Genomic DNA, 144179 nt, shown 5'->3' with positions numbered 1-144179 from the left:
AGGATCGGGTGGGAAAGTGGAGTTGAGGTTGAAGATCAGCCATGATCTGATTGAATGGCGGAACAGGGTCGAGGGGGCGTATGGCCTACTCCTGCTCCTATTTCTTATGTTCTTATGTTAAAAAAAAGTGTAAAGGGCAAGGAGGGTGAAGAATTCCTAAAATATATACAGAAGAACTTTCTTAATCAGTGTGGCTATAAATTGGGCCACGTAGCGCCCATATTGTAGGTTCTACACGGCCTCCTAAGGATCTAAAATAGCGCCCGGAATGCGCGCGCACACTTCGAGCCTAAAAATTAGAGCCAGGACTTGCAGGAGTGAAGTTAGGAAACGCTTCTACACGCAAAGGGTGGTAGAAGTTTGGGACGGTCTACTGCAAATGGCAGTTGATGCTAGCTCAATTGTTAACTTTAAATCTGAGATTGATAAATTTTTGTTAACCAAAGGTATTAAGGGATTATGGGACTAAAGCTGGTATATGGAGTTATGTCACAGATTTTTCTTTTATTATGTAGTGCGTGGAGCAGTGGATGCAGTTAATGGTGCAAATGGTAGGAGACGCCACTTGACAGTTGACCTCACTCACCTTGACCACTCATGTCAAAGCATTGACCTTCTTCCTGCACGGCATCCATGTTCGTGGTGCTATGCCTGGCATTGACATCGTCCCCCGCTGCCTCCCACTGCCTCGGGAGCATATGTCTGGACGGCCTCTTGCTCCCTCTGCAGATATAGGATATCCCTCCTTCTGTCCACCTCTTGCTCCAAGGCCTCTCGTGCATCTTCAGAGAATCTTGGTGCATGCTCCCTTCATGCTCGCAGGTCAGGTACAAACTCAGATCAGCAGATTGGTGCGGTCTGGTGTGCAGATTGGAGGATGTGGGATTTAGTAGTGTGCAACCTTTATTCAATGTTTTAACATAACTCAACAGTTTGTAAACATAGGGACGGAACCTGTCTCTGTGTTTTATGTGTGCGATGTCTGATCTCCATTCAGACCCCGTGCGGACCCGTATCTTATATTTTGCAAATAAGAGGTGCAAGCTGCCTTTAAGAGGTGCAGGCTGCCTTTAAAGAGTGCAGGCTGCCTTTAAGTGGTCCTAGCCGCTTGTGATATCGGGAACCCCCTGCTGTTGAGCAGCCACTCAACAGCGCAGCTAGGCCTGGCTGCTCGCAGCAATCAGGTAAATCACCAGGCAGCACGAATGCTACATGCTGCCTACATCTCAATGTCTGGGCATGGGTTAATCACACATGTGACTCCCTCCGCCCAGTTTTGGGGGTTATTGAATTTAACCCCCCAAATTTCTAGCCCAATGAGAAGGAAACAGTACTGGATCTAGTTCTAAGGAATGAAGTAGGGCAAGAGGAGTGTGTTTCAGTAGGAGAACATCTGGGTAATAGTGATCATATTGAGACAGAAATTGCTTTAAAAATAACGGTCTCGCTCACCGTTGTTAGTGGCCAAATGAAAGAGCAAGTTCTGGCATTCGTACATGCGCAGACAAACGCAGAAATCTGGAACTTGCTCTTCCTGGTTCGTCGGCGATCTGACAGGTTCGCCTTAAAGAGATAACAACAGCTGTGATCAACATGATCAATGGACCAGCGACAACTTGCTCTTCTGCCTAGCTGGAAACTAACTAATATCGCCACAAAACAGGTTCACTTAAATATACCAGGCCTAAACTAAGTTTTAACAGTAATGACTGCCAAACAATTAAAAATTAACTTTTAAAAATGTGGAGTCTCATTACTCCTTATAAAGTTTTTGGTCATTAAATTTTTTTTTAAATTAAAAAGTTTTAAATATTTTTAAAATTTTTCCTTCTGTCTTTTTTATTTAATTTGATCATTTCTTACCCTCTCTTTTTTCACTGTCTATAACTGTTTTTACAAATGATTTTATTGTTGAAGCTTTCACTTCCTGGTTTTTAACGTTGCAACTTGTGTTTCAAGCGTTTTGACTCTTGGCGACTTTTCAAGGATGCTGCAATCTGATTGGTCAAGGGGAGAGATCGGCCCTCTCGCTTCTCCCGTGGGTCCTAGCTTCACTGGAGTTAACGCTGGGCTCTTCTCAGCTTCCTATTAGAGGGAGTGCCCGCAGTAAGTTAGTGCGTTCGTATAAATCTATGGAGCGCTCATTCGCCACTCAGAGCAATTTCTGGGCCGATATAATTAGGTATAAAGTTGTTATGGAAAGGGACAAAGAAAAGGAGGTTTATGACAAATGTCAGGTTCAGAATACAATAGAAAACCAGGCAGAATACAGAGAGTGCAGGGGGAAATTGAGAAAAGGATATAAGAAGGGCAAAGAGAGAGTATGAGAAAAGATTAGCGGGTAACATAAAGGGAACCCAAAAATATTTTATAAACATATAAAAAGTAAAAGGAATGGTGAGGCTGTCTTCACAAAGGCAGAGGATGAAGTTAATGTCGCAGTGGAGGAGGAGGGAGTAGAGATAATGGCTAGGATAAAAATAGATAGAAAGGATGTGCTAAATAGATTGGCATCACTCAAAGTTAACAAGTCCCTCAGTCCAGATGGGAGGCATCATAGGTTGCTGAGGGAAGATAAGATGGAGATAGCAGAAGCTGTGACCACAATCTTTCAATCCTCCTTGGATATGGGAGTGGTGCCAGAAGACTGGAGGACTGTAAGTGTTACACCTCTATTCAAAAAAGGGGAGAGTGATAAACCCGGTAATTACAGGCCAGTCAGTCTAACATCAGTGGTGGGAAAACTACTAGAGACCATTGTCAAGGACAAAATTAATTCTCACTTGGAGAAGCATGGGTTAATAAGGGACAGCCAGCACTGATTTGTTAAAGGCAAATCGTGGCTGACTAATCTAATTGAGTTCTTTGATGAAGTAACGGAGAGGGTTGATGAAGGTAGTGCAGTAGATGTTGTATGTATGGATTTTCAAAAGGCATTTGATAAGTTACCACATAACAGACTTATTTGGTAAATAGAAGCACATGGGAGTGGGGTCTGCCATGGATCAATATTAGGACTGTTGCTTTTCTTGTTATATATAAGTGATCTGGACTTGGGTATAGGGAGTGCAATTTCAAAGTTTGTGGATGATACAAAATTTAGCAACATAGTAAATATTGAGCAGGATAGTAGCAAAATTCAGGAGGACATAGACAGACTGGTGAAATGGGCAGACACATGGCAGTTGCGATTTAATGCGGAAGTGTGAAGTGATGCACTTTGGAAGGAACCACATGGAGATGCAGTATAATATCAATGGTAATATTTTGAATGGGGTGCAAGAGCAGACGGACCTGGGGGTGCATATTCACAAATCTTTGAAGGTGGCAGGGCAAGTTGATAAGGCGGTTAAGAAAGCATATGGGACACTTGGCTTTTTAAATAGGGGCATTGAATACAAAAACAAGGAAGTCATGCTAAACCTTTACAAATTACTGGTTAGACCTCAGCTGCAGTATTGTGTACAATTCTGGGCACCACACTTTAGGAAGGATGTCAAGGCCTTGGAGAGGGTACAGATAGTTTTGATAGTGCAAGTAGGGAGGAACTGTTTCCTCTGACAAGTGGGTCAGCAACCAAAGGTCATAGATTTAAAATAATTGGCAAAGAAACTAGAGGGGAAATGAGGAGAAACTTTTTCACACAGAGGATTGTTAAGATCTAGAACACACTACCTGAAAGGGTGATGGAAACAGATACCATAGGAACTTTCAAAAGGCAATTGGACATGTACTTGAAGAGGACTAATTTGCAGGGCTATGGGGAAAAAGCTGGGGTGTGGGACTAAATTGGACAGATCTTTAAAAGAGCTGGCACAGGCACAGGGGCTGAATGGCCTCCTTCATTGCTGTAAGATTCTATAATTCTATGATTAGCATTCCCAGATTGTTCTCCTTAGAGCAGAGAAGGTTAATGGGAGATTTAATAGAGGTGTTCAAAATTTTGTGGAGTTTTGATTGAGTAAATAAGGAGAAATTATTTCCACTGGTGGGTGGGTCAGTAACCAGAGGACACAGATTTTAAGATAATTGGCAAAAGAACCAGAGGGGAGATGAGGAGACAAAAATGTTTACACAGTGAGTTGTTATGATCTGGAATGCATTGCCTGAAAGGGTGGTGGAAGCAGATTCAACAACTGTGGGGGTGGGGGGGCTCCGAAAATCGCAGAAATCCCATTCGGGTTCAGAAGCCGGCTCCAACCCGCCGACTTCCGAGTTTCCTAGGGACCCATCTGTGTGCGTGCAGGCGACCCGAAAACTGATGTCCCGTTGGCAATTAAAGCTGGCGGGATGACAGTTAAAGAGCCAAATTTACCTCATTGAGGCATTTAAGGCACTTTACCTGTGACAGATGAAGTATTTGTAACGATTTTTAATTTACCTGGGCAGCTTGCCCACTGCTTCTGATTCGCGCCTGGTGAAACCAGGCATGAAGGGCCGGATCAGGGAACAAGAAACTAAATAAACTAAATAAGAAACCATAGATGGAAGTGAAAACACAAAATGAACCTACCTTTGCACCCTGCTCCGATGTCCAATGTCTCCCTCTCCAATGTCTCCCTCTTCACCCCCCCCTGATGTCCCCCCGATGTCCCCCTCTTCACCTCCCCTGATGTCCCCCTCTTCACCTCCCCTGATGTCCCACTCTTCACCCCCCTGATGGTCCCCGATGTCTCACTCTTCAGTCCCCCAATCCCCCCCTCTTCACCCCCCCGATATCCCCCCAAAGTCTCAGTCTTCACCTCCCGATGTCCCCCTCTTCACCCCCCCCCGATGTCCTCCTGATGTCCCACCCTTCACCTCCCAATGTCCTTCCGATTTTCCCCTTCCCCGATCTTCCCCCTCGCCCCTGATCTTCCCCTCTCCCCCCAATCTCCCCCTCTCCCCCTCCCAATCTTCCCCTCTACCTCTCGATCTTCCCCTCTCCCCCCCACCCACATCTTCCAGTCCAGCGCCAGATCTTCCACCCTTCCCCCCGCCCTTCCGTTCCAGCACCGGATGACGTCTCGTGCTCTCACTCTCTTTCTCTCCCCCCCCCCTCACGTTGCAGCTCCTGATAGCTGCCGGGCACGAAACCCAGAGAGGACATGAATCATCGGCAATCAACACGCGATCGCATCGGAAACGGTGAGTTTGGTTCATGAGGGTTTGCCATGCGCGCCTTCACCCCCTCCCCTGCTGCCAACCCACCACCATTGTAAAATCGAGCCCTAAGTTTCAAAAAGGAATCGGATAAATACTTGAAAAGGAAAACTTTGCAGGGGTAAGGGGAAAGAGCTGGTGAGTGGGACAAATTGGATAGCTCCTTCAAAGAGCCGGCACAGAAATGATGGGCCAAATGGCCTCCTTCTGTGTTGTACGATTCTAGGGTGTCAGGACAGGGTGACCTCAGCACTAGAAAAACCACCACCCAGCAAGGTACAGATAGTTTGTGCCTACAGCCCAGTATGTTCAGCAAAAGTTTCTTACCTTTTCACTTTCACTTTTGATGCTTGATTTTGGTACGGTGTACATGTATGTACATGAATATACATGCACCATCATGCCAATGTAGACACATGCCCTGAGGCCTGAACACAGCTTTTTGGAATGGCTGAAAAATTCAAGAAATCTGAGTGCCGGTATAACTCCGATATATGCCACAGCTCTGCATTCGAAGGTGAACTATTTCCAGGCTGGCATGTCCAGTATAACTCCCTAATTTCCTTCAGTCCTTCTCTAATGCACATTATTTGTTTCCCAAAAGGATGGGCACGACACTAGGAGCTTCTGTCTATGATGCCCCTGAATCTGCTTCTGATGCCCATCTTCTGTTATCCTTGTCCATATAACTGAGGCCAACTAAACAACATTACCTCGTGTAAGAATATTGGAAATAGGGAAGAATTGACATCTTTTTTCTTAAATGCTACTAACCATCATGGTCTGCAGGCTGTGCTGCATCTTTTGCCGAGTCTGTGGCTTATTTTGCTGAATTGTAAACTGTTAACCCTTGATTGGTGACTGACTCTTGTCACCCTCCTTGCTAGACAAGGCAGCTATGTGATAAAAGAGGAACAATGACCCAAAAAAGCAGAACAATAATCCAAAGATAGCAATAGGACCAGGACCATAGCTAGATAGCTAGACAGTATGGTCACGCAAGCTGGCCACCTTGAAAAACTATCTTAGGATCCTGTGGTTAAAGCAGTAATGTTAAAACAAGCTGACCATCTTGAATTCTTTGAAAAACATCTTTGTTAATCTATAAGGGTGTTATGAGTGTTGTTCCATATATGGTGTGAGGTTCCTGCCAGGGGGGACATAAGCTTTTGAGCTTAGGGCAGAGGAATCAGCAAAGACAATCCAAATGTTGAAAGAACACTTAGCTGTCTCAAGACAACACCGCAGTAAGAAGAACACCTGACTATCAGAAGATTATCTCACTGTGGGAAAGCTTTAAATAACCACTTAATTACGACCCCTGCCTAGAGATCAAATGGCGTAGTATTGTTTAGATCTTTGTTGCCTAAATATTTGATACCTTTACATGTTTGATTTGACTATTAATAAATGAGACATTGATTACCAATTGGGTGTCACTCCAAATCTGTTACACTTCATCATTTGGCAAGGTTAAAGCAGCTTCTTTGGAAACCAAGAGCCTCCCCGGTCCTGCACAGACATGTAGACACTGCTTCACGCAATCCTTTTTTTTAATTGCTTGATGAATTAAACTGAGGTGGAATCTAGGGATAAAGACTGGTGTTACTGAAATCTGAAAGAGCGACTGTTTAAGGTGGTGGGTGAGCTGCCGATCAAGCGGACTGCTCTGTCCTGGATGACGTTGAGCATCTTGAGCGTCGTTGCAGCTGCCCCCATCCAGGCAAGCGGAGAGTGTCCCATCACACTCCTGACTTGTGCCTTGAAGCACATTTACAAAAGGGCAAAAGAATGATTAAATCCAGAGAGGAACCCCATAGGTGAGTACCTACCACCGATCATCCTTATCCACAAGGTTACCTAATCTTTTAAATGTTTACACTTTGTGGAAACAATAGTTTCCTTTTGTTTGTGATGTCTGCAGTGAGTTTGATACAAATCCCATTGAAATTTAGTAAGTGAGATCTGTTGAGACAGGTCTAATTCAAGACCATTTCATTATTTTGGCACATTGTTAATCGTTAGCTGCATCATCTTGTTCGCTCTGCAAGAAAGTCTGAGTCACTTCTTAGTGACCCTTATGTTCTAACTAAGAAACATGCTGGATTTGTCAAGCTATGTTTCTTGGGTAGCCAAAAGCGTTTCTTGACACTTTGGCAACTGGATGCTTTGTTTCAACAGTGGTTTCAATTTTTCATTCGTAACGACCAAAGGCTCAGAACCTCTCTTATATAAATCACATTGCTACAAGAAGTTATCATTAACATTCTTTTGTTTCTGTCAAATAATTTGTGAAATATATTTTTGTTTAGACTGTGAGTGCTGACTACATTGTGAGGACAAATTGGTTGGAAGGGGTTGAAAGTGCAAGAGAACTGGATTAATGTTTACAATGATGTCATTATTAGCACAAGTTGTTTAAACTTCAACTGCACAGACTAGTTGAACTGGTTCCTCTCATGATAATGATGATGACTTATGTTGCTGCTTCATGCATCTTGGTGACTTCTTCATTCCACCAAGACAGCCAGTCTTCTTGACACAATCTTTTTAACAACTTTGAGAGGGAATGTGCAGACCTCATTCAATTGAAGATGGGCCATGTCAACATCTGCTTGATGATGTTTTGAAAGACTATAGTTATATGGCATTGAAGTCAGCAGGAGAATAGACAGATAGGGAAGCTATAGTGAGTCTCATAAATTACACAGTAGAGATTTCAGCGATGGCGAATGCTGCTCTCACCTCCAATGCTACCAGCAATTTTCAATCCCTGCCGATGGCAGCTATGAGCACCAGTCAGTCAGCCATGTCGAAAGCTATTCCTCATCCCAGTGCAGCATTGTTCAGCTGGACAACTTGTTACATCAGCTTCCAAATAATACCTCAATAGCAGCAGCGAACCAAAGAGGCATTCCCTGCCACTGATGTCTTCCTCGTTGTCCTGGCCTACTGACCAGTTCCTTATATCCACCCATGCAATTGTCAACACCAAATGCTCCCACTTACTAAAAGCACGGAGAAAGAAGAAAGAACAAACTTGCATTTACATAGAACCTTTCACGTCCTCAGGATGCTCCGAAGCACTTCACAGCCAATGGTTTTGAAGTGTAGTCACTGTTATGTAGACATAAACAGGAATATCATTATCGATGTGTAGGAAGTCATGATTCATTAATGACTATAAATTCTCATCCAGATACCGTCAGGAAGAAAAAAAATAATGAATTAAGACACTGTTAACTGATTTTTCACTAGGTGGCTGAAAAGTGCCAATAGCTACTGTTGGGGGGTGGTGTTACATCTTCAGTGACAGTGGCAGGACACTACTGGGGAGATCAAACGCGGATTAGGTGATTACTTTGCCAAACACCTCCATCCTATCTGCAAGTGCGATCCCAAGTTTCCAGTTACTTGCTTCTTAAATTCTCCGCCCCAATTCCACTCTGATCTCCTTGCCTTTGGGCTTCTACGCTGATCCAGTGGAGCTCAATGCAAGCTCGAGGAACCGTACCTCGTCTTTCCACCAGGTGCTTTCCAGCCCTCTGGCCTCAATATTTACTCTGATATGCATAAACCTATAAAAGAGAAGTGTATTTAAGCTAAATCAATCCTAACCATTAAGTAAATCAACACCAACAAGAAAGATTGAGTTCTCAGTTCCTGATGGAAACAAGATTAATATGTTTTATCATGCCACTAAGTAAAGCCCTCCTTCCATCTGTTAAAGCATGCGAGGATTGTTAACTCTTTTGACACCATTACTACGCGTATAGACAGGTTTATTGCTGGTTGGTTTTACACTGTAAGTAGTTAACCCTTTCTGGTCAAACAGTGCACATACTGGTGAACAGCTCATAGCTAATTATTTACAACTAAATATTCAGCTTTTATTTGTTTATATATACGCTTTTGATTCCCCCATAATTGGTTCACTAATGTCTTTCATGGAAAGGAACTTTCCATCTCTACCTGGTCTGGCCTGCATGTGTCTCTAGTCCACATTATGCCGTTGAGTCTTAATGGCCTATTGGGTCATTCAATTGTCAGAGTGACGAGGGATTATCCACATCCTGTTAAAAAAAGAACAATGTTGATAAAACCAAAGCTATCCTTTTGGTTCCCACCAGCACCAGCCTGAACAGGCTGGGGCTCTTTTCTGTAGAAAAGAGAAGGCTGAGGGGTGACCTGATAGAGGTCTTTAAAATAACGAAAGGGTTTGATAGGGTAGAGAAGATGTTTCCACGTGTGGGGGAGTCCAGAACTAGAGGTCATAAATATAAGATAGTTGCTAATAAATCCAATAGGGAATTCAGGAGAAACTTCTTTACTCAAAGAATGGTGAGAATGTGGAACTCGCTACCACAAGGAGTAGTTGAGGCATTTAGCATAGATATATTTAAGGGGAAGCTCGATCAGCTCACGAGGGAGAAAGGAATACAAGGATATGCTGATAGGGTTGGATGAAGAGGGGTAGGAGGAGTCTCGTGTGGAGCATAAATGCCAGCATAGACCAGTTGGGCCGAATAGCTTGTTTCTGTGCTGTAGTTTTGATGTAACACTTACTTGTCATTGGTTCCAGCTCAATCTGCCCACTCAGGCTGGACCAGATGGTGGGGAACCTCACCGTTCTGCTCAGCCTTGAGCTGACCTTCTTCTCCCACAACTGGTCTGCTGCCAAGGCAACATTGGTGCCCGCCTCAGGCAAATGGCTGAAAATGGCTGTTTACACCATCTTCCTGGCGATTCCGCTGGTCTCCTGTTTCCACATAGAATCATAGAATCATAGAAGTTACAACATGGAAACAGGCCCTTCGGCCCAACATGTCCATGTCGCCCAGTTTATACCACTAAGCTAGTCCCAATTGCCTGCACTTGGCCCATATCCCTCTATACCCATCTTACCCATGTAACTGTCCAAATGCTTTTTAAAAGACAAAATTGTACCCGCCTCTACTACTGCCTCTGGCAGCTCGTTCCAGACACTCACCACCCTTTGAGTGAAAAAATTGCCCCTCTGGACCCTTTTGTATCTCTCCCCTCTCACCTTAAATCTATGTCCCCTCGTTATAGACTCCCCTACCTTTGGGAAAAGATTTTGACTATCGACCTTATCTATGCCCCTCATTATTTTATAGACTTCTATAAGATCACCCCTTAACCTCCTACTCTCCAGGGAAAAAAGTCCCAGTCTGTCTAACCTCTCCCTGTAAGTCAAACCATCAAGTCCCGGTAGCATCCTAGTAAATCTTTTCTGCACTCTTTCTAGTTTAATAATATCCTTTCTATAATAGGGTGACCAGAACTGTACACAGTACTCCAAGTGTGGCCTCACCAATGCCCTGTACAACTTCAACAAGACATCCCAACTCCTGCATTCAATGTTGTGACCAATGAAACCAAGCATGCCGAATGCCTTCTTCACCACCCTATCCACCTGTGACTCCACTTTCAAGGAGCTATGAATCTGTACTCCTAGATCTCTTTGTTCTATAACTCTCCCCAACGCCCTACCATTAACGGAGTAGGTCCTGGCCCGATTCGATCTACCAAAATGCATCACCTCACATTTATCTAAATTAAACTCCATCTGCCATTCATCGGCCCACTGGCCCAATTGATCAAGATCCCGTTGCAATCCCAGATAACCTTCTTCACTGTCCACAATGCCACCAATCTCCTACCTGAATGATCCTGGGACAACGGTAGAACCCTTGAGGTATTTCAAGGCCAGTAAATGAATCCATTTTTTGTTGACCTCTGTCATGACCAAACCCTGGAATTTTGTCCAAATCTGATATGTCCATGACATGGTACTGTTAGAGCTCCAGATCGAGAGAAGAATCCATTTTACATTCGTTCTATAGTTTAAAAACTTAGAATCAGGAAACTGCAAAAGCAGCTGGCAATAGCTCTAATCTAACATTTAAATTCTTTTCATTACTCCAAACTCAGTTCTCCTTTTTCATCTTCCTAACCCTAAACACTGATGTTTTCTGTGCACTTTCAGTGCTCTAAGACGTCAGAATAGACATAAATGTTTAGCAGGCTTGAGTCACCATGATAGAGACAGTGTTTGACTGACAATATGTGTGCAAAGGGTTACGTAATGCAGATGGCCATGGATTAGTGCAGCTGGAATCGATATAAATGAGGTGAAATCGTAGCCATAAGTTAGAAGAAATCAAAAAGACGAATGTGTTCTTAACTGGCTGGAAAGTGCTGTTCTTCTACAGCGAAATCTTATGTAGTCACAATGTTGTCTGTGAGTATATTGGTTCATTTAACCCTTAATAAACCTTCAAGTGTTTGACTCCGTGTTTCGAACCCATATTTGGCACATAGACAGGACCGGAGCCTTTGTCTATATATTATTACACAAGTACATCCTTAGAGCAGAGAAGGTTAAGGGGACACCTAATGGAGGTATTCAAAATTATGAGGGGTTTGATAGAGCAGGTAGGGAGAAATTGTTTCCTCTGGCAAGTGGGTCGGTAACCAGAGACCAGGGGCTCAATTTTAAAAGGGTGGCGGGATGGCAGCGGGGGGGTCAACGGGCGCGCGGCAAACCCGAATAACAAAAACTTATCTTTCCCCACGCGATCGCGACTTAATTGATGGCCACTAATCTTGTTTCCGGGTTTGCCGTCCGAAAGCTGCGCAGTGGGCGGACTGTCAGCTGGAGCGGTCTGGATTTAAAGGGCCATTGCTCCAATGGATTTTGATGGAGCGAAGAACAAGAAGACCCAATGGAGCAGCACAAGGGCAAGGCTGCTCCAAGATTCAGCGATGTCTCACTTCAGCTGTTACTGGCCGGGGTGAGGAGGAGGAGGGCACTATTTTAGTCGGCTGACAGGAGGAAGCGCCCTGCCTCTGCCAACAAGGTGACAGAGGAGGTCACCAGCAGCAGCAACATCTCCTGCATCTGGGTCCAGTGCAGGAAGCGTTTCAATGACCTAACTAGGTCAGCAAAAGTGAGTACACTTACTGATTCTCCTACATTCCGTGGTGTTCATCACCGCATCTCCCCCAATTCATTCTGCATTGCCAAGACTATTCCATCACATCACTCCTCACACCCAGTTAAGGCTCATCCTCACCTTACCTTCACTTCCTAAGCACTTCCTCACCTCCCCATTGTGAACCCACTACTACCACTCACCCCAATCCTGATCCAATGTGACGTCTCTGTCTGATTTTCACCCTCTGTTGCATCCCTTTCACGGTCAGCCTCACCCAAAGCAATGCATTCATCGGTTGGCCACTTCACCATCACTCACTCACACGTCTGTACTTTCTCCCCTTCTAGGAGAAGGGAGCGCAAAATGCACACGAGAGGGTGAGGACTGGAGGGGGGGTCTCCACAAATAGTGGTCCTCACAGACACGGAGCAGGAGGCGCTGGAGATCAGCCATGCCCTTGAGTGCCTGTCCGTTGGGGACGCCGAGACTGGCATCCCACAAACATCTGGTGAGACAACTTTAGCATTCATCACACACAACATGAATTGATGTTAACAATGATTGTCATGTTGAACACCTCAGTAAGCTCATCTGTGATGATGCTTACTATTGCCTTCTGTTCACTTACAGGCCCTTCAACGACTGCAGTGACGGCAGAGGGCGATTCCTCAGAGGAGCTCCCGGCCTCTGAGGGTGCACCGTCACATCTTAGTGAGCCATCCACCAGCACAGATACTCACACCTCGGTGGGCCCTAGTAGTCAGCTAGTTGGGTTGGCACCTGGTGAGTCTCCACACACGAGTGAGCACAAGCAGACACTGGTGGCAGGGGCAGCTGTGGAGAGTCTGCATCGGTGGGCGCATTCCTCTCCAGGCTCTGCTCAGCTGGAGGCAGATGCTGAATTCCGGGGCCATCCTTTAAAAGAAGAATGATCGAGGGACAGCAGCGCATTTGCGAGGTACTGGAAGGGGTGCCACGCACACCCTCCACAATAGCGCAGAGGATGGAGGAGTCCAACTCTTGCATGAGTGGAATGGTGGCACAGGTACGTGAGGGAATCTCTGAGATAGTGTCACAGGGACGTGAGGAACTGTCTGAAATAGTGTCGCATGTAAACATTGAAACATAGAAAATAAGAGCAGGAGTAGGCCATTCGGCCCTTCGAGCCTGCTCTGCCATTCAATATGATCATGGCTGATCCTCTTTTTCAATACCATATTCCCACTCACTCTCCATACCCCTTGATGCCTTTTGTGTCTAGAAATCTATCTACCTCCTTCTTAAATATATTCAGTGACTTGGCCTCCAAAGCCTTCTGTGGTAGAGAATTCCACAAGTTCACCACCCTCTGAGTGAAGAAATTTCTCCTCATCTCAGTCCTAAATGCCCTACCCCTGAGACTGTGACCCCTCGTTCTAGAATCCCCAGCCAGGGGAAAAATCCTCCCTGCATCCAGTCTGTCTAGCCCTGTCAGAATTTTATATGTTTCAATGAGATCCCCTCTCATTCTTCTAAACTCTAGTGAATACAGACTGAGTTGACCCAATCTCTCCTCATACGACAGTCCTGCCATCCCAGGAATCAGTCTGGTGAAACTTCGCTGAATTCCCTCTATGGCAAGTAAATCCTTTCGTAGGTAAGGAGACCAAAACTGCACACAATACTCCAGGTGTGGTCTCACCAAGGCCTTGTATTACTGCAGTAAGACATCCTTGCTCCTGTACTCAAATTCTCTTGTAATGAAGGCCAACTTACCATTTGCCTTCCTAACTGCTTGCTGCACCTGCATGTTTGCTTTCAGTGACTGGTATACAAGGACACCCAGGTCCCTTTGTACATCAACATTTCCCAATCTATCACCATTTAAATAATACTCTGCCTTTCTGTTTTTCCTTCCGAAGTGGATAACTTTACATTTATCCACGTTATACTGTATCTGCCATGTATTTGCCCACTCACTCAACTTGTCTAAATCATCTTGAAGCCTCTTTGCATCCTCCTCACAACTCACAATCCCACCTAGTTTTGTGTCGTCAGAAAACTTGGAAATATTACATTTGGTTCCCTCATCCAAATCATTGATATCTATGGTGAATAGCTGAGGCCCAAGCACTGATCCCTGCGGTACCCCATTAGTCACCGCCTGCCACCCCGAAAAAGACCCATTTATTCCTACTCTCTGTTTCCTGTCTGTTAACCAATTTTCAATCCATGCCAGTATATTACCCCCAATCCCATGAGCTTTAATTTTGTACACTAACCTCTTATGTGGGACTTTATCAAAGGCCTTCTGAAAATCCAAATAAACCACATCCACTGGTTCTCCCTTATCTATTCTACCAGTTACATCCTCAAAAAACTCCAGTAGGTTTGTCAAACATGATGTCCCTTTCATAAATCCATGTTGACTTTGTCTAATCCCGTTGATATTTTCTAAGTGTCCTGTTACCACATCCTTTATAGTAGAGTCTAGCATTTTCCCTACTATTGATGTTAGGCTAACCGGTCTGTAGTTCCCTGTTTTCTCTCTCCCTCTTTTTTTAAATAGTGGGGTTACATTTGCCACCCTCCAATCTGCAGGAACTTTTCCATAATCTATAGAATTTTGGAAGATGACAACTAATGCATCCACTATTTCCATGGCTACCTCTTCTAGTACTCTGGGATGCAGATTATCAGGCCCTGGGGATTTATCGGCTTTCAGTCCCATTAATTTCTCCAGCACTATTTTTTTACTAATATTAATTTCCTTTAATTCCTCCTTCTCGCTAGTCCCTTGGTTTCCTAGCATTTCTGGGAAGTTATTTGTGTCCTCTTCCGTGAAGACAGAACCAAAGTATTTGTTTAATTGCTCTGCCATTTCCTTGTTCCTCATTTTAAATTCTCCCATTTCTGACTGTAAGGGACCTACATTTGTCTTCACTAATCTTTTTCTTTTTACATACTTGTAGAAGCTTTTACAGTCTTCTTTTATGTTCCTTGCAAGTTTACTCTCATACTCTATTTTTCCCCTCTTAATCAATCTCTTGGTCCATTTTTGCTGAATTATAAACTGCTCCTAATCCTCAGGCTTGCTACTTTTTCTGGCAACTTTATATGACTCTTCTTTGGATCTAATACTATCCTTAATTTCTTTATTAGCCATGGTTGGACCACTTTTCCTTTTGTGTTTTTTGCACCAGAAAGGAATGTATAACTGTTGCAATTCATGCATTCGTTCCTTAAATGTTACCCATTGTCTATCCACCGTCATGCCTTTTAATGAAGCTTCCCAATCTATCATAGTCAACTCACTCCGCATACCTTCATAGTTTCCTTTGTTTAGATTTAGGACCCTAGTTTCAGATTGGACAACTTCACTTTCCATCTTAATGAAGAATTCTATCATGTTATGGTCACTCTTCCCTAAAGGACCCCGCACAACAAGATTATTAATTAACCCCCTTCTCATTGCACAATACCCAATCTAGGATAGCCTGTTCCCTGGTTGGCTCCTCAACATACTGGTCTAAAAAACCATCTCGTACACACTCCAGGAGTTCATCCTCTACAGTATTATTGCCAATTTGGTTTGGCCAGACTATATGTCCATTAAAGTTACCCATGATTACTGTAGTACCCTTGTTACAAGCATCTCTAATTTCCTGTTCGATGCCGTCCCCTACATTATCACTACTGTTTGGAGGCCTATAGACAACTCCCACCAATGTTTTCTGCCCCTTGGTGCTTCTTAACTCCACCCAGACTGATTCTACATCTTGATTTTCTGAGCTGATATCCTTTCTGACTATTGCTCTGATTTCATCCTTTACTAACAAAGCCACCCCACCTACTTTTCCTTTTTGCCTGTCCTTCCTAAATATCGAATACCCTTGGATATTCAGCTCCCAGCCTTGGTCACCCTGCAGCCATGTCTCCGTAATCGCAATATTATTGTATCTGTTTACATCTATTTGCGCTGTTAATTTGTCTACCTTATTACGAATGCTTTGTGCATTGTCTGAGATAGTGTCGCAGGTAACTGCTGAAATGTCTGAGATAGTGTCGCAGACAAGTGTGGGAATGTCTGCGATGGAGAGAAGGCTAGCTTCCGTTGAGCTTCAAGCATGGCTCACAAAAGGGTCCATTCAGGCCCTGACAACGGCCATTCGGATTCAGGGTGAACAACATTCTGCTGCCTTAAACAGGCTGACAGATACTTTCAAAGTGGCCTTACAAGGAATCACATGTGTCCTCCAAACTGTTGTCCAGCAGGGTGGTAGGAATAATGTGGACCAGGCCCAGGAGAGGGATGATAACGAAAGGGGACATGGAAGTGGGGACATCACTCAGAGCGGTCCCATTTTTTAACTGTTGCCCCCGTCCCCCCAGCCAGTACCCGCAATGCTGCTTCCTCTCCAGGTGGCTGAATGTGCCCCTGCACAGGTGCAGGTGGAGCAGTCTTTGGAGGGGCCCTCACCGGCTCCAAAACCCAGAGGGTGTAGACCGAAAGCATTTAAGCAGTCCGACCATGGAGATGAGTAACTTGCCATTACCTCTGCTGCAGCCACTGGGGGATGAGGTAGGAAGAGAAAGGCTAAAGTTTTGTAATCGCCAAGGGGATGCACAAGGGTGTCTGGCAGACTGTCATGTTTTTTCATTGATATTTGGTTTCTGTTAAAGTCACATTAAACGTTATCATTCTCACCACGACTGCCACGTCTTGCCCATTCTTGATTCGCTTTTTGTGATAGCGCTCTTTAATGTGCTTTACCATGAACGGCGACACTTGATGCCACCCAGTGGGTCACTTTACAGTGGGTGTATGTGTAGTTGCTGCCCTGTGCTGTGGAGCTCCAAGTGGCGGAAGTGCACGCTGTGCCTGGCGAGGATGGCGATGTTGCTCGTCCTCGGATGTACTGGTGAATGCAGCCCCCCCCACCCATCCTGATGGTGTCAGTTTGAGGGGGTCCGAAAAGTTGGTAAATATGTGTGAACAGAACAATTCTGAGTGTGTGAACCAAGAATTTTCAGTTTAAACACAAAGATCTCCCAGCCAAAAGTTAGTCTGGGAGAACTGAGTGCCCTTCTGCAATAACTGACCTTTTATCTCCATCTATCAAGCCGGCTGAAACACGACTCCTTCACCATGGCGTGTGTCACGCAGCAGGGGAAGCATTGAAATTGCTTGCCAGCATAATTAATTTTACATGTATTCATTTTTAAATCGCTTCGAGTAGCTCAATTGGTGGTTTAAATATCGTCGGCAGGACTTCCGGGGTTCGGGAATGGCGCGCGCGCCCGGATGACTCTGGGTCGTGCACGTTCTTCAGCGTGTTGGAGCCGGGATTCTTGCCCACTCCGGAAGATGCCGATTTTCTTTGCCCCTCCCCCCTCCGCCCCCAACGCACCCGGACTTCTGTTCTAAAATTGAGCCCCATAGATTTAAAATAATCGGCAAAAGAACTAGAGGAGAATTGTTTTCACACTGAGGGTTGTTAAGATCTGGAAAGCACTACCTGAAAGGGTGGTGGAAACAGATTCCATTGGAACTTTCAAAAGGCAATTGGACATGTACTTGACGAGGACTAATTTGCAGGGTTATGGGGAAAAAGCTGGGGAGTGGGACTAAATTGGACAGCTCTTTCAAAGAGCCGGCACAGGCACGCGGGCCGAATGGTCTCTTTCTGTGCTGTAAGATTCTATGATTCTATGATACTATACATTTCCGACAGACCCAGAGGGGGTTAAATTGGTTAACCCCTGAAAACAGGCGCTGGGATTGCGGTGCACGATTAACCTGCGCCCTTTGGTTGCGATGCAGGCAGTACGTAACATTCGTGCTGCCTGATGATTTCAACGATTGCTGCGTGCAGCCAGAGCTACCTACGCTGTTGAATAGCTGCATGCACCAGCAGGGGCCACCGATATTGGGAGTGGCTAGCGCTACTTAAAGGCAACCTGCATTTCTTAAAAGGGAGGTGCACTGTGGCTGCAGGAAGAGCTGGATTTTGTTTGGCAACTAATTCTGTGCTACAGGATAGTGAGGAATGGCTGCACCTGCGAGAGAGCGTGCACCAAGGTTCTTGGACGGTGCACTAAAGGCCTTGGTGGAAGAGGTGGAGGCATGGAGGGGCATCCTATATCCACAGGAGGGCAGGAGGCCCTCCAGACAGATGCTGAAGAGGCAGTGGGAGGAAGTCGCGCATGAGGTAAATGCCAGGAGCATCGTACCACCCACGTGGATGCAGTGCAGGAAGGAGTTCAATGATTTGACATGAGTGGTCAAGGTGAGTGAGTTCAACTGTCAAGAAGCATATCCTACCAACTGCACCACTAGCCTCATCCAACACTCCAAGCACTACACGTGCTGCAGATCATCTGAACACACACATCTTACTTTCTCCTCTCCCTTCACCACAACTCAACCCGTGTCCCTTTGTCATTTCAGCTATCCAAGAACTGGAACCAGCATAATCCGAGGAGGCAGAGGAAGATGACAGTGATGATGCAGACACACCCTCACTCGATCTTACACTCGCAGCCACCAGCTCAGATAGTGACACTGCGCGTAGTTTACAGGCTAGGTTAGAGGAGGGATCTGCACGTGGTGAGACACTGGGTACAAGTGTGCAGGAGCTGGGATGGGGGGAACAGATACCACAGGTGCCAGCTCGCGGAGGGCGAGATCGCACACTAGTTCTGCTACAGAGGAGTCAGATGATGACTTCGATGGGCCAGGCTACAGAAGAAAGTTGAAGGGCGTACACAGCCAAATGCTTGGTGAACTGGAAAGCCCGCCAGAAAGCCTTCACACAATGTCAAGGTCATGGAGGAGTCCAGCTCCAACTTGGCACAGGGCTTTGCACAGAGCTTGGAGCCCATCCTTTCCCACATGGAACGGGTGGTCACCTCCATCAGCGCACCTGTGGAACCCACCATGATGCAGCGTCTGATGACAGATGTCACAGCTTCCATTGCAGCACAAACATCTGCCATCAAAGGTCTGCTGCCTTGGAAGCTCAGACAGTTGCTATCATGGCTCTGGGGCCCAATGTTGAAAGGGGCTTCCAGGGCATCACAGCACTCCAGCAATCTGTTCTCCAGCAGATCACCAGGATTGCTGAGGCGCCACCCCAGGAAAACGGCAGTGGCGCCATGGAAGACAAACCTGTTGTCCTCTCTCAGGATGACAGCATTCCTGCTCCCACCCCTGCCACTCCGCCAGTGCCCCTGTTGTTGCCTGTCAGCCAGCCAGGCCAGACTGCTGCAGCCCAGGCCGAGATGGTGCGGTCTGAAGCCAGGCTCTCCCGGCCCAGAGCTGCTCGAGGTCGTCTTCCAAGGCCATTTGCACTCTCCTCAAGTGACGGTCAGCAGCCTTCCAGTACCCATGCTCCAGCCACGATGGATGCACTAGGAAAGGTAAAGGCACACGAACGACAGGCACGAAGGGAATGCACAAAGCTGATGGTGGTTTTTATTTTGCCGATGAGCTGAGGGAGGAAGCAATGTGTAATCATAAGGAGGACGATTTGATGGTCATGTGAGAGAGAAAAGGTACGGATTGTGGGACTGTTGGTGAATGGGGAGGTGTCGTTGAGGTTACTGGTGTCGCTCATTAATCAGCTGATCATGCAGAGCCCTGGCAGACAGGGCTTATCTACCTTGTTGCCTCCCTGCCTCTTCCTCCACATCCTCCTCTGTCTCTTCCTCCTCCTCCTCCTCCACCTCTTCCTCCTCTGCCTCTTCCTCCAGCTCAGGGTCTTGCCGGATAGATGGTGGCAAGGGCTGTTCCTTCATAATGGCATGGAGCATACAACGACAAATCTTGATACCCGCTCAGCTGAGTACTGCAGAGTTCCTCCAGAGCGGTCCAGGCAGCGGAAGCTTTGCTTGAGGACGTCTATGGTGTGCTCGACGATGTTCTGTGCGGCAGCATGGCTCTCATTGTAGGCCTGCTGTGCACTTGTGCGAGCGTTCTGGACTGGAGTCATAAGCCACGTCATGAGGAGATAACTCTTGTTGCCCAGTAGCCAGCCTTTGACTTGCCATGCTGGTTGAAATATAGGTGTTACGTTGGACTGCCGCAGGATGAAGGAATCATGACTGCTGCCAGGATAGCGGACATTGACCTGCATGATGCGCTGCGTGTGGTCGCACACCAGCTGCACATTGAGGGAATGGAATCCCTTTCTGTTCATGAATATGACCGAGTTCAGATGAGGAGCACGCATGGCAAAATACGTGCAGTCAATGGCACCCTGCACCACGGGGAAGCCTGCAATGAGAGCAAACCCTCCTGCTCACTCCTGCTGCTTGTCTCTGTCAAGAGGGAATGTGGTGAATTTGTTTCTGAGTACATACAGAGCCTCAGTGACCTTCCTTATACGGCAGTGCACTGCAAACTATGAGATGTTGCTCATATCGCCAGCAGCAGCCTGAAAGGAGCCAGAGCCATATAAATTAAGCCATGGTTATCTTCACAGCCACAGGCAATGCTGTCCTTACCCTGCTCTGAGGCTGCAGTTGTGGCTGCAGCAATTGACCAATCTTAGTTCCGACCTCTTTAGTGAACTATTGCCGTCGGATCCACTGGTCGTCGCTGAAGTTGAGGTAAGAGAATTGGACCCTGAAGGACCTCATTGGATATGGCCTCCTGCTGAGTGCCCTGCGTCTCCTCCTCCTCCTCCTCCTCCTTGTCCCTCTTCTCACAGCTTGCCCTGCTCTGCGTGGCCTCTCTGCATGCTCCCAGTCATGTTCAATTCCCAGAGGAAGCCCTAGCAGGCCACCCATGTCTGGAAGCAACCTTGATGTGGAGATGCCGGTGATGGACTGGGGTTGACAATTGTAAACAATTTTCGACATCGTTCACCTGAGGAAGGAGGAAGCCTCCGAAAGCTTGTGAATTTAAAATAAAATTGCTGGACTATAACTTGGTGTTGTAAAATTGTTTACAATTGGAAGCAACCTTGTTCAGCACACTATTTTAAATGCCACTAACAGTACTGCACTCCCTGTATAATATAGCAACTTTCTCGAGGGCAATTAGGGATGGGCAATAAATGCCGGCCTTGCCAGCGACGCCCACATCCCGTGAACGAATAAAAAAAAAACAACCACAACAGTACCAGCAGCCAGAATAACTAATCCAGCAACTAACCTGTAACTCCTGCATGCTCCCTTTAAATAGCGCTGGTGGTGGTGGGGGTGGGGGTTCTTCATGCCCCTTTAAGTCCTGCTCAGCTGTGCAGGGTTATGACAGTGCATTGGCTGGAGCGGGGAGTTTGAAAATGTCGCCGGCTGCTTCTAGTCAGCGTTGCACACTGATTGATGTCATAATCTCCCTACTCTACATGTTTCCGCCGTCTGTTAGGTGCATGTGCGCAACCACCTTTATCAAGATGGTGTCCTGTGCACGTCACGCTGGAAGTTTACGCGTGCATCTCAGATGCCATTTTCAGGGCTTAGCGCCTGCAAACTGGGCCCAATTTAGCCCCCAGAATGTTTATTGGCAAATTGGTACCGAAAGCAAAATTGGCCAATGAAATTTGTGAAATTTCTTGGCTGGTATGGGAAACCAAAATTTCAGACTGGTGGGTGTATTTCTGAGGCCAGGTCGACTGGTGCAGAGGTGAGGGAGCAACTGCTCTCCAATGTCAGTACTAAGAGTGCAATATAGTTCCGATCTGAGATGATTGACCTCACCTTGTTAAGGTCAGGCTGATTGCCAGAATTTGCCTGCTTTTCTGCACGTCACAGTATTCAAATTTCCCACTGCCTCCGTGAGATGTCCTATCACAATTCTGCAGAGCGTGGAAAATTTAGAATGTGCGGATTTAACTGCAAACGTGTGCCAGCTTGCCGCAGGCTGGCTGCCCTATCCATTGTTTGGACATGCCCAGTCATACCATCTGTACACACATTTTAACAACCAAGCGGTACCTTTGAGCTCAACAGAAGCATTTTATCACTGCTTCACTACTGAACCAATTAGTAAATAAGTAAATAATATACATTTTTTTTTACCTGCCTGTCACTGAGTTCATTTTCCGTGTGGTGATCCTCATTATTCAATTCATAAAATACAGAGCGATTGCATGACATGTTAAACTGCTTCACCACCATGGTTAAGTTTTGTTTTCAAACCTAGTAAACAATTATCTGGATATTTGACACCATTATATTTAATTCTGATGCATGAATTCCATTTTAAGGTAGGTTCTTTGGTGAAATGCATTCTTTTTAAATCTACTTATCCAGTATGGATGGAAGAATACGGAGAGGAAAAACGCCAAAAGGGAAAACCTCATGAGGGCAAAATCCTGCCCGGCAAAATAGCAGCCTGCCAACCAAATAAGAATTGGGCGGACCACGCAAATTTTCCACGGTTGGCTTAATTTTCGTATCGCAGGCCAACTCCAGGCAGCGATACCATCTCTGATTAGGAGCTTGTCATTTTTGTCGAGGGAGGCGGGGGGAGGGGGGTACTGAGATGTTGTGTGCTGCTGCAGGATTTAAAGGCCTGCAGCAGCTTAAAGAAGCCACACCATCAAAAAAAATGATTTCGGCAGCATGATTTCCATTTACTTACCTCAGGAATGTCCGTAAGGCTTGCAGGAGGGCTGAGAGCCTCCCTGGTTCCGCAAGGAAGCAGTAGATGTGCTTCTCCATGAAGTAGGAACGAAATAATCTGCATTTATATACTGCCATTCATGACCTCAGGATGTCCCAAAACACTTTACAGCCAATTAAGTCCTTTTGAAGTGTAGTCACTGTTGTAATGTAGGAAATGTGGCAGCCAATTTTCACACAGCAAGATCCCACAAACAGTAATGAGTTAATTGACCAGATAATCTGTTTTTTAGTGATGTTGGTTGAGGGATAAATATTGGCCAGGACACCAGGAGAACTCCCCTGCTGCTCTTCAAAATAGTGCAATGGGATCTTTTACGTCCAACTGAGAGGGCAGACGGGGCCTCAGTTTAAAGACAGCACCTCTGACAGTGTCAGCACTCCCTCTGTATGGTACTGGTGTGTCGGCCTGGATTATGTACTCAAACGTCCTGGACTGGGGTTTGAGTTTATAGCCTTCTATGACTCAGAGGTGAGAGCACTATCACTGAGCTAAGGCTGACACCTAGCTTAATCCTTTCCTCTGCTGCTCTAGTTTCTGTGCTCTGTCTCAGATACACATAAATAAAAGAAATTCAACCACCCCAATCACTCAGAACAGATTGCAAAATAAACAAGCAATGCAAAGTTTCAAATACAAACTTTCACGTTTCACACTTTGTGATGTTGTTAAAGCTGTGCTGGATTTTGTAATTGTGCCCGATGCTGCTACATATTTCACGTACTCATTGAAAATTCATTCTGTAACGAATTTATTACTCTGTCATCTAATTTGTAGTCAATAATTATCTGAACTCCAACCATTTGAAAATTCTGGCGTAGAGCAGAGGTTTCAGTAATTGGAACCAGATACATAATTACCCGGCGGCTGTTGGTCTCATTCTCCTTACATTTTATCTACTTAATGATATTTGGTATTTCTCAAGTATTGTTGGTTAGAGTCTAAAGCTGTAGCTCATTATTCCAGCATCAGATTCCACATGTGCAACGGGAAGCTTCGTTGTAAATGGTAATAGAATTGAGAGGCATATACTCATCCCTCAACCAACGCCACTAAAACAGATTATCTGGTCATTATCACATTGCTGTGCACGTGAAGAGTCAAGGACACATAAGGTTGAGAAAAGTAGAAGAGGAGGTGGGATCAATCAGGAAAGAGGGATTGAGTGATACCAGGTTTGGGTTTTAAAAGGCTGAAGGTTGTGGAAGAAGGAAAGAAAGAATTACATGGTTTGACTGCCTGGAAAAGATTGAGTTTGAGTGGAAGGCTGTGATGAGTCTGAATTTCGACACAGCAAATATGCAGGGACGAGAAAGAACATGTAGGATGGCATATTTGCATTTTAGGATGAGAAAGAAATGAACGTTCAGAGAACTACTGACCATTGCAATGTCCATAAAATATTGACAAGATGGGTTGTCATGGAAACAGAGAGGTTATAGGATGTCCCGGAGTGCAAAAGAGGTGTTTGAAGAGCTTCCCCAGATATGGGAGCAGTACTGAAGTCTTGGGTGGATTTGTGCTCCGTGGAGAGTTAACAGTTATTGAAAGAAAGAACTTATTTATGTAATGCCTTTCATGCCCCCAGGACACTCCAAAGTACGTTCCAATCAATAGATTACATTTGAAGTGCTATTGTTATTTAGGAAAATACAGCAGCCTATTTGCACACCAAGGTTTCACAAGCAGCAAATGAACTAAGCTGTTTTTGGTGTGATTTGAGGGAGGATACCATGAGAATCACCTGCTCTTCTTCGAATAGAGTCGTAGTATCCTTCACATTGACCTGAGCAGGCAGACAGAGCCTCGGTTTAACGTCTCATCCGATAAAACAGGGCCTCTGACAAGGCCACCTTGCCTCAGTACTGCACTGGAGAGTACTTTACCACAGTTTGAGCAATCAAAAAGTATTTGACGTGAAGGAAGCAAGAAAACTTCTCGGAGACAACATACCTCTGCCGCATAGTACCACCGGAGTTCAAATGGGCAATGAAGTTTGGTGGTGGGCATTTCATAGAATCATGGAATAGAATCATAGAATGGTTACAGCATAGAAGGAGGCCATTTGGCCCATCAAGCCTGTGCCGGCTCTGTGCAAGAGCAATCCAGCTCGTCCCACTCCCCTGCCCTTTCCCCGTAGCCCTGCAAATTTTTTCCCTTCAAGTACTTATCCACTTCCCTTTTGAAAGCCATGATTGAATCTGCCACCATAACCCCTAACCACTCGCTGCGCAAAAAAGTTTTTCCTCATGTCGCCTTTGGTTCTTTTGCCAATCACCTTAAATCTGTGTCCTCTGGTTCTTGACCTTTCCGACAATGGGAACAGTTTCTCTCTATCTACTCTATCTAGACCCTTCATGATTTTGAACACCTCTATCAAATCTCCTCTCAACTTTCTCTGCCGAAAGGAGAACAACCCCATCTTCTCCAGTCTATCCACGTAACTGAAGTCCCTCATCCCTGGAACCATTCGAGTAAATCTTTTCTGCTCCCTCTCTAAGGCTTTCACATCCTTCCTAACGTGCGGTGCCCAGAATTTTATACGTTTCAACGAGATCACCTCTCATTCTTCTAAACTCCAGAGAGTATAGGCCCATTCTACTGAATCTCTACTGAATCCCTCTCATCCCAGGAATCAATCTAGTGAACCTTTGTTGCACCGCCTCTAAGTCAAGTATATCCTTCCTTAGGTAAGGAGTCCAAAACTGTACACAGTACTCCAGGTGTGGTCTCACCAGCCCTGTACAATTGCAGCAAGACCTCCTTACTCTTATACTCCAACACCCTTGCATTAAAGGCTAACATACCATTTGCCTTCCTAATTACTTGCTGTACCTGCATGTTAATTTTCTGTGATTCATGTACAAGGACACCCAAATCCCTCTGACTACCAACATTTCTTAGTCTCTCACCTTTTAAAAAATATTCTGCTTTGCTATTCTTCCCACCAAAGTTGATAATTTCGCATTTCCCCACATTATACTCCATCTACCACCTTATTCCCCACTCACTTAACCTGTCTATATCCCATTGCAGCCTCTTTGTGTCCTCCTCACAGCTTACTTTCCCACTTAGCTTTGTATCATTAGCAAACTTGGATACATTACACTCGGTCCCTTCATCTAAGTCATTAATATAGATTGTAAATAGCTGAGGCCCAAGCACTGATCCTTGCGGCACTCCACAATGCCGTGGTCAATTTGCCCATCCTCCCTGAAGTCTTTGTTCTCAATCATACAGGTAGCAAGTACCTTGTATCTGTTGGACTAGGGCAAAGGCTGAGGCTCCTCCACCCCTACATCTGGGGTCCCCTTACATGCCTGGCTCACAGTCACACCCTCCTCTCCCTGACCACTAATCAAATCTAAATCACTACCTAGCTTAAAGGGTGTGATTGCCTCCTGGGTCAAAGTGTCCAGGTAACTCTTCCCCCGCTGATGCATCGCAATGTCTGCACCTCGGACTCCAGCTCAACAATTCTGAGCCGAAGTTCCTCGAGTCTGCAGACACTTACTGCAGATATGGGTTGCTGGGGATGACGCTGCTGTCCACAAACTCCCACATGCTGCAGTTATGGCACACCACCTGCACTGCCATCTCTATCTAATCTTGTTTTATTTATTTACTTAATTAAAGTTTTAATGTAATTAATTCACTTGGTTTATTCTTAGTTATTTTTAAAATTAATTTATCTAGATTAAGTTATTAATTTAATAAAGTATTAGTAAGTAATAGGTTCCTAGTTTAAACCACTCCCCTAGCTTAGAGAGCAAAGAAATATATTACTCACCAACTACTCACCAACCTGCTGTCCTCTGATTTCACTCTTTCAAACTTATGCCTGTGTTTGAGTTGGTCTCAGCTTTATATCCCTGCCCTGCTCTCAGTCACTGGACCCTCTCCTTTATATCCCCGCCCTGCTCTCAGTCACTGGTCCCTCTCCTTTATATTCCCGCCCTGCTCTCAGTCACTGGACCCTCTCCTTTATATCCCTGCCCTGCTCTCAGTCACTGGACCCTCTCCTTTATATCCCCACTCTGCTCTCAGTCACTGCTCCCTCTCCTTTATATCCCTGCCCTGCTCTCGGTCACTGGTCCCTCTCCTTTATATTCCCGCCCTGCTCTCAGTCACTGCTCCCTCTCCTTTATATCCCTGCCCTGCTCTCGGTCACTGGTCCCTCTCCTTTATATTCCCGCCCTGCTCTCAGTCACTGGTCCCTCTCCTTTATATCCCTGCTCTGCTCTCGGTCACTGGTCCCTCTCCTTTATATCCCCGCCCTGCTCTCAGTCACTGGTCCCTCTCCTTTATATCCCTGCCCTGCTCTCGGTCACTGGTCCCTCTCCTTTATATCCCCGCTCTGCTCTCGGTCACTGCTCCCTCTCCTTTATCTACCCGCCCTGCTCTCGGTCACTGGTCCCTCTCCTTTATATCCCCGCTCTGCTCTCGGTCACTGGTCCCTCTCCTTTATATCCCCCCTCTACTCTCGGTCACTGGTCCCTCTCCTTTATATCCCCGCTCTGCTCTCGGTCACTGGTCCCTCTCCTTTATCTACCCGCCCTGCTCTCGGTCACTGGTCCCTCTCCTTTATATCCCCGCTCTGCTCTCGGTCACTGGTCCCTCTCCTTTATATCCCCCCTCTACTCTCGGTCACTGGTCCCTCTCCTTTATATCCCCGCTCTACCCTCAGTCACTGGTCCCTCTCCTTTATATCCCCGCCCTGCTCTCGGTCACCGGTCCCTCTCCTTTATATCCCCGCTCTGCTCTCGGTCACTGGTCCCTCTCCTTTATATCCCCGCTCTGCTCTCGGTCACTGGTCCCTCTCCTTTATATCCCCGCCCTGCTTTCGGTCACTGGTCCCTCTCCTTTATATCCCCGCTCTACCCTCAGTCACTGGTCCCTCTCCTTTATATCCCCGCCCTGCTCTCGGTCACTGGTCCCTCTCCTTTATATCCCCGCCCTGCTCTCGGTCACTGGTCCCTCTCCTTTATATCCCCGCTCTGCTCTCGGTCACCGGTCCCTTTCTTTCTTCTCTCGGGTCTCTAACATGAAGCATGTTGAGAAGTTATTTTCCAGATATATGACGACGCTATACAACTCAAGTCTTTCCTTATATTCTGTGCGCCCTCTATTAACAACTCCCGTTTGCCCAACCTCCCATATACCCCATCATTTATTGTTACCACAGTATTGTTTATTTTTGCAAATCTAGGTGATAACATAACATTGTGGGATTCCTGGATCTTGTTTACTCTTGTGTTGAGCAATGTGGAATGTATGAGTGAGTTTAAAAGTGAGCATTAGAGTGCAAAATTGTCAGCCTTGGCTCAGTTGGTAGCAACCTCGCCTCTGAGTCAGAAGGTTGTGGGTTTAAGCTCTACTCCAGAGATTTGAGCATATAATCTAGGCTGACACACCAGTGCTGTACTGAGGGAGTGCTGCACTGTCAGAAGACGTTAAACCAAGGTCCCTTCTGCCCTCTCGGGTGGATGTAAAAGATCCCATGGCACTATTTTGAAGAAGAGCAGGGGAGTTCTCCCAATATCCTGGCCAATATTTATCCCTCAATGAACATCACTAAAACAGATGATCTGGTCATTGTCTCATTGCTGTTTGTGTGACCTTGGTGTGTGAAAATTGGCTGTCACTTTTTCCTATATTACAACAATGGCTATACTTCAAAAGTACTTCACTAGCTGTAAAGCGCTTTGGGACATCCTGAGGTCGTGAAAGGTGCCGTTTAAATGCAAGTCTTTCTTCTTTCTTTGAAGTTTATTGGTATACCATGTTGGCCGAGAATGAACATTGTAAATATTGTAAAAATAATATAGTGAGCATGTAGAACAGACCCCTAGACAAAGTAGTTAAATTGGCATTGACTGACCCCATTAAAAAGAAGGGTTATGGACATATTAACAGCATTGTTTTCTTTTCTAGAGGGTAGATTTTCTGATTGGCATGAACAATCCCTCCGGTGACAAATGAGCAAATGGTACTGGAAAATTGGAAGCTTACTGAACACATCAGCTCCCCACACATAATGGGCATTCTACTATTTTCTACACTGCGTGGCCTGCTCCTGTAAGGAACATGTGAGAACTTCATTATGGATCAACAATCTCTGTTGGTGAGGCACAGCCCTCGGTCTCCCATATTTCAGGTGGACGTCACATCCAGAGTTATGCCCAACCTTTGAAAGCGAGCATCACAGGTGAGCAACATTATTGCGTATGGAAAAGAGAGCTCTTACATATACAGAGTCAATGGCATTAAGCAGTGAGACAAAGGCTAGAGGCACTGATAATATGGTGGCTGTAGTGCTGATGATGTGTGCACTAGAACTAGCCAACCTCTTAGCCAACTATTGCAGGGCAGCTACCTATCAATGTGGAAAATCACCCAGGTTTGTGTCCTTCCCAAAAAAGGGGACATTTAACCCGGCCAATTACCACTCTATCAGCCTCCTCACAATCATCGACAATGGGGATGAAAGAAGTTACCAATGGTGTCATCAAGTGACATCTATTCACCGATAACCTGCTCGCAGACGCTCAGCTCAGGATCCGCCAGAATGAGATCTCATCACAGCCTTGATCCAGGCACGGATGCACGACCTGAACGCCAGAAGAGAGATGAAAACAGCTGCCATGGACATCAAGGTCTGCACTGGCCCTGAGGTGGCCAGCAGACCTCAATTGTGGGAGGCCACTGCAAAGGCGCCTGTGAGCCTGGGCACCAGCTGAGGCAAGGCTCGTTAGGCCCACCCGAGAAATATTCGAATTTGCAGCACTCCAGCCACTTGGAATTGGTGTTGAAGTAAAGCCTGATATATATGTATATATGAAGAGAAAAGTCCAGCACCTTTGCCCAGTGCCCACCACCCCATGCCTCCCTGCCTGGTTCCTCAACTTCGATGCCAGGAAATCACCTGGCACAGAATAGGTAGCCAGCGGCCCTGTACTGTTAGTGCCCTAAATTCCAGTCTTGGCACTCACAACACGCCCGGAGTACCAGACAATTGTGTGAATGATCCGACCTCATGCTATCAAGTGAGATCAGTTCATCTGTGCGCAGATATTTCCAGCACCAGCAGCACTGAATGAGGACTGTATTATCAACAACAACAAAAATACAACAACTCGCCTTTAAGGTAGTAAAACGTCCCAAGTTGCTTCATAGGAGCGATTATCAAACAAAATTTGACACCGAGCCGCATAAGGAGATATTAGAACAGGTTGGTCAAAGAGGTAGGTTTTAACGAGCGTCTTAAAGTGGGAGAGAGAGGCGGAGAGGTTTAGGGAGGGAATTCCAGAGCTTAGGGCCTAGACAGCTGAAGGCACGGCCATCGATGGTGGAGCGATTAAAATCAGGGGTGCACAAGAGGCCAGAATTGGAGGAGCGCAGAGATCTTGGAGGGTTGTGGGGCTGGAGGAGATTACAGAGATAGGGAGGGGCGAGGAAATGGAGGGATTTGAAAACAAGGATGAGAATTTAAAGCCCAGGCTTTAATATGGCTGACAGACTGAGCTCACTATGTCTCAAGCATCACTTCACCACACAGAGGGAGACACGTCCTGGGTTGGCCACGCAGATCTGTGAACAAAGTCATAAAGCAATACAGACGGGGGCCTCGGAGCGGGCTGCTATGCCACCTGCTCGGCCAGGAATGGTGCAGCAGGGAGAATATCAACAAAGGGAAGAGGAGAAAAATAATAAATGCCTTAAATAAATATGAATAAGAACATAAAGCCTGGAGTGAGAAAAGACCATGGTGGGAGACCTGAAGAACCACCTCAAAACTTCAGGGTCAGATTATCTGGAGAGGGGGCGGGGGGGGCCTTACTTATCTCATTTGCTGCTCAAGGGATCTTGCTCTGTGCAAATTGGCTGACAGTTTGTCTACATAACAACATCAATTACACATCAAAATTAAACTCATTGGTTGTAAAGTGCTTCCTGACGATGTGAAATTGTGCTAGATCAATGCAATTTCTTTCTTTCTTCACTTGGAACGAATTAATCTTAAATGCAGTGGCTTCTATATCAACGAACACACAATAGCTATTTGCTTCTTCGGAATGCCAAGTCAAATAGCATACCTCGCGAATATATTTACTCCCAAAGTATTGCAACGACACTGAAAAGCTTTTAAAGTTACTAAAACAGGAAATGTACTCAATTCTGATGATTTCAGCAGCAGCTGTATTTAATATACAAGAGTTTGAAAACACTTCAGCCAAATAAGGAATGGGTTCCAAAAAACTCCAATCATAGACATGTGTAGTGTTGCAAGGAATTTATATTGGTTGTTAACAGCATGTGAGTTTTAGTTAGGCACCATGCTAATAGTCATCATTATCATTGCTTGCCACTCCAAAACTGAAGGCTCTGAATAGGGCCGTCTGCGTCTGGGTCTGGGTCCACATCTACGTCTACGTCTATGTCTGCATCTGCATCTGCATCTATGTCTACATCTATGTGTACGTCTCCGTCTATGTCTGCATCTATGTCTACGTCTACGTCTGCGTCTACTCCTTCTATTGCAGTCTAGTTGCGTGTTGTCAGATTTGGTCCCTCCCATAGCTATCTGCATTGGGAGTTGCTGCTATGGTAAGTGTACCTGACTCGGCCCTGACCACACTGATAATAAGGGCTAGCGATTCGGCAGAGCACAGTGCGACTTGCTACTTGATGTGCGGCAATTTTGCCCGAAGAATCCTGGAGATGGTGGAAAAAGTGGTCTGCCAAGGCAGTAATAAATTACTCGCTTTATTGGTAATGGACCCACTGAATCTGGGCAATCATCTTACACTCTCCTGCTAACTGTGAGTAACTATCAAAAAAAACAACTGTGATATGCTTTTCAGGAGGAAAAACAAACTCACTGAACAGAACCTGACCGTATCAATAAAAAGGGAGCAAATCAGTAAGGTTCAATCACCCTATGAACATGCTGAACTCGAGCGAAGCTGTAAATTTAACGAAAACACGCAGATGGAAAGGCGCCAGGATGATCAGCATCTGAAAGAGAGAGATGAGTTCCTGTTTTGACTAAAGCTGTGCTCCCTATCTCACGCAATCTTCCTTAAAAGTTACTATGGCTACAGTTGAGCTGTCCTGGAAGTTTCAAGCTGTTGAATGCTTGACTACTCACGAGAAGGTCTCCAATTTGGGTCCCCAGGGCTGGGTGTCATTTTCCTTAGCTTTGTCAGGACTCAGCTAGTCCTGCAGATGGCGTACCAAATGGAGGTCAAGTCTTCTGTTCCAGGGTAGGAAATTCTTTTTGTGACTTCTTCTGATAAATGATAGGTCAGTACCACTAAGGGAGGAACATATGGCAACAAGACATCAGCGTGTTTTTTTTCTAAGATACTTTTATTGCATTGCTTGTCTTTGGTTGAGTATTTCCCAAAGCATCTATTCAGTAAAATGAAAGGAAAATGATCACTGTGTTTATAGTTAGAACGTGTTAATCAGGAATCCACTGACATGAACAGAGAGGAAAGCTTTGTAATCTGTAGGTGTTCTTCGAATGTGATGACATCCATGTCCACTGTAAGAAAGATGAAAGAACTTGCATTTATATAGCGCCTTTCACGACCGCAGGACGTCCCAAAGTGCTTTAAAGCCAAAGAAGTACTTTTGAAGCATAGTCACTGTTGTAATGTAGGAAATGTAGGAGACTGCAACTAGCAATCTGGCTAATGGAAATCACTTTGAGTGTTGTTTGGAAGGGTAAGGGCAATTGTGCATCCATTTAAGAGGTCAATTTGAAAAACAAAACAAAAGACACTTAATGTATCAGTTTCCCTCTGAGAATTAAATAAAACCTTAAGAATGCATTATAAATGTTGCTCCTTTATGTGATAAAGGCCTTGGATAAAGAACCTAAGTACTATGACATGGCTTCAAGCAGTTTTATCTTTTACGAGCATGACTTGAGTCTTTGTAGTAATAGTGCTGCTATATCATGGTAAAAATTAAAGAGCTGTCATTTTGTAGAGAAGAGTTTGGTAAAGATTTTCTCACAAAGACGTAGCATTGATGAGGCATTTTCTGTGGGGTTGTCCTGGTATTGTCCAGGATTAACCTGTTTTTCTGATTTTCTTTGACCACTTTCATTTATTCATTATACAGAAATCTTAGAGATGAGGGGAAAAAGGCGGTTTGACTGGACTGGGCAGTTGGAGGCGGGAGGTCATGTGATGAAACCTCCAGGAAGATGTGCAACCAGAGTTGGCAACCCTCATTCTTGCATTAAAACACATCTTTGAGCCATTTGTGAGTGATGTCATCATGATGCATGTCTCTTTTGGTTGCCCCCCTCAAACAAATGCTCCTTTAAGAAAAAAGGTGTCAGTACCCTTTAAGGTGACTTCTAGGTTATATTAATGAAATAACAGTGAAAGGAAATGTAGATGTCAAGGAAAATGCAAGAGGAGTTGTGGGTACCACATGAGATAAAGTCCATTAGGCAGTTAATGACATTTTCAGATATCAAGCTGGAAAAAATAATATTTAATCGCTTAAACATTGTCTTGAGTCCATTAGCTTTATGACTAATAGATTGATCCATGGAAAGCACTGGAAGCAAATCTTTGTGTCAATAAATGGCCTCCTTGGAGGAATGTTTTATAGACTTACCTCTCTCTCGCTGGATTTTTATTTCCTTTCCTAAGCTTACGAACATTAATTTCACCGAATTTCCTCAAACCTCATTCCAACATCAATAGGATCGAAGGTTGAGATAGCTGATGTCATATTGAACAGGGATTGGCACTTAACCAGCCCTGGTAGGGTTGAGATCCTCTGCAAGTCTAAAACTGCACAAAGGATGGGATTGAGTTGCTTTGCTTCACTAATCTTAATAATTAATCATAAGGCATAGAGCTAAATGGAAGAAGAAAACTTTTGCTATCTAACTTCCATTTTAGAAATTTCTAGACAGCCCACTCCAAAACTGGACTGTTGGGTCTAAACGCAGAGGAGAAACAATGCTTAACCTTGATGCTGTTTCTGCTGCTCCCATTGGAACAGTTTGGTGCAGGCGTGCCCTCAAGCTTACATCTTCCCCAAGTGATTGGCCAAACATGGCACATCCTCACCAGGGTGCTTTTTCACTCAGAAATGCAAAAAACATCTCAGGCAAAAGATATTCTAAAGAAATTATTTTAGTGTTAGTACTGTTGATTGACAGTGCTGTTAATTGTATCCATGTGATTTATATCAATTAGTGTTAATTGTATTCAGGTGGTGCATATCAATTGGGGACTCTCTTGTATCCATTTATAAGCGAGCTTATCTAGGGTGTGAGTTGTGTTGATCTCTGTGAATAAAGGCTTGGAAGCAACTGAAGACCAGGCTCTAGTTTTTTTTTCATTCATGGGATGTGGGCGTCGCTGGCGAGGCTGGCATTTAATGCCCATCCCTAATTGCCGTTGAGAAGATGGTGGTGAGCCGCCTTCTTGAACCGCTGCAGTCCGCGTGGTGAAGGTTCTCCCATAGTGCTGTTAAGGAAGGGAGTTCCAGGATTTTGACCCAGTGACGATGAAGGAACGGCGATATATTTCCAAGTCGGGGTGGTGTGTGACTTCGAGCAGAATGTGCAGGTGGTGTTGTTCCTATGTGCCTGCTGCTCTTGCCCTTTTAGGTGGTAGAGGTCGCGGGTTTGGGAGGTGCTGTCGAAGAAGCCTTGGCGAGTTGCTGCAGTGCATCCTGTGGATGGTACACACTGCAGCCACTGTGCGCCGGTGGTGAAGGGAGTGAATGTTTAGGGTGGTGGATGGGGTGCCAATCAAGCGGGCTGCTTTGTCCTGGATGGTGTCGAGCTTCTTGAGTGTTGTTGGAGCTGCACTCATCCAGGCAAGTGGAGAGTATTCCATCACACTCCTGACTTGTGCCTTGTAGATGGTGGAAAGGCTTTGGGGAGTCAGGAGGTGAGTCACTCGCTGCAGAATACCCAGCCTCTGACCTGCTCTTGCAGCCACAGTATTTATGTGGCTGGTCCAGTTACTTGCCACTTATCAGCCCAAGCCTGGATGTTGTCCAGGTCTAGTATTCTATCCTTCACCACCTGGCTATCCAATTTATAACGTGTTCGCAGATAATGGTTTGTACCGAAAAAGTCCTTGCAGATGGGACTTATAAGGCTAAGGCGAGGTTGGTAGCTGGGGGTTTTTGAAGAGTAACTGGGTGATACAGACGTTCATGTGGATTCTTCCACTGCTGGAAAAGTAATCTTAAAAATCTTTTTGGCTCTTTTGCCAACATATTCATGGGAGTGTCGGTCAATTGACATAAATGCTGCATTTCTGCAGGGAGAGACTTCACACAGAGAAGTGTTTCTGAAACAACCTAAAGAGGCAGCAGATGCGGAAGGAAAACTATGGAAACTAAACAAATGCATCTATGGCCTGAATGATGCTTCCAGGGTATGATCTCTTCCGGTGAGATCTGCTTTGCTGAAAATAGGTTGTGTTCAACTAAAAGCAGATCCCGCAATGTTTTATTAGTACCATAACGGGAAACTTTCAGACGTCTTCATGATGCATGTTGATGATTTCTTATGGGTTGGTATTGTGGAATTTGAGAAATTCATCATTAATAAGATTAGAGTAGAATTTAAAACTGGGAGTCAGGCCTGTGGGACTTTTAAATATATTGGTTTAGATATTAAGCAGAGTGGGTCTGGTATAACTTTAAATCAACAGTGCTATTTAGAGAGTGTTACTCCCATCCTGGTGAATCGTACTCGGTCATCACAGAAAGGTGATGTTGTATCTAAAGAAGAGCTAGACCAATTACTAAGCTGGGTTGGTCAGTTAAACTGGTTATGCACTCAGACTAGACCGGGCGCTAGTTTTGATGTGTTGGAGTTAAGTACGTCAATGAAATACCCCATAGTAGAGAATGTTTTAAGGGCAAATAAAATGTTACGAAAATTAAATATAGGTAAATGCGTTCTTACGTTCCCATCCTTAGGTGACCCAAAGAGAATGAAGCTAGTTATCTTGAGCAATGCTTTACATGCTAATCGTCCTGATGGATATTCTAGTGCAGCTGGTTTCATGATGTTTCTTACGGGTGAGAATGGGAAATGTTGTACTTTAACTTGGGAAGCTAAGAAAATAAAAAGGGTTGTGAAAAGTACTCTGGCTGCTGAAACACTGGCTCCTGTCAACGCAGTGGATATGGGATTCTATTTGGCAAATATTTTGAGTGACATCTTGTACAATGGGGGTACTGAAGATAGTATACCCATTGAATGTTATGTCGACAATCGTTCATTGTGGGATAATGTACACTCTACGAAAAATGTGAGTGAGAAAAGATTACGGATTGATCTTGCTGTCTTGAAACAAATGCTGGAGAGAAAGGAAATCTCTAAAATTAACTGGGTGGATTCAAACGAACATATGAATTAAGAGCAGGAGTAGGCCATTCGGCCCCTCGAGCCTGCTATGGAATTTGGTAAGATCATGGCTGATCTGATTGTGACCTCAACCCTACTTTCCCAACTACCTACTATAGCCTTTGACTCCCTTGTTAATCAGGAGTCTATCTAACTCAGCCTTAAAAATATTCAATGACCCTGCCTCCACCGCTCTCTGGGGAAGGGAGTTCCACAGACTCACGACCCTCAGAGAAAAAATTTCTCCTCATCTCTGTCTTATTTTTAAACTAGTTCTAGTCTCTCCCACAAGGGGAAACATCCTCTCAGCATCAACTGTTGGATTGTTTTACTAAAAGAAGTACATGTACGAAGAAATTATTAGTGGTCCTGGAGAAGGGTCGCCTCACAATGGAATGCTTTGTGGTTGTACAGAGTATAGAAACATAGAAACAAGAGTAGGCCATTCAGCCCTTCGAGCCTGCTCCGACATTCAGTATGATCATGGCTGATCCTCTATCTCAATACCATATTCCTGCTCTCTCCCCATACCCCTTGATGCCTTTTCTGTCCGGAAATCTATCCAGCTCCTTCTTAAATATATTCAGTGACTTGGCCTCCACAGTCTTCTGTGGTAGAGAATTCCACAGTTTCACCACCCTCTGAGTGAAGAAATTTCTCCTCATCTCAGTCCTAAATGTCCTACCCCGTATCCTGAGACTGTGACCCCTCGTCCTGGAGCCCCCAGCCAGGGGAAACATCCTGCCTGCATCCAGTCTGTCTAGCCCTGTCAGAATTTTATATGTTTCAATGAGCTCTCCTCTCATTCTTCTAAACTCGAGTGTATACAGGCCGTGTCGACCCAATCTCTCCTCATACGCCAGTCCTGCCATCCCAGGAATCAGTCTGGTGAACCTTTGCTGCACTCCTTCTATGGCAAGTATATCCTTTCTTGGGTAAGGAAGTTTTTGATTTTTGAAATTTTTGTTTGTATTGTGTATATATAAAGTTTATTTTTTTAATTTAAAGGGAAGAGAATCTGTTAATTGTATCCATGTGATTTATATCAATTAGTGTTAATGGTATTCAGATGATGCGTATCAGTTGGGAACTCTCTTGTATCCATTTGTAAGAGAGCTAGGTGTGGATTTTGTTGATCTCTGTGAATAAAGGCTTGGAAGCGACTGAAGACTAAGCTCTAGTATTCTATCCTTCACCTGGCTGTCCAATTTATAACAAGTGCCTCCCTCCTGAGCATTGTCCTTTAATATATGGACCAACCCACTTGATCCAATTTTTAATTTCCCATGATCGCCATGCACTGAGGTTGGATGTAGGCTTGAGATCCATTCTCCTCAGTTCTTGCTTTGAACCAGGTTGAATATAAAGGTGCTTTCTCTGCTACCAAGGTGGGATGGATAATCAGAAAAGAGAGTCTCACCTCAGCCATGCTTGGTTCCTCCTGGTGTTTGACTAGGGTTGTGAGGTTGTGGAAAGCATTACCAGAGTTAATGATTGAAGCAGAGATCACCTCAACATTTAAGAATAGGTTAGATAGGTTGTTAAAGGTAAGGGGGATAAAGGGCTATGGGAACAGGGCAGGCAAATGGGATTAGGACTACAGCTCTTCTGGAGGATAAACACCAACACAGCTTGGTTGGGCCGAATGCTCTGTTTGTAGGAAGTCTGTAGTGTCGCGACAGAAGCTGGGGGTTCCCTGTACGATGGGTTTCAGGATGCCCTTGACGTATCCAGAGAGGTTCTCACACAGGGTTCCATTGCCTGATACGATAGGACGTCCAGGTGTGTTGGCTTTGTGTATCTCTGGGAGGCAGTAGAAGTCTCCCACGTGGGGAGTATGTGGGATGAGAGCGCGTAGGATGCTTTGAAGGTCAGATAACTTTTTTTCGCTGGTGGGGTTACATGTAGCGTGACATGCAACTGGTCATTCTCTCTCTCTCTCTGCCTTTTGGGTCTCTCTCGCTCTCTCTCTCTCTGTCTTTGTTATCTGACCGCTTGTGTATTCAGTAGTCTGAGATGTAATGTTCCCCTGTCTGAACACCATCCACTCCTGTGATTGCTGTGATTACCTGTCTGCCGAGGTGTGATAACGGGCAGTTGGAAAGATTATCTGTAATCACCAGGCATTGTTCTCTGACTATATACGCTGTGCATTTATGGAACCCTTCACTCACCTGACGAAGGAGCAAAACTCCGAAAGCTTGTGATTTCAAATAAAGCTGTTGGACTATAACCTGGTGTTGTAAGACTCCTTACATTTGTCCACTGCAGTCCATCACCGGCATCTCCACATCGTAATTCTATGACTACAGGAAATATTAGCACCGACCCAGAAACAGTCCTCTCAGCTGCATAGGTGTCAGCCCAGTCAGAGGAAGTAGGTTGAGATTTTTAAAAATGACATTAAAGACTGAGAAGCTAGCCTTAAACAGACCAGAAAAGAAGAAAGCTGAACAAACAAGTTATGCCGCCAAATCATAAGTCACAAAAGTAAAAGGAAAAAGTAAGGGTTTTTTATTTGGTGTCAGCTGTTCCTCAGTGATCGAACTCTCACCTCTGACTCAGAAGGTTGTGGGTTCAAGCTCTATTCTAGAGACTTGAACACATTAGAATAGACTGACATTTCGGAATTGTCAGAAGTGCCGTCTTTTGGATATGTTAAACCGAGGCCCCGTCTGACCTCTCAGGAGGATGTAAAAGATAGCATGGCATGATTTGAAGAAGAGCAGGAGAGTTCTCCCATTGTTGTGGCCAATATTTATCCCTCAACCCAACCAATATCACTAAAAACCAGATTATTTAGTGACTTATCTCATTGCTATTTGTGGGACCTTGCTGTGAGCAAATTGGCTGCTGTGTTTTCCTTCATTGCAACAATGACTACACTTCAAAAGTACTTCATTGGTTGTGAAGCTCTTTGGGACATCCTGAGGATGTGAACGGTGCTATATAAATGCAAGTTATTTAACTTTCTTCTAACTCAGTCAGAGGCCGTCTTTAGCATTCAACTCAGTAGGCTGCTATTCCCAGCAGCCAGGAATTAATGTCCCTATGTTTTTACTGGTGTCTGCTTTCTTAAAGACTTTAAAGGGCCACTGTCTGTTGCCAAGGTCTTTGCAAGGAACTTTACCAGGTTTTAAAGGGGCAGCATCTTACTGTTTGCCAGTCCTTGTTCAGTTTCAGAACAACTGGTAGTGTTGTTTATCCATTTCCACCAGTGACTGGACAAGCATTTCAATGCGATTTACATCATCACATTGCATCTGCTCTTAAATCAATAAAGGTCACCAACACTTCTTCATGAAGACTGTGCCTCTTTAATTCCAAGGTAACTTTCTTTTAGAAAAACATTTTGCATAAGCTTGCATCACTTCAAATACAGAATATGAATCATTGCCAACATCCTGGCAGCACGCTGTTCCTACCTGTCTGAGGAATGTAGCCTGTCTGATAATTGCCCAGTGCAGTGACAACAGGTTCCGTGAGGAAACTTCTACCGGTTAATAAAGTACTTTAAATGTCTAATGTACATACTTGCATGTAAGGTATCTAAATATAATGGGTCAAAATCCTGGAACTCCCTTCCTAACAGCACTGTGGGAGAACCGTCACCACACGGACTGCAGCGGTTCAAGAAGGCGGCTCACCACCACCTTCTCGAGGGCAATTAGGGATGGGCAATAAATGCCGGCCTTGCCAGCGACGCCCACATCCCGTGAACAAATTTTAAAAAAAGATGGCCTTTCTAAATGAGACTGGTGCACTGGAGTGGGAGACCAATGTTACGTTAGGGTGAATTGGGAATTAAAATTCAAACATTTACTGCTCTTTTACTACACTACGGCCATTTTCACACCATTGTTTTCTTTGGCGATTGAGATGCCCACCTGACTCAGGCGGGAGTCTCATGGGTACTTGTAAATTGAGGTCCTATGACATACATAGGACTCTGAAGCAAAGGCCTTTACAGGTAAGTGTACAAACTATTTTTGTGGGGCCAGGAGGAGCAGCAGGCCCTACAAAGTTTGGACTGCCAATCTAGGCGCCCCTCCTTCTGCGTTTGTGAAACCCTTCGAGCCACCACCGTCCCTGCCTCAAATGCAAGTTAAAATTCTCCCCAATGAGTGGAAGTTCAGTACTATACTTGCAGTACTGTGGATGGTCTCCTGCTCAACTTTATCCAGCTCCAATCTCCCGCTCCACTTTATCCCATGTCAATCTCCCACTCCACTTTATCCCATGTCAATCTCCCACTCCACTTTATCCCATGTCAATCTCCCGCTCCACTTTATCCCATGTCAATCTCCCACTCCACTTTATCCCATGTCAATCTCCCGCTCCACTTTATCCCATGTCAATCTCCCGCTCCACTTTATCCCATGTCAATCTCCCGCTCCACTTTATCCCATGTCAATCTCCCACTCCACTTTATCCCATGTCAATCTCCCGCTCCACTTTATCCCATGTCAATCTCCCGCTCCACTTTATCCAGCTCCAATCTCCCGCTCCACTTTATCCAGCTCCAATCTCCCACTCGACTTTATCCTCCACCAATCTCCCGCTCCACTTTATCCCATGCCAATCTCCCACTCCACTTGATCCTCCACCAATCTCCCACTCCACTTTATCCCGCGCCAATCTCCCACTCCACTTTATCCCGCGCCAATCTCCCACTCCACTTTATCCCATGTCAAACTTCCGCTTCACTTTATCCCATGTCAATCTCCCACTCCACTTTATCCCATGTCAATCTCCCGCTCCACTTTATCCCATGTCAATCTCCCGCTCCACTTTATCCCATGTCAATCTCCCGCTCCACTTTATCCCATGTCAATCTCCCGCTCCACTTTATCCCATGTCAATCTCCCGCTCCACTTTATCCCATGTCAATCTCCCGCTCCACTTTATCCCATGTCAATCTCCCGCTCCACTTTATCCCATGTCAATCTCCCGCTCCACTTTATCCCATGTCAATCTCCCGCTCCACTTTATCCCATGTCAATCTCCCGCTCCACTTTATCCCATGTCAATCTCCCGCTCCACTTTATCCAGCTCCAATCTCCCGCTCCACTTTATCCAGCTCCAATCTCCCGCTCCACTTTATCCCGCGTCAATCTCCCGCTCCACTTTATCCCATGTCAATCTCCCGCTCCACTTTATCCAGCTCCAATCTCCCGCTCCACTTTATCCAGCTCCAATCTCCCACTCGACTTTATCCTCCACCAATCTCCCGCTCCACTTTATCCCATGCCAATCTCCCACTCCACTTGATCCTCCACCAATCTCCCACTCCACTTTATCCCGCGCCAATCTCCCACTCCACTTTATCCTCCACCAATCTTCCGCTCCACTTTATCCCATGCCAATCTCCCACTCCACTTGATCCTCCACCAATCTCCCACTCCACTTTATCCCGCGCCAATCTCCCACTCCACTTTATCCCGCGCCAATCTCCCACTCCACTTTATCCCATGTCAATCTTCCGCTTCACTTTATCCCATGTCAATCTCCCGCTCCACTTTATCCCATGTCAATCTCCCGCTCCACTTTATCCCATGTCAATCTCCCGCTCCACTTTATCCAGCTCCAATCTCCCGCTCCACTTTATCCAGCTCCAATCTCCCGCTCCACTTTATCCCGCGTCAATCTCCCGCTCCACTTTATCCAGCTCCAATCTCCCGCTCCACTTTATCCAGCTCCAATCTCCCACTCCACTTTATCCAGCTCCAATCTCCCGCTCCACTTTATCCAGCTCCAATCTCCCACTCCACTTTATCCTCCACCAATCTTCCGCTCCACTTTATCCCATGCCAATCTCCCACTCCACTTGATCCTCCACCAATCTCCCACTCCACTTTATCCCGCGCCAATCTCCCACTCCACTTTATCCTCCACCAATCTTCCGCTCCACTTTATCCCATGCCAATCTCCCACTCCACTTGATCCTCCACCAATCTCCCGCTCCACTTTATCATCCACCAATCTCCCGCTCCACTTTATCCCGCTCCACTTTATCCTGCCCCAATCTCCCGCTCCACTTTATCCTGCTCCAATCTCCCGCTCCACTTTATCCTGCACCAATCTCCCGCTCCACTTTATCCCGCTCCACTTTATCCTGCACCAATCTCCCGCTCCACTTTATCCTGCACCAATCTCCCGCTCCACTTTATCCTGCTCCACTTTATCCTGCACCAATCTCCCGCTCCACTTTATCCTCCACCAATCTCCCGCTCCACTTTATCCTGCGTCAATCTCCCACTCCACATTATCCCGCGCCAATCTCCCGCTCCACTTTATCCTGCACCAATCTCCCGCTTCACTTTTTCCCGCGTCAATCTCCCGCTCCACTTTATCCCGCTCCAATCTCCCGCTCTACTTTATCCCGCGCCAATCTCCCGCTCCACTTTATCCCGCGTCAATCTCCCGCTCCACTTTATCCCGCGCCAATCTCCCGCTCCACTTTATCCCGCGCCAATCTCCCGCTCCACTTTATCCCGCGCCAATCTCCCGCTCCACTTTATCCCGCGTCAATCTCCCGCTCCACTTTATCCCGCGCCAATCTCCCGCTCCACTTTATCCCGCGCCAATCTCCCGCTCCACTTTATCCCGCGTCAATCTCCCGCTCCACTTTATCCCGCGCCAATCTCCCGCACCACTTTATCCCGAGTCAATCTCCCGCTCCACTTTATCCTCTGCCAATCTCCCGCTCCACTTTATCCTACGTCAATCTCCCGCTCCACTTTTAACTTAGGTTTAAGACACTCCCACTTTTTAACCCCCAAACATTGATACTAATTTCTCACCTTATATGTGAGTATATACGGTAATGCATATTTAATATGCAGTTAAAAAAAACACTGCGACAGGAATACTTTCTTCATGGGTGGAGACACACTAGAGATCCGACCCTTGCATTTCTTTTGAGCCTTAAGAGATTAGGGATTGTTATTTTGTATTTGGTGTTGGCCACTTTGCATCAACCAGCTGCACTCACTTAATGAAAACCACTTCCTTCGAAAGACATCTTCTTCCTGCAGAAGAGTCCTGAGTCTGATTGACCTGAGACTGACCCATGCTTACATTGCTCTGCTTACATTGATTGATGTGCATTAAGGAACCTACTGTTCATAGCTGTCTCCGTGGAAGCCATGGCCTTTCTCAACCATGGACGAATCTGATGGAGGTGTGCTTAAAGATGTAAAAAACGTCGACTCATTTGCATGTTCCCAGACTTCCCCAAGGGCATCACGTCTCCTCTTCTGTTGGTTAATACCAGCTACTTTCAGACATGGTGCTGCCAGCTCCACTTCACTTTGTACAGTTACCAGTTGCACAGTATAACTATGGCCATTGATGATAAAATGATCTGTGAAAGACTATTCTCCCTGTCCTGTTTCCACATCAGTGTCACCTCAGGACGGCCCAAAGCACTTTACAGCCAATGAAGTGCCATCACTGTTGTAATGTAGGAAATACAGCAGCCAATTTTCACACAGCAAGCTCCCACAAACAGCAACATGATAATGACCAGGTTAACTGTTTTCGTGATGTTGGTTGAGGGATGAATATTGGCCAGGTCACTGGTGAGAACTCCCCTGCTCTTCTTGGAATTTGTACCATGGGATCTTTTACATCCAACTGGTTTAAAGTCTCATTTGAAAGACGGCACTCATCCAACAGTGCAGCACTCTTTCAGTACTGCATTGGAGTGTTAGCCAAGATTTAATGCTTAAGTTCCTTGGAATGGGACTTGAACCCACAACTGTTCTTACATCAGAAGCGAGAGTGCTTCCAACTGAGCCATAGCTGACACCATGAACTTGGGTGCGTATAAAATGGACTGCTGATCTGCCAAAGTCAAATTTAACCCCCATCATCTCCGACAGTGCAGCACTCCCTCAGTACTGCATTGAAGTGTCAGCCTAGATTCGGTGCTCAAATCCTGGATTGTCGCTTGTAGCAACAACTTTATGACTCAGAGGGGAGAGTCAAGCTGACACAACAAATAACAAATCCATTTAATTGGTACTTAGTTTGGATGGTATTAGTCTATGTTGTTTGTTGTGCAATGGAGCATCCAAGGTCCTTGTTCAATTCCAATTATTTTAAGGTTCATTTAATGAACCCATTTATAATTCCCCTCATTTGCTCTAAATGTAGCTTTGAATAAAAGTTTTATGGATGATGTTAACTTTCTGGAGCTGGTTCTGAGCTAATGCATTCAAGTGAAAATATGGGGAATAGCTGGTGCTGTATATGGAAACAAAAGAAAAACAAGGAAGAAAGATCTTGAAATAACATAGCACCTTATGTTTCGGGGAATCAGCGAGGGATTCAAATACAATGAATTGTTGTGAAGTGCAGTCATTGTTGGGTAGGTAAATGTGGCAGCCATTTTGCATACAACCTGGTGACACAAACAGTATTGAGGTGAATAACCAATTAATCTATTTTGCTGGTGTTGGTTGGGGGAAGTTTATTGGCCAAGGCACCCGGAGAACTCTCCGCTATCCTTCCAATAGTGCCATGGAACTTTTAACATCCGCTAGAACTGACAGGTGGGGATTTGATTTAACATCTCTGCAACAAAAAAGAAGCCTTTTAGTCTACACTATGCTATGGTATTGGTTTCTTTCTTTGTCACAGTGTATAGGAGGCTAATACATGGTTCTCCTGCAGAAACGGCCCAGCCTCTTTTGATATAATAGACGTTCTGTCTGGTCATGTACCCAAGGGAGAGAGCAATCCTTTCATTTCAAACACAAACATCTTGTGGGTTTTCTTTCAACAGGAGTTTGATTGACAGCTCTTTTTGAGTTTGAGAGACGAATTTCAATTTCTTTTGTTCCTGTCGTATCTTCTCAGCCTATCCTGTTCAAATTGAGTAGGCCATCCGAAGGTGTTAGAGGGATACACAGAGAGCCAGAGAGGCCCCGTGAATAGTCAGCAACAAACTACTCTCTCCTCCTAATAAGTCGCTCCTTAAAACCTATCTCTTTGACCAAACTTTGGGTCACCTGTCTTCATATCTCCTTACGTGGCTCGGTGTCAAATTTTGTCTGATTACGCTCCAGTGAAGCGTCTTGGGACATTTTACAACGTTGAAGGTGCTTTGTAAACAAATTGCCGTTGTATAGGGAGAGGAGAGTTAAAATCAGCAGTGGGGAGCTATTACTGACATCAGGAGGGGGAGTGGCCCTTTAAATATCACACCTGTGGAGGCGTGGGGTAGCAGCTGATGGGAATGCACTGGTTGAAATGAGAGAGAAAGTTGTTGTTGTTAATATTCAGGGACTGTACGAGGGTAATTTTGACTTTGGGAGATAGTGTAAAATAGACAATATTGATTCAGCCCCCCCGTTATACATCGCTCCCGATTTTAATTTCTGTTGATACCTAAAGTCAGAATGACCCCCTATGTCTGTTCCAGTTCAAATTAGCACTTAGCACAAAGATGCAACTTTTAAAACATTTTGTGAGGAGGGATAATTAAGCCTTTTTTTTAATTCATTCATGGGGTGGCGAGGCCAGCATTTATTGCCCATCCCTAATTGCCCTTGAGAAGGTGGTGGTGAGCCGCTTTCTCGAACCACTGCAGTCCGTGTGGTGAAGGTTCTCCCACAGTGCTGTTCACAGGAGTTCCAGGATTTTGACCCAGCGACCACGAAGGAACGGCGATATATTTCCAAGTCAGGATGGTGCGTGACTTGGAGGGGAACGTGCAATTACCACAAGTCTACAGTGTGTCAGTACTTTGTTTCACTTTATCCATTTACTGGTTAATAAATCTGTTCAGCAGTTTATAGCTTAAACTACAGTCTACAGAACTGTTGCATTGCTCCATTCTGAGAATCAAGAAAAAAATCACAACTAAAAACCAACATATAGTGACGAGGGTTTCCTTTTCGGTCTCTGTAGCTCACTGCAGATTCCCTAGATACTGGGCAGGTAAAGGTGCACTCTGCATCATAGGGAGCAAGGGATCACTTATGGGGGCTGGTTTTGAGACATTGAACCTGAGGAAAATATCCAGTATAAAAACCCCAAAGTGTAACAACCTCGTCCAAAGGCTGGCACTTCTAACAGTACTGACATTTTTTTGTCTCCCATCTTAACCTCCCGTGCCTCTCGAAAACAAGGCGGTGGGGTTAAAATAGGGGCAGAGTTCTACCCTTTCCGATCTCGATGAGCAGTCAGCCGCTGCCATTTTAACTTCTGGGTTTTTCAGCAGCGCCTGGGACACCAATCATTTAAAAGTGACGCAATTAGGACCGCGGAGCGATTTTAACTCCTAATCACGCAAGTCACACACAGGGCCAGACCCGCCGAAGAAACCCGCAGGCAAACAAAAACCGGGTCAGGAGGATTAGGTCATTGTCATTTTTTTTTTAATGGTTTCCCCGTGGCCGGGGAGGAGCAGCAGACTCCTCCAGACCCGGCAAAGAAAACCGTGGACCTCCCCTTCCCTGGGCTTCTTCCCCTCAATCAGGCTGCAATCCTCTCCGGACCCCAGGCCAGTGCCAGGAGACCGTTCCTTCGGGTCCCAGGCCGCGGCCTCCTGCTGCCCCGAAATCTCGCTCCCACCCGTTGACCTGGCGAAGGTTATCGCCGGGGTTCGGGCGGGAGTCGGACATCCAACAGGGAGCTAAGACTCAGGAGGTAAAATCTCTCGGGGCCTGACGTGGCGCTGTCATTAACGCTCGCACAAGGTCCCCCTGCGTACTGCACTCCATGCCCCGAGTTAAAATCGGGGCTTTTGGTTCAAGGAAGGACATAAGAAAGCTTGGAATGAGAAAAAGGTCATTTGGTCCTTCAAACTTCAGAGGAAGACCTTGGTTCCAATCTTTCATTTTCTTCGAGATCTGTGAATTTTGGAATTGTGTCCTTGAATTCAGTGCCAAAGCTAAAAATTTTGCTAACCTCTCCCTTAATTCACAATTTTCATTATTCTATAAAGATTTTGTATCATGCTTTTAACTTTATTTTTTGGAATTTACTTGAGTGTCTGAAAGGGTTACTATTTTTAAACTCTTGCGTTTGAACACGACTCACCCAGTCTGAGGATAAATCCATGCTTTGCTGTGAAATTAAGCTGACCGAATTAAGGATTTAGTGCCGTGCCCTGATAAACTGTGCTGCTACATTTTTGGGTGGATGTGCGGTTGCCGTGGATACCGCTGCAAGACAAACATGTCAGCTTGGCTCTGTCTTTTCCCTCGTGCTTCTGAGTCAGAAGGTTCAGGCTCCACGATGGACCTTGAGTACCTAATGTAGGATGGTACCTCAGTGCAGTACGGAAGGGGTGTGGTCTCACAGCTGAGGCGTTAAACCGATGCCCTGTCGTTCTGTTCGGGGGAAAATATAAGATCCCATGACACTATTTAGGAATGAAAATAGGAACTTAGGAACATAGGAACAGGAGTAGGCCTTTCAGCCCCTCGAGTCTGTTCCGTCATTCAATTAGATCATGGCTGAACTGAATCTTAATTCCATCTACCCGCCTTGGTTCTGTAACCCTTAATACCCTCGCCTAACAAAAATCTATCAATCTCAGTTTTGTCATTTTCAATTGACCCCCAGCCTCAACAGCTTTTTGGGGGGAGAGAGTTCCAGATTTCCACTACCCTTTGTGTGAAGAAGTGCTTCCTGACATCACCCCTGCATGGCTTTACTCTAATTTTAAGGTTATGCCCCCTTGTACTGGACTCCACCATCTGAGAAAATAGTTTCTCTCTATCTACACTATCAACTCATTTGATCACCTTAAACACTTCAATTAGATCACCCCTTAATCTTCTATATTCAAGGGAATACAAGCCTAGTTGATGCAACCTGTCCTCATAATTTAACCCTTTCAGCACAGTTGAGGAGTCCTCATTGCCTTGGCCATAAATTATCCCTCAGCCAACACCACCAAACCAGGTTAACTGGTCGTTATGTCATTGCTAGTTGTGGGACCTTGCTGTGAAAAAATTAACTGCTGTGTTTGCCTACAAAACAACCGTGACTACACTTCAAAAGTAATTCATTGGCTGTAAGCACTTTAGGATGTCCCGAGTACATGAAAAGACACTATATAAATGCAATTCTTTCTTTTATTTCATGAGCTAATTCCAGCTTTTAATTTGGATTCTGTGTTTTCAAAAGAAATAAAAGAAAGAAAGAACTTGTATTTCTACAGCACTTTCATGACCTCAGGATGTTCCAAAACACTTTACATCCAATGAAGTACTTTTGAAGTGTAGTCTCTGTTATTATTTAGGAAATGTTTGCAATTCTTTCTGTGGAGGGACAGTGAAACCTTTAAAAAAAAAGCTGCCTGTCTGTAATAAACACTTATCATTATTCTCTTCAATATATTAATAATTCAGATTTCAACATAAACCATCCATCTCTATAAAACACCCAAAGCCAAACTTTAATGGTAAACTTTGAGGACGTGGCTGACTCCGCCAAATTTGCCAGTTTATGGAAATTTACGGGTCAAATGCGTGTGACTTATACATTAAACATTGTACAAAACCTGCTGTCAGGAATACACTCACTGCTCTTGGCGTACTCACTTTCTCCCCTTTAGATTGTATTCTCCAGCACCATTGATCACATTGCTGTTTGTGGGATCTTGCTGTGCGCAAATTGGCTGTCGGGTTTCCTACATTACAACAGTGACTACACTTCAGAAGTATTTGGTTGTGAAGCACTTTGGGACGTCCTGCGGTCGTGAAAGGCGTAATATAAATGTACGTTATTTCTTTCTTTCTCTCTCTCTGTCTCCCAGATTCCCACCGTCCTCTCTCTAGTTCCATGTCTCCCACTCCCCTCTCACTCTGGGTTCAGGTTTCCTGCTCCCCTCTTTCTGGCTTCCAATCTCTTGTTCCCTCTCTCCATTTCCCTTCTTGTGTAGCTCGCGATCTCTCACACCCCTCCCTCTCTGGGTTCACACTTTCGCTTTCCTCTTTCGGATTCCAATTTTCTGCTGCCTGCCTGTTTTCAGTGGGTGGTAGGAACATACAGATCAGTCAGTGCACAAATCCAATCAAATTTCCCACTTACTGGGGAATCCCCAGCCTCTGATGGGGCTCTTATTCCTCCAAGATTATTTTTCACAGAGTTTGGCAGACAGATAGGGATCTTATGTGCAGTGTTCTGTTTCAGGATCTTTCTGACCATTTTCCCACAGAAATGCTTGGAACAAAAAAGTTACTTTTAAATGATGTGGTGGATTTTCACCTTCACTGCCTGGGCTGTAATCTGGCGGAGCGGATCTCCGGCCTTTATGGAAGCCGCCCAATTTTCAATCCATTGATTTCAAAGTCCGCTCCTGGATTTGGAGCCTGTTCTCAAGAGGTCCTACAATGAAGAGAAGGACGTTGGCAGAGCATCGCACACCCTATGCAGTCTCTATGATCTATCTCACATGATGTGCGGGACCATCAGAGAGAGAGATACACATTGACGCAGTGCATCCTGGATCTAGTGGAAGCTGCAGGGACTCCGCATCCATCTTCCTATAACAGGGAAGTCTCCAGGCCATCGAGTGCCTCCAACATTGGGAAGCATTTATTAATGGAGTTGAGGTGCAGACCAACCATGATCTTACATTGGCGGAGCGTGCCCGAGGGGCTGAATGGCCTCCTCCTCTTCCTTATGTTCCTAATGGTTTGCAGGCCTCAGGAGGAGACCGAATGGAGCAATCAATGAATACCAAACTCTGATTTCTCCAGAGTAGGACCTCTGAGGGCTTGAAGGACGTCAGGTACAATCCGTCTCAGGGGATGGGGAATCTTAGTGATTTTCATTAGGTCTGTTGTCCTGAAGATCAGTGGTCACCAGTATCCTCATCCCAATTCCGGTGAGATAGCAGGAGAACGCTCTAAGGAACCAGCTCTATCCCCATGACAGCAGCATGAGATAACTCTGTGAACTGTCCCCTCTGATGCCTTTCCACGTGGGAGTAAGTATGCAAACACAGGCTGATGAGAAACCAAGCCCAGAAATTCAACCTGTCATGCGTCCATCTCAGCACTCAGTGGCTCTAAGAGGAAGGCCAAGTCTGTCCAAGGCGGTTGATTGTAAATGTAAGTAGCCACCCACATCGTAGACTCCAGACCCACATTTGGCACTTGGATGAAATATGAGAATGGGGCAAATGAGAAACCATAAACTTACAACAGGCAAGCGTGGGGATGATTCGTAGTTTGTGTTCCATCAAACTGGCTATGCTTTCCACCACCTACCCAGAGGCCTCTGAATGGATGGTCTCCATGTTGGTAGAAAAAAAGGCCCAGGAGCTCCTCGCACTTATTAGAGGTGAGGGTGGAAAGGGTTGGGGAGAAGGGGTTTAAGAAGACAGTTTAGCAGGGGGCTATCATTGCTCTCCAGGATGGTCCTAGATTAGCGGATGGGTTTTGTCAGCTGAGAGTGATCCCTGGTAGAGCTAGTGTCAGAGTACCCCCTCAACACAGAATTTAATGGCATCAGATTAGAAGTTTCATGGGTTCAATGATCAAAAGGCTACTATTTTTATCGCCTACTATTCCATACCTTTGAGAGCTGAGACTAAATAGTTCCAAGCCACGTACATATGTCCACTAGGAATTAAGCTAAACACAAGAAATTACTCCAACACTTGTGTCCACTAACAGTAATGGTTAGAACTGACCTTACTATGCAGGTATGAACAGGTTCCAGTTGTATGGCTCTGTGCAGCTTGAACACAAACATAAATGATCATATCAGGGATGCTTTGAGAGCTAGTGATGGGGACTCCCTAAGTCGAGAGTTTCTACTCCTGGCCTTGGAACGGCACTTACTGTGGTTATGGCACCCCATACACCTCACCATACACATAGGGGCACATGGCTGTGCCATATAGCACTACTGAGGTTCCTGTCCCACAAGCGGTACCAGAATTCCAGAGTGACACCTCAAGAGTCCGTTAAGGGGAGGGGGTGGGGTTGTGAACTCGTTTGACCAAAGTGGCCGAGGAAATAATTTTTGACTCTGAATTCTTCTTTTGACGTTGTACTGCTTTCCTAATGGTAATCAATCTATCCCTGGCCAATATTTATCTCTGAACCAACATCACTAAAACAGATTATCTGGTCGTTATCACATTGCTGTGGGCAAATTGGCTGCTGTGTTTCCTGCATTACAACAGTGATTACACTTCAAAAGTACTTTGTTGGCTGTAAAGTGCTTTGAGACATCCTGAGGTCATGAAAGGCGCTATATAAATGCAAGTCTTTCTTTTTTTTTAGATCAAATGTTGTTTGTACATGGCATTGTGGGCCCCACTTACGTCCGTTCGTGGCACAAGTTGGCCATGCTTTGGGTGGAACCAGTGGGATTGCCCAGCATCCTGCAAGTCATCCACCCCAAACATAACATCAGAACAGAGGGGGGGCTCTCAGGAGAAGTCCTCCCTCCCCACCTTTAGCAATTAGGCCAGAAAAGGATGGAAATCCAGTGAAAGCAGGTCCCATCACTAACTTCTCCTTCCCCAGCCCAGATTACTCTAATTCCATGCTTAAAATAGGCCACAGAGTCCTAGGAAGCTCGAGGAACAGCACCTCATCTTTCGATTAGGTACTTTACAACCTTCTGGACTCAACATTGATTTCAATAACTTCAGATCATAACCACTGCTCCCATTTTTTTCGGACAGCAAGTGGTGGTTGTGGTTCTGATGTTGCCATTTACAGCTCCTCTAGACCCATCTTTTGTTTCTTTACTTGTCCCATTACCACCTTCCTTGCCTTGCACCATCATCCCTTTTGTCATTTAATCACTCCTGCCCTCCACCCTCACAGAGTCCTTCCTTTTTGTTCTTTCCTCCCCTCTCCTCCCTCCTCCACTTTCCCTGGCTCTGCACTTGCTTAAAAACTGTTTAATCTTCAACGTCTTCCAGTTCTGACAACGGGTCCACCTTCTGAATCACTAACTCGGTTTCTTTCTCCACAGATGCTGCCTGACTTGCTGAGTATTTCCAGCGTTTTCTGTTTTTATTTCAGATTTCCAGCATCCGCTGTATTTTGCTTTTGACGGAGTGTCCAGCTCGCCTACTTTAGATTTAGGCTGCATTGTACAGCCACAAAGCAGTTCCATTCTATAATGTTACCACAACTATTTTATTTTAATCAAAGTGTTTTGCTGTTGCTTTGTTCCAACATTTTTTTTTAAGATATCTGATGGCAGCATTTAAAATCTGAAGTCCCAACACAATCGTACAATTCTAACTCTGACCCATATTTATTCTGGCACAAGCCATGCTACGTCAGGAAAACATCTGGGCTTTGCATTTTTTCTCTTAATAAGCATCAAATCTGTCTCTGCTGGACCGAACACTGAGGATTAATAGTAATCAAAGCAAACAATTGGTCCTTATTTTATGGTACTCGTAGAACTGACTGCGTCAAACAGACCAAAGCTTTCAACGCTTCAAAATAGTCTTCCATTTCTTCAATGGCGGCATGATGAGCTTGTTCAGCTCTGATACGTGCCTTCTGCAATGATGTATTCATCCAGCCAGCATGGTCCATGGTGCAGTCTTAAATCCAGGCTGTAAACAAGTAGAGAGTATACAACCATAGTGCAATACTCAGATTATTCTATGAATGACACTATCTGAAAGCTCAAGGGAGAGAATGTGGAACTCACTGCCACAAGGAGTAGTTGAGGTGATTAGCATAGATGCATCTAAAGGGAAGCTAGATAGACACATGAGGGAGAAAGGAAAAGAAGGATATGCTGATAGGGTTAGAAGAAGAGGGGTAGGAGGAGGCTCGTGTGGACCATAAACATCAGCATGGACCTGTTGGGCCGAATGGCCTGTTTCTGTGCTGTACATTCTACGTAATTAACAATCTGTCATTCTAACAGGTGCCAGGATAGAATTTTTAAATGTGTATGAAGGGAAATGAAATATTTGTTCCCATCAGAGTGAGATGCAACGGAGCACAGAGTGCACAGCTGAGAGTTTGGTGAGTGTGGGAGTTCGGGGAAGTGGGGGAAGGAGGTGCTGCTTTTCCTAACTTTTCCTAACTTTTTCCGCAGAGCGGCGGCGGACCTGAGCAGCAGAAGACTGAGATTGGGGAATAAAAGCAGCAGCAGACCTGCAACAAGAGAAAACTACTGTGCGACGTCACAGGTGAGGCAGGAGAGTCCGAGAGGTGAGCACAGTATAAAAGGAGAGACCGAGAGTGGGAGGAGAGTCTGAGAGGTGAACGCAGTGTAAATCTAAGGCAAGTCATGGCAGCACAGCTCGCACTCATGATATGCTCCTCCTGTACTATGTGGGAAGTCATGGACACTACCAGTGTCCCTGGTGACCGTGCGTGCAGGAAGTGTGTCCTGCTGCAGCAACTGGCTATCCATATTTCGGAGTTGGAGCTGCGGGTGGATTCGCATCCGTGATGCTGACACTATCGTGGATAGCACGTTCAGTGAGGTGGTCACACCGCAGGTAAAGATTACGCAGGCAGAAAGAAAATGGGTGACCGCCAGGCAGAGTAAAAGGACTAGGCAGGTAGAGCAGGAGTCCCCTGGGGCCATCTCCCTTTCAAACAGATATACCGCTTTGGATACTGTTGGGGGAAATGGCTTATCAGGGGAAAGCAGCAAGAGCCAAGTTCGTGGCACCACGGGTGGCTCTGCTGCACAGGAGGGGAGGAATAAGAGTGGCAGTGTTATATTGATAGGGGATTCAATTGTAAGGGGAGCAGATAGGCATTTCTGCGGCCACAAACATGAGTCCAGGATGGTATGTTGCCTCTCTGGTGCTAGGGTCAAGGATGTCACAGAGCAGCTGCAGGGCATTCTGGAGGGGGAGGGTGAACAGCCAGTAGTCATAGTCCATATCGGTACCAACGACATAGGTGAAAAAAGGGATGAGGTCCTGCAAGGTGAATTTAAGGAGTTAGGAGATAAATTAAAAAGCAGGACCTCAAAGGTAGTGTTCTCAGGATCACAACCAGTACCATGTGCTAGTGAGTATAGGAACAGGAGAATAGACCGGATGAATGCATGGCTGCTGGGATGGTGTAGGAGGGAGGGATTTAGATTCCTGGGACATTGGGACCGGTTCTGGGGAAGATGGGACCTGTACAAGCGGGATGTGTTACACCCGAGCAGGACCGGGACCAATGTCCTCGAGGGTTATTTGCTAGTGCTGTTGGGGAAGGTTTAAACTAGAGTGACAGGGGGATGGGAACCTGAGCGGGGAGTCAGAAGGGCGTAAAGTTGAGAGCAGCAAGAGAGGGGAAGACCCAGGGGAAATTTACAATACAAATAGTACAAACAGTTGTTCATTTTTTTTTATTATTCGTTCATGGGATATGAGCATCGCTGACGAGGCCAGCATTTATTGCCCATCCCTAATTGCTCTTGAGAAGGTGATGATGAGCTGCCTTCTTGAACAGCTGCAGTCCGTGTGGTGAAGGTTCGACCACAGTGCTGTTAGGAAGGGAGTTCCAGGATTTTGACCCAGCGACGAAGAAGGAATGGTGATATAATTCCAAGTCAGTATGGTGTGTGACTTGGAGGGGAACGTGCAGGTGGTGTTGTTCCCATGTGCCTGCTGCCCTTGTCCTCCTAGGTGGTAGAGGTCGTGGGTTTGGGAGGTGCTGTCGAAGAAGCCTTGGCGAGTTGCTATAGTGCATCCTGTGGATGGTACAAGAACAAGTGAAAGGAAAAAGCGTAGAGCAGCAGAAAGAAAGTGTACTTTAGGCACTACAGATAAAGTGAAAACTAGAAGACGTAAAGTGATTAACCCAGCATCAAAGCTGAAGGTCAGGCTAGGGTGTGTGACCCAACTAAGAGTTCTAGATACAAATGCACGGAGTATAAGGAATAAATTAAATGAACTACAGGCACAAATTCAAATTGGAGGGTATGACATGATAGCTATTACTGAGACATGGCTGCAGGATGGTCAGGATTGGGAACTAAATATACCAGGTTATAAGGTCTACAGGAGAGATAGGGAAAATGGAAGAGGGGGAGGAGTAGCCTTAGTGATTAGAGATGAAATCACTTCAATGATAAAGGAGGATATAACGAGGGGTAAGCTGCCAACAGAGACTTTATGGATTGAATTGAGAAATAGGAAAGGATCTAAGACTATAGTGGAAGTTGTGTATAGGACCCCTGGCAGCAGCTCTGAAGTGCTAGATTGTAGAAATGCAGAAATTAGACAAGCGTGTAACAAAGGCATAGTGGTCTTAATGGGGGACTTTAACCTTCACATAGATTGGGAAAAGCAGGCTAGCAACTGTCAGAAAGGTAGTGAATTTCTTGAGTGTGTCCGGGATAGTTTTCTACAGCAGTATGTCCCAGAGGCAACAAGGGGGCAAGCCATTCTAGATATAGTAATGAGTAATGAACCAGATTTAGTTAACAGCTTAACTGTGCGTGAACATCTATCCAATAGCGATCATAACATGATCGAGTTCAAGGTAGTGTTTGAAAGGGAAAAAAGTGAATCAGCTGCTAAGATTCTAGACTTGGGTAAGGCCGACTTCAATGGGATGAGCCAGAGACTGTCCACAGTAAACTGGGCAAATCTGTTGATGGGTAAAACGACTGATGATCAGTGGGAAATGTTTAAAGAAACATTTAACGCGATACAGAATCGGTTTATACCCCTGAGGGGCAAGAACTCTACTTGCCAATAAAAACAGCCATGGACAACTAAAGAGGTAAGGGACAGTATAAGACATAAGGAAAGGGCATACACAAACACAAAAAATGGCACAGATCCTGGCGAATGGGAAAGATACAAAGATCAACAAAGGGTCACAAAACAGATAGTAAGGGCTACAAAAAGAGAGTATGAAAAGAAACTTGCAAGGGATATCAAAACCAATACAAAGAACTTTTATAGTTATATTAGGAAAAAGAGGGTGGTCAGGAGCAGTGTTGGCCCCTTAAAAACTGAAAGTGGGGATATTGTCATTGACAATGGGGAAATGGCGGACATGTTGAATAATTACTTTGCGTCAGTATTTACAGTAGAAAAAGAGGATAGCATGCCGGAAATCCCAAGAAAACTAATATTGAATAAGGGACAGGGACTCAATAAAATTAACATAAGTAAAGCAACAGTAATGAAGAAAATAATAGCACTAAAGAGTGACAAATCCCCAGGACCAGATGGTTTCCATCCGAGGGATTTAAAGGAAATAGGTGAGCACATTGCAGATGCCCTAACTATAATCTTTCAAAGTTCTCTAGATTCAGGAACTGTCCCTCCAGATTGGAAAATTGCACATGTCACTCCGCTTTTTAAGAAAGGAGAGGGAAACCAGGGAATTATAGACCAGTTAGCCTAACATCTGTTGTGGGGAAAATGCTGGAGTCTATAATTAAGGATAGGGTGACTGAACACCTCGAGAATTTTCAGTTAATCAGAGAGAGCCAGCATGGATTTGTGAAAGGTCGGTCATGCCTGACAAACCTGATTGAATTTTTTGAAGAGGTGACTAAAGTAGTGGACAGGGGAATGTCAATGGATGTTATTTATATGGACTTCCAGAAGGCATTTGATAAGGTCCCACATAAGAGACTGTTAACTAAGATAGAAGCCCATGGAATCGAGGGAAAAGTATGGACTTGGTTAGGAAGTTGGCTGAGCGAAAGGCGACAGAGAGTAGGGATAATGGGTAGGTACTCACATTGGCAGGATGTGACTAGTGGAGTCCCACTGTGATCTGTCTTGGGGCATCAATTATTCACAATATTTATTAATGACTTAGATGTAGGCATAGAGAGTCTCATATCTAAGTTTGTCGATGACACAAAGATTGGTGGCATTCTAAGCAGTGTAGATGAAAACATAAAATTACAAAGCGATATTGATAGATTAGGTGAATGGGCAAAACTGTGGCAAATGGAATTCAATGTGGACAAATGTGAGGTCATCCACTTTGGATCAAAAAAGGATCGAACAGGGTACTTTCTAAATGGTAAAAAGTTAAAAACAGTGGATGTCCAAAGGGACTTAGGGGTACAGGTACATAGATCATTGAAGTGTCATGAACAGGTGCAGAAAATAATCAATAAGGCTAATGGAATGCTGGTCTTTATATCTCGAGGACTAGAGTACAAGGGGGCAGAAGTTATGCTGCAGCTATACAAAACCCTGGTTAGACCGCACCTGGAGTACTGTGAGCAGTTCTGGGCACCGAATCTTCGGAAGGACATATTGGCCTTGGAGGGACTGCAGCGCAGGTTTATTGGAATGATACCCGGACTTCAAGGGTTAAGTTACGAGGAGAGATTACACAAACTGGGGTTGTATTCTCTAGAGTTTCGAAGGTTAAGGGGTGATCTGATCGAAGTTTATCAGATATTAAGGGGAACAGATAGGGTGGATAGAGAGAAACTATTTCCGCTGGTTGGGGATTTTAGGAGTAGAGGGCATAGTCTAAAAATTAGAGCGAGACCTTTCAGGAGTGAGATTAGAAAACACTTCTGCACACAAAGGGTGGTAGAAGTTTGGAACTCTCTTCCGCAAACGGCAATTGATACTAGCTCAATTGCTAAATTTAAATGTGAGATCGACAGCTTTTTGGCATCCAAAGGTATTCAGGGATATGGGCCAAAGGCAGGCATATGGAGTTAGATCACAGATCAGCCATGATCTTATCAAATGGCGGAGCAGGCACGAGGGGCCGAATGGCCTATTCCTGTTCCTATGTTCATATGTATATCAGTGATGGGGAATAAAGCACAATTTTAACTTGTTGCTACCACTCTAATTATCAACCGCCCCTCAGGTTGCAGTCAGTACAGAGTGCATGCAGAGCAAACCTCTCTCTGCTCTGCTCCAACAATATGTTTGGAGAGTAACTCCCACTGCTCCTTGTGTGACATTTCAATTTCTACACCAGCCTTCCTTGTTCCGTTGTTTCTGTTTTGTTTTTGCTGTCTCTCTGCTGTCTTTTTAAAAATTGTTTGAGCCTTTCTCTGATCTTTGGCATGTCTCTTGTGTTTCTTTGGTCCTTTATTGTTTATTCATAATTTCATTATTTTAAAGATTGCTTCTCAGGGGATAAGAAGTTTGGTTGCTTGAGTCTCTCTACCCAATTCGTACTTGGTGTCTTCACGATCTGTCCAAACTCAACAGAGACTGAGGAACAATGAAAGAGGAAGTAAAGACAGCTTGCAATCAATCGGAAAGAAAATCAGTCAATATGGGCCTATGATAAATCGGGAAATGAGTTGTTTTTGGTTGTAAAATGAATGGCATCACAAGCCCAACCGCATTCTAACATTGAACATTTATTTGTGGCTCTTCTGCTGGTTTTAGGTTCCTTCGCACTTCCCGTTTCACCGTTCACCATTTACTAGCTCGACTTGTTCTCTCATTAGTGCCCTGGCCTGTTCGGTTGGCAGCCTTTCCATATATGGTCATGAGGGCTCCCCATCTGATTGGGTTGCAGGTGCCCGTGACCAATAACACTTGGGGCAATCTTGCCAATCACCACGAATTGATAACCTCACACAAAAAGAAAACGCCAGAGTAAATTTGACGATGCCCTCTGCCATTGCTGGGGACTTGGATGCTTACCAGAAAGCCATGGGCAGTGGTCCTGCCACTTTATGGAGGCAGCTTGGCCCGTGAATGTGCGAGGCAGGGAACTCTCTTCAACAGGACAAGTCAGGCCTGGATTCTTCTCAAAAGTCTGGTGGGATAGTGGCAGAGAATCAAGGAATACATATAGCGTGGTGCAGGACGGGAGAATGGTTTAAACAGAGCGGGAGGCGCGGAGATACAAACACAGCGGACTGGTGGGTACCGTTGTAACGGGATGGCCTCTGCCTCCCTCCTTTGGACATTAAGCTGCCCCACCCAGAAACGAAGATTTAATCACCAGAGAGTCTCTGCACCAGGGGCCGGATCAAGGGGGAGGCAGCGATCGTTCGATCCAGTGTCACGGAAAGGACTAGGGCCAGGCCCGGGCGGCTCAAAACAACACAACCGCCACCTACATTCATATAGTTTCAGTAAGGTAGAAAAATGAATGTGAAACTCATTATCAGAGGGAGTAGTTGAGGCGAATAGCACAGATGCATTTAAGGGGAAGCTAGATAAACACATGAGGGAGAAAGGAATAGAAGGATATGCTGATAGGTTTAGATGAAGTAGAGTGGGAGGAGGCTCGTGTGGAGCATAAACACCAGCAGAGACCTGTTGGGCCAAATGGCCTATTTCTGTGCTATATATGCGATGTAATTCTACGCAATCTGGATGGTGAGGCCTCTCACTGCCTCACTGCCCGGCCTGTATTTCCCTCCCCCACCATCTCCTGCTGGGAATGCTACTGGTCTCTCCTTCCCTGCATGCTCCATGTAAATGTCAGCAGTGGGTGGGGGTGAGGGGGGGGTGCAGGGAGGGGAGTCGGAGCCCAGGTCTCTGCCGGATTTTCCACCTGCCCAACCCGTCTGCAGCTGCCATGGGGAAGGTGGCAGTAGGCCCAGGGAAGTGCCAGTAATGGTCGTGAGGTGCCCCAAAGGAGGGAGAGGCCATTGCGTAGCAGCCTCCTCCCCTCCAACCTGGGCCTAACGCTTTCCCGCTGTCGGCCCCAGTCTCGGCCAGGGCCTTCAGTGCGACACAGATTCTGATCTTAGGGGCTCTGCAGCCCCTCTAAGGGCCCTCACCACCTCTCCTGTTGCCATAGCAGCATCCCTGATGCAACAGCATTTCTCTCTTTGCACGGGTAGGCTCCCCCTTGGCAGTGGGAATCCTGCCAGGAGGCCATCATGTGGAACAGGCTCAAGTGGCTGAATGGCCCCGAAGAGGAGAATCCCGGCCTTATAATGTCAGTCAGACAGTAACCAGGCAATGGGAAAAGGGTGGAAACTGAACTGCAGTTGCTGCACTCAGAGTACGTGTACCTTAAAAGACCAACATATACCTTTTTAAGGTTTGTAGAGTCAGTGGCCTAGAAATTCGATGACGCTGTGCCTGTTTTACAGGTGTAAAACGGGCGCTAAAGCGTCCAATGGGTGTGCGTCATGTGCACGTGCATTCTGAGCCATATTGGTATAGGTGTCAATAGAAGCGTCCAGGATCTGCAAATAAGACGCTTAATGCCTGTTTGATGCCTCCTTTACCAAATTGGTTTTCCATGAACCAGCTGCGTAAATCTTCCTACTATGCCCACTCTGCTATTATTTCCCCAGATCAGTAGATATGACAGCCTAGTCTGTGGTAGCAAGAGAAAGATCGGCCCTCTCTCCCAACCGCCAGCTCACCCAGTCGGCCCCCTCTCCCAACCGCCAGCTCACCCAGTCAGTCCCCTCTCCCAACCGCCAGCTCACCCAGTCGGCCCCCTCTCCCAACCGCCAGCTCACCCAGTCGGCCCCCTCTCCCAACCGCCAGCTCACCCAGTCAGTCCCCTCTCCCAACCGCCAGCTCACCCAGTCAGTCCCCTCTCCCAACCGCCAGCTCACCCAGTCGGCCCCCTCTCCCAACCGCCAGCTCACCCAGTCGGCCCCCTCTCCCAACCGCCAGCTCACCCAGTCAGTCCCCTCTCCCAACCGCCAGCTCACCCAGTCGGCCCCCTCTCCCAACCACCAGCTCACCCAGTCAGTCCCCTCTCCCAACCGCCAGCTCACCCAGTCAGTCCCCTCTCCCAACCGCCAGCTCACCCAGTCGGCCCCCTCTCCCAACCGCCAGCTCACCCAGTCGGCCCCCTCTCCCAACCGCCAGCTCACCCAGTCAGTCCCCTCTCCCAAACTTCAGCTCACCCAGTCGGCCCCCTCTCCTGATCGCCAGCTCACCCAGTCGGCCCCCTCTCCCAACCGCCAGCTCACCCAGTCGGCCCCCTCTCCCAACCGCCAGCTCACCCAGTCGGCCTCCTCTCCCAACCGCCAGCTCACCCAGTCGGCCCCCTCTCCCAATCGCCAGCTCACCCAGTCGACCCCCTCTCCCAACCGCCAGCTCACCCAGTCGGCCCCCTCTCCCAACCGCCAGCTCACCCAGTCGGCCCCCTCTCCCGACCGCCAGCTCACCCAGTCGGCCCCCTCTCCCAACCGCCAGCTCACCCAGTCGGCCCCCTCTCCCAACCGCCAGCTCACCCAGTCGGCCCCCTCTCCCGACCGCCAGCTCACCCAGTCGGTCCCCTCTCCCAACCGCCAGCTCACCCAGTCGGCCCCCTCTCCTGACCGCCAGCTCACCCAGTCGGCCTCCTCTCCCGACCGCCAGCTCACCCAGTCGGCCCCCTCTCCTGATCGCCAGCTCACCCAGTCGGCCCCCTCTCCCAACCGCCAGGTCACCCAGTCGGCCCCCTCTCCCAACCGCCAGGTCACCCAGTCGGCCCCCTCTCCCAATCGCCAGCTCGCCTAGTCAGTCCCCTCTCCCAAACTTCAGCTCACCCAGTTGGCCCCCTCTCCTGATCGCCAGCTCACCCAGTCGGCCCCCTCTCCCAACCGCCAGGTCACCCAGTCGGCCCCCTCTCCCAACCGCCAGCTCGCCCAGTCAGCCCCCTCTCCTGATCGCCCTTCTCTTGCAAGACCTACCTGTGTTGCCGCTAGCAGCCCGAAATTCGAATGGTCTTTGCCAGCGATCTGCCTGGGGGCACCCGGCAGGCATCTGATGTAATTGAGTTCCGAGGCCCAATATCGGGTGGGCTTCGGGCTTATTTATTCCAGCGCAGGGATCAATCCATGCACCCAGTTTGCGTCGGCCTGCCAATTTTTAGGCCAGTATGTGCTGATCTGCCTCCCTGTGAAATGCCTTATGTCTCTCAGCTTCCCCTTCCTCCTACGATCTACCAACTTTTAAAATCTTGAGCTTGGCATCACCTCATCTCTATTTCTTGATATTTTTATTTTTGCTCCCCTCCTCTCTTTGACCTTAGCGGTGTCCTGTATTATGACCCTCATCCATTTACCTCACTTTTCCAATTTAAAAAAAGTCTCTCAATTCCCCCCCCACCCCCCCCCACCACCACCTCTCCAGTATAATAGAATCATAGAATCTTATAGCACAGCCATTCGGCCCATCGTGCCTGTGCTGGCTCTTTGAAAGAGCCATCCAATTAGTCCCACTCCCCTGCTCTTTGCCCATAGCCCTGCAAATTTTACATTTTCAAGTATTTATCCAATTCCCTTTTGAAAGTTACTATTGAATCTGACTCCACCACCCTTTCAGGCAGCGCATTCCAGATCATAACAACTCGCTGTGTGTGAAAAGAAATGTCCTCACGTCACCTCTGGTACTTTTGCCAATTCCCTTAAATATATCTATCACACTGAAACAAATCATGCTCCGTGTCTGACTCAGGCTCTGTATATGACTTGTGCTTGTTAGCTGTAACTAAATTAGCTCTTTAGTCACGTGATGACAGACTCGTTCCCATGACAGTATTGGAAGAGAAGCAGAGAGTTCTCCCGGTGTCCTGGCCCAACATTCCTGCTCAGTCAACACCACGAAAAACGAACTGGCCTTATTTGCTGTTTGTGAGATCTTGCTGTGCGTATGTTGACTGCTGGCTTTGCATAGATAATAAGCGACTGTACTACAAACGGCATCCATTGGTTTACAGCACTTTGGGACAGCCTGGTGACGTGATCAGGCGCTATATAAATCCCGATCTTTCTCTTGCTACCACAGACTAGGCTGTCACATTTACTGTTCTGGGGAAATAATAGCAGAGTGGGCATAGTAGGAAGATTTACAAGGAATAGTCATGCCCGGGAATATGAAACTCGTGTTACGTCACTTTCTGTGGACTCCTGGTCCAGAATTAGTTCGGGAGAATTTTCACGAGGTACAAATTCTCCAGAAAGGTCTGAAGCACAGCTGCAGAGCACAGGCCAGGTTTACCGTTCCCCTGAATACAGACAGATTTATTGGTCTGTCAGAAGATATATTGCACTTTGTACTTGTAGTCCTGAAAGATTAAAAGTAACAAACTGTGAACAAGCATAAAACTATAGTCAGTAAATACTAAGAACATAAGAACATAAGAAATAGGAGCAGGAGTAGGCCATACGGCCCCTCGAGCCTGCTGCACCATTCAATCAGATTATGGATGATCTTCGACCTCAACTCCACTTTCCTGCCCAATCCCCATATCCCTTGATTCCCCTAGAGTCCAAAGGTCTATCTATCTCAGTCTTGAATATACTCTATGACTATACTATACTGAATAAACCATACTTGAATATACTATACTGTGTTATCCACAGCCCTCTGGGGTAGAGAATTCCAAAGATTCACAACCCTCTGAGTGAAGAAATTCCTCCTCATCTCAGTCTTAAATAGCAGACCCCTTATCCTGAGACTATGCCCCCTAGTTCTAGACTCTCTAGCCAGGGGAAACAATCTCTCAGCATCCACCCTGTCAAGCCCCTTCATAATCTTATATGTTTCAATGAGATCATCTCTCATTCTTCTAAACTCCAGAGAGTATAGGCCCATTCTACTCAACCTCTCTTCATAGGACAAACCTCTCATCCCAGGAATTAATCGAGTGAACCTTCGTTGCACCGCTTCCAAGGTAAATATATCCTTCCTTAGGTAGAAGACTAGAATTATATCAAGTTGTTAAATCAGTCTACTACTCCGGTTGGACAGTACAGATAGAGTATAAGAACTGGAGTAGGCCAGTAGAGGGAGGTGCTGGAAGTCTTAATGCGCATCAAGGTAGATAAATCTCCGGGACCTGATGAAATGTATCCCAGGACGTTATGGGAGGTTAGGGAGGAAATTGCGGGTCCCCTAGCAGAGATATTTGAATCATCGACAGCTACAGGTGAGGTGCCTGAAGATTGGAGGGTAGCAAATGTTGTGCCGTTGCTTAAGAAGGGCGGCAGGGAAAAGCCTGGGAACTACAGACCGGTGAGCCTGACATCTGTAGTGGGTAAGTTGTTAGAGGGTATTCTGAGGGACAGGATCTACAGGCATTTGGAGAGGCAGGGACTGATTAGGAACAGTCAGCATGGTTTTGTGAGAGGAAAATCATGTCTCACGAATTTGATTGAGTTTTTTGAAGGGGTAACCAAGAAGATAGATGAGGGCTGTGCAGTAGATGTGGTCTACATGGACTTCAGCAAAGCCTTTGACAAGGTACCGCATGGTAGGTTGTTACATAAGGTTAAATCTCACGGGATCCAAGGTGAGGTAGCCAATTGGATACAAAATTGGTTTGACGACAGAAGACAGAGGGTGGTTGTAGAGGGTTGTTTTTCAAACTGGAGGCCTGTGTCCAGCGGTGTGCCTCAGGGATCGGTGCTGGGTCCGCTGTTATTTGTTATTTATATTAATGATTTGGATGAGAATTTAGGAGGCATGGTTAGTAAGTTTGCAGATGACACCAAGATTGGTGGCATTGTGGACAGTGAAGAGGTTATCTAGGATTGCAACGGGATCTTGATAAATTGGGCCAGTGGGCCGATGAATGGCAGATGGAGTTTAATTTAGATAAATGTGAGGTGATGCATTTTGGTAGATCGAATCGGGCCAGGACCTACTCCGTTAATGGTAGGGCGTTGGGGAGAGTTATAGAACAAAGAGATCTAGGAGTACAGGTTCATAGCTCCTTGAAAGTGGAGTCACAGGTGGATAGGGTGGTGAAGAAGGCATTCGGCATGCTTGGTTTCATTGGTCAGAAGTTGGGATGTCTTGTTGAAGTTGTACAAGACATTAGTAAGGCCACACTTGGAATGCTGTGTACAAATCTGGTCACCCTATTATAGAAAGAGTGCAGAAAAGATTTACTAGGATGCTACCGGGACTTGATGGTTTGACTTATAGGGAGAGGTTAGATAGACTGGGACTTTTTTCCCTGGAGAGTAGGAGGTTAAGGGGTGATCTTGTAGAAGTCTATAAAATAATGAGGGGCATAGATAAGGTAGATAGTCAAAATCTTTTTCCAAAGGTAGGGGAGTCTATAACGAGGGGACATAGATTTAAGGTGAGAGGGGAGAGATACAAAAGGGTCCAGAGGGGCAATTTTTTCACTCAAAGGGTGGTGAGTGTCTGGAACGTGCTGCCAGACGCAGTAGTAGAGGCGGGTACAATTTTGTCTTTTAAAAATCATTTGGACAGTTACATGGGTAAGATGGGTATAGAGGGATATGGGCCAAGTGCAGGCAATTGGGGCTAGCTTAGTGGTATAAACTGGGCGACATGGACATGTTGGGCCTAAGGGCCTGTTTCCATGTTGTAACTTCTATGATTCTATGATTCTATGATTCAGCCCGTCAAGCCTGCTCCACCATTCAATTAGATTGTGGCTCACCTGTATCTTAACTCTGTCTACCCACCTTGGTTCCGTAACCCTTAATACCCTTGCCTAACAAAAATCTATCGATCTCAGTTTTGAAATTTTCAATTGACCCTCAGGCTCAACAGATTTTTTGGGGCGAGAGTTCCAGGGGAACTATCCCATCCTTTGAGTGAAGAGTGCTTCCTGACATCACCCCATCATTGCTGGATAAAGGGCAACAAGATATATGGAGCTAAGGCGGGTAAATGGAGATGAGGTACAGATCAGTCATGATCTATTTGAATGCAGACTCGAGGGGTTGAAAGGCCCACTGCTGTTCCTATAAGTGTCACACTTTTGACTCACCCTTCTCAGTCATACGGTCATTCATTTTATTATAATGAACCCTAAATTTCACGTACTTACCTCTGATTAGCTAATTCTAGAATGATTGACTCCCATCCTTGACTTCCATTTTCTCACGACCTGCACCAGACCATGAAAAACCACCTAAAGAGAATGGAACAACTCCAAGGTAGGTCGAAATATAGGAAAGTTAAAACTTTTAAACAATGATTCTTACAATTAGGATAATTTGCACATTCCACTTTCTGCACTTGGTTCCCTCTCTTGCAGGTACAAACCAATCGTAAAATACTCTGGGGGTGAAATCAGTCACGGACGGAAGCACAAAACGGGATGATGGCGAATCGGCTGCCTGTTTTACACTCTTCTTTCCCACTGAAGTCAAGGAGAACAGAAAAAATTACCTTGAAAAGAGAAAGGGAATTTCAACCTGACTTTGAATGTTATAAGTCACACATTAGTTTTCTCAATCTGAATCAGGATTTTGGGTCCAGAATTTTTCTCCATGCTTGCAACCCACCCCCCCAGCCCGCCCCCAAAAAGAAATTTCTTCAAGCTGCTCCCAGCGATTGTTTGGACGTTTTTGTGCTTGAAGCTAAAACCTTGGGCAGTTGAGTTCATTAGACACTATTTAGATCAGTTACTCAAAATCAATTCAAAGCATTTTACCGAATTAGCTGTAAATCTAACTTCTGCCTCATTGGGATTAATTGTGAGATGCAAGTCATTTTAGCAATATCTTGGAACTGACTAACTGTGAGGCATCTACACTGTTTTGAAAGTTTATCTAATGTCTTAGAACTAATTCTGTTGTACTCGGAGAGTTACATTAGATCATAAACCACAAATTGATATTTTTGTTTTCTGCTACAGAATAGAAATATAGATGGATTGAACTGGTGGTAATGGCCACTGTCTCCCATTAGGCCCAATCAGTATAAGGTCGTGCTCTTTGAGTGGTTTTTGCTATTTGAACAGCCAAAAATGTTCAATAATTTTTGACAACTAATGCATAATCTAGCCTGAGTGTTCATTAAGTTGAGTGCTGCCCATGCTGGGGATAAAACATTTTTTGTACAGAGTCGTATATATCTTCTTTAACTGTAAAGTGCAAGTTTTTGCTTATTTTGTCTATATCAAATTTGCCCATTTTGCTCCCATAGTAATTTATACTAATATCTCATCCAGGCAGAAGGTTCAAGAATACAACAACTTTTAGGAACAGGGAAGGTCCAAGAATGCTCAGCAAACATGTCCTTTTCTGATAACTCACTACCCAAACTGTCCACTTCCCTACCATATCTTCAACTCCTTCTCTCTTTAGGGAGAATCTAAATGCCCCTTGACTCCATTTATACCATCCATCTCAGCACCCTGCCATGATAGCTTATTCCGCAACTCTCATTATGATCACAAAGGCTGTTGGGTTGTCGTAAAAAATCAACTGGCTTCTTAATGTCCTTGATTAAGGGAACCTGACACCCCTTGCCCAGTCCGGCCTACATGTGACCCCATGCCCACACTATGTGGTTGAGTCTTAATGCCCTTCAGACAAATAGGGTTGGGCCTTGCTGCTGTTGCCCATATTTAAAAAAATACTTCGACCAGTGATTGCAAATGTAGATTGATGTCCCTGGACCCAGATTTTGCAAAGCATGTGATAAATTCACCCACGATTATCCCATTACCCGAGCTTGTCCTCAGCTCCAAGTTCCCCTCCAAGTCACGCACCATCCTGATTTGGATATATGATTGCCGTTCCTTCATTATTGCCGGTTCAAAATCCTGGAACGCCCCACCTAACAGCACTGTGGGAGCACCTTCACCACACGGACTGCAGCAATTCAAGAAGAAGGTTACGGAGGAGAAACCAAATCATCCAGAGTCCCTATTTCAGGTCACCTTTCATTGACCTCTGCTGGAAGATCCGCATGTGTGGTCTTCAGGTGAGGACAGGAATGAGGTGTGCCTGTGATGCCTTCCCCCCTCCCAAGGATAATTACCCACCTGCTCCCACTGTCATGGTGGTCCACATGAAGAATGGCCACATAAGTGATGGACAAGAGGATGACTGGTACCAGTGGAATTGTAGCTCAGCGTGTCCCAAACCCGCGACCTTAACCAGCAGGCGCATGGGAACAACATCACTTCCGAGTTCCCCTCCAAGCCATACACCATCCCGACTTGAACACATATCACCCATTCCTTCATCGTCGCTGGGTCAAAATCCTGGAACTCCCTACCTAACAGCGTTGTGGGAGCACCTTCTCCATAAGGGCTGCAGCGGTTCAGGAAGAAGGCCCACCACCACCTTCTCAAGGGCAACTAGGGGATGGGCAATAAATGTGGCTGCATATATTGACATCACTATTCCCGGCCAGAACAGAGGTGATTGGGTAATTCCCCCATCAATCACGCCTGGACCCCACTGCTAAGTGATTGTGACTGATTTTACACACTTAATTTGTGTGTAATTATGCTCTGCTCGCTACATTTTGCTGGAGAAATCACCCTGCTTTTATCGGGAGATGTTGCTGCAGTTTTGATCATGAGTTCTGTTGGTTGTAGTTCATAAAGACTCTAAATGGAGTCTGTAGACTGTTTGCTGTAGTGTGCTGTTGAAACAGACTCTGCTTGCTGAGTAAATGGACTTTGTTTGCTGTAAAATACACTGTTTGCTTTGAGTCCTGCCGTAAGTCCCGCCCTGCCTCCAACTCATTGGCTGACTCAGTGGTGTCAATTGACACTCTGAATAATTGTTGGCCTTGCTAGTGATGCCCCATCCCAACAACGAATTGTAAAAAAACACACACACAGCAGTAAACAGGGTACCAGAAGTAAATCCAAAAATCAAAGATTACTTCAAAATAATTCAGAGAAGAAGGAGAATCTCTATGTGTTAAGACCTATTGTTGCTGGTACTTACCTACAGATTTAGCTTTCCCCTTTTAAGGCTTTTCTGGCTCTTCCTTAAACAGAAATATTTTCTGAAAACTCCTTTTCCATGGAGAGAATACCTATTTAAATGGCTCAATACGTCAATGAAAATAGGTTTAGGCAATATATCATCTAGTAAAAACCAAAGGAAATAACTCAAGGTCAATGTCATTCTTTGGCTGCTGTCAGATGCTTAGGGTTTATTTATGCTGCCCATTTAGCATTGACGTGAAGCAGATTTCATGTACTGTGCTTTAGGTGTTAATGCCTGAACTCATGTCAAAGCAAAGCGGAGTGAGTCTCCGTCCCTTCTTTGCAATTGTTCCAGTTTGGTCCAGTTTACCTGCGGGTCGTTGAAATACCTCCTCAAGAATCACACTCTTGATTCTTTTCTGCCGATCCTACTTAAATAAACAACTCAGTATCTGAATGTTTATCTTGGCCTTCCTGTTTGCTGATTATTGTTATGTTGTCCTTCTCATTTCTATCTAAATTGCTTTGGTTCCACCCTTTCAATTGGCTGTTACGGAATCCCTTACTAATATTAAAGTTCCCAAACCTGAACATTTTTTCCCTCTACCTGCTCTGATCAGCAATAACCAACGGCACCTTTATGTTTAGCGGTCTCTCAGCAACACCCTTTGCCGTATCTAGTTTAAATAGATCCTGAAGACTGCGAAAACTGCTAATCATAAAGCTGTTGTAGCTTGAAATATTGTGATTGTAATGCAATTTTGGTTAAATCCGGTTCACCTCATCCTTTATTCATTAATCGCACTTCACTGAAGCCTTTATTCCACCCACGTGACACTGCTGCACTCGCTTGTATCCCAATGCTCCAGAGGAAGTTACCCCTTGATACAGTCAATCATCTGATGCACTTTGAACACAGGAACAGGAGGAGGCCATTCAGCCCCTTGAGCTTGTTCTGCCATTCAATTAGATCATGGCTGATTTGTATCTTAACACCATTATCCCACCTTGGTTACATAACCCTTAATACCCTTACCGAACAAAAATCTACCAATCACAGTTTTCACATTTTCAATTGACCCCCAGCCTCAACAGCTTTTTGGGGGAGAGAGTTCCAGATTTCCACTCCCCTTTGTGTGAAGAAATGCTTCCTGACATCACCCCTGAACGGCCTAGCTCTAATTTTAAGGTTATGCCCCTTTGGTGGATTCCCCCACAAGAGGAAATAGTTTCTCTCCATCCACCTTATCAAATCCTTTAATCATCTTAAACACCTCAATCCCAGCAGAGGTATGATGGGCCGAATGGCCTCCTTCTGTGCTATATCATTTTATGATTCTATAAGATCACCTCTTAATCTTCTATACTCAAGGGAATACAAGCCTAGCCTATGTGACCTGTCCTCATAATTTAACCCTTTTAGCCCCGGTATCATTCTGGTGAATCTACACTGCACTCCCTCCAAGGCCAATATATCCTTCCTGAGGTGTGGTGCCCAGAACTGAACGCAGCACTCCAGGTGCGAATCATCCTTGTCGCATTTCTCTGAATTCCTTCCGATGCACCTAAGCCCTTTTGAATGGTGTGTACCCAAAACTGGACAAAAGCGGCTAAATTTGCAGATGGAAAATCACCGGCTGGGGGTGTGTAATTTTGTAATATGTGTGTCCTTAGAGCAGAGACGTGGAAAATTGACCCTAATATTCCAAATGTGGCCACAGCCACCGTCTCATATTACATGAGGTTGGAGTAATTTCTTTTAACATATAAGTGACCTTGAGGCCCATCCTGGTACATTACTCACCTCGTTGTAACAATTCCCATTACTGGATTATTTTTAGTGAATATTAAATAATCATTCGCAATTCCTTTTCCTGCTTTGATAATGGACATCCTTTCATTGTATGCATTATCTGGTTTCCTGCTCCACTCTGAATAACCTCACGTTTGTCTGCATTCAAATCCATCTGCCATTCCTTTGCCCATCAACTTAATGCATCAGATCTCTTTGGACATTTCCAATCTCTCTTATATTTGTCACATATCGTCAGGAAATACTTTGATGTCTATTTACGTCTTGAGTCTAGCGGGTGTCTGTCACACCCCTGATGTCACACTTTGTTACAGAAGAAAAGCCAGCCTTTTCGTCTAGAGTTTTTCTGACCCAGAGCCAGAAATTTACAAGCAATGTACAGACTTTTAATTCATTCCTGGAATTCGCATTTGCCTGGATTCCCGCAGTAAGGTCTTCAGCAGTGGTCTAAGGGACAAGACAGATTAGGAGCTAGACATCTCAGTTGTGCTGCAGATCCCAGATTAAATGGGAGAAGCACCCTCCTCCATGTCATTTGTGAATAGTGTGACTATCAGAGTACCCAGAACAGACCCCTGCAGGACTGCCCTTCACACAAAGACTGTATTCCATTCTGCATCGATGGACTTCGACCAGTCCACATCATGTTTTTTTTTCTATGTCCTCACAGATGGGCTGGATAAAGGTGCAACTTTATGACATTATTGAGGCTTACTTCTTTCGAGTAAATGCTAATCTTTACACAAAATCTTTTTAGCAAAATCTAATTTTAACTTTGAAATTTGTGTACTTTTGAGACAGTGGGATAAATTTTCCCAGTCTATACCTCGCAGGTGTGGGACTCTGAAAATTGACACCAATGTTTCTCTTCCTCCACTACCTGTGATGTCTTTTTCAGAAAGGGGAGGGGGATAGTCTGGACAGGAGACTTTTCCAACGGTGCCACCAATAATGCTCTAGATCAGCTGACGGAAAGCACACGTTGCATGGCAGTTTGTGAATCACTCTTCCAGTTTACCCCTCCCATCTCATTACCTTCCTCTTTGCCTTCATCTATCCGTCCGTCCAACAACAGAGAAATTCGTCCACTGAGGAAAGTTGGGATCAGATCCAAAGTAGGAGTTCAATTCTTTATATCTCTTTAAAATTATTTTATTTATTAAACAGATGTTTTATATTAATTATTGTGATGTTGATATATTGTATTAGAATTAATTTCCCCTTACAGACATGTTGTTATTAATTTTAATCAATTTTTACAAACATTTTTACAGAAATAATGAAACTTTTATTTTTCCGGGTTTTCCTTTCCCTTTTTGATAGCACACCCATCACATATTCTGTTCTCAGCTGAGATGGAATACTCCAAGACATCTTTTAATGTTGCTCTGCAACAGAGTTCTGGGAGATGTCTAAGAGGGGTCTGGCCTGGCTTTCTTTCCTTCCTGTAGATAAGCACCAGGCCTCTGTTCCATACTCCAGTCAAAATCTCAAGATAGGTTTGGATGAAGCATCCAGCTGTTGGTCACCCTTTATGTCCATAAAGACTTCCTGTGTACCAGCTCTAAGGCTTGTCTTAGCCCCCTTTTGTCATGGCGACCGGAACAATGCATAGTATGCCAGTCGTGGCCTGACGAGTGCGTAGTACAGCTTCAGCGCAATTTCTGGGGATTTGAACTCAGTGGCACTTTGAGGGGAATGAGTGAGCTGCTGTCTTATCACTCTTTGGTGTAGCATCTTTGTGCTCCGATAGATTGTGGCAATGCAGTGACTACACTTTCAATAATACTTTGATGAAGAGATCTTTATACCTCTGGAGTTCAGGATTAAAGTAGTGACAGAGGATAAATCCCAAACACTTGGGGCTCGATTTTACCGTCGGGTTTCCTGTGGGTTTCCAGCGGGGGGGTCCCGAAAATCCCGATATCCAGTCACGTGACGGGAACCCGCCACGATCCCGCCCACTTCCGGGTTCCCCGATGACGTGCGGGGGTGCGTGCGTGGCCCCCGCTGGTGGGAATCCCGCAGGCAATTAAAGCCAGCGGGATGCCACTTGAGGTTCTTTATTTCACATGTTCAGATCATTAACTGACCTGATAAAGGGACTGTGTGTGATTTTGGGGAAACATGGGACTGTTTCACACACTGGGGGAAACAGTCCTAGTTGAACTGGACGTGTTGCAGCCGTCAGCCTGTGGCAGCTGCAAAGGTCCATTTGACAGGTGGGGGGGGGAGACCCTCACCCATTGCAGGAGGCCGCTCTGTCACTTGGGACAAAGTGTGGCCTCCACCACCCCCCTCCGGATGGTCAAAGTCACCAACCTGCACACTCACCCCGGGGTCCGGAGACATGTGCCTACCTTGCGGACCCCCTCAGATGTACATATTGCGGATGGGGGCTGCCGTAGCTGCAGTCATGACCCCCTCGGAGGGCGAACAGCATCACCAGCCTCGCCATCCATGCCGTCCACCTCTGACACTTGGAGCTCCACAACAGAGTTCTGTGACACATCCACCTGTACAGCAGGAGGGAGGGCTACCGCAGAGAGAGACGCGTCGCAGAGGGCACTACCCTCGCCACAGGGTCCAGAGACAGAGGCGCAGCTCCCCGGACCTCTCTGAGCAGCAGTGCACACGGAGGCGCAGATTCACTCGACATGTAGTCGTGGAGATCTGCAGGCTTTTTCATGCCGAGCTGCTCCTGGCTGGCCCCAGCACCATCTGCTTACCTGTCGCTGCCAAAGTCACCACTGCCCTCCACAACTTCTCCTCCGCATCCTTCCAGGGTGCAGCCGGGTACACCGCCGATGTCTCTCAGTTGTCTGCGCGGAAGAGCCCTGCAAATACACTAACACCCACTCTGCAGTGACACAATGGGTGGCATCAGTGGTGGGTCCTCATAGTGATACCCAGGAGCGGGCATTATTGGACACAACAGACAGGATTCGCGGAGACATGGCAGTGGTGGTGCCAATATAATGTGTGATGTTTGTTGCTCTGAAATTCAATATAGGTAACACCCATGGCAAACCCTCAGACACCCTTGTGCATCCCCTTCATGCTCACGACACGTTTGCCTTACGCTGCCTACTGCACATATGCGATGCATGCCCTGTGGCTGCAGCACAGGTGGTGGCAGGTTGAGTGAGGCTGGCCGTGAGAGAGATGCACGAGAGGGTGAGTATGGGATAGAGCCATGAGATTGTATGAGGATTGGGTTGAGTGGTAGTGGCGGGTGAGTACTGGCGAGGTGAGTAGGTGCAGGTAAGATGAGGATGGGGTGTGAGTGGGTATGAGGGGTGATGTGTCAGAGTAGTGTTGGCGGTGCCGAAGGAGATGTGGGGTGGGGGCAGTGTTGTGGCAGACGGAGTGTAGGGGAAAGACTACGTGTTCTCACTGTGGCTGACCTACTGAGGTCATTGGAGCGCCTCCTGCACTGTATGCAGGTGGGCGATATGTTGGTGGTGCAGGTGACCCCCTCTGCCACCTCGAGCCAGGCCTTCTTGGTGGCAGAGGCAGGCCGCTTCCTCCCGCCCGCCGGGTGGAAGATCTCTGTCCTCCCCCTCCTCCTCACCCCATCTGATGATACCTGGGGTGAGGCATCATTAAACTGGGAGCAGCCTTCCCCCTGGGCTGCTCCATGCTGTAATTTGTTCCATTGGTTGCAGCATCTGTCAGTGGAGGACTGCCCCTTTAACTAGAGAGCCTCCAGCTGACACATCGTACTGCACATGCGCAGCCCGCCCGACGCGCAGATCAGCAGCGCGGACCCCGGAGGAGCAGGTAAGTGATTCCAATTAGTGGATTGCCTGCTACGATCGCGCGGGCAACCCACTAATTTCACCGGGCGCGGAGGCCACGCACCCGAAACCCAACCCGCCGGAAACCCGCAGGCCTGCTAAAATCAGGCCCTTGTTGTTTGATTGAGATTTAAATACAGAAGCAGTCTATCCTTCCAAAATGATCTTCATGGCTGTTTTGATTTTTTTTCTTTACACACGCTGGGCAATTGCAGCTTTTCTTCCCCCTTCTGTTTAGCACAGGCACTCCTGACTGTGTTTTGTTGCATCTCTCTGTTCGGCAGGATGACTGTGCAATTTTACCTTGTATCCGGACTTATTTCTGTAAAAGAAGCCCTGAACAAACAGGAGCTACGGCAACCAAGAAGGTAAGGAGTTAAAGTCATTTACCAGTCCAGAGTCCAAAGTTTTTTTTTACGAAAACACCGAAGTCAGAAGCAAAGCGTGATGTAGTGCATTCTATAAGGTAGTGGGATGGGTCCAGGCACATTTAAAGAACAAGCAGAAACTCTGGCTTACCGAACGTTGGCTCAGGAAGAGGGTGGAGGTTCATGTTGTTGTTGGGCCCGGAGGTTAGAACCTACTGATAGGTCAACAGATCAAATATTACATAAATTACATAGAATGTACAGCACAGAAACAGGCCATTCGGCCCAACTGGTCCATGCCAGTGTTTATGCTCCACACGAGCCTCCTCCCACCCCTCCTCATCTCACCCTATCAATATGTCCTTCTACTCCTTTCTCCCTCATGTGTCTATCTAGCTTTCCCTTAAATGCATCTATGTTTTTCACCTCAACTACTCCATGTGGCAGCAAGTTCCACATTCTCACCACTCTCTGGATAAAGTAGTTTCTCCCGAATTCCTTATTGTATTTATTAATGATAATCTCATATTGGTGACCCCTAGTTTTGGGCTCCCCCACAAGTGGAAACATCTTCTCTACGTCTACACTACCAAACCCCTTCATAATTTTAAAGACGTCTATTAGGCCACCCCTCAGCCTTCTACTTTTCTAGAGAAAAGAGCCGCAGACTATTTAGTCTTTCCCTGATCATGAGCCAGGCTGGACCAACAGAAGGATTTATGAAAATGCAAATTAGGAAGAAACTGCCTGTATGAAACTGTGAGCAGAAAAGAGACTGAGTCTCCGGCCATTTTAACTCGGGGGCCTCATTTGAATTATTCTGAACTGTCTCCCGACGGGCAGAAAAGATGTCAAGGCTGGTGGGCGGGAGAGGGAATTTGTGCAGGAGCCGGACTCTGATGGGGACCCAAGGGAACGATTCCTGGGGCAGGGTCCAAACAGATGCTGGTGCTGGGAGGGACAGAGAAGGCCGGAGGCTGGGGAGGCCCAAGGATTCCTTGTGGGGAGCCCAGAGAAGTATTCCTGCTCCTCCTGCCCCCACAAGGAATCCTCACAGAAATCTTAAAGTTACAAAATATTCTCCCTGTAGATCAGTAATAATCTGATGCCATCCTTTCACACTAGTGTGCTGAAGAAAATAGGCCAGCTGCCAGGATTTGGACCTAAACTGGTTTCCTGACAGGAATCAAATGCTATCCAACGGACAAGGAAAATAACATCTAAAAGGTACGTATTTATCAAACTTGTTAATCATTTGCTGCAGTATTTTTTATACATAAATATATACATAAATTGCTGGGAATTTCCTTGGAGCCGCTCCCACTTCACTGGAAGTGCATCGGACACCCCTGGAAACCGTGGTGGAGGGGGATAGTGTTCCGATATACTGTATTCCACCCACCCTGCCTGCCTGTCACATACGCCAGCGGGGTAATGTGTTATCAATGTCACATCGATATTCATTTCACCATTATCTCTTCCATAATCCACTCCCCTCCATTTTCTCAGCTATCATTCTGGCTGCATTAAGCATTTAAAAGGAGGTAATGTCAAGAGACAGTGTCAGTCATGAGTGCAAATGTGCATTTCAGAATTACATTATACGAGTAGATTTTTTTTTAATAAATCAATAGAGTTTGACTTATAGTTTTGCCAATAGAGATGGACATTCACATGGACTACTTTATAATCCCCCATCTTCATTCCCTGGAAGAAAATTGATTCTAATTTGATTAGACGATGGAGTGAAGTTGGAATGTAATGCATTGCCCTCTTCGTGCATTGTGTAATTTGAAGTTTAGTCCTAAGTGTGACCATTAACTCAACTGTGTTTTCTTTCTTTAAAATTATATTAGTTTTCAAAATGTCAAGGAAGACAAACAACGAAAATGGCCAAAAATATAATTAGCTCTGGTTTATTTAATCATACCGAAGATCTAATTTTGTAGAATTCCTGTGTTTGTTTCTGGTTGACACTAACAGTATTTAATGAATTTTGAACAGTAAGAATCTTAACCTGAGAGAGAAAGAAAGAGAAAGAGAGAGAGAGAGAGAGAGAGATAAAGAAATGGGGAAAGAAAGATAGAAAGAGAGAGAGGAAAAAGAGAGAGAGGGAGAGATAAATAAATAAAGTTAATCAGTTAGTTTCAGGACATCCCATAGGACATAGGAACAGGAGTAGGCCAAACTCCATATACCCTCCTTAGCCCCATATCCCTTAATACCTTTGGTTACTAAAAATCTATCAATCTCAGGTTTAAAATTAACAATTGAGCTAGCATCAACTGCCGTTTGCAGAAGAGCGTTCCAAACTTCTCCCACCCTTTGCATTTCCTAACTTCACTCCTGCACGTCCTGGCTTTAATTTTTAGGCAATGTCCCCTAGTCCTTGACTCCCCAATCAGTGGAAACACTTTCTCTCTATCTGCCCTATCAGTTTCCCATAATATCTTGAAAACTTCGATCAAGTCACCCCTTAATCTTCTAAATCCCAGGGAATACAGCCCTAGATTGTGTAATCTCTCCGTATAATTTAACTCTTGGAGTCCAGTTATCATTCTAGCAAATTTACGCTGCTCTCCCTCCAAGGCCAATGTATCCTTCCTAAGGTGCGGTGCCCATAACTAAACACTATACTCCAGGTGTAGTGTTTATAGCTATAGCATAACTTCTACCCCCTTGTATTCTAGTCCTCTGGATATAAAGGCCAGCATTCCATTAGCGTTTTTGTTTATTTTCTGTACCTGTCCATGACATTTTAATGATCTATGTACATGGACCCATAAGTCTTTTTGGACCTCCACTGTTTCGAGCTTTTCACCATTTAGAAAGTACTCTGATCTATCCTTTTTAGTTCCAAAGTGGATGATCTCACACTTGCCTACATTGAAATCCATTTGCCACAGTTTTGCCCATTCACTTAATCTATTAATATCTCGCTGTAATTTTATGCTTCCATCTACATTGCTTACAATGTTACCTATCTTTGTGTCATCAGCAAACTTGGATATGTGGCTCTCTATCCCGTCATCTAAGTCGTTGATAAATACAGAATACAGTGAATAGTTGAGGCCTCAACGCAGATCCCTGTGGAACACTACTGGTCACATCCTGCCAATTTGAGTACCTGCCCATTATCCCTATTCTCTGTCTTTGCTGCTCAGCCAATTTTCCAACCAGGTCAATAATTTGCCCTCAATTCCATGAGCTTCAACTTTAGCTAACAGTCTCTTATGAGGGACTTTATTGAATGCCTTCTGGAAGTCCATATAAACAACATCCATAGACATTTCCCTGACCACCACTTTAGTCACCTCTTCAAAAAATTCTATCAGGTTCATCAGGCATGGCCTACCCTTTATAAATCCATGCTGGCTCTCTCTGATCAGCTGAAAATTTTCAAGATGTTCAGTCACTCAATCCTTAATTATGGACTCTAGTAATTTCCCTACGACAGATGTTAGGCTAACTGGTCTGTAATTCCTTGGTTTCCCTCTCTCACCTTTCTTAAATAGCGGAGTGACATTTGCAATTTTTCAATCTATAGGGATAGTTCCTGAATCGAGAGAATTTTGGAAGATTATAGTTAGGGCATCTGTAATGTTCTCACCTACTTCCTTTAAAACTCTGGGATGGAAACTATCTGGTCCTGGGGATTTGTCACTCTTTAGTGCCATTATTTTCTTCATTACTGTTAATTTGCTTATGTTAATTATGGTGAGTGCATGTCCCTGATTGAAAATTAGTTTCCTTGGGGTGTCCGGCATGCTGAGCAAGCTCTTCCTCTACTGTAAATACCTATGCTGAGTAATTATTTAACATGTCCGCCATTTCCTTATTTTCATTTACAATATCACCATTATCAGTTTTTAAGGGGCCCACATTGCTCTTGGCCACCCTCTTTTTCCTAATATAATTGTAAAAATGTTTTGTGTTGATTTCGATATCCATTGCAAGTTTCTTTTAATACTCCCTTTTTGTAGCTTACTGTCATTTTGTCACCCTTTGTTGTTCTTTGTATCTCTCCCAGTCACCGGGATCTGTGCTATTTTTTTGCATTTTTGTATGCTTTTTCTTTTAGTTTTATGTTGTCCCTTACCTCTTTTGTCATTCTTGGCTGTTTTTTTTGGCAAGTAGAGCTCTTGCCCCTTAGGGGTATAAAGTGCTTTGCAGACAATAAAGCAGTTTTGAAGAGTAGTCACTATAGTAATGCAGGGAAATGCAGCAGCAGATGTGTTTAAAATATACCAGTTTCACCCTTCATTACTTGAGGCCTGATGGAGATGACACATGGGGTGGGGGGGTGGCGGGCAGCAAGGGTATTGTTATACTGCAGTTACCAGTTTAAGACATTGTCTGTTCACAATGATATAGGGCAGGGAGACCTGAGTTATACTGATAGACCTGCATCAATCCATGCCCAGAGAAATTGAAGTTTCACACATGCATAAAACTTCGCTCAACAGCATCTGCACATTGGTTACATTACCAACAGAACAGTTTCCTCTCTGCTAACATTGAACAGTTTGTTGTGAGAACTCTTTAGTCTCTATGGGTGCAATTTAGGGGGGGGTCGCCTTGCCTCAGTTGGTAGCATTCATGCCTCTGGGTCAGAAGGCAGTGGGTACATGCACCACTCAGGGGGTGAAATTGGTGTTCGAATGTAGCGCAAAAGGGCGATAACGAATCGGCAGCCCATTTACAACCTGTCCGATTTTCTTTTCCATTCACTTCTTGATGAAGACTCAGAGCCGGGGGAAGGGAAAAAGGGTCTGAGTGCTGTGGAACTGAACACACTCAAATAAGAACTGGATAAATTCGTCGAAGGATATCATTACTAATTAATCACAGACCGCACTTCATCGATGTGTAGGATTTATTCAAGAAGCTTATATACTGAGGTGGTCAACTATTGAGTGAACACTTGTTCCTGCCAGAAATACATGGAACGCTGTAAGTGGTAACTTAGTAACATCACCCCTGTGCTCGCTGACCTACATTGGCTCCCAGTCTGGCAACACCTCGATTTTTAAATTCTCATCCTTGTTTTCAAAATCCCTCCATGGCCTCATCCCTCCCTGTCTCTGTAACCTCCTCCGGCCCAACAATCCTCCGAGATCTCTGCGCTCCTCCAATTCTGGCCTCTTGCGCATCCCCGATTTTAATCACTCCACCATTGGCAGCCGTGCCTTCAGCTGCCAGGGCCCTAAGCTCCGGAATTCCCTCCCTAAACCTCTCCGCCTCTCTACCTGTCTCTCCTCCTTTAAGGTGGCAGGTGTATCAGTGGGAGAGCATTTCCCTGGTAGTGATCATAATTCAGTTAGATTTAGCAAAGTTATGGAAAAGGACAAAGATAGAACAGGAGTAAAAGTTCTAAACTGGGGAAAGGCCAATTTTACTAAGCTGAGAAGTGATTTAGCAAAAATGGACTGGAAACAGCTACTTGAAGGTAAATTAGTGTCAGAGCAGTGGGAGGCATTCAAGGGGGAGATTCAAGGGGTGCAGAGCAAACATGTTCCCACAAAGAAAATGGGTAGAACTGCCAAATCTAGAGCCCCCTGGATGACAAGGAGCATACAGGGTAAGATAAGGCAAAAAAGGGAAGCTTATGTCAGACACCGAGAGCTCAATATTGCAGAAAGCCTAGAGGAGTACAGAAAGTGCAGGGGTGAAATTAAAAAGGAAATAGGAACAAAGAGAGGGCATGAAAAAATACTGGCAAGTAAAATTAAGGAAAACCCAAAAATGTTTTATAAATATATAAAGAGCAAGAAGATAACTAAGGAAAGAATAGGGCCTATTAGAGACCAAAAAGGTAACCTATGTGTGGAGGATGTGGGTATAGTTCTTAATGAATACTTTGCGTCTGTCTTCACAAAAGAGGGGGATGATGCAGAGATTGTAGTTAAGGAGGAGGAGTGTAAAATATTGGATGGGACAAACATAGTGAGAGAGGAAGTAATAAGGGGTTTAACATCTTTGATGAACCTTTATAAACACTGGTCCGGCCACAACTTGTGTCCAGTTCTGGGCACCGCACTTTAGGAAAGATGTGAAGGCCTTAGAGAGGGCGCAGAAGCGATTTACTAGAATGATTCCAGGGATGAGGGACTTCAGTTAAGCATATAGACTGGAGAAGCTGGGCTTGTTCTCCTTGGAACAGAGACGGTTGTGTGGAGATTTGATAGAGGTATTCAAAATCATGAAGGGTCTAGACAGAGTAGATAGAGAGAAACTGTTCCCATTGGCAGAAGGGTCAAGAACCAGAGGGCATAGATTTAAGCCAATTGGCAAAAGAACCAAAGGCGACATGAGGAAAAACTTTTTTAACACAGTGAGTGGTTAGGATCTGGAATGCACTGCCCGAGGGGGTGGTGGAGGCAGATTCAATCATGGCCTTCAAAAGGGAACTGGATTAGTGCTTGAAAGGAAAAAAATTGCAGGGCTACGGGGAAAGGGCGGGGGAGTGGGACTAGCTGGATTGCTCTTGCGTAAAGCTGGCACGGACTCAATGGGCCGAATGGCCTCCTTCCGTGCTGTAACTTTTCTATGATTCTACGAAACTATGAAAGTAGATAAATCGCCAGGCCCGGATGAAATGTATCCCAGGCTGTTAAAAGAAGCAAGGGAGGAAATAGCGGAGGCTCTGACCATCATTTTCCGATCCTCCCTGGCTACAGACGTGGTGCCGGAGGATTGGAAGACTGCTAACGTTGTGCCTTTGTTTAAAAAGGGAGATAAGGATAGACCTAGTAATTACAGGCCAGTCTGTCTAACCTCGGTGGTGGGCAAAATATTGGAATCAATTCTGAGGGACAATATAAACCATCATTTAGAAAGACACAGGTTAATCAAGGACAGTCAGCATGGATTTGTTAAGGGAAGGTCATGCCTGACTAACTTGATTGAATTTTTTGAGGAGGGAACAAGGAGGGTCGATGAGGGGAGTGCATTTGATGTGGTCTATATGAATTTTAGCAAGACTTTTGACAAGATCCCACATGGCAGACTGGTCAAAAAAATAAAAGCCCATGGGATCCAAGGGAAAGTGGCAAATTAGATCCAAAATTGGCTCAGTGGCAGGAAGCAAATGGTAATGGTCGATGTGTGTTTTTGTGGCTGGAAGGCTGTTTATAGTGAGTTTCTGCAGGGCTCAGTACCAGATCCCTTGCTTTTTGTGGTATATATTAATGATTTAGATTTAAATGTAGGGGGCATGATTAAGAAGTTTGCAGATGATACAAAAATTGCCCGTGTGGTTGATAGTGAGGAGGAAAGCTGTAGACTGCAGGAAGATATCAATGGACTGGTCAGATGGGGTGAAAAGTGGCAAATGGAATTCAATCTGGAGAAGTGTGAGGTAATGCATTTGGGGAGGGCAAACAAGGCAAGGGAATACACAATAAATGGGAGGATACTGAGAGGTGTAGAGGAACAGAGGGACCTTGGAGTGCATGTCCACAGATCCCTGAAGGTAGCAGGACAGGTAGACAAGGTGGTTAAGAAGACATATGGGATACTTGCCTTTATTAGCCAAGGCATAGAATATAAGAGCAGGGAGGTTATGCTAGAACTGTATAAAAAACTAGTTAGGCTTCAGCTTGAGTAATGCATACAGTTCTGGTCAACACATTACAGGAAAGCTGTGATTGCACTAGAGAAGTTACAGAGGAGATTTACGAGGATGTTACCAGGACTGGAGAATTTTAGCTATAAGGGACGATTGGATAGGCTGGGATTGTTTTCTTTGGAATAGAGAAAGCTGAGGGGTGATTTAATTGTGGTGTATAAAATCATAAGGAGCCTAGATAGAGTGGATTGGAAGGGCTTATTTCCCTTAGCAGAGAGGTCAAAAACCATGGGCATAGATTTAAAGTAATTGGTAGAAGGGTTCGAGGGGAGCTCAGAGGCTGGTGGGGGTCTGGAACTCATTACCTGAAAGGGTGGTAGAGGCAGAAACCCTCACCACATTTAAAAGGTACTTGGATATGCACTTGAAATGCCGTAACCTACAAGGCTACGGATCAAGTGCTGGAAAGTGGTATTAGACTGGGTAGCTCTATTTCGACTGGCACAGACACGATGGGCTGAATGGCCTCCTTCTGTGCTGTAAATTTTCTATGTTTCTATGTTAAGAGGCTCCTCAAAACCTAAATTCGATAAAATGCCACACAAAAGGTTGTTACACAAGATAAGCGCCCTTGTGGTTGGGGATAATATATTAATATGGATAGAAGATTGGTTAACAGACAGAAAACAGAGAGTAGGAATAAATGGGTCATTTTCAGGTTGGCAGGCTGTAACTAGTGGTGTGCCGCAAGGATCAGTGCTTGGGCCTCAGCTATTAACAATCTATATTAATGACTTAGATGAAGGGCCCGAGTGTAATGTATCCATGTTTGCTGACGATACAAAGCTAGGTGGGGAAAGTAAGTGTTGAAGAGGACACAAAGAGTCTGCAAAGGGATATAGACAGGTTAAGTGAGTGGGCAAGAAGTTGGAAGATGGAGTATAATGTGGGGAAATGTGAATTTGTTCATGCTTGGTAGGAAGAATAGAAAACTAGAATATTTTTTAAATGGTGAGAAACGATTAAATGTTGGTGTTCAGAAGGATTTGGGTGTCCTCGTACACGAAACACAGAAAGTTAGCATGCAGGTACAGCAAACAATTAGGAAGGCAAATTGTATGTTGGCCTTTATTGCAAGGGGGTTAGAGTACAAGAGTAAGGAAGTAAGTTGCTGCAATTGTACAGGGCTTTGGTGAGACCACACCTGGAGTATTGCGTACATTCTCGGTCTCCTTACCCAAGGAAGGATATACTTGCCTTAGAGGCGGTGCAACGAAGGTTCACTAGATTGATTCTTGGGTTGAGAGGGTTGTCCTATGAAGAGAGCTGGAGTAGAACGGGCCTATATTCTCTGGAGTTTAGAAGAATGAAAGGTGATCTTATTGAAACATATAATATTCTGAGAGAGCTTGAAAGGGTAGATGCTGAGAGGCTGTTTCTGCTGGATGGAGAGACTAGAACCAGGGGGCATGGTCTCAAGATAAGGGGGCGGACATTTAGGACTGAGATGAGGAGGAATTTCTTCACTCAGAGGGTTGTGAATCTTTGGAATTCTCTATCCTAGAGAGCTGTGGATGCTAAGTCGTTGAGTATATTCAAGACTGAGATCGATAGATTTTTGGACTCTAAGGGAATCAAGAGATATGTGGATCAGGAGGGAAAATGGAGTTGAGGTCAAAGATCAGCCATGATCTGAATGAATGGTGGAGCAGGCTCAAAGGGCCGTATGGCCTACTCCTGCTCCTATTTCTTATATTCTTTTGTAACTCTTTGACCAAGCTTTTGGTCACCTGTCCTCATAGCTCCTTATGTAGCTCGGTTTCAAACTTTGCTTGATAATCGCTCCTGTGAAGTGCCTTGGGACGTTTAACTAGGTTTAAGGGTGCTGTACAAATGCAAGTTGTTGTTGTTGTAATTGACTATAATGGAAATGGAAAATGGTTAACCCTTAATTCAAACGATTGCCTGATTTAAATGTGTGCCTCTTAAGTGATGGGGCCTGTATATATGTCGTATACTTGAGAGTGATTTTAAGGCAATAATATGATTGGGTTCAAATGGTTTTCAATGGAACGGTGGATTATTTGGAACGATTGCAAGGTTGCCATCTAACTGTAGGGATAAGGATAACCAATGCCACTCCTGTGCCCTTTCCAGTGGCTGATTCATCCGTGTCACTGGCAGAGGCCGTAAGAGCAGATCACTCGTTCATGCTCATGAATTAGATATTGGTACACGAGCAAAGGGAACAAAGAAGAGGAAGACAATTGTTAGCGGATTTTCCCGTTACTATCGTTACAAAATGGTTGTTAGTCCTTCAACAATAACTTCCGAGTGTGATTTGGGCACGAGTGGTTATTAAACAACGAGCTTTAATGGATTGACTCACAACAGTATTATAGTTATAATACAACTATCTTCAGGTTACATTAAATGACAAGCAATCAATACAATCTGGTTTTCCCACGAATTCAGACTGATAAGATCTGACCTCTGTAGGTTGCCTGGGCTATGGACATCCAACCGTCCTCTTGAGAGCTCTAACCTTTGGGAGGTAGCATGCCCTATCTTTATACTATTCGGCTGCATTGTTCTGCACGTAAGCATCTCTGGTTTTATCTCCTAGTCGTAAGCCATCCCACCGTTAGCAACTCAAGATAAGCTATTTTACGTTATGTAGCCAATGACCTCAACCCTCATCTCTGTGTACCAGCTGTTTGATGCTTCGAGGAATGTGTGGCCTTTCTTATCTGAGTACAGCTCCCCTTATTAGACCTTGCATGGTCTCACCATTGTCGGTATTGTAGCAACCACATCTCTTGTTTTGGTGTAGACCAACTTCTGATGTTAATGTTATCTGTTCTATGACCTCCCTGATGTGCTGTGTGAGCTGTTCTTGTTCTCACAGAGATGCTGAACTCCGCTCCCCCCCCTTTAACATTCGCCCTCTTGCTAAAATGTTTTGGCGCAATTCAAAGCAGTATATTTGACTGTTCCTAGTTTTAAACCATATTCTTACAACAATAAATTGAGGGAAATGGTATTTAAAATCATTTTATGTTTGTGGCTGTCTAGTTTGGTCTGGTCTATTCTGATTCCATTAGGCTACATAGGGAGGCAATTTTTCATCATACTAAACTGATACATATTCTGTTGAGGAGATGTGGTTAATTTATTCTAACCCTTAGCCCCCTAGAGACAGAATTTTACTTTTTATTAATATGAATGTTCAGCAGGTTAAAGAAAGAAGGAAAGAGTTTGCATTTATATAGTACCTTTCATAACCTCGGGATGTCCCAAAGTGTTTACTGTCAATTAAGTACTTTTAAATTACAGTCACTGTTGTAATGTAGGGAAACATGGCAGACAATTTACACAGCGCAAGGTCACAAACAACAATTAGATAAATGACCAGATAGTCTGTTTTAGCGATATTGGTTGAATGATAAATATTGGCCAGGCCACCTGGGAAAACTCCCCTGTTCTTCCTTGAACGATGCCATGAGATCTTTTACGTCCACCTGAGAGGGCAGATCGATGTCGGTTTAATGTCTCATCCAAAATCTTAGTTGTTAGGAAGGTCTTGGATCTTTGCCCAACTATCCAGTCTTCCCTTCCCAGTGGCCATCTTGTGATGTGCCCCCCTCCCCCCGAGGGGGTTAATTTTTCTAACCTCCTCCCCATCTTGCTCACCTCTTCTATTTCATTGGAGCCTCATTTGATCCCAATGAGTGGGGTGAACTATCTCTGACCTGCTCCATAGAAGCCTCCAGAATATTTGCTCCATCGTGAACAAGACCCTTATCATTCATGACCTTATCATACATGGCTCCCATGACATTCTAGTACTGACAGAAACATGGCTCAAGGGCAGAGATTCCTTTAGCCTTACAGAAATCCCACCACCTCGCCATTACTTGCTCTGCCCAACTTCCATGACTCTTATCACCTCCTCATATCTTAGCCTCTGTCCCTTTTCATCTGGCATCTTCTTCTTCAAACACCACATCTCTTCCATTCTGAGCTGTCAGCCATGTCTCAGTGGGTAGCACTCTCGCCTCAGACTCAAAAGGTTTGTGAGCTCAAGTCCTACTCCAGGGACCTGAGCACTTGATCCAGACTGACACTCCAGTGAGGGAGTGCTGCACTGTCGGGGGTGCTATCTTTCAGATGAGACGTTAAACCATGGCCCCGTCTGCCCTCTCAGGTGGATGTAAAAGACCCCATAGCACAATTTTGAAGAGAAGCAGTGGAGTTCTCCCCGGTGTCCTGGCCAATATTTATCCCTCAACCAACATCACTAAAACAGATTATCTGCTCATTATCACATGTGGGAGAGCCTTCACCACACAGACTGCAGTGGTTCAAGAAGGCGGCTCACCACCACCTTCTCAAGGGCAATTAGGGATGGGCAAAAAATGCTGGCCTTGCCAGCGATGCCCACATCCCATGAACGAATAAAAAAAAACATTGCTGTTTGTGGGACCTTGTTGTGCACAAATTGACTGCCACATTTCCTACATTGCAACTCTTTCTTCTTTCTCTCTTTCTCACCTCTTATTCAGAATTCTTGTTGCTTACGGCCCTCCTAAGCCCACAGTGACTTCATCACCAAGATGCCTTCTCTTCTCCCTTAGTCTCTGCGTCAAGTCAGTGCTAATCCTGAGTGATTTCAACCTACACCTAGTCTCCTCTCCTCTGACGTTACAACCCTTCTATCCTCTCTGAATCTCATCCTTCACAGAAACTCCTGCATTGATTTCCTTGGCTACCTAGTAGGCCACATCATCTTGTGTGACCTCTCTGCACTTGAAAACATAAAGTCCTGGCCCATCCACAGTCCATTTATAGGAACATAGGAACAGGAGTAGGCCATTCAGCCCCTAGAGCCTGTTCCCATTATTCAATTAGATCATGGCTGATCTGCATCTTAACTCCATCTACCCACTTTGGTTCTATAACGCTTAATACCCTTGATAGGAAAATATCATGGACTCCCTACCAGCTATTGATTCCCTTCTTTGAGGGACACTAATTTCCCTCCCCCATCTCCCAAGATAAAGAATATTAGGCGCTAAATTGGGCCGTGTAGCGCCCGTTGTTTCGGCGCTACACGGCCTCTCCGACATCCGAGATGGCACCTTGGATGCGCATGCCCGTTTCCAGCGTGAGGTGCGCCAGGCGCCATCCTGGTATAGGAGTTGGCGCAGGCGCAGATAACACACGCTGAAATCATGTAAAGTCTGGAGAAAATGGCTTCAATCAGTGTGCAACGCTGATTTAAAGTGATAGACCCCATTTTGGGACTTAACGCTCAACTCAACGCACAGTCTTAACCCCGACCATCTGAATGTGTCATAGAGTGCCTGGAGGACCCCCCCCCCCACCGCACTGGTGCTATTTAAAGGGACTCTGCACGATTTACAGGTTAATGGCTGGATTATTGCTTCTGGCTACTGAGACATTTGTAACTGTTTTTGGAGGTCTCCTGGACTTGAATACTAGGACGCGGGGACATAGCCTAACATTTAGAGCCAAGACGTGCAGGAGTGAAGTTAGAAAATGCTTCTATACGCAAAGGGTGAGAGACGTTTGGAAAGCTCTTCTGCAGATGGCAGTTGATGCTAGCCCACTTGTGAAAGTTTAATCTGAGATTAATAGATTTCTGTGAATTAAGGGTATTCAGGGATATGGTGCTAAGACGGGTATATGGAGTTAGGTCACAGGTCCACCATGATCTCATTGAATGGCGGAACAGGCTCGAGGGGCTAAATGACACCGCCACTTGCTGCCTCAAGAAAGTGGGACGTGTGTCTGGGTGATGTGCCTGTCATGGTTGAATAGCTGCCAATGTGTGTGTCCTGTGAGTTGTGGGTGGGCGGCTTGAAACAGTGGTAATGTGTAAGGGTGAGAGGAAGCATCTGTTTGGAAGAGTTGAGTACTGATGGAAAGAGTTTGTTGGTAGGTGGGTGATGGGGTGTAGTGTGAGGAGCAGTTGGTAGGAGACAGCACTTGACAGTTGACCTCACTCACCTTGACCACTCATGTCAAAGCATTGAACTTCTTCCTGCACTGCATCCATGTTCATGATGCTGTGAGCTTGGCATTGACTTCGTCCCCCGCTGCCTCCCTCTGCCTTTTGGGTATATGTTTGGATGGCATCTAGCCCCCCTGCGCCCCCCCCCCCCCCCCACTGCGGATATAGGATGTTCCTCTTTCTGACCAGCTCTTGCACCAAGGCCTCTGGTGCATCAGCAAACAACCTTGGTGCACACACACTCGCAGGCCTGGTACAAACTCAGATCGGCAGATTGGTGAAGTCTGGCATGCAGATTGGAGGATGTGGGATTTAGTGGTGCGCAACCTTTATTCAATGTTTTAACATAACTCATCAATGTGTAAACATAGGGACGGGAGCTGCATCTGTGCTTTACGTGTGCGATGTCTGATCTCCGTTCAGATTCAGTGCAGACAGCAGACTGTTATTTTCAGCAAATAACAGGTACCAGTTACCTTTAAGAGATTTCTAACAGACAGCCTGCCTTTAAGAGATTGGAGATCCCCCTGCTGGTGGAAAGTGCGAATTGCATGGAATCCAAGTTTAACGCTGATTTCCAACGCAGATTGCAGGTCAGTCCTCAGGCGTGACCAAAGTCTCGTCCTACCTATGCATGGACCATTGCGCGCGGGGTAACAGCAGATCGTGCCACCCCCGCCCAAAAACAGGCCCTATCCAATTTTTCCCCCATAATCCTTAATCCCTCCTTCTCAATGCTTAGCAATTCTGTCTTTCAAAGCTGTCATTTCTGGAGGGATAGAATTGAAAAGCAGCGAAGTTATATTAAACTTATATTGAGCCTGGGTTAGACCACACTTAGAGCATTGTGTACAGTTCTGGCCTCCATATTATAAAAAAGGACATAGTGGCACTGTCGGAGGTGCAAAAAAGATTCACAAGGATGATATCAGAACTTAGAAGATGTACTTATCGGGAAAGATTGAACAGGCTGGGGCTCTTTTCTCTAGAAAAGAGAAGTTTGAGGGGTGACCTGATAGAGGTCTTTAAGATTATGAAAGGGTTTGATAGGGGAGATGTAGAGAAGATGTTTCCACTTGTGGGGGAGTCAAAACCAGGGGCCATAAATATAAGACAGTCACTAATAAATCCAATAGGGAATTCAGGAGAAACTTCTTTACCCAGAGAGTGGTTAGAATGTGGAACTCACTACCACAAGGAGTAGTTGAGGTGAATAGCATAGATACATTTAAGGGGAAGCTGGATAAGTACAGGAGGGAGAAAGGAATAGAAGGTTATGCTGATAGGGTGAGATGAAGAGGGGTGGGAGGAGGCTCATGTGGAGCATAAATGCCGGCAAAGAGCAGTTGGGCCGAATGGCCTGTTTCTGTGCTGTAGACTCGATGTAATTCTGTGTAATTCTAAGATCCTGATTCAACTGCCATGGCTGACAGTCTATCCCGTACGTCCAGTATCCTGTGGTGGGTGAGAGAAGGGGGTGGGTGGGGAGGGGGGGAGTGTGGTTTCTAATTCTAACCTTCCTCAAGGTCCTGTGAGTTTTTGCACTTGTGTCATCTAGTCCTTTATTGACTATTATTGGGAAACCAATGAATCTGGTTTAAGATCGCTCCCTTGGTAACAGGCCGCTGGCGAGACCTGAATGTTTCATTTGGCTTCAAAACAGCACAGAAAGAATGCTTGTCAAACTAATTAACAGGCACAAAATGAATGGCGGCTGCAACAGAAATAGAAACACTGACTGCTAAAGTGAGGAGATTTTCTTCTAAAATCTTGTCTTGCTTTTTCCTGTTTTTTTGATTGAATCTAAATTGTGTTGTACACAGTGAGCTGGTAGTAAAGCTAAGTAATGTTAGTGTACCGGATAGATGCAGTCATATATTCTGGGGCAGGGTTGTGAGCATAGATTTCTGATGTGTGCCTGAATGTAAATCCAGGCTTGTGTGTGGCCTGCACTATTGATGGGGCGACTTGTGTATTCGATGCATGGTTGAACTTTGGCTTTGGCTGATGGATGGGCCTCTACAAACACTGTTGAGCATTCCAGAGGAGTTAAAGGGACCATGCATAGTCCCAAAAAAAATTCAAGAACTTTGGAGTGAATCGCTCAAGAGGCTAAAATCAAAATGTCTGTGACGGAAATATTCAGCCCTATGGGTTGCGTGCAATGTTTAGATCTGGATTTGCACCAGGTCCAAGTTGAATGTGCACATTTTCTACAGTTAAGAGTGTAAAACAGGTACATGAAATGGTGGGTGATGAACTTACCTCATTTTTATGACAATGGATTTGGATTTGAGTGTCAGTTACGGACATAGGCCTCAAAATTCCATGGGTCACGACCCCAGCAGTTATGCTGTGATCAGGCCCAATGGCGCTGACACTGCTGGAATTTGTGGGGTCAGTGGGATGGGGGTCAGGCATCACTTCGGGCACATCTCTGGCACCTGCATACCCATCCCTGATGTGAAACTCCGGTGTCCAATATCAAACTGGAATTAATTAACTGGATGCTTTGTGATAGCTCAGTGACAATGACCATCTGCTCTCAGCTGGTAATTTGGGGCGAGGGGGAGATAAAATACTGTCCCCAGACATGAAGTTGTGTGAAAGACTGCTGCATAACTGGGCTAAAAAAAAAAATAAAGCCTGGAGTTGAGAATGTGCTAAGAAAGAAAATCTGGGAAAAGCTGGGAACATGGGAAAAGCTAGGTACAGGAGTCGGCCATTCAGCCATGCGGACCTGCTTCGCCATTCAATCAGATCACAGTTCATCTGCACCTCAACTCCATCTCCCCACCTTTGTTCCATATCCCTCGATACTCTTACCTATCAAAACTCTATCGATCTCAGTCTTGAAAGTTCCAATTGTCCCGGCATCCACTGCCTTTTGAGGAGAGAGGAAATAGTTTCTCCGCATCTACCCATTCAAAATCTTTTAACATTTTAAACAGACGATAAATTTTGCTATTTTTTTTTAAAAAGAGGGACTCTGAATATAGAAGCTATATTATTATCATCTCCGAGCATCCCTGAAGTGTTTTAAAAGAACCAGTCTATGCCAGTCTGGGAGAAAATGGAGCACAGAATGAAGTTGAATGGTGTTTAAATAACCATTGAGGCAACTCATCCCTTTTCCTATTCTGACAGTAGAAGTTGATGATGTAGAAGTAATAGTTAGTATCTGGAAAGAGGGCTGAACAATACAAAGAAAAGAATTAGTGACTTGGAACACTATGTTTCCAAGAAATGAAAGGAGTGCTCGTGGGAAAAATAAAACAGGTCATTGTCAGGCCAAGTTAACCACAGGAAAAATATTCATCCGATTGGCTTGCGGGCAGGTGGAAAGGGCAGGGCTTCTTCCCAGAACTTTTCAATTTACCAGATGACTTGCCTTCAACAGAAAATGTAGTTCACAGGTTGAGAATCAAAGGAATGAGCCATCCGTGGCTAAGTAAAGAAATTAAGGATAGTATCCGACTAAAAACAAGGACAGAAAAGGTAGCCAAACTTAGTGGGAGGATAGAAGATTGGGAAGTCTTCAAAAGACAGCAAAAAGTAACGAAAGGATTGATTAAGAAAGGGAAGATAGATTATGAAAATAAATTAGCAAAAAATATAAAAACAGATAGCAAGAGTTTCTACAGTTATATAAAAAGAAAAAGGGTGGCTAAGGCAAACGTAGGTCCTTTAGAGGATGAGACCGGGAAATTAATGGTGGGAAACATGGAGATGGCAAAAATGCTGAACAAATATTTTGTTTCAGTCTTTACGGTAGAGGACACTAAGAATATCCCAACACTGGACAAACAGGGGGCTCTAGGGGGGGAGGAGCTAAATACGATTAAAATCACTAAGGAATTGGTACTCAGTAAATTAATGGGACTCAAGGCGGATAAATCCCCTGGACCTGATGGCTTATATCCTAGGGTCTTGAGGGAAGTGGCAGTAGGGATTGTGGATGCTTTGGTAATAATTTTCCAAAATTCTCTGGACTCAGCAAAGGTCCCTGCAGATTGGAAAACTGTTAATGTAACACCCTTATTTAAAAAGGGTAGTAGGCAGAAGGCTGGAAATTATAGACCAGTTAGCCTAACATCTGTGGTGGGTAAAATTTTGGAGTCTATTATTAAGGAGACAGTAACAGAACATTTGGATAAACATAATTTAATAGGACAAAGTCAGCATGGCTTTATGAAGGGGAAGTCATGTCTGACAAATTTGCTTGAGTTCTTTGAGGACATAACGTACAGGGTGGATAAAGGGGAACCTGTGGATGTAGTGTATTTAGACTTCCAGAAGGCATTCGACAAGGTGCCACATAAAAGATTATTGCTCAAGATAAAGAATCACTGGATTGGGGGTAATATTCTGGCATGGTTGGAGGATTGGTTATCTAACAGAAAGCAGAGAGTTGGGATAAATGGTTCATTCTCGGACTGGCAACCTGTAGCCAGTGGTGTTCCGCAGGGGTCGGTGCTGGGTCCCCAACTCTTTACAATCCATATTAACGATTTGGAGGAGGGGACCGAGTGTAACATATTAAAGTTTGCAGATGATACAAAGATGGGAGGGAAAGTAGAGAGTGAAGAGGACATAAAAAACCTACAAGGGGATATAGACAGGCTGGGTGAGTGGGCGGAGATTTGGCAGATGCAATACAATATTGGAAAATGTGAGGTTATGCACTTTGGCAGGAAAAATCGGAGAGCAAGTTATTATCTTAATGGCGAGAAACTGGAAAGTACTGCAGTACAAAGGGATCTGGGGGTCCTAGTGCAAGAAAATCAAAAGGTTAGTATGCAGGTGCAGCAGGTGATCAAGAAGGCCAACGGAATGTTGGCTTTTATTGCTAGGGGGATAGAATATAAAAACAAGGAGGTATTGCTGTAGTTATATAAGGTGAGACCGCACCTGGAATACTGCATACAGTTTTGGTGTCCATACTTAAGAAAAGACATACTTGCTCTCGAGGCAGTACAAAGAAGGTTCACTCGGCTAATCCCCGGGATGAGGGGGTGGACATATGAGGAGAGGTTGAGTAGATTGGGACTCTACTCATTGGAGTTCAGAAGATTGAGAGGCGATCTTATTGAAACATATAAGATTGTGAAGGGGCTTGATCGGGTGGATGCGGTAAGGATGTTCCCAAGGATGGGTGAAACTAGAACTAGGGGGCATAATCTTAGAATAAGGGGCTGCTCTTTCAAAACTGAGATGAGGAGAAACTTCTTCACTCAGAGGGTAGTAGGTCTGTGGAATTTGCGGCCCCAGGAAGCTGTGGAAGCTACACCATTAAATAAATTTAAAACAGAAATAGACAGTTTCCTAGAAGTAAAGGGAATTAGGGGTTACGGGGAGCGGGCAGGAAATTGGACATGAAGCTGAGTTCGGATCGGTCAAGGCCCTGTGGGTGGCGGAACGGGCCCAGGGGCTGAGTGGCCGGGTCCTGCTCCTACTACTTGTGTTCTTTAGATTTGAGGTTAGGATCAGATCAGCCATGATCTTATTGAATGGCGGAGCAGGCTCGAGGGGCCGATTGGCCTACTCCTGCTCCTATTTCTTATGTTCTTATGAACTCTGTCTAGACTGATCTATTCCAATGCTCTCCTGGCTGGCCTCCCATCTTCCACCCTCCATAAACTTGAGCTCATCCAAAACTCTGCTGCCTGTATCCTAACTCACACCAAGCCCTGTTCTCCCATCACCCCTGTACTCGTTGACCTACATTGGCTCCTGATCCGGGAACACCTCGATTTTAAAATTCTCATCCTTGTTTTCAAATCCCTCCACGGCCTCGTCCCTCCCAATCTCTGTAACCTCCTACAACCCTCCGAGATCTCTGCATTCCTCCAATACTTGCCTTTTGTACATCCCCAATTTTAATCGCTCCACCATTGGCGGCCGTGCCTTCAGCTGCCTAGGCCCTAAGCTCTGGAATTCCCTCCCTAAATTCTACCTCTCTATCTCTCTCTCCTCCCTTTAAGATGCTCCTTAAAACCTACCTCTTTGACCAAGCTTTTGGCCACCTGTCCTAATATCTCCTTATGTGACTCAGTGTCAAATTTTGTTTGATGACGCTCCTGTGAAGCACCTTGGGCCGTTTTACCATGTTAAAGGCACTATATAAATGCAAATTGTTGTTGTTGTTGTTCTTCTTCTTGAACTGTCCCCAGTGATTCTGAGTTATCCGGGTTCTAAGATAAATCCAGATTGTTAATAAAAGAAAGAAAAGAAAGACTTGCATTTCTATAGGGCCTTTCATGACCTCAGGACGTACCAAAGCATTTTACAGCCAATGAAGTACTTTTGAAGTGTAGTCACTGTTGTGATGTAGGAAATGCAGCAGCCAATTTGCGCACAGCAAGATCCCACAAACAACAATGTGATAATGACCAGATAATCTGTTTTTTTTTAATGTTGGTTGAGGGATAAATATTGGCCAGTACACAGGGAGAACTCCCCTACTTTACTTCGAAATAGTGCCATGGGATCTTTTACGTCCACCTGAGAGGGCAGATGGAGCCTCAGTTTAACGTCGTCTCATCCGAAAGACAACACCTCTGACAGTGAAGCACTCCCTCAGTACTGCTCTGGGCGTATCGGCCTAGATTACAACAAAATAAAGGTGTGAGCCATGTTTTAGAAGCTTCCACATATCTCTTAACAGTGAATCTTCTGATTTGTAATTCAAAAGAAGACAATAGGCAAGTGGCGAATATTAAGCCCAGCTCATCTGAGGATGGTCCTTAAATTGTTGTAAATCTGTTTGGCATTTACAGTTTTATTGAAGAATAACATATAATTACATAGAATTTACAGCACAGAAACAGGCCATTTGGCCCAATAGGTCTATACTGGTATTTATGCTCCACTCGAGCTTCCTCCCAACCCTCTTCATCTAACCCTATCAGCATATCCTTCTATTCCTTTCTCCCTCATGTGTTTTTCTAGATTCCCCTTAAATGTATCTATGTTATTCGCCTCAACTACTCCTTGTGGTAGCGAGTTCCACATTCTAACCACTCTCTGAGTGAAGAAGTTTCTCCTGAATTCCCTATTGGATTTATTAGTGACTAATTGATATTTATGGCCCCTCATATTGGTCTCCCCCACAAGTGGAAATATCCTCTCTATGTCTCCCCTACCGAACCCTTTTGTAATCTTTAAGACCTCTATCAGGACTCTCCTCAGCCTTCACTTTTCTAGAGGAAAGAGCCCCAGCCTGTTCCGTCTTTCCTGATAGGTATAACCTCTCAGTAGTTTTTTCAGTGTTTTTTATGATATAGAATTGAGATATGCATTTTCCATAAGGATTGTACTATTGACAAGCAAGAATTATATTAAAAAATTGTTCACAAATGATGAGACTGGTCACAATGAAAATTGTACTATGTTCTATATTATGTTACTGCATGCTGATGAAGGGATGGGAAAATGAATTGTTACAATGACATAGATATGCAGACGCATTAATATCCCCACAGTTACTGTGAATCGGTGTTCAAAGTAGATCCAGGAGACGCTCACTAAGACTTTTTTCCCAATTGACCACTTGAACTTCAGTGGAAGGAAACCCTGGATAGACGTGTAAATGGGGTTTCTGCCGACCTTCCACCAAAGCTATGGCGCCCAATCTGAAGAGATTGACTCCCCCCCAACCACGAGGAAATTCCCAGCACATATTTCTTGTTAAACTCCGAGCTGCAATGCAACATTGTTGTTGCGGGACTCCCAGTCCCCTCAATGTATCAATTTCAAAATCCTCATCCTTGTCTTCAAGTCTCTCCATAGCCTCACTTTGCGGTCTTCTCTAGCCCCAAGCCTTATCATGCACACACTGTTCTTCTGACTTTGGTCTACTGTGCCTCCCATGTTTCACTTCACCATTGATGACAAAGCTTTCAGCCACCGTTCAGGGCACTAGTCGGGGAGTTTAATATTATCAGATGTGCTGTTCTTCAGATAGGACATTAATCCAAGACTCTTAATGCCGTCTTTTAACTCAATTCTTCCCTTGGATCTTAAAATCACAGGACAGGAAAGGGCTCAATGGGCTGAATGGCCTCCTTCTGTGCTGTAACCATTCTAGGATTCTATGATTCTATGACTTGCATCCTTCAGTTTACCCCTCTTCCCACAGCTACATGCTTTGGAAATCCAAGCTTGGCATTATTTGACACCACTTCCTGACTTACTTCATCTTGTCTCCTACTCTTTTCAATGTTGTTGGTGACCAATGCCCCTCGGCCTTGGCCCTATGCCATGATTTCTCAATAAAATAATACATTTCACTGTCATTACCTTTCTTCCGTCTTATCTTGATTCTTTGCCAGGCTCAGAAATCGCTGATTCAGTCAAGGCTTACTCATTTGGCTGTGTCATCATCAAGAACCATTTGACATTGTTTTGAAAATTTATTACAAAATAGATGCACAACTTAGCCTGTGTCACCAATAAAAACAGAAAATGCTGGAGAAGCTCAGCGAGTCAGGCAGCATCTGTGGAGAAAGAAACAGAGTTAACGTATCAGGTTGAGGACCTTGCGTCAGAACTGGTTCAGAAACGAGTTCTCACGAAAGGTCTGCGACCTGAAACGCTAAATCTGATTCTTTCTCCACAGATGCTGCCTGACCTGCTGAGCTCTTCCAACATTTTCTGTTTTTATTTCAGATTTCCAGCATCCGCGGCATTTTGCTTTGATTTCGTTGTATCAGCCGTGGTTCGGTGATAGAATCCTCGCATCTGAGTCAGAGGATTGTGGGTTTAAGTCCCACTCCAGAGACCTGAGTACAAAAACTTGAGGGAGTGCTGCACTATCGGAGATGCCGTCTTTTGGATGAGACGTTAAACCGAGGCCTCGTTTGCCATCTCAGGTGGACGTAAAAGATTCCTGGTGTTCTGGCTAATATTTATCCCTCAATCAACATCACTAAAAGAACAGATTATCTGGTCATTATCACATTGCTGTTTGTGGGAGCTTGCTGTGCAAAAATTGGCTGCTGTATTTTCCTACATTACAACAGTGACAACACTTCAAAAGAGTACTTCATTGGCTGTAAAGAGCTTTGGTACGTCCTGAGGTCATCAAAGGTGCTATAGAAATGCAAATCTTTCTTTCTTTCTAGTATCTTGATTATGTAAAATCTGCTAATGACTTTTAAAATACGATATGACTTTGATCTCATATCTGACAGGAAAGACATACAATTGCATGTTTTTGTAACACATCAATAGAAGAAAATGATTGACTTGAAGAATAAAAAAAAGACAGAGTAAGCCATATTTTGTAACGAGTTTTTAAAGTTGAAAATACTGACTGCATTGACTCATTGGTAATAGGAGCTGAGAAAGAAAACCAATCAAGAGTTCATTGTCTGTCATGGAGCACTTTGTGAAATATTTATAATGCTAAAATCAAGACATTAAGTACTGCAGCCATCACATAACAGACAGTAAGCGGGGGTTTTTGATTCCTGAGAAATCTTTGAGCACATAACTGTATTCACTCGCCCCTTATGCAGCAGATTTTTGAGAACAGACTAATCCATAAGTCGTCTGTCTGAAAACTTCCCGTTAAAGTGTGTTTTGCTCTTCACAAATGAATAGAGATTCAGCCCAAAAAGAGGTCATTCGAACCAGAATGAGGCCTTTCGAACCAGAACGAGGCCATTCGGCCTGTCGTGCAGCTGCTAGTTTTACATTGGCGCCAACGGGGTGAATTTTCACTTCTGCAACCGGGCAGTAAATGGGCAGTCGCAGATTATTTTACACACTGCCCGGTTTTTGTTTCCACTGACGAATATTGGCCGTGGTGTAAAATGGGCGGCCAATCCACAACAACCTGTTTCCTTCCCGGCAGGAAAAGTTAAAATTCACCCCACTGGTTGTAGTCCCATTTCTCTACTCTTCCCCTGTACCCTTTAATAATTTTCTTCAAGTGTTTTTCTAAATCCCACCTAAACATCAGAATAGATTTGACTTCAGGAGCCACTTGTGATAATGAAGTCATCTGTGAAATGAGCACATAATCTCGGCTGACACTTCAGTGCAGTACTAAGGGAGTGCTGCATTGTTGGAGGTGCCGTCTTTCAGATGAGACGTTAAACCGAGGCCCCGTCTGCCCTCTCTGGTGTACTGTAAAAGATCCCATGTCACTATTTGAAGAAGAGCAGGGGAGTTCTCCCCAGTGTCCTGGCTAATATTTATCCCTCAACCAATACCTAAAAACCAGATTATCTAGTCATTTATTTAATTGCTGTTTGTGGGACCTTGCTGTGTGCAAATTGGCTGCTGCGTTTCCTACATTACAACAATGACTACACTTCAAAAGTACTTCATTGGCTGTAAAACGCTTTGGGATGTTTTGAAATCGTAAAAGGCGTTGTATAAATGCAAGTCTTTCTTTTTAAATGTGCCCACAAGTTGATTTGCAAATCAGCTCTGTTTGATCTGTCGTTTTGTGTAACACCTGATACAAGCTCAGCATTTCTTGACATTTATCTGACTAGTTAATTAATTGTTTTGAATAATCATCAGTCCATTGGCAACAGAACGATGATTTACGCAATGATTTATCACAAGATGAATCAATTCATTGTGACGAAACACAAAACCTGTTTAGTGTTCAGAGCTGATGGATGTTTAGCATTAAAGCACTGCTCGAACCCTCCCCTTCCTCTTATTAAACGAGGAGTGCTCTAGGTAATCTAATAATTTTTTATGCAATATATACTGGGGGGGAAGGGTAGCAGACGGTAGCATGTTGACCGCCCATTTTCCTTTCCATGGACATCATATGAAATTTATTACATTTAGGCTTCACTGTATCTAATAAACACTCCTGTGAATTATTAAATGGAAACGCCAGGAAATATCCCCTCCACGTCCTTTACAGGCATCTCTCGTTGGCTCATCTTGTTTACCAGTAATTGTGCTATTTATATAATACCCTGAGAAACTTGGCAATGAGGACTGTGACAAATCATCATCTTCAGACTGACATTTGTGGAATTCAGCACGTCCCAGTGTGAGCGACAGGGAACAGTGTGGGAAAATGTAGGAGTTTGCACTTCCACATTGAGTTGTGCCCTGGGAGAGACAGCACCCTGTTACTGCACATCTGACATGGGTTAAACACTTCGAGGCAGAATTTACAGTAGAACCGCCTCACGCCCCACTCTGTAGTTACGGAGGGGAGTCCAGCTTCACCTTTGCTGCAGGATCAGCTCAGGTATTTGATCCAGATTCAGACAGAGAGAGCGCTGCACTGTTGGAGGCGCCGTCTTTCAGTTGAGACGTTAAATCTGCCCTCTCAGGTGGATGTAAAAGATGCCGTAGCACTATTTCGGAGAAGAGCAGGGGAATTCTTCCTGGTGTCCTGGCCAATATTTAGCCCAGAACCAACATCACTAATACAGATTATCTGGTCATTTATCTCATTGCTGTTTGTGGGACCTTGCTGTGCGCAAATTGGCTGCCGTGTTTCCTACATTACAACAGTGACTACACTTCAAAAATACTTCTTTGGCTGTAAAACGCTTTGGGACATCCCCTCTGGACCCCCCCCCACCCCTCCCCACAACCCCAACCCACTTCCTTGGGTCGGGGGGTGTGGGGGGGTGTCATTCGATGTGCATGGTGGGCCTTCGATGGGATTCCCACTGAGAGGTGACCTATTAGAGGTCTTTAAAATTATGAAACAATTTGATAGGGTAGACATAGAGAAGATGTTTCCACTTGCGGAGGAGATCAGAACTAGGGGTCAAAAGTGTAAAATATTCACCAATAATCCAATAGGGAATTCAGGAGAAACTTCTTTACCCAGAGAGTGGTTAGAATGTGGAATTCGCTACCACATGGAGTGGTTGAGGTGAATAACAGATGCATTTAAGGGGAAGCTAGATAAGTACATGAGGGAGAAAGGAATAGAAGGATATGCTGATAGGGTGAGATGAAGTAGGGAGGGAGGAGGCTTGTGTGGAGCATAAACACCGGCATAGACCAGTTGGGCCGAATGGCCTGTTTCTGTGCTGCACATTCGATGTAATTCTATGTAAAGAGGGAGCCCACCAGTGTTGAGACGGAAAATCCCAGCAGTGCTATAGCACCAAAATGGGCAGCAAGGGACCTTAAAGAGGCAGATGTGCCTCATCTACACGGGCCCCGTCTGTCTCCTCTCGGAAGGCGCTAGCTGGCCGGCGGGTGGGAGCAGGATTTCAGGAGGCAGGAGGCCTCTGCGTGGGACCCGAAGCAATGATCTTCGGCAATCCGGTAAGTGCTTAGGAAGGATGGGGAGGGGGGGTGGGTAGTTGGGAGGGGATCGCGGTCAGGGGAGAATTCGGGAAGCCGAGAGCACGGGAAGCCTTGTGGGATCTTTTGTTTTTATTCGTTCATGGGATGTGGGCGTCGCTGGCAAGGCCAGCATTTATTGCCCATCCCTAATTGCCCTTGAGAAGGTGGTGGTGAGCCGCCTTCTTGAACCGCTGCAGTCCGTGTGGTGAAGGTTCTCACACTGTGCTGTTAGGAAGGGAGTTCCAGGATTTTGACCCAGCGGCGATGAAGGAACGGCGATATATTTCCAAGTCGGGATGGTGTGTGACTTGGAGGGGAACGTGCAGGTGGTGTTGTTCCCATGCGCCTGCTGCCCTTGTCCTTCTGGGTGGTAGAGGTCGCGGGTTTGGGAGGTGCTGTCGAAGAAGCCTTGGCGAGTTGCTGCAGTGCATCTTGTGGATGGTGCATACTGCAGCCACAGTGCGCCGGTGGTGAAGGGAGTGAATGTTTAGGGTCGTGGATGGGGTGCCAATCTAACGGGCTGCTTTATCTTGGATGGTGTCGAGCTTCTTGAGTGTTGTTGGAGCTGCACTCATCCAGGCAAGTGGAGAGTATTCCAACACACTCCTGACTTGTGCCTTGTAGATGGTGGAAAGGCTTTGGGGAGTCAGGAGGTGAGTCACTCACCGCAGAATACCCAGCCTCTGACCTGCTCTCGTAGCTACAGTATTTATATGGCTGGTCCAGTTAAGTTTCTGATCAATGGTGACCCCCAGGATGTTGATGGTGGGGGATTCGGTGATGGTAATGCCGTTGAATGTCAAGGGGAGGTGTTAGACTCTCTCTTGTTGGAGATGGTCATTGCCTGGCACTTATCTGGCGCGAATGTTACTTGCCACTTATCAGCCCAAGCCTGGATGTTGTCCAGGTCTTGCTGCATGCGGGCTCGGACTGCTTCATTATCTGAAGGGTTGCGAATGGAACTGAACACTGTGCAGTCATCAGCGAACATCCCCATTTCTGACCTTATGATGGAGGGAAGGTCATTGATGAAGCAGCTGAAGATGGTTGGGCCTAGGACACTGCCCTGAGGAACTCCTGCAGCAATGTCCTGGGGCTGAGATGATTGGCCTCCAACAACCGCTACCATCTTCCTTTGTGCTAGGTATGACTCCAGCCACTGGAGAGTTTTCCCCCTGATTCCCATTGACTTCAATCTGAAGGAACACTCCTGCTCCTCCTGGCCCACAGCGAAACAAAAATAATTAAAAACTACTTTGCTTCCTGGGCCACTTCTGAGGTGGCTTCCCCGCGCAGTCCTAGCGTTAAAATTGCATTCGGACCCTGGTGACATCATCGGAGCCTGATCTGCATATTTAAAGAAGGATCCTGCTACCTTCCAGCAGGTGTCCCACTTGTCTAATCAGAAGAGCAGGTTAGAATTACAACCCGTGGGAATTGTAAACAATTTTACAACACCAAGTTATAGTCCAGCAATTTTATTTTAAATTCACAAGCTTTCGGAGACTTCCTCCTTCCTCAGGCAAATGTTTCAGGATCTCCTTGAAGCCTACGCATTTATACATATAGAACAATACATGGTGTTTACAGACTGCCCCTGCAACTGCCCGTTGCCAAGGCAATCACCGTGTTCAGACAGAGAGGTGTCACCTGCAGAACCCCCGAATACACATTCAACAAAAAAACAAACAGGGAAAAAAAAACAGAGAAAAAAAAACAGAGAGAGGCAGAAACATCCGGAAGGCAGAGAGAGCCAGCAAATGACCCATTATATTAAAAACAGATAACATTTGTTCGCTGGTGGGGTAACGTGTAGCGTGACATGAACCCAAGATCCCGGTTGAGGCCGTCCTCATGGGTGCGGAACTTGGCTATCAATTTCTGCTCGACGATTTTGCGTTGTCGTGTGTCTCGAAGGCCGCCTTGGAGTACGCTTACCCGAAGGTCGGTGGATGAATGTCCATGACTGCTGAAGTGTTCCCCGACTGGGAGGGAACCCTCCTGTTTGGCGATTGTTGCGCGGTGTCCATTCATCCGTTGTCGCAGCGTCTGCATGGTCTCGCCAATGTACCATGCTCTGGGGCATCCTTTCCTGCAACGTATGAGGTAGACAACGTTGGCCGAGTCACAGGAGTATGAACCATGCACCTGGTGGGTGGTGTCCTCTCGTGTGATGGTGGTATCTGTGTCGATGATCTGGCATGTCTTGCAGAGGTTACCGTGGCAGGGTTGTGTGGCGTCGTGGACGCTGTTCTCTTGAAAGCTGGGTAATTTGCAGTGAAGAAGTCACCTTCGATAACCAGTTCTTTACCCAAACACACGGAACAGCCATGGGGACCAAATTCGCACCCCAATACGCCAACATTTTCATGCACAAGTTCGAGCAGGACTTCTTCACTGCACAAGATCTCCAACCAACACTATACACCAGATACATCGACGACATTTTCTTTCTATGGACCCACGGCAAGGAATCACTAAAGAGATTACACGATAACATCAACAAGTTCCATCCCACCATCAAGCTCACCATGGACTACTCCTCAGAATCAGTTTCTTTCTTGGACACACGAATCTCCATCAAAGACGGGCACCTCAGCACCTCACTCTACCGCAAGCCCACGGACAACCTCACGATGCTCCACTTTTCCAGCTTCCACCCTAACCACGTCAAAGAGGCCATCCCCTATGGACAGGCCCTGCGAATACACAGGGTCTGCTCAGACGAGGAGGAACGCGATGGACACCTAGAGACGCTGAAAGACGCCCTAGTAAGAACGGGATATGACGCTCGACTCATCGATCGACAGTTCCGACGGGCCACAGCAAAAAATCACATAGACCTCCTCAGGAGACTAACACGGGACGCAACCAACAGAGTACCCTTTGTCGTCCAGTACTTCCCCGGAGCGGAGAAACTACGCCATGTTCTCCGCAGCCTTCAACATGTCATCAATGAGGACAAACACCTCGCTATGGCCATCCCCACACCTCCACTACTCGCCTTTAAACAGCCACCCAACCTCAAACAGACCATCGTTCACAGCAAATTACCTAGCTTTCAAGAGAACAGCGTCCACGACGCCACACAACCCTGCCACGGTAACCTCTGCAAGACATGCCAGATCATCGACACAGATACCACCATCACACGAGAGGACACCACCCACCAGGTGCATGGTTCATACTCCTGTGACTCGGCCAACGTTGTCTACCTCATACGTTGCAGGAAAGGATGCCCCAGAGCATGGTACATTGGCGAGACCATGCAGACGCTGCGACAACGGATGAACGGACACCGCGCAACAATCGCCAAACAGGAGGGTTCCCTCCCAGTCGGGGAACACTTCAGCAGTCATGGACATTCATCCACCGACCTTCGGGTAAGCGTACTCCAAGGCGGCCTTCGAGACACACGACAACGCAAAATCGTCGAGCAGAAATTGATAGCCAAGTTCCGCACCCATGAGGACAGCCTCAACCGGGATCTTGGGTTCATGTCACGCTACACGTTACCCCACCAGCGAACAAATGTTATCTGTTTTTAATATAATGGGTCATTTGCTGGCTCTCTCTGCCTTCCGGATGTTTCTGCCTCTCTCTGTTTTTTTTTCTCTGTTTTTTTTTCCCTGTTTGTTTTTTTGTTGAATGTGTATTCGGGGGTTCTGCAGGTGACACCTCTCTGTCTGAACACGGTGATTGCCTTGGCAACGGGCAGTTGCAGGGGCAGTCTGTAAACACCATGTATTGTTCTATATGTATAAATGCGTAGGCTTCAAGGAGATCCTGAAACATTTGCCTGAGGAAGGAGGAAGTCTCCGAAAGCTTGTGAATTTAAAATAAAATTGCTGGACTATAACTTGGTGTTGTAAAATTGTTTACAATTTTCAACCCCAGTCCATCACCGGCATCTCCACATCATGACAACCCGTGGGAAGACAGCGTGATCAGAGCGGGTAAGTCTCCCCCGCCATTTTAACTGCCCACCCCCCCCCCCGACGGCCTAGTTTAAGCCAGGCGGGAAAGGATAAAATCAACCTTTAAGAGTTAAAATTCTGCTGAACACTATTACTGGTGCACTGGTGAACACACTCTATAAAGTTCCATCAAGTTGTTAATCCCTTTGAAATAAACTAGTTAATGGCTTGATAGAATATAGTACACAGGAATTTTACAAAAGCTCTTAACGCTTGAACTCAATGGTTGTAAATAAAGTGTATCCTACAGCAGACCAACTTAAGATTCATAACCAACAAAGACTTTCTTCAAGGTTACAACATGTGTGGGCTTATTTTGAATGTTTAATACAAATCGCTTAAAGAGCATAAAATGAATGTAAATGCTTCACTTTAGAGTAATTTGTCATCGAAAGGCAATTTTGATGAGAGACTAGACCAAGGGGAATTGGGTGACAGGGAATTTGAACCATGTCATTTTACCCCGGGGACAAGATATTCCCAGACCAGAGTATTATGGGATGAAAGTTTTACTGTTCAGACAGCCATTCTTAAAGGAGCCACAAGGGGTAAAGAAATTGACATGTGTGGTTGACACAAACTCACTCAACAACATTATATACAAATTAGTGGCAACAAGCCACTTTGATACTTTAGATTAGAGGAGTTTCAGATGGATATATTAAGTATTCCCACACTATTGTCCCACAGTGCCATTTCAAGGCCTTGTTTATTGTCGCAAATGTGAACTGCGTTGTCAAAACAATATTTAGTGTGCTGGTTCTGCTCCTGTTTCTCACTGTAAACATGTGAATTTGGAATGAACTAAGCCCGTCCTTTTCCTGCCAGTACACTTGCTGCGTGTTCCAGATGACTGTTTACAACAGTGAGTGAGCACTGCCTATCTGACTTCCACTTTGTCTCGACTGTCCTGGGGCATAATGAACACACGAGCGTACGCAACTGACAGGCAGGAGAAGACCTGCTGGTCCATCAAGTTTGCCCCACACCATGAGGCCAGAGCACTGTGACTAGAAACTTCTTCCCAAATCGTGGGTCATTCCTTATGGCAGCATCACGCACATCATGTGACCATATGCGTTTGATGTGATTTCCTTCACTATGTATTGTTTGTTTGTAATTCAATTTTTTTTTAATTGATCAGCCATTGAGTACTAAAACAGATAATTTGGTCCTTTAGCACATTGCTGTTTGTGGGATCTTGCTGTGTGCAAGTTAGCTGTTGTGTTTCCCTACATTACAGCGACGCCACTTCAAAGGTATTTCATTGGCTGTGAAGTGCTGTGGGATGTCCTGGGTTCACGAAAGGCGCTATATAAATGCTAGTTCTTTGTTTCTTAATAAAATAAACTACTAAACAACAAGCCTTTCACCTAGTTGTTCACACGCATCATATAAAAATTAATATATTGCCTTATATATCACACATGTGTTGCATTTGCTCAGAATGGTATTACGAGACAGTTGTTGGAGATCAGCACCAAGTTAATCTGTTTGTATCAATTTAATTCTCTTCACGGCGTGATCCTGAACTCTTCATTACCCTCTTAAAATGTTTGTCTGGGAAATTGTCAAGGAGGGAACTGATGTCATGGAATTTTACAAGTTTGAACAAGTTTGGCGATTTGGCTGTGTGACTGCCTCTTAATAATCACCGTTACAGATATATTTAATCCGCAATTCCTTAATGGAAAAAATAGTAGGAACATAGGAGCAGGATGTAGGCCATTCAGCCCCTCAAGCCTGTTCTGCTATCCAATGAGATCATGGCTGATCAATTAAAAAAAAGTTGAATTACAAACACACAACATATAGTGATGGAAATCACATTAAAAACACATGGCCACATGATATGTGTGGTGCTGCCACGAGGAATGACCCACGATTTGCTCTTCCATCTCACCAAACCAAATCACATATATATATATGTATATATATCAAATGAAGATGGTTTGAGGGTAATTGTAACTCTGGGCAATATCAAATCGGTCCCCAATCTTGCACCCTGCTCGATTTTCCTTTCCAGTGAAGTCTCCATATTATGAAAAGGATCTAGATGCACTGGAGAAGATGCAAAGGAAGATTCACAAGGATGATACCAGAACTGAGAGCTTATAACTATCAGGAAAGGCTGAACAGGCCGGGCCTCTTTTCTCTAGAAAAGAGGATGCTGAGGAATGACCGGATAGGGGTCTTTAAAATTATGAAGGGGTTTGATAGGGTAAACGTAGAGAAGATGTTTCCACTTATGGCCGAGTCCAAAACTAGGGGCCGTAAATAAAAGATAGTCACCAATAAATCCTTTAAGGAATTCAGAAGAAACTTCTTTACCCAGAGAGTGGTAAGAATATAGAACTCACTACCAGAAGGAGTAGCTGAGACGAATAGCATAGATTCATTTAAGGGGAAGCCGGATAAGTACATGAGGGAGAAAGGAATAGAAGGTTATGTGATAGGTTGCGATGAAGAGGAGTGTGAGGAGGCTCGTGTGGAGCATAAACACCGACATAGACCAGTAGGGCCGAATGGCCTATTTCTGTGCTGTAAATTCTATGTAATTCTACATAACGGAATTTGCAACCAATAAATTACTATTGTTCTATAGGCAGATACGGCAACCAATTTGCTCACAGCAAGGTCACACAAACAGCAATGAGATAAGGACCTTTTAAGCTGTTTCATTTGAGAGACAAACATTGGCCAGGATTCCTCACCTGCCGTTTGTCAAGCAGGTAGATTGATCAAAACTGATGTGACAGATATTGGGGGAATGATATGGGCTTTCTTCCCCTTTAATGTACTGAAAACCCAATCTTAATTTCTCCCATAAACAAGCATTTGTCCCATTAGAATGCAAAGAGAATGAGCTGGAGCCTGAGTAGCTGTCTCTTAAATTGATGTACCCAGTGATAAAGTGCCATCCATTAGCTCAGAGCATGTTAATTAATATGAACTGCTCCAATGTTATCTCCAAGTTCAATTCATCAATAGTCGCAGCTGTTACCTGCATAACAGCTCAATTGCAAATTAACTCCTGATGTTGTACATGACCTTAATAATGTGTGAGCAGTATGGCATGCAAAATAATATCTGTTAATCGTACAATGTGCCCAATGTGCTGCTTTCTAATATGGAATTAATTCAACCAATGACACTTAGAACCATCAACAACAACAACTTGCATTTATATAGCGCCTTTAACATAGTAAAAAACATTCCAAGCAACTTCACAGGAGCGACATCAAGAAGAATTTGACACTGAGCCCCGTAAGGAGATATTAGGACAGGTGATCGAAAGCTTGGTCAAAGAGTTGGGTTTTAAGGGGGCGTCTTAAAGGAGAGAGAGGTAGAGAGGTGGAGAGGTTTGAGGAGGAAATTCCAAAGCTTCGAACCTAGGCAGCTGAAGTCACGGCCACTAATGAAAATCGGGAATGCCCAAGAGGCCAGAATTGGAGGAGCGCAGAGATCTCGGAGGGTTGTAGGGCTGGAGGAGGTTACAGAGATGACGGAGGAGGGGGGGCAACGCCATGGAGGAATTTGCGAACAAAGATGAGAATTAATGACTTGGGCAGTAAGTATAGTGGTCGGCAAGGAATTGAGCCAAACAGAAACATCCTAGGGTTGATCCCCAGTCCAGTGCTGAGTTAGCTGATCACAGCTGGGGTAAATGGATGGATGTTACAATTGACCGCAGTACCCCCTGTGCTAGGGAGGGGAAAAATCAGTCAGGATTATTGCTCCATATAGCTATTCAGTGACTGCTGCCAGAAAGTGTGTGCGTGTTTGTGTGTGTCCGTAATTGTGTATGGACGTTGGGTGTAGACAGAATCGGGCTCAGCTAGGAAAGAAAGAACTTGCATTTATACAGCGCCTCTCACGACCCCAGGACATCAGTGCTGTATGGCCAATTAAGTACTTTTGAAGTCTATTCATTGTTAGAGATGTTTGTTGTTGCTGGAGGCATTGGGGTAAAAGGGGTAAATTTTATAACTTGGCATTCCTGGTGCAGAACTTCAGGCAAATTGGGAACTTATAAGGTGCAGAATTTGCTGTCCAATAATTAAATTGGGTGGAAAATCGTGCAGGGCACTGACCTGAATTCCAGATTATGAGCACATATTATACGATGTGATGCATTGGGAATACTAAATGCAAAATTGACTCCTTGATGACAAAACACTGAAGTGGAGTAGAAATCAGTTTCAAATGCATGTGCTCATTGCACCAAATGTTATCATAGAATCATAGAATGGTTACAGCACAGAAGGAGGCCATTCGGCCCGTCGGGCTCGTGCCGGCTCTCTGCAAGAGCAATCCAGCTAGTCCCACTCCCCCGCCCTTCTCTGCACTAAATTTAGAGTAATTGGAGAACAATCCCAGCTTCTCCAGTCCATCCACATAACTGAAGCCCTTCATCCCTGGAACCATTCTAGTAAATCTTTTCTGCAGCCTCTCTAAGGCCTTCGCATCCTTCCTAAAGTGCAGTGCCTAGAATTGGAAACAATATCCCAGTTGTGGCTGAACCAGTGTTTTCTAAAGGTTCATCATAACTTCCATACTTTTGTATTTTATGCCTCTATTTATAATCCCAGGATCCCGTATCCTTTTTTAACCACTTTCTCCACCTGCCCTGCCACGATTTGTGCACATATACCCCCGGTTCTCTCTGTTCCTGCAGCCCCTTTAGAATTGTACCCTTTAGTTTATATTGCCTCTCCTCATTCTTCCTGCTAAAATCTATCACTTCGCACTTCTCTGCGTTAAATTTCATCTGCCATGTGTCCGCTCATTCCTATGTCCTCCTGTCTATATCCTCTTGAAGTCTATCACTATCCTCCTCACTGTTTACTACACTTCCAAGATTTGTGTCATCTGCAAATTTTGAAATTGTGCCCTGTACACCCAAGTCCAAGTCATTAATATATATCAAGAAAAGCAGTGGTCCTAGTACCAGCCCTTGGAGAATACCACTGTATACCTTCCTCCAGTCCGCAAAACAGCCGTTCACCACTACTCTCTGTTTTCTGTCTCTTAGCCAATTTCGTATCCATTCTGCCATTGCCCCTTTTATTCCATGGGCTTCCATTTTGCTGACAAGCCTATTATGTGGCACTTTATCAAACGCCATTTGGAAGTCCATATACACTACATCAACCGCATTGTCCTCATCAACCCTCTCTGTTACCTCTTCAAAAAACTCAATCAAGTTAATTAAACACAATTTGCCTTTAACAAATCCGTTTATTATTGTTTCTAAAAGTTTCCCAACCCCCGAGGTTAGACTGACTGGTCTGTTGTTGCCGGGTTTATCCTTACACCCTTTTTTGAACAAGGGTTTCTCAAGTCCTCTGGCACCACCCACGTATCTAAGGATGATTGGAAGATTATGGCCAGTACCTCCGCAATTTCCACCCTTACTTCCCTCAGCAACCTAGGATGCATCGCATCCAGACCTGATGACTTATTTCCTTTAAGTACAGCCAGCCTTTCTAGTATCTCCTCCAAATCAATTTTTAGCCCTTCCAGTATCTCAACTACCTTCTCTTTTACTGTGACGTGGGCAGCATCTTCTTCCTTAGTAAAGACAGATGCAAAGTACTTATTTAGTACCTCAGCCATGCCCTCTGCCTCCATGCGTAGGTCTCCTTTTTGGTCCCTAATTGGCCCCAGCCCTCATCTTACTACCCGTTTACTATTTATATGCCTATAGAAGACTTTTGGATTCCCTTTTATGTTAGTTGCCAGCCTATTCTCATACTCTCTCTTTGCCCCTCTTATTTCCTTTTTCACTTCCCCTCTGAACTTTCTATATTCAGCCTGGTTCTCACTTGTATTATCAACCTGACATCTGTCATACGCCCCTTTTTTCTGCTTCTTCTTACTCTCCATCTCTTTCGTCATCCAGGGTGCTCTGGCTTTGGTTGCCCTACCTTTCCCCCTGGTGGGAATGTAGCTAGACTGTACCTGACTTTGTTCCTGTACCTGTACTTTGTCCTAAATTACACTGATGGTGCCAGCTGGCAAATTAGGGATTACCAATAGCATATTTCATGGGAATGCCGATTAACCAACCAGACACGCTAGCTGCACAACTGTGTAGAGATAGTTGTATATTATTAAATCATAGAATCATAGAATCATAGAAGTTTACAACATGGAAACAGGCCCTTCGGCCCAACATGTCCATGTCGCCCAGTTTATACCACTAAGCTAGTCCCAATTGCCTGCACTTGGCCCATATCCCTCTATACCCATCTTACCCATGTAACTGTCCAAATGCTTTTTAAAAGACAAAATTGTACCCGCCTCTACTACTGCCTCTGGCAGCTCGTTCCAGACACTCACCACCCTTTGAGTGAAAAAATTGCCCCTCTGGACCCTTTTGTATCTCTCCCCTCTCACCTTAAATCTATGCCCCCTCGTTATAGACTCCCCTACCTTTGGGAAAAGATTTTGACTATCTACCTTATCTATGCCCCTCATTATTTTATAGACTTCTATAAGATCACCCCGAAACCTCCTACTCTCCAGGGAAAAAAGTCCCAGTCTATCTAACCTCTCCCTATAAGTCAAACCATCAAGTCCCGGTAGCATCCTAGTAAATCTTTTCTGCACTCTTTCTAGTTTAATAATATCCTTTCTATAATAGGGTGACCAGAACTGTACACAGTATTCCAAGTGTGGCCTTACTAATGTCTTGTACAACTTCAACAAGACATCCCAACTCCTGTATTCAATGTTCTGACCAATGAAACCAAGCATGCCGAATGCCTTCTTCACCACCCTATCCACCTGTGACTCCACTTTCAAGGAGCTATGAACCTGTATCATACCTAGGGCGTGCACTTCCTGTCTAAAAGCCTTGCTTCCTGTTGTCACCATATTTTGGTTACGCTTTTGTGTCAACCATTGTAAATGTTGTCATTGTGAATTGATATTTCCTACTCAATTTTGCTGTGTCAACCGTCACAATGTAGTTGTGGGCTTTGGGCACTAGGTGGCGATGAAGCGCAAGTTTCTGAAGTCTCTCTTCCAACTCAGTCACCATCTTGTATCAAAACAAAAATCTTATATTCATCAACTGACCGTGGGCAACCTCACCGACAATTAATTCATTCACTCCACAGGCTGAAAGGTAGGCATCGATATTAATGGGAGGGCGGCAGGGGTAGTGGGCAACGAACCCAGCAAGGCCGGGGACGCGGAGGCCCTGCCGATCTTAATGGCAAGGCCCTCGTTTAATTAACTCTTCGTTGTCTCCCACTGACACCTGGCCAGATTGACTGCCTGGCCGGCGGGCGGGAGTAGAGATTTAGCGGCAGGAGGCTGCGACCGGGACCCATGGGAACGGTTTTCCTATGTAATAGTCACTGCTGTTTAAAAATAATTCACTATATTAAAAAGAAAACAAAGATTTCTTTCACAACCTCAGGATGTCCTAAAGCGCTTTACAGCCAATGAAGTACATTTGAAGTGTAGTCACTGTTGTAACGCAGGAAACGCAGCAGCCAATTTCCACACAGCAAGATCCCACAAAAAGCAACAAGATAAATGATCAGATAATCTGTTTTTAGTGAGAGCTAAATATCGGCCAGGACACCAGGGAAAACTCCCTTGCTCTTCTTTGAAATAGTGCCACAGCATCTTTTGCATCCACCTGCGAGGGCAGATAGGACCTTGATTTAACATCTCATCTGAAAGACAGTACCTCTGACAGTGCAGCACTCAGTACCACACTGGGAGTATCAGCCTGGATTATGGGCTCAAGTCTCTGGGAATGGGACTTAACCCTACAACCTTCATAGACTCAAGAGGTGAGAGTAATACCATTGAGCCAAAGGTAATTTACACTATTAACCATCTTTAACATGATAAGGCTCTATGGAGGCAAGCAGTAGCCATATCCCATGTATGTTAAGCAAACTGGGGCAGTCAGTTTATTAGTGAGCAGGTTTGACACCGGATAGTCTTGTTCCTCGCTGGCTGTTGCTGTCGTATCCGTGCCATTTCGCTGATCCACATAGGTTTATAATAGCTGGTCTGGCATTCCAAATATCCCACCCTCCACATTTAGACCTGCAGCAAAAGGCTAGTTCAATCTGCATGTCTCGATTTACTTTGAAGAAAAAAAAACTTTTGTTAAAAGAAACAATTTGCTTAACATGAAAATAATTTGCCCTGGGGTCGTTGATGAGTCACTGTACACTGAAATGTAGTGTAGGTCTTGACCCTTCCCTTTCCCGAGTTAAAAGTGCCCTCTTGCTGTATTATGCTCCTGAAATATTAACCTAACCAGCGCAAGCAACATTGAATTATGCTGGCACAGTGAAGCCAGCCAATTTATTCTGGTCACACAAATTTGGGTCCCCTGTTTCCCTTTGAAATTCACAGCACTATTCATCAGCCTTGTAGATGCTGCATTATGTATTGTGCATAGAATTACATAGAATTTACAGCACAGAAACAGGCCATTCGGCCCAACAAGTCCGTGCCGGTGTTTATGCTCCGCACGAGCCTCCTCCCTCCCTACTTCATCTCACCCTATCAGCATATCCTTCTTTTCCTTTCTCCCTCATGTGTTTATCTAGCTTCCCTTTAAATGCATTTATGCTATTTGCCTCAATCACTCCATGTGGTAGTGAGTTCCTCATTCTAGCTTCTGTTTGGGTAAAGAAGTCTCTCCTAAACTATTTATTGGATTTATTTGTGACTGTCTTATACGTACAGCCTCTAGTTTTGGATCCCCCCCACAAGTGGAAACATCTTCTCTACTTCTACCCTATCAAACCCCTTCATAATTCTGAAGACGATCACCTCTCAGTCTTCACTTTCCTAGAGAAAAGAGCCCCAGCCCGTTCGGTCTTTCCTGTTAGTTCTAACCTCTCAGTTCAGGTATTATCCTTGTAAATCTTTTTTGCACTTTCCCCAGTGCTTCTATAGCCTTTTTATAATACAGAGACCAGAACAGTAATCTAAATGTAGTCTAAACAAGATTCTATATAAGTTTTACATGATTTTTGAATTCTGTTCCTCTGGAAATGAACCCCAGTGCTATGTTTGCACTTTCTATGGCTTTGTTAACCTGCGTTTCTACTTTTAACGATTTGCGAATCTGTGTTGTGTATACTTTGGAGCACAGAATCATAGATTCATAGAATCGTACCGAACAGAAAGAGGCCATTTGGCCCATCACGCCTGTGCTGGCTGTTTGAAAGAAATATCCAATTATTCCCACTTCCCTGCTCTTTCCCCACAGCCCTGCAATTTTTTCTTCTTCAAGTATTTATCTAATTCCCTTTTGAAAGTTACTATTGAATCTGCTTCCACCACCCTTTCAGGCAATGCATTCCAGATCATAACAACTCGCTGCACAAAAAAAATTTCCCCTCATCTCACCTCTGGTTCTTTTGCCAATTATTTTAAATCTGTGTCCTCTGGTTACTGACCCCTCCTGCCAGTGGAAACAGTTTCTCCTTATTTACTCTATCAAAACCCTTCATGATTTTGAAAACTTCTATTAAATCTCCCCTTTACCTTCTCTGCTCTAAGGAGAACAACCCCAGCTGTACAATAGCGGATTGGAACTTCTGCTGACGATCCTTAGAATCTTAGAAATTTCTAGCACAGAAGGAGGAAATTAAAGGACTGACTTCATGATCAGGCGCTCCCAGCGAGGAGCAGCTTTTTCAGGGAGCGTGTCAGGAAATCACGGCCTATGTCCAATCATTTTAATCAGCCTTTAAAAGGCCAGTACATGTCCTGTAATAATTTGGGGAAAGGGGAGGAGGTGGGCAAAACTGAATAATTAGCACCCTGGCCTTTCACCCCTGTGACATGGATCCAAATCCAGTCCACACTGATTTGATGCCCAAGTGTAATAAGAGAAGATAGGCCTCTAAACCTCCCTGAACTTTATTCAAACAATGTGGCTCAGGTCCAAGATCAGAAGACTAAACCCCTCAACGCCAGCGAGACATTTTTAAAACTGGCCTAATTTAGCACAAATGGGCAGACTCATTCCAACCAGCTCCAGGGAAATTCCCGGTCTTAGTTTCCCCAGTCTTTCCTTATATAAAGCAAAGGGTACAATTTTAAAGGGGTTGCAGGAACAGAGAGACCTGGGGGAGCACATACACAAATATTTGAAGATGGCAAGACAAGTTGATAAGGATGTTAAAAAAGCATATGGGATCCTTGGCTTTGTAAACAGAGGCATAGAGTACAAAAGCAAGGAGGTTATGCTAAAGCTTTATAAATCGCTGGTTAGGCCTCAGCTAGTGTATTGGCATAAATGGGCAGTGTCACTCAAACGGGCTGGAATGGGAGATGAAAAAATATCACACTAGTGTGGCACGGGTTACCCTTCTCGTAGTGGGCTTTAATCCACGTTGTTGGGATAGAGTGGAGGGAGATTTAGGGGCAGATCATCTCCTTACACTTAGGATATAGGATCGACTGGGAGCAACACATAGAGGATCCATCTAAATTAATGGAATGGAAATTCAGGCAGGGCCCGCCATGGGCTTGTGACTCTCCTCACCTGATTTTACTCCGTGGGCTAAGCCCAGGTCATTCTTCACGCCCAACTTCAATAAGAGGACAATCAGCCCTCTGCTCCGAACGGACTCATGCCAGACCTGGCCTCCGGAGTCCTTATTGTCTGAAATGTTTGGTTTCCCAGCACCCAATATAGAAGGATATGCTGACAGGGTTCAATGAAGAGGAGTGGGAGGAGGCTCCTGTGGAGCATAAACACCGGCATCGACCTGTTGGGCCGAATGGCCTGTTTCTGTGCTGTATATTCTATGTAATTCTATGTAATATTCCTTAGGCTGGGCACAAAATTCATCAAAAATTGATCTTGTGTGTGCACCATCTGGATTCCTACCACGGACACCATTCAGCTGTTGGAAGAAGCAGATGGTCAGCATTACAAATTGTACATCAGACACACAGAGTTTTCCAACAATCAGCCACAAATTTCTTTCTCAGAAACTCAGTAGTAAGAACGAGACAGCCTGTTAAATCCATTTGTGCTCACAAATCAGTGAGACAAAGGCACCTGCCCCAAATGAGCAATTTTAAATAATGAATGGAAAGATGAGGCATAGAAGGTGCGATATAAGGCAAGAATTGAACAGACAGGAAAACTGGTTATATTAAACCCCACTTGAACCATACTTGCCCCATTTACAACTGCACCTTGATTCAATTACTCTCCTGTGCCTCTGACAGCCATTTCTAGTCTCTTACAATGTGTACCAAACACTGTTTATATTTATCACTAAATCCTTGGGAGCTGCTGCTCCCTTTGGCAGTCGCGCAGTTCAGCTGTTTAGGATTGAAGTAAGAGCTTGTGTACCACATGTAAAGGGGTCACAAAGCCTAATTGTCACAGTAGTTGTGCATTGAGGTCCGTTAGACGCTAATGGCTATTGCTCAGGGAATTTTGGCCTCGGATTTGCTCGGGCAGCAATCCCCTTCCCCTGCAAACCCCCCCACCCAACCGCGATTATACGTGATTTGTGCCCATGGCGATCTCCAGCATTGACCCTGCGGGGGTCAATGGGAGGGCAGCTCGTTATCGAGGGGCAGAGCTGGGTGCAAGTGGCACATCTCTGGTAACCCGCTTCCTCGCCCCCGCCCCCCCCCCCCCCAGCACCTGCCTCATGCCCTCCCCCCCACCCCCCCGACTCTGGCACTGCTCCAATTGGTCACCAAGCAAAGATGGTGGGGTGAGGTTCAAGCATTTATTTTTAATTCTCAAATTTCTGGAGGTCCAGGGTGCCAGCCTGGCCTCGACCTCCCCGACGGTGTCCATGTGCATGCTTGGGCTTGGTGCGCCCGACCTCACTGGGCGTACTGGCTGCTGCTGCAACATTAGGTCCAGGGGCAGGAGCACCAGGCTTAGGGCAGTCCCTGCCAAAGGCACGACAACACCAACTTGCAATTATATAGCACTTTTAACATGTGAGCTCAGGTGGTGAATGCCAGCGGGCTATTTGAAAATGGAGGGCAGAGATTTGAGCCCAATCCTGTCAGCGCCAGACATCCATAAGTGCAGTTTGAGTCGCTGAATAGTGATCGGGAGCGGGAATTCTGACTGATATTTTTCCCCTCCCTTAGCCCAGGGGCACTGGGGCCAATTATAGTTTATCAAACAATTCTGGGACCTACATGGCTTGATACCACACCTTGTGCTCATCAAGCCATCAAGGGAGCTTGCTATATATTTTTAAAAGTCAAAGTACTGAAGCCAAAACCATGCACTGATCAAATAATTACAAAGGGTGTCTCATCTCTCTTAGATGCTCATCGGAGAACAGAAGAGTCCCCAGGTAGGTTACTGACACTTTCTGCGCGATCACAGCCTGATTGGTAATAACAGAAGACAATCATTGTCCTAGTTTTTCTTTCATTTAAGTTTGTGAATCACTAACACGCTGTAAATAATGTTTTATTCTTAATAGATTTCTTTTGTTTTAATTGACGTGGGAAGAGTGCAGCAATAAAACCTTCGCACATCTTAAATCTCACTCGTAATAAAATCTTGTGGTATTTGCTTTCCTGACTTATTAGCTGGGGACAACCACCAATGTTTCAGAAGAAAAGCTACTGAAGCTGATGAACAAAAAGATTGCAACGAGCTATCAATCTCTCCCTCCCCCACTCTCGCCCAGGAAATATTTATATCGGTGTCCTGGCCGATATTTATCCCTCAAAAAGCGGAGCAGGCTCGCAGGGCTGAATGGCCTACTCCTGTTCCTATATTCCTATGTTCCTAAAAAACACCCAAAAAGCAGATAATCTTGTCATTATCACATTGCTGTTTGTGGGACCTTGCAAATTGATTGCCAGTTTTCCTACTTTACAACAGTGACTATACTTCAAAAGTCCTTTGTTGCCTATAAAGCATCATGAGGTCTTAAAGGCAATATAGAAACACAAGAATACAGAATACAAGAGAAGGCTGAGGGCTGACCTGATTGAGGTCTTTAAGATAATGAAAGGGTTTGATAGGGTAGATGTAGAGTAAATGTTTTCATTTGTGGGTGAGTCCAAAACTAGAGGTCATAAATATACAGTAGTTGCTAATAAATCCAATCGGGAATTCAAGAGAAACTTCTTTACCCAGAGAGTGGTAAGAATGTGAAACTCGCTACCACAAGGAGTAGTTGAGGCGAATAGCATAGATACATTTAAGGGGAAACTAGATAAACACATGAGGGAAAAAGGAATAGACGGGTATGTTGATAGGGTGAGATGATGTAGGGAGGGAGGAGGCTCGTGTGGAGCATAAACACTGGCATAGACCAGTTGGGCCGAATGGCCTGTTTCTGTGCTGTAGTTTCGATGTAACTCCATGTAAGTATTTCTTTTTTTTTCTTTCTCGCAACCTTTTGCTGCCCGGCTGTGCCGTGTCCTGTTTCCAAAAGCCAGACTGCCTGAGATTCTGTTTTATTTTTTTACTACGTTAAAGGCGCTATATAAATGCAAGTTGTTGCTCTTGTTGTAAATGAACGTCTTGCAATGCAAAATTTGAAGCATCTACAGCAACAGGTACCAATGAAAATATAGATGAAATCATTCAGTAAATGGAACACTAATCAACAGGCACTTGGGTACCAGTTAGCGAGGAGGACTTTGCAGGATTGACTGGGCCGTGATTGCTTAAGTCTTGTCAGATGCCTGGGTCACTGCCGATGGGTCTGTCCAACTTTTTCCTTATTTTTGAACTTTGTAATGATTGTTTACAACTGGATGGCTCGCTAGGCCACTTCAGGGGGCATTGTGAATCAACCACATAATGTGGGACTGGAGTCACGTGTGGACCAGACCAGGTAGGACTGGCAGGCTTCCTCCCCCGAAGGAGATAGTGAACCAGTTGAGGTTTTAACGGCAAACCTTTCATGGTTATTTTTCTGATACTAGCCCATAAATTACCAGAGTCACTGAATTCAATTTCACATCTTCCCGCTGTGGGGTTTGAACTCACAACCATTGGTGGTTGCTATAACCACTACACCACCATAACTTTCTCCTGGCTCAGTATTGCCCCTCCTCTCCTGCTTCGTGCCAGAGTTCAGTTCTATGGACATTGCCAGCCATCCAGCACCTCGCTCAAGGGCCCATTCCTCATGTATGAGCCTTGCGCGTGACTGTCAGAAGTCGGCTGTTCAACTATGGAGACCATCGCTGTTGAGCTCGATCTTGTCCTCCCGCGACACCAACACGCGCTCACACTTTCCAGCAAGGGTTGCTGGGTAACAAGCAGGAGTGGGAACCTTGGCTGATATTTCTTCCCCCCTTTCTCGAGCCTAGAGACCGGCTGAGATCAGCCATCACAGCACAAACCATGGATTGAACTGAACACCACTTTGCTTTGTACGGCTCTGGTCCATTTACCTGTCTGCTATTGGGGAGGTGGAAAGTATTTGCTGCATTTTTGTCAACTCTGGATTGCAAATATTCCCACAGCCCTCAGAGTACAAGAACTCACAAAACTCCTGCGTTCTCCCCTCATGAATAAACTGACGCATTGAGCTACATAAAGTATTGTTTCGTCAGTGGAATATTAAACAGCCAGAACAGAGCCTTCATTTACCAGCGACAGTTTAGATTCTGCATAAGTGACTTTATTGTGTCATCCAAATCGTCAAGGATCCAGATGGCAACGGATGTGCTGGATAATTGGACAAATGCCCAACAGGATTTTCAAATCACTAGCACGCTGCGGTTTGACAGAACTTCTGAAAACCCTGCTGTTGGCAATTTCACCACAAAGCATCGAGCAAGAAAGAAAACGTTACATCATTCTGCAATTCAGATACTACAGTCCCGGGAGGCTTCGTCTGTCAAGTGTTGCGATTTTATTCCTTTTGGAGGCAATTTGTGGACTTGAAATGCAACTGACCAAACAATCTTCGTTTGACTTTCATAAACCGCCTGCGAGCCCATTTGAGAAAAAAATTCTTTTGATTTCTATTATTTGCTGAGCAAAAAATAAAATTTTAAAAATAAAAAGCAACATGTAGACAATGCCACTCAGTGTTCTGATAGGCCAGGAAGCTCCTTTCAATCTTGAATCACGACCTCCTTCTCTGACTCCGGGCGGGGTAATTTTAACATAACTCGCCGGGCAGGAATCCCACAGGATCGGGTGGAATGATTTGGGATGTTTTACAATATTAAAGACGCTATATGAACGTAAGCTGTTGTTGAATGCTGGCTTTACACCCCGTCCAATATTACCTTCCGTTGACTTCAATGGAGAGTAAAATCACGAGGGGTGTAAAACCAGAATTGCCCCCGATCCCATCAAGTAATTGCACATTGGCTTCACGGTAAGGCTATCCGGGAATGTTAACGAAATATTTAAATAATGCCATCAAATCCCATTTTGTAGTTTGATTGCTTACATTTTGTTTCCTTAATGTTATCAGGTAAACAGTTCAATTCACAACCGACTTACTATTTACTTCAGTACCCTAGTAAAATTGAAGTCAATGGGAATCAGGGGGAAAACTCTCCAGTGGCTGGAGTCATACCGAGCACAAAGGAAGATGGTAGTGGTTGTTGGAGCCCAATCATCTCAGCCCCATGGCATTGCTGCAGGAGTTCCTCAGGGCAGTGTCCTTGGCCCAACCATCTCAAGCTGCTTCATCAATGACCTTCCCTCCATCATAAGGTCAGAAATGGGGATGTTCGCTGATGATTGCACAGTGTTCAGTTCCATTCGCAACCCCTCAGATAATGAAGCAGTCCGAGCCCACATGCAGCAAGACCTGGACAACATCCAGGCTTGGGCTCATAAGTGGCAAGTAACATTCACGCCAGACAAGTGCCAGGCAATGACCATCTCCAAAAAGAGAGGGTCTAACCACCTCCCCTTGACATTCAACGGCATTACCATCGCCGAATCCCTCACCATTAACATCCTGGGGGTCAGCATTGACCAGAAACTTAACTGGACCAGCCATATAAATACTGTGGCTACAAGGTTTGCTAGCACTGTTTGGGGGGGTTTAAACTAACTTGGCAGGGGGATGGGATACAGAGTGGAGCTACAATAGGGGGTGATGTGCAGCCAAATATAGAGAAAAAAACAAGTCAGCTTGGAAGACAGGGCAAATATGTGAGGGCAAGGCTGGATGGCATCTATTTTAATGCAAGGAGTCTTGCGAATAAGGTGGATGAACTGAAGGTGTTGATAAACACATGGGAGTATGATATTGTTGCTGTCACAGAGACATGGTTGAGGGAGGGGCAAGACTGGCAGCTCAATATTCCGGGGTACAGAATCTTCAGGCGAGACAGAGGGGGAGGTATAAGAGGAGGGGGGGTCGCAATATTAATTAAAGAATCAATTACTGCCATAGAGAGGGATGATATATTAGCAGGTTCCTCTAATGAGGCCATATGGGTGGAGCTTAAAAACAAAAAGGGGGCAAGCACTTTGATGGGAGTGTACTATAGGCCCCCAAACAGTCAGGGGGAGATAGAGGAACAGATATGTAGGCAAATCTCAGAAAATTGTGCAAATAATAGGGTAATAATAGTGGGGGATTTCAACTTCCCCAATATTAACTGGGATACTCAGAGTGTAAAAGGCTTAGAGGGTACAAAATTCTTAACGTGCATCCAGGAGAGCTTTTTGAGCCAGCATGTAGAAAGTCCTACAAGAGAGGGGGCGGTACTGGACCTAACTCTAGGGAATGTGGCCGGCCAAGTGGAAGAAGTGCTAGTAGGTGAGCACTTTGGTGACAGTGACCATAATTCGGTGAGATTTAAGGTGGTCATGGAAAAGGATAGGGAGGGGCCGGAAATAAAGGTTCTAAATTGGGGGAAGGCCGATTTTAATAGGATAAGGCAGGATCTGGCCAAAATGGACTGGGATCAGCTGCTTGTAGGAAAATCCGCATCGGAGCAATGGGAGTCTTTCAGAAGGGAGATTGAGACCATACAATGGCAACATGTTCCCGTAAAGGTCAAGGGTGGTTCCAAGAACTCCAGGGAACCTTGGATGTCAGGGGATATACGAGAATGGATTAGGAAAAAAAGGAGGGCTTTTGGCAGATACAAAAGGCTAAAGACGGAGGAAGCCCTAGAGGAGTACAAAAAGTGCAGGGGGATACTTAAAAAAGAAATTAGGAGATCAAGGAGGGGCCATGAAATAACACTGGCGAGCAAAATAAAGGAAAATCCTAAGATGTTTTATAAGTATATTAAGGGTAAGAGGATGACTAGGGAAAAAATAGGGCCCATTAGGGACAAAAATGGCAATCTGTGTGTGGAGCCGGCAGATGTAGGAGGGGTTCTAAATGAATTTTTTGCATCTGTTTTCACTATGGAGAAGGACGATGTAGACATAGAAATACGGCAGGGGGACTGTGATATACTCGAACATATTAACATCGAGCGGGAGGAGGTATTGGCGGTTTTAGCAGGCCTAAAAATGGATAAATCCCCAGGCCCGGACGAAATGTATCCCAGGCTACTGTGTGAGGCAAAGGAGGAGATTGCGGGGGCTCTAGCACATATATTCAGAACCTCTCTGGCCACAGGGGATGTGCCAGAGGACTGGAGAACCGCTAATGTAGTACCATTATTCAAGAAGGGGAGTAGGGAAAAACCGGGGAACTACAGGCCAGTGAGCCTAACATCAGTGGTAGGAAAATTATTGGAAAAAATTCTGAAGGACAAAATTAGTCTCCATTTGGAGAAGCAAGGATTAATCAGGGATAGTCAACATGGCTTTGTCAAGGGAAGATCATGTCTGACTAATTTGATTGAATTTTTTGAGGGGGTGACTAGGCGTGTGGATGAGGGTAACGCAGTGGATGTGGTATACATGGATTTCAGTAAGGCCTTCGATAAAGTCCCCCACAGGAGACTGGTCAAGAAGGTACGAGCCCATGGAATCCAGGGTGCCTTGGCACTTTGGATACAAAACTGGCTTAGTGGCAGAAGGCAGAGGGTGATGGTCGAAGGTTGTTTTTGTGACTGGAAGCCTGTGGCCAGTGGGGTACCACAGGGATCGGTGCTGGGTCCCTTGCTGTTTGTGGTCTACATTAATGACTTGGATATGAATGTAAAAGGTATGATCAGTAAGTTCGCTGATGATACAAAAATTGGTAGGGTGGTAAATAGCGAGGAGGATAGCCTCAGTCTGCAGGACGATATAGATGGGTTGGTCAGATGGGCGGAACAGTGGCAAATGGAATTTAACCCGGAAAAGTGCGAGGTGATGCACTTTGGAGGGACTAACAAGGCAAGGGAATACACAATGAATGGGAGGACCCTAGGCAAGACAGAGGGCCAGAGGGATCTTGGTGTGCAAGCTCACAGATCCCTGAAGGCGGCGGAACAGGTGGATAAGGTGGTAAAGAAGGCATATGGGATACTTGCCTTTATTGGCCGAGGCATAGAATATAAGAGCAAGGAAGTTATGATGGAGCTGTATAAAACACTGGTTAGGCCACAGCTAGAGTACTGTGTGCAGTTCTGGTCGCCACACTACAGGAAGGATGTGATCGCTTTGGAGAGGGTGCAGAGGAGATTCACCAGGATGTTACCAGGGCTGGAGCGCTTCAGCTATGAAGAGAGACTGGGAAGATTGGGTTTGTTTTCCTTGGAGCAGAGGAGGCTGAGGGGGGACATGATTGAGGTGTACAAAATTATGAGGGGCACAGATAGGATGGATACTAAGGAGCTTTTTCCCTTCGTTGAGGGTTCTATAACAAGGGGACATAGATTCAAGGTAAAAGGCGGGAGGTTTAGAGGGGATTTGAGAAAGAACTTTTTCACCCAGAGGGTGGTTGGAGTCTGGAACTCACTGCCTGAAAGGGTTGTGGAGGCAGGAACCCTCACAACATTCAAGAAGCATTTGGATGAGCACTTGAAATGCCATAGCATACAAGGCTACGGACCAAATGCTGGAATATGGGATTAGAGTAGACAGGGCTTGATGGCCGGCGCGGACACGATGGGCCGAAGGGCCTCTATCCGTGCCGTATAACTCTATGACTCTATGACTCTAAGAGCAGGTCAGAGGCTGGGTATTCTGCGGCGAGTGACTCACCTCCTGACTCCCCAAAGCCTTTCCACCATCTACAAGGCACAAGTCAGGAGTGTGATGGAATACTCTCCACTTGCCTGGGTGAGTGCAGCTCCAACAACACTCAAGAAGCTCGACACCATCCAGGACAAAGCAGCCCGCTTGATTGGCACCCCATCCACCACCCTAAACATTCACTCCCTTCACCACCGGTGCACTGTGGCTGCAGTGTGTACCATCCACCCACAAACCCGCGACCTCTACCACCTGGAAGGTCAAGAGCAGCAGGCACATGGGAACAACACCACCTGCACGTTCCCCTCCAAGTCACACACCATCCCGACTTGGAAATATATCGCCGTTCCTTCATCGTCGCTGGGTCAAAATCCTGGAACTCCCTTCCTAACAGCACTGTGGGAGAACCTTCACCACACGGACTGCAGTGGTTCAAGAAGGCAGCTCACCACCACCTTCTCAAGGGCAATTGGGGATGGGCAATAAATGCCGGCCTCGCCAGCGACGCCCACATCCCATGAACAAATTTTTTAAAAATCACCAGTCCCTCCATTGTAAAATGTCAATGTTTGAGGCTGGTGCATGTGTTGGTGTGTACAGCGCCGGGAGCTGGACTTTGGCAAAGGCATAGACGAGAGGTCAGATGGGCATTGCAGAAAGGGCAAAATAACCAGTGTTGAAACAATGAGAAGAAGCCACCAGTGTACAGTAACAGAACATGTTAAAGAAGGCCAATCATGATAGGCACAGCTCGTGTGCTATACGGCCGAAGATGGGCACCTTTGGACAGTAATGGGTCTCAACTAAGATAATCCCAATTGTAAACAATTTTACAACACCAAGTTATAGTCCAGCAATTTTATTTTAAATTCACAAGCTTTCGGAGGCTTCCTCCTTCGTCAGGTGAACGATGTTGGAACACCTGAGGAAGGAGGAAGCCTCCGAAAGCTTGTGAATTTAAAATAAAATTGCTGGACTATAACTTGGTGTTGTAAAATTGTTTACAATTGTCAACCCCAGTCCATCACCGGCATCTCCACATCAAGATAATCCCAAGTAGATGACCAAATAGAAGATGACAGGACTATATACAGGGAAAGCGTGAATGGGACATTGCCAAGACTTCTTTGGCAGCACCTCCAAAACCTGCGACCTTCAACGCCTAGAAGGACAAAGGCAGCGGGTACATGGGGAACAACATCACCTCCAAGTTCCCCTCCAGGTCACACACCATCCTAAGTTGGACATATATCAGCCGTTCCTTCATCGTGGCAAATTCCTGAGGCATCTATGACCAGCCTTGTTACGACTCAGTGATTAATCTCTTCTCTCCACCCCATGTGTCGAATTTTCTTTCTTTTTTAGGTTCCATCTGAATCACAAATCATTCGCTGGCTGAAAGGATGGATTCAATGGAACCCTGGTCATTAAGAGCTGGAGAGGCAAAAGCAGTGGATCTAAACTTTTAGTTAAAGTTTGTGTGCGGCGTAGAAGGAATAAAAATAAATAAAAACTGATTTGCTTTTCTTTGTTCAGTCAGGTAGCTGACACAAGTGGAAAGAATATCTGATTCAAAGGAAAAAAACATCGCCACCACTTACAAGGCACAAGTCAGGAGTGTGATGGAATACTCTCCACTTGGATGTGTGCAGCTCCAACTACACTCAAGAAGTTCGACACCATCCAGGACAAAGCAGTCCACTTGATCAGCAGCCCATCCACCACCCTAAACATTCACTCCCTCCACTATCAGTGCACCATGGCTGCAGTGTGTACCATCCACAGGATGCACTGCAGCAACTCACCAAGACTTCTTCGGCAGCACCTCCAAAACCTGCGACCTCCAACGCCTAGAAGGACAAGGGCAGCGGGTACATGGGGAACAACATCGCCTCCAAGTTCCCCTCCAGGTCACACACCATCCTAAGTTGGACATATATCAGCCGTTCCTTCATCGTCGCTGGGTCAAAATCCGCCCTAACAGCACTGTGGGAGAACCTTCACCACATGGACTGCAGCGGTTCAAGAAGAAGGCCCACCACCACCTTCTCAAGGGGAAGCCAGCGATGGGCAATAAATGCTGGGCTTGCCCATATTCCGTGAATGAATTTTTATAAAGTGGAAAGGGTATCTGACATAAGTGGAAATTGCTCACCGCACTTAAGAATCTTTAAATCAAATTTCTAAAAAGTCCAGATAAGCAGAGTTTCCTTTTGCTGCCCTTGTCTTTCTTGGTGGTAAAGGCCACAGGGGAGGGAGGCGCTGTCAAAATAACCTTGCCGGGTTGTTGCAGTCCATCCATCTGACAATATCATGGATGCAAGCCATACCCCACTGAATAGTCATTCCAGCTCTAGTTAGAAATACTATCTCTCTGCCCCCAATCATGCTGGGCACCAAACCCTGGATATAACAACATGTAGTCTCAGCCCCGGCCCCTGTATAATGTTTTCCAGCAGCTGTCATGCTAAGCTTGATTGTTTGCTTATTGGTCATACGGTGAACATTGATCGGTGTGTTGGAATGACCTATGCAGGACAGAGAATGTTAATTTGGGGTCAGGTTCTTAATGTGACAAAGCAGAGAAAGAAGCAAAGTTAAAATGACCCCCGTTGTGTCTCCACTGATAATATATCACTGTTGTATAGGGACGGCTGAACGTCGGCCAGATATACAGTTGCTCAATTCCTAGCTGCTGTCTTCAATTAAACCCTGAATTATTTTCACTCTATCATATATGCCAAAAACATTGATTGCAAGTTAAACTTAATAACTTGCAGATTGTTAAATTGATGGCTTTAGTCTTTCCTGTGTCTCACAGATGTACATCCCCTCAACCCCCCCTCCATGTCGCAGACTGATTAAGACATGCCTCTGCTTTCACGCAGATCAGTTGTCCCCGGGACTTCTAAAATTGTAAGAGCTTCTACAAGTATATAAAAAGGTAGAGTATTGAAAGTAAATGTGGGTCCCTTAGAGGCAAAGACAGGAGAAATTATAATGGGGAGTAAGGAAATGGCAGAGATGTTAAACAAATATTTTATATCTGCCTTCACAGTAGAAGACACAAAAAACATATCGGAAATAGTGGAGAACTAAGGGTCTAATGATAGGGAGGAACTTAAAACAATTTAGATTAGTGAAGAAGAAGTATTAGAAAAATTAATTGGACTAAAAGCCGACAAATTCCCTGGACCTGATGGCCTACATCCTAAGGTTTTAAAAGAGGTGGCTGCGGAGATAATGGCGCATGGCATTGGTTTTGATATTCCAGAATTCCCTCGATTCTAGAACAGTCCCCGGGGATTGGAAGGTAGCAAATGTAACCCCCGCTATTCAAGAAAGGAGGGAGAGAGAAAACAGGGATCTATAGGCCAGTTAGCCTGACATCAGTCATAGGGAAAATGCTAGAATCTGTTATTAAGGACGTAGTAACAGGGCATTTAGAAAATCCTAATACAATAAGGCAGAGTTTTATGAAAGGAGAATCGTGTTTGATAAATCTAATAGAGTTTTTTGAGGGTGTAACTAGCAGGGTAGATAAAGGGGAACCAGTGGATGTAGTATATTTGGATTTTCAAAAGGCATTTGATAAAGTGCCACACAAGAAGTTGTTACACAAGATAAAGGCGCATGGGGTTGGGGTTAATATATTAAGGGCAATTAGGGATGGGCAATAAATGCTGGCCTCGCCAGCGATGCCCACATCCCATGAACGAATAAAAAAAAAGTTAATGGACAGAAAACAGAGAGTAGGGATAAACGGGTCATTTTCAGGTTGGCAGGCTGTAACTAGTGGAGTGCCGCAAGGATCAGTGCTTGGGCCTCAGCTATTTACAATCTATATTAATGACTTAGATGAAGGGACCGAGTGTAATGTCTCCAAGGTGGAAAACTATGCTGTGAGGAGGACACAAAGAGTCTGCAAAGGGATATAGACGGATTAAGTGAGTGGGCAAAAAGGTGGCAGATTCAGTATATTATGGGGAATTGTGAGGTTATTCACTTTTGTAGGAAAAATAGAAAAACAGAATATTTTTCAAATGGTAACTATTAAATGTTGATGTTCAGAGGGATTTGGGTGTCCTTGTACACAAAACACAGAAAGTTAGCATGCAGGTACAGCAAGCAATTAGGAAGGCAAATGGTAAGTTGGCCTTTATTGCAAGGGGATTGGAATACAAGAGTAAGGAAGTCTTGCTGCAATTGTACAGGGCTTTGGTCAAACCACACCTGGAGTACTGTGTACAGTTTTGGTCTCCTTACCTAAGGAAGGATATGCTTGCCTTAGAGACAGTGCAACAAAGGTTCACTAGATTGATTCCTGGGATAAGAGGGTTGTCCTATGAAGAGAGATTGAGTAGAATGGGCCTATACTCTCTGGAGTTTAGAAGAATGAGAGGTGATTTCATTGAAACATATAAGATTCTAAGAGGGCTTGACAGGGTAGATGCTGAGAGGATGATTCCCCTGGCTGGAGAGTCTAGAACTAGGGGGCATAGGGCTCAATGTTACCAGGGCTGCGGGTTCGCGGCGGGGGGGCTATTGGGCGCGTGGGTAACGTGCCTGGTGAAATTAGTCAGCCACCCGCGCGATCGCAGCCCAATTGGATGCACTTACCTTGTCTTCTGGGTTCCCCACTGCTGATTTGCACGTCGGGCGGGCTGCGCATGCGCAGTAAGATCTGTCAGCTGGAGGCGCTCTATTTAAAGGGGCAGTCCTCCACTGACAGATGCTGCAACAAATAGAAAAAATTACAGCATGGAGCAGCTCAGGGGGAAGGCTGCTCCCAGGTTAATGATGCCTCACTCCAGGTATCAATAGATGGGGTGAGGAGGAGGGGGAGGACAGAAATCTTCCCCCCGGCGGGTGGGAGGAAGCGGCCTGCCTCTGCCACCAGGAAGGCCTGGCTCGAGGTGGCAGAGGAGGTCACCTGCACCACCAACATATCACGCATCTGCATACAGTGCAGGAGGCGCTGCAATGACCTCAGTAGGTCAGCCAAAGTGAGTACACTTACTCATTCCCCTACACTCCGTCTGCCACATCACCGCCCCCACCCCACATCTCCTTCTGCACTGCCAACACTACTCTGTCACATCACCCCTCACACCCACTCAAACCTCATCCTCATCTTACCTGCACTTACTCACCTCGCCAGTACTCATCCCGCCACTACCACTCAACCCAATCCTCATACAATCTCATGGCTCTATCTCATACTCACCCTCTCGTGCATCTCTTTCACGGTCAGCCTCACTCAACCTGCCACTACCTGTGCTGCAGCCACAGGGCATGCATCAGATATGTACAGTAGGCAGCGTAAGGCAAACGTGTCGTGCGCATAAAGGGGATGCACAAGGGTGTTTGAGTGTTTGTCATGGTTGTTACTTATATTGAATTTCTGACCAACTCACATTACATATTATATTGGCACCACTACTGCCATGTCTTTGCGAATCTTGTCTGGTTTGTGCAATAATGCCCTCTCCTGAGGATCACTATGAAAACCCACAACTGATGCCACCCATTGTGTCACTGCAGAGTGGGTGTAGGTGTATTTGCAGGGCTCTTTTGTGCAGATGGCTGAGAGACGTCGGCGATGTCCCCGGTGGCACCCTGGAAGGATGCGGAGGAGAAGTTGTTGAGGGCAGTGGTGACTTTGACAGCGACAGGTAAGAAGATGGTGCTCGGGCCAGCCAGGAGCAGCTCGGCATGAAGGAGGCTGCAGATGTCCACGACTACATGTCGAGTGACTCTGAGTCTCCGTGTGCACTGCTGCTCAGAGAGGTCCAGGAAGCTGAGCCTCGGTCTGTGGACCCTGTGGCGAGGGTAGTGCCCTCTGCGACGCATCTTTCTCTGCGGTAGCCCTCCCTCCTGCTGTACAGGTGGATGTGTCACAGCACTCTGTTGTGGAGCTCCACGTGTCAGAGGTGGACGGCGTGGACGGCGTGGATGGCGAGGCTGGTGATGCTGTTCGCCCTCCGAGGAGGTCATGACTGCAGCTACGGTGGCCCCCATCCGGAAGATGTACATCTGAGGGGGTCCGCAAGGTAGGTACATGTGTCTGGACACCGGGGTAAGTGTGCAAGTTGGTGACTTTGATTGTCAGGAGGAGGGTGGTGGAGGCCAAACTTTGTCCCATGTGACAGAGTGGCCTCCTGCAATGAGTGAGGGTCTCCCCCCTCCACCTGTCAAATGGACCTTTGCAGCTGCCACAGGCTGATGGCTGCAACAGGTCCATTTGAACTGGGAGTGTTTCCCCCAGCATGGGACACAGTCCCATTTTGCTATAAAATCCGACCCCTCCTCACATAATCCCTTAATCAGGTCAGTTAATGACCTGAACAAACAAGATAAATACTTTCAAGTGGAACCCCACTGGCTTTAATTGCAAGCGGGATTCCCACCAGCGGGGGCTGTGCCCGCACGTCAGTGGGGAACCCGGAAGTGGGCGGGTTGGAGCCGGGCTCCGGTCCCGCTCCGGGATTCTCCGATTTTCGGAGCCCCTCCGCTAGGAACGCACCTGATAGCGGGTGCTAAAATGATGCCCCTAGTCTCAGGATAAGGGGTCGGCCATTTACGACTTAGATGAGGTAGAATTTCTTCACTCAGAGGAATGTGAATCTTTGGAATTCTCTACCCCAGAGGGCTGTCAATGTTCAGTCATTGAGTCTATTCAAGACTGAGATCGATAGATTTTTGGACTCTCAGGGAATCAAGGGATATGGGGATCGGGCAGGAAAGTGGAATTGAGTTAGAAGATCATCCATGATCTTATTAAATGGCGGAGCAGGCTCGAGGGGCCGAAAGGCCTACACCTGCTCCTATTTCTTATGTTCTTATGGGTCCTCTCTCAATTTTATAGGTTGTTGGGAATGGGAACCCCAGATGATTTTTCCTCTCCGTAATGCCAGTTACAGCACCTCAGCTGCTGTCCTAGTTAGGATCAAGTGACCAACATAGTCCAGGACTCAAACCTGGACCCCATGTGGACTGCATGGCTCAAGTCCACACTTGACAGTACATTTACCCACTGAAGCATCAAGGGGAGCAGTTACGAAGGGCTTTTTAAAATCTTAATTTCAGTTGAGGGATAATTCTAAAAGAGGATTTTGATTGCTATTTAGAATTACATGGAATTGCATAGAATTACATAGAATCTACAGCACAGAAACAAGCCGTTCGGCCCAACAGGTCTATGCCACACTCCACATGAGCCTCTTCCCACTCTAATTACCATTTCCCACCCTATCCTTGTGTCCCTTATTCCCTTCTCCCTCATGTATACATCAAGATTCTCCTTAAATGCAGCAGTATTATTTGCTTCAACCACTCCATGTGGCAGTGAGTTCCACATTATCACATCGAGCAAAATATAGGAGCAGGAGTCGGCCATTCAGCCCTTCGAGCCTGCTCCGCCATTCAATATCATCATGGCTGATCCTCTATCTCAATACCATATTCCCGTTCTCTCCCCATACCCCTTGATACCTTTTGTGTCTAGAAATCTATCTAGCTCCTTCTTAAATATATTTAGTGACTTGGCCTCCACAGCCTTCTGTGGTAGAGAATTCCACAGGTTCACCACCCTCTGAGTGAAGAAATTTCTCCTCATCTCAGTCCTAAATGTCCTACTCCGTATCTTGAGACTGTGACCCCTCGTTCTGGACCCCCCAGCCAGGGGAAACATCCTCCCTGCATCCAGTCTGTCTAGCCCTGTCAGAATTTTATATGTTTCAATGAGATCCCCTCACATTCTTCTAAACTCGAATGAATACAGGCCGAGTCGACCCAATCTCTCCTCATATGACAGTCCTGCCATCCCAGAAATTAGTCTGGTGAACCTTCGCTGCACTCCCTCTATGGCAAGTATATCCTTTCTTAGGTAGGTCACCACATTGTGTAAAGAAATTCCTCCTAAATTATTTATTTGATCTATTAGTGACTATCTTATATTTATGTCCTCTTGTTCTGGACTCGCCCTCAAGTGGAAACAATTTCTTCACATCTACCCCATCAAACTACTTCTTAATTTTATAGACCTCGATCAGGTCTCCTTTTTTTCATATTCATTTATGGGATGTGGGCATCGCTGGCAAGGCCAGCATTTATTGCCCATCCCTAATTGCCCTAGAGAAGGTGGTGGTGAGCCGCCTTCTTGAACCGTTGCAGTCCGTGTGGTGAAGGTTCTCCCACAGTGCTGTTAGGGAGGGAGTTCCAGGATTTTGACCCAGCAACGATGAAGGAACGGCGATATATTTCCAAGTCGGGATGGTGTGTGACTTGGAGGGGAACGTGCAGGTGGTGTTGTTCTCATGTGCCTGCTGCCCTTGTCCTTCTAGGTAGAAGAGGTCACGGGTCTGGGAGGTGTTGTTGAAGACGCCTTGGTGAGTTGCTGCAGTGCATCTTGTAGATGGTGCACACTGCAGCCGGTGGTGAAGGGAGTGAATGTTTAGGGTGGTGGATGGGGAGCCAATCAAGCGGGCTGCTATTTCCTGGATGGTGTCGAGCTTCTTGAGTGTTGTTGGAGCTGCACTCATCCAGGCAAGTGGAGAGTATTCCATCACACTCCTGACTTGTGCCTTGTAGATGGTGGAAAGGCTTTGGGGAGTAGGAGGTGAGTCACTCACCCCAGAATACCCATCCTCTGACCTGCTCTTGTAGCTACAGTGTTTATATGGCCGATCCAGTTAAGTTTCTGGTCAATGGTGACCCCCAGAATGTTGATGGTGGGGCATTCGGCGATGGTAATGCCGTTGAATGTCAAGGGGAGGTAGTTAGACTCTCTCTCTTGTTGGGGAGAGTCTTCACTTTTCCAGAGAAAAGAGCCCCAGCCTGTTTAATCTTAAAGAGAGACCCTCCAACAAAGCAGCACTTTTAAAAAAAATTTTTTTATTCGTTCACGGGATGTGGGCGTCGCTGGCAAGGCCGGCATTTATTGCCCATCCCTAATTGCCCTCGAGAAGGTGGTGGTGAGCCGCCTTCTTGAACCGCTGCAGTCCGTGTGGTGACGGTTCTCCCACAGTGCTGTTAGGAAGGGAGTTCCAGGATTTTGACCCAGCGACAATGAAGGAACGGCAATATATTTCCAAGTCAGGATGGTGTGTGACTTGGAGGGGAACGTGCAGGTGGTCTTGTTCCCATGCGCCTGCTGCCCTTGTCCTTCTAGGTGGTAGAGGTCGCGGGTTTGGGAGGTGCTGTCGAAGAAGCCTTGGCGAGTTGCTGCAGTGCATCCTGTGGATGGTGCACACTGCAGCCACAGTGCGCCGGTGGTGAAGGGAGTGAATGTTTAGGGTGGTGGATGGGGTGCCAATCAAGCGGGCTGCTTTATCTTGGATGGTGTCGAGCTTCTTGAGTGTTGTTGGAGCTGCACTCATCCAGGCAAGTGGAGAGTATTCCATCACACTCCTGACTTGTGCCTTGTAGATGGTGGAAAGGCTTTGGGGAGTCAGGAGGTGAGTCACTCGCCGCAGAATACCCAGCCTCTGACCTGCTCTTGTAGCCACAGTATTTATATGGCTGGTCCAGTTAAGTTTCTGGTCAATGGTGACCCCCAGGATGTTGATGGTGGGGGATTCGGCGATGGTAATGCCGTTGAATGTCAAGGGGAGGTGGTTAGACTCTCTCTTGTTGGAGATGGTCATTGCCTGGCACTTATCTGGCGCGAATGTTACTTGCCACTTATCAGCCCAAGCCTGGATGTTGTCCAGGTCTTGCTGCATGCGGGCTCGGACTGCTTCATTATCTGAGGGGTTGCGAATGGAACTGAACACTGTGCAGTCATCAGCGAACATCCCCATTTCTGACCTTATGATGGAGGGAAGGTCATTGATGAAGCAGCTGAAGATGGTTGGGCCTAGGACACTCCCTTAGTATTAGTTCAAATGACATTTAATGCAGAGAATAGTTTCACAAAGTGTTTCCCATGGGTAAAAAAAAATCCAGGAAGTGATTATTACTTAAACGGAAAGAAAATATGTATGGAAAATGAAAGTGATCTGGAGGTTCCAGTTGACGATAAATTGAAGCAATCGCAACAATGCCCGATGGCAGTGAGTGGAGCAAATCAAATGTTGGGATGTATTAAAAGGTTAATATTGAGCTGAAATAGTGAGGAAATCCTTCCACTCTATAAATCGTTGGTGCGACCGCACTTACTGCGTACAGTTCTGGTCACCGCACTATGTGTAAGTTATTGCAGCTTATTGAGAGGATATGGAAGAGGACAAGCAGAATGATTGAGGAGATAGGAGGATCGGAGCTATGACATGCAATTCTATAAGTTGGGCATGCTCTCACTGGAAAAGAAAAGGTTGACCCTGACGAGCTGTTTCACCTTGTCCAGAACAGTAGAACCAGAGGACACGGCCTGCGCTCGAAGGGGGATAAATTCAAAATTAATCCGCGGAAACATAATTTGAGTGAATGAGTAGTAAATCTATGAAACACACTCCCCAAGGAGATGGTGGAAGCAGATAGAATCATAGAATCATAGAAGTTACAACATGGAAACAGGCCCTTCGGCCCAACATGTCCATGTCGCCCAGTTTATACCACTAATCTAGTCCCAATTGCCTGCACTTGGCCCATATCCCTCTATACCCATCTTACCCATGTAACTGTCCAAATGCTTTTTAAAAGACAAAATTGTACCCGCCTCTACTACTGCCTCTGGCAGCTCGTTCCAGACACGAGCTGCCAGAGGCAGTAGTAGATACGGTGAATGAGTCATTTGAGACATGACGTGGTGAGTGTAGCATGTTTGGGAGGAAACGGTGACTTAGGACTAGGGTTCCCAACCCTCCTGGAAAGACCGTGAGTGTCCCGGAATTGGGGGGTGGGAATCATAGAATCTTACAGCACTGAAGGAGGCCATTCAGCCCGTCGTGCCTCTGCCGGCTCTTTGAAAGAGCTGTCCAATTTAGTCCCACTCTCCAGCTTTTTCCCCATAACCCTACAAATTTGTCCTCTTCAAATACATGTACAATTGCCTTTTGAAAGTTCCCATGGAATCTGCTTCCACCACCCTTTCAGGGAGTGTGTCCCAGATCTTAACAACCCTCTGTGTGAAAAAGTTTCTCCTCATTTCCCCTCTAGTTCTTTTGCGAATTATTTTAAATCTATGACCTCTGGCGACCTAAACTCCTGCCAGTGGAAACAGTTTCTCCCTACTTGCTCTATCAAAACCCCTCATAATTTTGAATACCTCCATTAAATCTCCCCATAACCTTCTCTGCTCTAAGGAGAACAACCCCAGCTTCTCCAATCTCTCTACATAACTGAAGTCCCTCATCCCTGGTATGATCCTGGTAAACCTCCTCTGTACCCTCTCCAAGGCCTTGACATCCTTCCTAAAGTGTGGTGCCCTCTATTGTATGCAATACTCCAGCTGAGTGCTGCCTTAGTTGCCCGGGAGATCAGCGATTTAAATTTCCCGCCGCAGTTCACCCGCCTCCCCCACCCACACCGTGACATCATCGGCTGCTGCTAGAGAAGCCTCAGGCTCGGTGACACAGAAATCCCCACCATCAACATCCTGGGGGTCACCATTGACCAGAAACTTAACTGGACCAGCCATATAAATACTGTGGCTACGAGAGCAGGTCAGAGGCTGGGTATTCTGCGGCGAGTGACTCACCTCCTGACTCCCCAAAGCCTTTCCACCATCTACAAGGCACAAGTCAGGAGTGTGATGGAATACTCTCCACTTGCTTGGATCAGTGCAGCTCCAACAACACTCAAGAAGCTCGACACCATCCAAGATAAAGCAGCCCGCTTGATTGGCACCCCATCCACCACCCTAAACATTCACTCCCTTCACCACCGGCTCACTGTGGCTGCAGTGTGTACCATCCACAGGATGCACTGCAGCAACTCGCCAAGGCTTCTTCGACAGCACCTCCCAAACCCGCGACCTCTACCACCTAGAAGGACAAGAGCAGCAGGCACATGGGAACAACACCACCTGCACGTTACCCTCCAAGTCACACACCATCCCGACTTGGAAATATATCGCCGTTCCTTCATTGTCGCTGGGTCAAAATCCTGGAACTCCCTTCCTAACAGCACTGTGGGAGAACCGTCACCACACGGACTGCAGCGGTTCAAGAAGGCGGCTCACCACCACCTTCTCGAGGGCAATTAGGGATGGGCAATAAATGCTGGCCTTGCCAGCGACGCCCACATCCCGTGAACGAATAAAAAAAAAAGCTACGACCACGAGAGTGCAGTTTGGAGGAGGCTGTCGAGTCGGCAATCGGGGAGTCTCGGGAATTGGGGAGTCTCGGGAATCGGGGCGTCTCGGGAATTGGGGAGTTTCGGGAATCGGGGCGTCTCGGGAATTGGGGAGTTTCGGGACTCGGAGAGTCTCGGGAATCGGAGACTCTCTGAAATGGGGGTATTTGAATGGGGGGTATTTGAATGGGAGGTATTTGAATGCGGGGGTATTTGAAATGGGGAATTCCTCAGTTTTCCCTCTTCCACACCCTCGGTTTTGTGTCACATGATCAGGCATTACATGGTCATGTGGTCAGAATGTCACATGATCAAACCTCCAGGAAAGCCTTCAACCAGAGATGGCAACCCGACTTTGGACCTATGGTTCCCAAAACTCTCCACCTCCTGTTATGTCTGGGTCTGTTGTAGACTAATTGATAGAGATTGATTACTATGATTAGTCAACAACTCCATTATCCTTGTATCATGCGACTACCAGCATGGTACAAGGTGAACTAGATGGACTAGCAATTCCTATGTTCCAATGTTCAAGAAAGCAATTACTACATATGAAATGGCCGAGGTCAGTGAGGTCTCTTGTGGGGGGGGGGGGGGGGCGGGGGGCGATTGGGCGTGTGGGTAACGCGCCCGGTGAAATCAGTCTGCCCCGCACGTGATCGCAGCCTAATTGGATCCACTTACCTGGTCTTCCGGGTTCCCCGCTGCTGAGCTGCGCGGCGGGCGGGCTGCGCATGTGCAGTAAGGTCTGTCAGTCTATTTAAAGGGGCAGTCCTCCACTGACTGATGCTGCAAGAAATAGGAAAAATTACAGCATGGAGCAGCCCAGGGGGAAGGCTGCTCCAAGGTTTAATGATGCCTCACTCCAGGTCTTATTGGATGGCGTGAGGGGGAGGGGGAGGACAGAGATCTTCCCCCCGGCGGGCGGGAGGAAGCGGCCTGCCTCTGCCACCAAGAAGGCCTGGCTCGAGGTGGCGGAGGAGGTCACCTGCACCACCAACATATCACCCACCTGCATACAGTGCAGGAGGCACTGCAATGACCTAAGTAGGTCAGCCAAAGTGAGTACACTTACTCATTCCCCTACACTCCGTCTGCCACATCACCGCCCCCACCCCACATCTCCTTCTGCACTGCCAACACTACTCTGCCACATCACCCCTCACACCCACTCAAACCTCATCCTCATCTTACCTGTACCTACTCACCTCGCCAGTACTCATCCCGCCACTACCACTCAACCCAATCCTCATACAATCTCATGGCTCTATCTCATACTCACCCTCTCATGCATCTCTTTCACAGTCAGCCTCACTCAACCTGCCACTACCTGTGCTGCAGCCACAGGGCATGCATCACATATGTGCAGTAGGCAGCGTAAGGCAAACGTGTCGTGAGCATGAAGGGGATGCACAAGGGTGTTTGAGGGTTTGTCATGGTTTTTACCTATATTTCATTCCTGAGCAACTCACATCACATTTTATATTGGCACCATTACTGCCACGTCTTTGCGAATCTTATCTGGTTTGTGCAATAATGCCCTTTCCTGAGGATCACAATGAAGACCCACACCTGATGCCACCATTGTGCCACTGCAGAGTGGTGTAGGTGTATTTGCAGGGCTCTTTTGTGCAGACGACTGAGAGACATCGGCGATGTCCCCGGTGGCACTCTGGAAGGATGCGGAGGAGAAGTTGTTGAGGGCAGTGGTGACTTTGACAGCGACAGGTAAGAAGATGATGCTCGGGTCAGCCGGGAGCAGCTCGGCATGAAGGAGGCTGCAGATGTCCACGACTACATGTCGAGTGACTCTGAGCCTCCGTGTGCACTGCTGCTCAGAGAGGTCCAGGAAGCTGAGCCTCGGTCTGTGGACCCTGTGGCGAGGGTAGTGCCCTCTGCGACGCATCTCTCTCTGCGGCTGCCCTCCCTCCTGCTGTACAGGTGGATGTGTCACAGCACTGTGTTGTGGAGCTCCACGTGTCAGAGGTGGACGGCGTGGCCGGCGAGGCTGGTGATGCTGTTCGCCCTCCGAGGAGGTCATGACTGCAGCTACGGCAGCCCCCATCCGGAAGATGTACATCTGAGGGGGTCCGCAAGGTAGGTACATGTGTCTGGACCCCGGGGTAAGTTTGCAAGTTGGTGAATTTTCTTGTTAGGAGGAGGGTGGTGGAGGCCAAACTTTCTCCAAAGTGACAGAGTGGCCTCCTGCAATGAGTGAGGGTCTCCCCCACCCCCCACCTGTCAAATGGACCTTTGCAGCTGCCACAGGCTGACAGCTGCAACACGTCCATTTGAACTGGGAGTGTTTCCCCCAGTACGGGAAACAGTCCCAGTTGTTTGTAAAATCCCAACCCTCCTGAAATATTCCCTTAATCAGGTCTGTAAACGACCTGAAATACCACAATAAATACTGTTAAGTGACACCCCGCCGGCTTTAATTGCCTGCGGGTGTCCCACATGCGGGGGCTGCGCGCGCACGTCAGCGCATCTGTGGGGAACCCAGAGGTGGGAGGGTTGGAGCCGGGCTCCCGACCCGCTCAGGGATTCCCCGATTTTCGGAGCCCCCCCCCGCCAGGAACGCACCCGATAGCGGGTGCTAATATCGAGCCCTCTCTCTCTAGACCGTCAGGGACTGAGAGGCCTCACGGAGACACCTCTCCTCCCTATCTCTGTAACCTCCTCCAGCCCTGCCACCCTCCGAGATCTCTGCGCTCCTCCAATTCTTGTCTCTTGCGCATCCTCGATTTTCATCGCTCCATCATTGGCGGCCATGCCTTCAGCTAACTAGGCCCTAAGCTCTGGAATTCCCTCCCTAAACCTCTCCGCCTCTCCACCTCTCTCTTTGCTGTGCGCAAATTGGTTGCCATGTTTCCTACATCGCAACAGTGACTACGCTTCAAAAAGTACTTAATTAACTGCAAAGAGCTTTGGGATGACCTGAGGTCGTGAAAGGCGCCATATAAATGCAAGTGTTTTTTTCTTTCTTTTTCCTCCTTTAAGTTGCTTCTTAAAACCTACCTCTTTGACCAAGCTTTTGGTCACCTGTCCTAATATCTCTTTAGGTGGCTCAGTGTCAAACCTTTGTCTGATTGCGCTCCTGTGATGTGCCTTCAGCCATTTTTACTACGTTAAAGGCGCTGTACAAGTGCAAGTTGTCATTGCAATGGATGCCAGAAACATAAAGACCCTCTAACCCACTACAAAAATTGGATAAAATTAAGCTCCGTGCTGCCCCACCCAGCATGCCAGCACATAGGAGTTTTGATGTATGAGGGTAAATTCTGCACGGCCTCGCTCCGCTGGCAGGAACACACATGCTGCCCACAATTTTCCATCTAAATCGACGATTGATAAATCACAGACTGTACGGCCGCAATTTTCTGATATGCGTGGGCAGCTTGGGAGGCCCGGCGAATGGTGCAGCTCCTCAAGAAATTTGCCCCGATAAAATCCATGGCTTGACTAGGACCTGATGTGGAGATGCCGGTGATGGACTGGGGTTGACAATTGTAAACAATTTTACAACACCAAGTTATAGTCCAGCAATTTTATTTTAAATTCACAAGCTTTCGGAGATTTTCTCCTTCCTCAGGCAAATGTTTCAAGATCTCCTTGAAGCCTACGCATTTATACATATTGAACAATAATACATGGTGTTTACAGACTGCCCCTGCAACTGCCCGTTGCCAAGGCAATCACCGTGTTCAGACAGAGAGGTGTTACCTGCAGAACCTCCGAATACACATTCAATAAAAAAACAAACAGGGAAAAAAAACAGAGAAAAAAAAACACAGAGAGAGGCAGAAACATCCGGAAGGCAGAGAGAGCCAGCAAATGACCCATTATATTAAAAACAGATAACATTTGTTCGCTGGTGGGGTAACGTGTAGCGTGACATGAACCCAAGATCCCGGTTGAGGCCGTCCTCATGGGTGCGGAACTTGGCTATCAATTTCTGCTCGACGATTTTGCGTTGTCGTGTGTCTCGAAGGCCGCCTTGGAGTACGCTTACCCGAAGGTCGGTGGATGAATGTCCATGACTGCTGAAGTGTTCCCCGACTGGGAGGGAACCCTCCTGTTTGGCGATTGTTGCGCGGTGTCCGTTCATCCGTTGTCGCAGCGTCTGCATGGTCTCGCCAATGTACCATGCTCTGGGGCATCCTTTCCTGCAACGTATGAGGTAGACAACGTTGGCTGAGTCACAGGAGTATGAACCATGCACCTGGTGGGTGGTGTCATCTCGTGTGATGGTGGTATCTGTGTCGATGATCTGGCATGTCTTGCAGAGGTTACCGTGGCAGGGTTGTGTGGCGTCGTGGACGCTGTTCTCTTGAAAGCTAGGTAGTTTGCTGCGAACGATGGTCTGCCACCAGCGAACAAATGTTATCTGTTTTTAATATAATGGGTCATTTGCTGGCTCTCTCTGCCTTCCGGATGTTTCTGCCTCTCTCTGTTTTTTTTTCTCTGTTTTTTTTCCCTGTTTGTTTTTTTATTGAATGTGTATTCGGAGGTTCTGCAGGTAACACCTCTCTGTCTGAACACGGTGATTGCCTTGGCAACGGGCAGTTGCAGGGGCAGTCTGTAAACACCATGTATTATTGTTCAATATGTATAAATGCGTAGGCTTCAAGGAGATCTTGAAACATTTGCCTGAGGAAGGAGAAAATCTCCGAAAGCTTGTGAATTTAAAATAAAATTGCTGGACTATAACTTGGTGTTGTAAAATTGTTTACAATTGACTAGGACCTGAAATTGAAAAATAAAATCTGCCCTACCATCCCCACAATACCAGGGACGAGGCTGCCACAGACAAACAAAGACAAACTGCACTGCCATAGAATTGGTCGCACAGCAGTGGGTTTCTTTCGGATGTGACATTAATCCGAGACCCCGTCCGCCCTCTCAGTTGGACGTAAACGAGCCCAGGGGCCACTATTTCGAAGTAGAGCAGGGGAGGTCTCCCTTGTGTTCAGGCCAATATTTATCTCTCAACCGACATCATTAAAGCAGATGATCTGGCCATTTATCTCATTGCTGTTTGTGGGACCTTGCTGTGCACAAATTGACTGCTGCGATTCCCTACATTACAAGAGCGACCAGACTTCTTAAAGTTACTTAATCGGCTGTAAAGCGCTTTGGGACATCCTGAGGTCATTAAAGGCGAGGTATAAATAAATACAAGTCCTTTCCTTTCCTTTTCCTTTCAAACTGTTTTGTGTTGAAACCCACAGTGACTATTGACACATTCCTGGCGGCCCCTGCAACTACCAATGCGTCCCTGTGCCCAAAGGAAACCACTTATTATTACACAAAATACTTTTCACAGTTTACAGCAACAAAAATAACCTGCCAGTAACTCAATGATAATAGGAATCTGATGATCTCATATACCCACTAGGATATTCTCATGGACCCTCTAGAGTTTGGGGTCTCAGGTTAGAAATGTAATGCACATTGTTATAATACTTTAGATCAATGTTCCCACACACAGTGCTACCCGTGCATCCTATTAATTAGAATTGCTAGTACCATTAATGAAATAATCCCTGTTAGAAAGTTACCAATTAAGGTATAAAGCACACGTAAGAGCTGTTTGTAACTCTATCCTGCAACGTCTACCCATCCTGTTTTATTCTTCATTAGTGCCTTATCTCTGTTCAGTGGCTCAGGCAGCCTAGGCACAGACAGTGAATAAGCATGGGTCGAGATAAGACACTCGTGCTAAAAAGCATGTCCTGAGGGGTAGATAACATTGAGAGCTTCCACCACTGGAAAAACATTGTTCATTAGGGACAGTCTTAGAAATTCAGCGTACTGCTATTACCGTAACTCACTGCCTTGCCTGGAAGATGCTACAGCTTTGCCAATTTCAGTTTACTTTCTTGTGCTCAAAATCAATGACTTGGCAATCCTTGTCTGCACTCAAGGCTGAAGGGCAGGAGTTAAATTTGCCAGCTTATCTCCACCTCCTCCTTTTCCTCCTCGAGCCTCAAGTGTAAGGCTTTTATTAATCTTTGGTTACAAGGGACTGCGGCAGAAAGCAATTCATATGTTCCAGCCCTGCAAACAAAACCTCCAGTCTTTCAATTCCTTTTTCCCTTCCAACCCTCGCCCACATGTAGAAAGGAAAATTAGAGTTCACACAAAGTAGAATGAGATTAACATAAATAAAACCAAAACTAACCAATACCCAGGAGTGATTACAGGGCAGTAATTTTACAGAACAGTCTACACAGTGTCAGCGAAGGCTCAGTGGGTAGCACTCGTGTTTCTGCGTATGAAGGTTGTGGATTCAAGTCCCACGCCAGAAGCTTAAGCACAAAATCTCAGCTAATACTCTTGTGCAGTATTCAGGGAGGGAGTGCTGCACTGTCGGAGGAGACACCTTTCAGGTGAGACGTTAAACTGAGGCCCTGAGATCCCATGGCACTATTTTGAAGATGGGCAGCGGAGTTCTCCCTGATGTCCTGGCCAATATTTATCCCTCAACCAACATCAGTAAAACAGATTATCTGGTCATTATCACATTGCTGTTTGTGGAGTCTTGCATTTATATAGCGCCTTTCATGACTTTAGGATGTTCCAAAGCACTTTACATCCAATGAAGTACTTTTGAAGTGTAGTTGCTGTTGTAATGCATGAACCGCGGCAGCTAATTTGTGCACAGCAAGATCCCACAAACAGCAATACGATAATGACCAGATAACTTCTTTCTGTGATGTCGGTTGAGGGATAAATATTGGCCAGGACACCGGGGAGAACTCTCCTGCTCTTCTTCAAAATGGTGCCATGGGATCTTTTCCATCCACCTGAGATGGGGCCTTGGTTTAACATCTCATCTAAAAGAAGGCAAATCCTCAGTACTACACTGGGAGAGTTAGCCTAGATTTTGTGCTCAAACGCCTGGTGGGACTTGAAACCACAGCCTTCTGACAGAGAAGTGAGCTTGCTATCACTGAGCCACATCAATGAATTGATAGAGTTTGATTGCCATGATTAGTCAATGACTCCATTATCATTGTATCCTGCTACTACCAGAATGGTAGAAGGCGAACTAGATGGACCTTGGTCTCTTGTCGTTTAGCAATTCCTATGTTCCTGTGAAGGCAGGCTTTAATAGCCAGCTCACTCCTTTCAGTTGAGGCTAATGTGTAGCAACGTGCTCGATGATGTTTATCAAGTGACAACCTCTCACCTTGATCTGCACAAAATAATCATCACAAATAAAGCACTAGCTTCATGTCCTGTGGTTCATTCCCTCCACAGTGATAGCGTTGCTATTAGAAATACCCTTGAAGGCAAAAGCAGATGTTTAAACATCTGTGACATTTGGCATGGGGTGGGTGTTCTGTTTCTCTTGTATTACAAATGATAGCACACTGCAGCAAATGGCTTTCCATGGAAAAGTCAGAGACTAAATAAAACTTTCCTTTCATTGCTTATCAGTTAGTTAAAAACTAACTGACCGATCTCAGTTGAAGGAAACACTGCCCCAACCATAGCCTGGAAGTGACATTATTTACTGGGGCTCGTTTATACTTTGGTGATGGTGTGAAATGAGTGGTTTTGAATTAGTGCACATTATACACCATACCCGATTCTCCATTCTACTGGAGGCAATGGAAGAGAGAATTTGGTGAGATATATAATAGGCATCCAATTCGATTTTACAATATCGCATAAATTTAAACTTACTGCACTGTGTTGGTATGAAGTAAAGAAAAAAAGAAACAACTTACATTTACACAGCACCTTTCATGACCTTAAGAAGCCCCTAAGTGCTTCATAGCTAAAAGTACTTTTGAAGCGTAGTCACTGTTGCAATGTAGGAAACGGACTTTGTCTGGTCTTAACCAGACGGGTTAATCTGTCTATTTCAACATCTTCTTGACAACAGCAGGCAAAGTCCTATCATATGAGTTTGTCAGGTATCTGTAAGATAATATCGAACAGCAGACTAATGTTGCTTGCTTCTAACCTCAGACTGGTTAGAAAAAAGAAGGAACTTGCATTGATATAACACCTTTCACATCGTCACGGTGTCCCAAAGCACTTTTGAAGAATAGTCACTGTTGTTTTGTGGGCAAACGCAGAAGCTGATTTGGGCACAGCAAGGTCCCACAAATAGGAAATGAAATAACTGACCAGCTAATTTGTTGAGCGATAAATGTTGGCCAAGGCATACCCGCTGCTTTTTCACAAGTGAGATCTTTGACATCCACCTGAGCAGACAGATTGGGGGTAAAACTGAACTTCAACGAGGAAGGAAAATTGGGCAGGGAAAATCATAGAATCTTACAGCACAGAAGGAGGCCATCTGGCCCATCAACATATTTATTGAAACTTATTGAAACATATAAGATTGTGAAGGGGCTTGATCGGGTGGATGCGGTGA

At 45.6% G+C, this 144179-nt stretch overlaps 2 long non-coding RNA genes across 4 annotated transcripts; both read left to right on the top strand.

Moving 5' to 3' along the window:
* The first annotated feature begins 20560 nt into the window (after positions 1–20560).
* LOC137331001 (uncharacterized) lies at positions 20561–34053 on the top strand. Its single transcript, XR_010965349.1, has 3 exons — positions 20561–20696; positions 28651–28924; positions 32851–34053. It is a non-coding gene; the product is annotated as an uncharacterized lncRNA (long non-coding RNA).
* Positions 34054–71292: 37239 nt separating this feature from the next.
* Positions 71293–126254, top strand: LOC137331000 (uncharacterized). 3 transcript variants are annotated; one of them, XR_010965346.1, is made up of 5 exons: positions 71293–71547; positions 74517–74600; positions 75726–75827; positions 116784–116813; positions 125084–126254. It is a non-coding gene; the product is annotated as an uncharacterized lncRNA (long non-coding RNA). The 3 variants fall into 3 exon arrangements; XR_010965347.1 differs by lacking the exon at positions 125084–126254 and adding an exon at positions 118798–119465; XR_010965348.1 differs by lacking the exon at positions 116784–116813.
* Positions 126255–144179: the final 17925 nt, after the last annotated feature.

This window comes from Heptranchias perlo, chromosome 13 (assembly GCF_035084215.1).
Source record: "Heptranchias perlo isolate sHepPer1 chromosome 13, sHepPer1.hap1, whole genome shotgun sequence".
Classification (NCBI taxonomy): Eukaryota; Metazoa; Chordata; class Chondrichthyes; order Hexanchiformes; family Hexanchidae; genus Heptranchias; species Heptranchias perlo.
Note: the sequence above shows the minus strand (reverse complement) of the source record. Positions and strands in the feature narration are given on the sequence as shown.